Here is a 117,007-nt window from a genome sequence, read left to right as displayed (position 1 = left end):
GCTTACCAGCTTTTGGGAGCCAAATAATCAAAGCTCCTCTTCAGGAGAGCAGCAGGCTTCCATTATGAAAGGAATCTTTAAACATTTTAAAAGTGGTGTTTGCAGTCTAGAGCCACTTTCACATATGAAATCTGTTATTGCGTGAGGCAAAAACATAATAGATTAATTTTTATTTCCACTCAGTCTTCCATCAGGGAAAAGTAATGGATCTCGTGTACTCCCCTCTGACTGTATTTAATGGAATGCTATGGAGACCGGATCACACATTCACATCACATTATCTCTAGCCGCTTTATCCTTCTACAGGGTCGCAGGCAAGCTGGAGCCTATCCCAGCTGACTACGGGCGAAAGGCGGGGTACACCCTGGACAAGTCGCCAGGTCATCACAGGGCTGACACATAGACACAGACAACCATTCACACTCACAACTACGGTCAATTAAGAGTCACCAGTTAACCTAACCTGCATGTCTTTGGACTGTGGGGGAAACCGGAGCACCCGGAGGAAACCCACGCGGACACGGGGAGAACATGCAAACTCCGCACAGAAAGGCCCTCGCCGGCCCCGGGGCTCGAACCCAGGACCTTCTTGCTGTGAGGCGACAGCGCTAACCACTACACCACCGTGCCGCCCCTGGAGACCGGATATGACGTATAATTCACAAGGTGGCAAGTCTATTGTTAAAAAGCCAAGATGAGCTATTTGCTAGTTACGGTGGTGTAGTGGTTAGCACGGTCGCCTCACAGCAAGAAGGTTCCGAGTTCGAACCCAGCGGCCGGAGAGGGCCTTTCTGTGTGGAGTTTGCATGTTGTCTGCGTGGGTGTGCTCTGGTTTCCCCCACAATCCAAAGATGTGCAGTTAGGTTGAGGGTTGCCACCATTCAGAAATGAAAATAAGGGACACCCACCACAGCTCCTTGGGGCCATGACCACCACAGGCACGACTCCCATGGGGTGGGGTGCCCGCAGCAGTGGTCTGTTTTATTTTGTAGGTGTTTTTAGTAAAGGGGTGATCAAGAAAGCAATTACTCATACTTAAAGCTTGAAATACTTTATTGCCAATGCTGTAAAAATGTATAATGTAAAAGTGGGCAACAATGAACTTTTAAAATATAATCTAAATATATTGAGAACTTAATATCACTGTAAATGTAAGTGCATAACTCTTCTTGGTGTAGGGACTCTCTTTGTGAACCTTGGGGACATGTTTACTTAGAAAGGAAAAAAGAGAACAAAAAACATGTAGTCTATGTCTGATTATTATTAATGTCAGACAGCCCACCGTCCGCCACTGAAAACACTCGCCGACAGACTTTACAGTTTGCTCTGTAGTCGTCTCCACTCACGCTGTCCAGCCAAGGATGTGCCTCTTCCCACTCACGTCTGTATTTTTGTAAGCGTTTACGCTTTTGAGGACGTGGTGGAGTCCCGGGTGCAGCAGACATTTTTAAAAGGCCCGGGTTTTTTGAGCAGTGCCGGTGTGTGTTGTCTGTCTCTAGGCAACCGTGACAGCGCCACATGCAGTGACGCAGGCAGCCAGGCACAGACGCACAGAGTGGAGGGGTTTGCGTCCTGGGTAGATCCCGCAACGTAGTATTTCCTGTTTTATTTTGTTCATTATTGTTAGATTTAGTGTTGATATGTGTGAGACAGACGTGTATTGGACATTTATGAAAATACGGAACAAATCGCGTCCCGTATCGGTTCAATACGGGACACAAGATTTAACTGCCAAATAAAGGACGATTCCGTAGTTTACGGGATGGGTGGCAACCCTACGTGGGGCGGCCTTGGGCTGAAGTGCCCTTGAGCAAGGTACCTGACCCCTGACTGCTCCCCGGGCGCTCTGGTGTGGCTGCCCACTGCTCTGTGTGTGTGTGTGTGTGTGTTCACTGCTTCAGATGGGTTAAATGCAGAGGATGAATTTCACTGTGCTTTAAGTGTGCATGTGACGAATAAGGGTTTCTTCTTCTTCAACATGGCATGAGCCCAGCTGCATCACGTCTCTGTTCAGGGTTGTTTTGCTGTTTCTGAGTATTTTGTTCAAACAAAGGCTATAACAATTTTTGCTTATGCAGAGGGACCTCTATAGCCACTGATTTGCTCAAGCATAACCCTACAATTCCCACCTCTGCTTTCACTTTCACTCATTTTATTTAAACCCTGGCTTCTGTTAGTTTGTTTGTCTTGCGTTTGAGCTTCTTTTCCAGAAGTGTTCACGTTTACTCTCGTGTTTTGTTTTGTTTTTTGGTTGCTTAGACTATCCTGTGTAAATAAAAGGCTTCTGCATTTGCATCCATCTCCTCGCCTCAGCCATGATAATATATATAAGTGGAAATGTCAGAATCTTGTTCATTCAAGAATGACCACATTCACATTACTCTTATTACAGTATAACATTTTGTCATTGTCCCTGTGTCTGAAATCACTCACTCGTTCACTACTCCCTATATAGGGAATTCTATTTAGAAGACTATCTAGTGAGCTGATTGGTAAAATGAAATTTAAAATAAATTTCGGGCGGCACGGTGGTGTAGTGGTTAGCGCTGTCGCCTCACAGCAAGAAGGTCCTGGGTTCGAGCCCCGGGGCCGGCGAGGGCCTTTCTGTGCGGAGTTTGCATGTTCTCCCCGTGTCCGCGTGGGTTTCCTCCGGGTGCTCCGGTTTCCCCCACAGTCCAAAGACATGCAGGTTAGGTTAACTGGTGATTCTAAATTGACCGTGAGTGTGAATGGTTGTCTATGTGTCAGCCCTGTGATGACCTGGCGACTTGTCCAGGGTGTACCCTGCCGTTCGCCCGTAGTCAGCTGGGATAGGCTCCAGCTTGCCTGCGACCCTGTAGAACAGGATAAAGCGGCTAGAGATGATGAGATGAGAAAAAACCCAACCTTTCGGACACTACTCCGTCGCGCTGTTATTTACGTCATTACTGTCGCACAATTAAAACGTGCCAGAACAGTAGGCTGGTGGGTTTTCAAAATAATAAATCCATATTATACTGAGCGTATTTCCCACATTAATAAATAAAAAGTACTTTGTATCTGCTGCATCTTTCAGTTCTTTTAAATCAAGGCTGAATCCGGTCTTCCTTGCCGCTGCCTTTTATTAAATCAAATTTGAGGCTTTTGGTTAATTCCTCGCTCTGCACTCTAACTTTTATTCCTGTATTTTATCTGTCTTGTTCTATTTTAGCTCATTTTCTTTTCCCTTACTATTTTAACTGTACTTTAATAAACTCCGTTCATAACGTGTTTCTTCCTCCGTCCATTCAGCCCCCAACAATGAAAAAGGTGTTATATTTGCGAAAGATTTATTAGATTGTAATGGTAGTTTTTTGAGTTCCTCAGCTTCTGCAGAGAACTAGAATATGTGGTGTTCCTATAGGGATTTCAATAAGGTTTGCAGAGTGATCCCTTTATCTCTGGTTCAGTTAATCAGAAATACCCTTTTATACTCTGACGCGACTACATCATTACCAGCTTTAAAAGTGAATGACTGCAATTTAATAGATGGTAAGTGCAACAACAAACTAATTAATGATGCTATGAAACAAAACAGTTACCATGATTATAATACATAGGGCCAAATTACTCAATTCTGATTGGTCAATCAAGGAGGGCTTTTTTTCCTTAACACGGGGCGTATTTCTGAAATGCTATTGGCTAGTTCGTTACTTGGTTACGGTTACAAAAATTAGCATATTTTGTCAACAAAATGGCTTTTGTAAAGAAGTCCCAATAAAATTTTTCAAACCACTTTCAAAATCCTCGTGTCGTGTCGCCATGCCATGATGAAAGACGCTTTAGAAAATGATTCAAACGTGCAAGATAGTCCCGCGCGCTGATTGGTTCAGAAAACGTGAATGACAAATGTTGTGAACTTGAATGGCTTCCGAAGTATGAATTTGGCCCTATATATTTTAAACAAGTAATCGTATGGTTTCTTGTAAAATTAAGGATGAATTTCACTCGTGAAATTGATCCTTAATTTTACTCGGCCCCATACGATTACCTATACTAATAGCAGAGCTTTTTTCAAGAATTTGCTTAATATAGACAATCGATCCATCATGACTAACACTCATTCAAAATTCATAAAGTGGCCTATTCCACCTAAAGTCAAAGAGACTCACTTTAAAATAATCAATTTTATAATGTATACACACAACCCTGATTCCAAAAAAGTTGGGACAAAGTACAAATTGTAAATAAAAACAGAATGCAATGATGTGGAAGTTTCAAAATTCCATGTTTTATTCAGAATAGAACATAGATGACATATCAAATGTTTAAACTGAGAAAATGTATCATTTAAAGAGAAAAATTAGGTGATTTTAAATTTCATGACAACACCACATCTCAAAAAAGTTGGGACAAGGCCATGTTTACCACTGTGAGACATCCCCTTTTCTCTTTACAACAGTCTGCAAACGTCTGGGGACAGAGGAGACAAGTTGCTCAAGTTTAGGGATAGGAATGTTAACCCATTCTTGTCTAATGTAGGATTCTAGTTGCTCAACTGTCTTAGGTCTTTTTTGTCATATCTTCCGTTTTATGATGCACCAAATGTTTTCTATGGGTGAAAGATCTGGACTGCAGGCTGGCCAGTTCAGTACCCGGACCCTTCTTCTACGCAGCCATGATGCTGTAATTGATGCAGTATGTGGTTTGGCATTGTCATGTTGGAAAATGCAAGGTCTTCCCTGAAAGAGACGTCGTCTGGATGGGAGCATATGTTGCTCTAGAACCTGGATATACCTTTCAGCATTGATGGTGTCTTTCCAGATGCGTAAGCTGCCCATGCCACACGCACTAATGCAACCCCATACCATCAGAGATGCAGGCTTCTGAACTGAGTGCTGATAACAACTTGGGTCGTCCTTCTCCTCTTTAGTCCGAATGACACGGCGTCCTTGATTTCCATAAAGAACTTCAAATTTTGATTCGTCTGACCACAGAACAGTTTTCCACTTTGCCACAGTCCATTTTAAATGAGCCTTGGCCCAGAGAAGACGTCTGCACTTCTGGATCATGTTTAGATATGGCTTGAACTATAGAGTTTTAGCTGGCGACGGCGGATGGCACAGTGAATTGTGTTCACAGATAATGTTCTCTGGAAATATTCCTGAGCCCATTTTGTGATTTCCAATACAGAAGCATGCCTGTATGTGATGCAGTGCCATCTAAGGGCCCGAAGATCACGGGCACCCAGTATGGTTTTCCGGCCTTGACCCTTATGCACAGAGATTCTTCCAGATTCTCTGAATCTTTTGATGATATTATGCATTATGATGATGATATGTTCAAACTCTTTGCAATTTTACACTGTCGAACTCCTTTCTGATATTGCTCCACTCAGAGCCGGCCCGTGGCATAGGCAATATAGGCAAATGCTAAGGGCGCTGTGTCCATCCAGGGGCGCAGAAATGGGGGGAGAAAAATGATGACTTCCACTATTCTGAAAACGAGTCAGCATTATAATGTCTTAGCCTAATTTAATTGTACAGCAAAGCATGTAGTCAGGGTGCGATTTGTCAAAAAAAGCGGGGTGTGGTGGTGGTTGTTAATCATGAAACAATAAGCGCTCAACAGTGGTTCGCCCTGTCTATAGTGTGTCTTCGGGCGCGCAAGTGCGCATCCGCGGCTATTCTCTGTTTTGGCCATGTAATAGCCTAAGTGTTGTTGGCTAAAGAGTATTTTTGCATAACGTAGATAACTGACATAGATCTGTTGCTTGTTTTGAATATGGCTGCACTTGGAGCAGTCTGTCGGTGTCGTTGAGCAGTCTGGGCTGAAGTAAAGGTCTTTTATGCACCGAACACGTTTCTCAGCGAGATATTCCAATGGTGCCTGGCACGTTTTTTTTTTTTTAATAAAACAAAGTTGCTTTGTTGATCTGTGTTCTCATTAAAATGACAGTTTAGCAGCTCATTCAAGCAACCATGTTGCGAAGAGCTTCCTGGAGGAAAATATAATAAACACGTTGAAAACAAGAAACAATCTCAGTGCGTCAAGACTGCAGGGAAACGAAACAAGCACTCAGATGTGTTCTCTTTACAAATAGCATAAATGGCACACTTTCTCTCCTGTCTTCATGATTAACAACCACCACCACACCCCACCCCGCCCCGCTTTTTTTGACAAATCGCACCCTGACTACATGCTTTGCTGTACAATTAAATTAGGCTAAGAGATTATAATGCTGACTCGTTTTCAGAATAGTGGAAGTCATCATTTTTCTCCCCCCGTTTCTGCGCCCCTGGATGGACGCAGCGCCCTTAGCATTTGCCTATATTGCCTATGCCACGGGCCGGCTCTGCATGCACCAGTCATACAAAGGAGCTGAGATTACGTTTTTCACTCTCCCATACGTGGACAGAGACAGGACAGACATCAAAGTGCTGAGAAAAAAAAAAATAGGAAAGCAGTACAACATATCATATAGTAAACTAGTATTTCCCTTGTACTATATTCAATATCAACATATACACATATAGTTACATATCAACAGTTTTTTCCCCCTGTTCTACATTTAGTTTTTCAATAGTTGAAGTTGAAGGCAGTACCAAAAAACACCACTAGAGGTCTTTTTAATATCACAATTTTATATATTTTTATTTTTATTTAAATCCTTGTATTTTTCATGCACACTGGTTTCTTTAATATCTTATTTTGTGCAATGCCTTATTTATATTGCATTTACGAATTACAACACTTGTTTACATTTTTTATTTTGGGAGTACTGTAAGCCATTTATATTATGTTTCATATATTCAGTTCATATTTTGTATTTGTTTCTTTAATTCAGTATTAAATATTTTGAATGTGCAATTTCTTTATTTAATGCCTTTAATTAAGTATTTTGAACGTGCAATTTTTTTGTTTAAATAAAAGAATGTTTTAAGACAAAGCTATTCCATTTCTTGTTAGTATAGATACACCATCAGTGGCTTTAACTGGTGTTGGGGAGGGGGCGCCACCTAAAATCTTGCCTAGGGTGTCAAATTGGTAAGAGCCGGGCCTGGCTCCACTATTTGTCGGCGCAGAATTAGGGGGATTGGTGATCCTCTCCCCATCTTTACTTCTGAGAGCCGCTGCCACTCCAAGATGCTCTTTTTATACCCAGTCATGTTAATGACCTATTGCCAATTGACCTAATGAGTTGCAATTCGGTCCTCCAGCTGTTCCTTTTTTGTATCTTTAACTTTTCCAGCCTCTTATTGCCCCTGTCCCAACTTTTTTGAGATGTGTTGCTGTCATGAAATTTCAAAATGTCTCACTTTCGACATTTGATATGTTGTTTATGTTCTATTGTGAATACAATATCAGTTTTTGAGATTTGTAAATTATTGCATTCTGTTTTTATTTACAATTTGTACTTTGTCCCAACTTTTTTGGAATCGGGGTTGTGTGTGTATATACTAGTGCATCTCAAAAAATTAGAATACCATGAAAAAGTTCCTTTTTTCATAATTTAATTCAAAAAGGTAAACTTTCATATATTCTATATTCATTACATGTAAAGTGAAATATTTAAAGCCTTTTTTGTTTTAATTTTGATGATTATGGCTTATAGCTCATGAAAATCAGGAATCCAGTATCTCAAATTATTAGAATATTCCCTAAGATCAATCAAAAAAGGATTTACAATACAGAAATGTCCAACTTCTGAAAAGTATATTCATTTATACACTCAATACTTGGTTGGGGCTCCTTTACCATGAATTACTGTATCAATGCGGTGTGGCATGGAGGTGATCAGTCTGTGGCACTGCTGAGGTGTTATTGAAGCCCAGGTTGCTTTAATAGTGGCCTTCAGCGTATCTGTATTTTTGGGTCGGGTGTTTCTCATCTTTCTCTTGACAATACCCCATAGATTCTCTATGGGGTTCAGGTCAGGCAAGTTGGCTGGCCAATCAAACACAGTAATATCATGGTCAGCAAACCATTTGGTAGTAGTTTTGGCACTGTGGGTAGGTGCTAAGTCCTACTGGAAAAGGAAATCAGCATCTCCAAAAAGCTCGTCAGCAGATGGAAGTATGAAGTGCTCTAAAATCTCCTGGTAGATGGCTGTGTTGACTTTGGACTTGATAAAATACAGTGGACCAACACCAGCAGATGATATGGCACCCCAAATCATCACAGACTGTGGAAACTTCACACTGGGCTTCAAACACCTTGGATTCTGTGCCTCTCCACTCTTCCTCCAGACTCTAGAACCATGATTTCCAAAGTAAATGCAAAATGTACTTTCATCTGAAAAGAGGACTTTGGACCACTGAGCAACAGTCCATTTCTTTCTCTCCTTAGCCCAGATAAGACACTTCTGACATTGTCTCTGGCTCAGGAGTAGCTTGATATTAGGAATGCGAAAGTTGTATCCCCTTTGTTGAAGATGTCTGTTCATGATGGGTCTTGATACACTGACACCAGCCTCAGTCCACTCCTTGTGAAGCTCTCCCAAGTTCTTGAATCAACTTTTCTTGACAATCCTCTCAAGACTGCGGCCATCCCTGTTGCTTGTGCACCTTTTCCAGCCACCCTTTTCAGCAATGACCTTTTGTGGCTTACCCTCCTTGTGGAGGGCATCAGTGATCATCTTCTGGACAACAGTCAAGTCAGCAGTCTTACCCATGATTGTGGTTGTGTGTACTGAACTAGACCAAGAGATACACTGTGTTCGTACTGTTTTACTCAAACTCGAAATGAAATATTCTAATATTTTGAGATGGTGGTTTTTTAATGTTTTTGTACTGTATGCCATACTGATTAAAATTAAAATAGAAAAATGCTTGAAACATTTTAGTTTGTGCATAATGAGTCTATAATATATATAACATTTTCACTTTCTTAAATAACTGATGGAAAATATTGAACTTTTTCACAATATTCTAATTTTTTTAGATGCACTAGTATGTAATTCTGATGAAACCCTGGAGCATTTGTTCTTTTTATGTCATTGGACTCAACTTTTTGGTTGAATATCAAAAACTGGTTCTCTCTTAAACATAATATTCCTTCATTAAGCATTACTCCTATTTTATTTTATATGGATAATTTAAGCCCATCTAACGCCAACATTGTTAATATAGTCTTACTTTTAGCCAAATATCACATCAATTGTAGCAAATGGAGAGGAAACAAACCCTCATTTTCCTGTTTTATGAACGAATTCAAATTGTACTATTCTGTATTACTTAGTTTAAAAGACTGGAAGGTGGCTGGAAGTATTTCTCATCAGATTTCTAAGTCATTATTGTTTTAACCTATTTCCAGTTGTATGGTGTAGCTACTTTTTCATGATATTATTATGCCCCCTAGTTTTTTTTTGGGGGGGGGGGGGGGGGGGGGGGGGGGGAGTTGTACTATAGGGTGTAATAATGCTCACTATACATTCGGACAGTACTACAAAATAGCAAACTCTCTCTATATTCCACTATATAGTGAGTGATTTCGAACACAGGCTGTGTGTACTTTATAAACGAAACTTTATCATAGATAGTCTATGTAGATAAAAAAAAAAAAAACAAGCTTTATATACGGTTCGCTCCTATCCGTGTTTTCTGCTAATCTGCATCAGATTGTGGAATTTATCCCCCATGGACACATACTTGCCAACCCTCCCGATTTCGGCGGGAGGCTCCCGATTTTAGCCTCCGTCTCCCGCCTCCCGATCGTATTTGTTAAAAACTGGATAATCTCCTGGTTTTGGGAAATCCCTACCGCCAAATTAAAAATACTCTCGACTATGTCCAATCAGAATCGTATGAGAAACACTGCTGACGTCAACTGAGTTTTAACCAATCAACAAACAGAATGACAGGCACTTCCATAATGTAGAATTCACCCAGGCTGTCCTACATTTTTTACAAGCAGTCATTCATCATGGCCACTAAACCAAATACCCAATGGCAAAAATATGAATGCAAATACCAGGTTGCACGGGAGAATGAATTTCCATGGATAAGCAAATGTTCAACCAGCCAGTTACACATTTTAAGGTAAAGATACCTTAAATCAGAATATTATGGACATTTGAGTGTGAAATTAAACTAGTCTTCCATACCATTTCAGAAACAAACTGTACAACTTATAAAGTGTTTAGTGAAATTTTGCATGACAGAGAATTTGTTTGAGTGTATTTGAATAGTGTGGTAGTGTCTTAGTGCTATTTTGAATTTTTGTTAGAAAGTTTTAAGTGAAAGTTTACAAAGTGAATTATCTGGAAAGTGACTGATTTTGAAAGAGTTTTGAGGTTTTAAGTGAAAGATTACTAGTGAGTGTATTTTGGTAGTACTGAAATTTTGCAGTCGAGTGAATTTCTTTGTGGAGTATATTTTGATAGTATGGTAGTATTTATAGTGCCATTTTTAAATTTTGTTTGAAAACTTTCAAAGTTTGCAAATGAGCAAATTCCTTTGATGCATTCCGATAGGATTTTGATAGTATTTCTAGTGCTTTTTAAGAATTCTGTTGGAAAGTGTTTAGTGAGAGAGATAAGTACTAAGACAGTGCAGTATTTGAGTTGTTACTATTTTGGTTAAATCTTATTCAAATTAAATTTTTATATTATATATGATATTATAGTTCTCTGTATTTTTACATGAGCTTACAGAAGGAAAACACTTTTGATGCAATCCAGTAATACTTTCATTCACTGACTATTTTAATAAATTATAAACATTCTTCTAAAGCATCACTTGTTTTCTGTGGGTCTCTGTACGTATTCAAAATTCAGGCATGATATTTTTCAGCTAAAAATCTGATTTAAGACTTCCCTTTCATTATTATATTAAAATTCAAGACGAGTATTATTTCAGATTTTTCATTCTGAGCTATCTCATGCCTGATACATGAATCCCATAACCTATAGTAATTGATAGAACAATATCAACAATTCAAAAACTCTAATTGTATAAATTTCAAATGGTTTGCAATTAATTGGGATCCACCGTTTTTATCGTTTCAACCGCACATCATACCCTCGTCCAATTGAAAATGTCGTTCACGCACTTTTCTCCCCCCTGAGAATTTTGAAAAGTTGGCAAGTATGTAGACACAGCAGTCCCACTGTATCTCTGTTTTCTTTGCTTGTTGTTTTTAACTCACCACCGGTTGCTTTACACAGAGGCAGTATGTGGAGTGCTGTCACAATATCACTACATTATTTATGTCATAATCCAAATCTGAAGGTTCTGATTCCTACTAGAGCCGCAACAAAATATTTCCGGAAACGTTACTCGGTCACCAGAGGACAGATTATTGTTTGCCATTTTGCTCCCATTCCCGCACGATACCTCTTCTCTTCTTCACGTTCCTTCCTCTGGTTGAGGGTGGGATGCGATGAAACGTCATTCCTTCCGGTTTTGTGCTTTTCGTACTGCCTCTGTGTAAATCATGCCAGTCTGTTCCCTGATGTTCGTAACCCATGATATTCTGGGCTAGCCTTGACCCCACCTGCTGTTTATCTGGCCTTCCAGTAGAGTAGGATGGAGACTTGAGTTTTCTCTCTTTAATTACTTTCAGAAGCATTCGCTTAGCACCTACTCTCTTGAGCACATCTTCAATTGTTACTTTTTCAGTCCAAGAAATCTTCATTCATCCATCTGTAAGTCCACATCTCAAAGGCTTCGAGTCTTTCTTGCATTTGGTTATTTACGGTCCATATTTCAGCTCCATATAAAAGTGTAGACCAAACATGACACTTCAATAATCTCTTTGTTTCTAAGACAATTCTATATGAAGTAAGGGTTGCCAGCATTTTGTTAGACACATCTCTTGCTATTTATATTCTATTTCTTTCTCACATTTGGCATCTGCGGGTATGAGTCGACCCAGGTACAGTGGTGCTTGAAAGTTTGTGAACCCTTTAAAATTGTCTATATTTCTGCATAATTATGACCTAAACCATCATCAGATTTTCACACAAGTCCTAAAAGTTAAACAAATGAGACAAAAATATTATACTTGGTCATTTATTTATTTATTGAGGAAAATGATCTAATATTACATATCTGTGAGTGGCAAAAGTATGTGAACCTCTAGGATTAGCAGTTAAGTTGAAGGTGAGATTAGAGTCAGGTGTTTTCAATCAATGGGATGACAATCAGGTGTGAGTGGGCACCCTGTTTTATTTAAAGAACAGGGATCCATCAAAGTCTGATCTTCACAACACATGTTTGTGGAAGTGCATCATGGCACGAACAAAGGAGATTTCTGAGGACCTCAGAAAAAGCGTTGTTGATGCTCATCAGGCTGGAAAAGGTTACAAAACTATCTCTAGAGTTTGGACTCCACCAATCCACAGTCAGACAGATTGTGTACAAATGGAGGAAATTCAAGACCATTGTTACCCTCCCCAGGAGTGGCCGACCAACAAAAATCACTCCAAGAGCAGGGCATGTAATAGTTGGCGAGGTCACAAAGGACCCCAGGGTAACTTCTAAGCAACTGAAGGCCTCTCTCACATTGGCTAATGTTAATGAGTCTACCATCAGGAGAACACTGAACAACAATGGTGTGCATGGCAGGGTTGCAAGGAGAAAGCCACTGCTCTCCAAAAAGAACATTGCTGCTTGTCTGCAGTTTGCTAAAGATCACATGGACAAGCCAGAAGGCTCATCTCATCTCATCTCATTATCTCTAGCCGCTTTATCCTTCTACAGGGTCGCAGGCAAGCTGGAGCCTATCCCAGCTGACTACGGGCGAAAGGCGGGGTACACCCTGGACAAGTCGCCAGGTCATCACAGGGCTGACACATAGACACAGACAACCATTCACACTCACATTCACACCTACGGTCAATTTAGAGTCACCAGTTAACCTAACCTGCATGTCTTTGGACTGTGGGGGAAACCGGAGCACCCGGAGGAAACCCACGCGGACACGGGGAGAACATGCAAACTCCACACAGAAAGGCCCTCGCCAGCCCCGGGGCTTGAACCCAGGACCTTCTTGCTGTGAGGCGACAGCGCTAACCACTACACCACCGAGCCAGAAGGCTATAGGAAAAAAATGTTTTGTGGATGGATGAGACCAAAATAGAACTTTTTGGTTTAAATGAGAAATATCATGTTTGGAGAAAGGAAAACGCTGCATTCCAGCATAAGAACCTTATCCCATCTGTGAAATATGGTGGTGGTAGTATCATGGTTTGGGGCTGCTTTGCTGAACAGTTGAAGCTGTTCTGTATGGAGGAATGGGCTAAAATTCCTCCAAGCCGGTGTGCAGGACTGATCAACAGTTACCAGAAACATTTAGTTGCAGTTATTGCTGCACAAGGGGGTCACACCAGATACTGAAAGCAAAGGTTCACACACTTTTGCCACTCACAGATATGTAATATTGGATCATTTTCCTCAATAAATAAATGACCAAGTATAATATTTTTGTCTCCTTTGTTTAACTGGGTTCTCATCTGCTTTTAGGACTTGTGTGAAAATCTGATGTTTTAAGTCATATTTATGCAGAAATATAAAAAAATTCTAAAGGGTTCACAAGGGTTGACTTGGCCATTCCAAAACATTAACTTTATTCTTCTTTAACCATTCTTTGGTAGAACGACTTTTGTGCTTAGGGTCATTGTCTTGCTGCATGACCCACCTTCTCTTGACATTCAGTTCATGGACCGATGTCCTGACATTTTCCTTTAGAATTCGTTGGTATAATTCAGAATTCATTGTTGCATCAATGATGGCAAGCCGTCCTAACCCAGATGCAGCAAAACAGGCCCAAACCATGATACTACCACCACGTTTCACAGATGGGAGAAGATTCTTATGCTGGAATGCAGTGTCTTCCTTTCTCCAAACAGAATGATTCTCATTTAAATCAAAAAGTTCTATTTTGGTCTCATCTGTCCACAAAACATTTTTCCAATAGCCTTCTGGCTTGTCCACATGATCTTTAGCAAACTGCAGAGGAGCAGCAATGTTCTTTTTGGAGAGCAGTGGCTTTCTCCTTGCAACCCTGCCATGCACACCATTGTTGTTCAGTGTTCTCCTGATGGTGGATTCATGAACATTAGCCAATGTGAGAGAGGCCTTCAGTTGCTTAGAAGTTACCCTGGGGTCCTTTGTGACCTCGCCAACTATTACACGCCTTGCTCTTGGAGTGATTGTTGTTGGTTGACCACTCCTGGGGAGGGTAACAATGGTTTTGAATTTCCTCTATTTGTACACAATCTGTCTGACTGTGGATTGGAGGAGTCCAAACTCTTTAGAGATGGTTTTGTAACTTTTTCCAGCCTGATGAGCCTCAACAATGCTTTGTCTAAGGTCCTCAGAAATCTCCTTTGTTCGTGCCATGATGCACTTCCACAAATATTTGTTGTGAAGATCAGACTTTGAGAGATCCCTGTTCTTTAAATAAAATGGGGTGCCCACTCACACCTGATTGTCATCCCATTGATTGAAAACACCTGACTCTAATTTCATCTTCAAATTAACTGCTAATCTTAGAGGTCCACATACTTTTGCCACTCACAGATATGTAATATTGGGTCATTTTCCTCAATAAATAAATGACCAAGTATAATATTTTTGTCTTTGTTTATCTGGGTTCTCTTTATCTACTTTTAGGACTTGTGTGAAAATCTGATGTTTTAGGTCATATTTATGCAGAAATATAGAAAATTCTAAAGGGTTCACAAACTTTCAAGCACCACTGTATGAACTGTGAAGCTCTTCATAAACTATCCAACCATTTAAAACCAACCTTTTTTATTTGAACCACCACCCTAAGGTATCTCTCACGACTATTTCATTTCTGTCATGAAGTGGTGCATTATCCCCCTACTCCAAGGATGAGACTAAATCAAAATTAAGATTCTCCTTCAAAGACTTTTTAAACAGGTTTTATGAGACACTAAAAAAATTCAATGGTTATAAAAGTGAACATTTTAAGATGTCTGCTTTTTGGATTTCTTTCTATTCCTTCGCCTTTTCTTTGCTGTAGGAGGCTGAAGTTGTTCGTCCACAGATACTTCTATTGGCTCCTCTTCATCAGAAGACTCACTTATGGAAGGCGGCCTGTGATAAAGTTGTGATCATCAGATTCATTTTCATCATTAAAAACACACTGAAAGTTTTCACAAAAAATAAACACGATTCGAAACATCTGAGCTTGCCAATTAAAGTTGTTTTGCAGCCACAGGTTCACAGCTGACTTACTGTTCATCAAGGCTTTCCCTCTTTGGAGTAGCCTGCCTTTCCAGCATGGCTACGAAGAAGCCGTGAGTGAAGGTTTTTGTAGTGCTGGCTCTGAGACACTGCGTCAGTGGGTCATGACCCCGTTCAGGCCACTCAGGAAGAAGATGAATTAGTCTGTAGAAAGACACCGAATCGCTGTCAGTTTCCAAATAAATGTGAATTTTAAGCATATGACAAGTCAAAGAAAATTTGCATGTATCTGATTAAAAGTCTTTCCAAAAAAGGACACCAGACAGACATTGCATCAAGGCTAGAAAAGCTCATAAATCTACAGGTGTTGGAAAAGGAAGAGGTACTAATATTGTTGCTAGTTTGGAAATAACTTTGGGGAGAGATTACTCTCAGTGACAAATGTGCATCATGATCCATTAGTATGACCCTTTTGTGTTTAATCAAATGGCCCTTCGGTACTTATTGTTAATTATTTGTTGGCAACCAAAAATGATGGGAAAATGTTGAGTACATTAATTGAATGGCACTTTCAAAAAGCCTCCAAGACACTTGTACAATCTAAAGCCTTCATATTATCAGGCAACCAAAGAGAGATGATAACAGTGACAACATTTATTGAGCTGTGGCTGAGCCAATGCATCACTGTAGGTTTTTTTTGTAGATTTTTTTGTGATCTAGCACAACAGGAAAAAGAAACAATAACCATTCATGTGACTGCACCTTTGTGGAATGGAACTATTCTGCTGAGATTAGTGTTTGACCCTAGATTGGAAAAAAGGCTTAAGTGACAAATAATACATTAGGCTACGATCACACTACAGCTTGCAATGTTTTGCCGATGAAAATGAGCCATTTGGTGGTGATGCTTACCTGAGCTTCAGGAAGTATTCCCAAATCCATCTGTGAGTATTCACTGCTTAGTTTCCCGACAAAAAACATCGCCACCAAATTTCAGTGCGTGCACTGAAATTTTTCGCAACATTTTTGGCCACTCATGAGGCAGAGACACCCAAAAAAATAAAATAAAAAATAAAAATACCCAACCCCACCCCACACACAACTCGCGAAGCTCGGAGAACATTCGCCGTGTATCGTATGATTGGTGCCGATGCTACCAATAGACCTTCTCGGACTCAAATCACATTATTCTCCTAGTTCTGGTTGAGTGTACACAGTGCATGTTTTGGCTGCCACTTCTCACCGGAGCGTTTCAATTTTGTGTAGTTTGATGTTTGTTTTTTGTTTGTGTGTTTTTGCCCACTGGTTGTAGTGTAGCTCCGGACCCACTTTTGGTATCTGTTCCCTCCAGGCCTTGGTCCACCATGGGTGATGCCTGTGCTCCTCGCTATGGACTGCAGAGAGCTCACTGCTCTTTTTAACAGCAGGGTTGTGCAGCGGTGCTCCTGTGCTTGGTGTAGTGTTCCGAGTGACATTGCCTGGTGGTGTCGCATTGGCTGTGCAGGTGGTTTGGGACATACCAGCGCTCTGTGTGGTGGTGCTTCTGTGCTCACTTTGTGGATCCATGGTGTGTTCCGAGTGGTGATGCCTGGCAGCATCGCGGCGGCTGTGCAGGATTCATCTTCGTGCGCCTGGTAGGACTGTGTTAGCTACGCCATTGGAATTACATCCTGATCCTCTTTTGGTGGATCCCCACCCCCAATTGTAAAGCGACCTTGGGTGTGAGAAAGGTGCTATAAAAATTGAACTGACTATCATCATCATCTGAAATGGGTAAACACAAATCCAAAATGGCGGTCACTAATAGCGCTACTAGTGCAGCCAGTTTGGACAAAACAAAACTCAGTAAAATGACAGTGTCCACGATTACTATCGCAAATCTTTTAAAACGTGGTAAACATCCAAATCTAAAATAAATACAAATTTCACTGGCTCAGCAAGACGAAGGTTTCAATGCTATAGCACACACAACTACCAAACAATGCAAATTTGTCTGTAAATTGAATAAAGTATTTTATTGCTCGGAAAAGAAAGAAATGATAGACTACTATTAGTTGAACTGTTACTGCAGCAATAAGCTGCACAATAATGTACCATTTTGAGCTATATCTCAGACTCTGTAGTTCATGAATACAGATAAACCATACAAACATGAGGCGTGTCGACATTTGTTTACCCATTTCAAACCACGCGACCACAGCACTCCAATGGAGCGGAGAAGGTCCATTTTTCATCGCCAAGTATTCGCAAACCCATCACGAGCTGTCGTGTGACTGTAGCCTTATTTAGCACAATAATATTAAAATCATACCCTGATGCTGGATATAATCAGAAACAACAGTTTGTTGTTTAGTAGCAGTAAGTGAAGACTGTTGTTGTTATCCTTAATTACCCATATCCTTAATTGGTCGCATAAATGTCCTGAAAATGAATCTTACCTAAACTGTTGTATCTATTCCAGAATATCCCCATACCACCTCCAAAGCACCTTTTCAAAAGACTTAACAACCTATTTACTAACTTTATCCGGAACAGCAGACGTCCCAGACTCCGCCTTTCACTTCTGTACTTGCCACATGATAGAGGAGGGCTTCAGTGTCCCAACTTGTAATGGTATTATTGGGCTACTCAGCTCAGAACCATTATGCTCTACTTCTCTTCACAAGGTATCCCATCTTGGGTCAACATGGAATCAAATGCAATCACACCTGGCCTGCTCCTAAATCTATACTTATATTCGGCTGATCTCAAAGATCTTAGGAAAAATTGTCTTAACCCAATAGTTCTTAGTATGATTAATGTTTGGTATGTAGTTAAGAGATATTTTGGCATACCGAATGACCCGTCTGGTTATAGCTCCATTTGGGGTAATACAAATTTTATAGCAGGGCGGTTGGATGCAGGCTTTAAGATTTGGGCAGAGAAAGGGATAAAGTCCATAGCAGATCTGTATTCTTCCAACAAGCTTTTGTCCTTTGAGGAAATTGTTAATACATTTAATATATCTAAAAAACACTTCTTTAAATATTTACAAATAAGAAATTTTATTTTTGTGTCTCAAAGGAATTCTTTAGATATACCAATTCCAAACATATTAGAGAAGGAAATGGTAAAAGATTGCTATAATAGAGGTTTAATTTCTCAGTTTTATGGCATTATACAGGGATGAGAGTGGGTGGTCACCAAAAAAGCAGAAAACAAGATGGCGCCCGAAGCCGGGGGTCTGGGAGGGATACCCCCCCAGGAAAATTTTGAAAAATAAGGCCTTACAAACCACTTTTCCTGCAATCTGAGCTGTAGTAGATAAAAAATCTGTTGTCTTTATATATTTACATGAAAATGTGTTTCAAATCAATAGGAGTATTGTTTGAATTCAAAATAAAATCACATTCTACATTCAAGGGTATGGTTATAATTTATGATCAACAAAAATGACAAACTAAATTCACATTAAACGCAAGTTTTATTAATTATCAATGTTCATATATTAAATAAAATTTCTTAGGGAGAAAAGGTCAGTCACCCTATGTCCTCATTAGTTGCATATGATTTCAAAGTCTTTTGAAATATTTAAGTTTTCCAAACTGTCAGCATTAATTCAGATTTACTGACCATCATATACATGTTCAATGTATTAAATCAAACGAATGCTAAGTTTATGGGACAATGTCTATGTACACTTTATACAATTATTTATAGTTCACAGTCACTTCTCATTTTCATTTAATCATTTCGACTTCTTCAGCCTTTTGGCCAAAGACAAAAGCTTGTCAGTCCTCTCTCTGTTTTTTATACCAGCATCGATTTCACGTACCTTCGCTTCGTCTCGCTTGTCAATTGTATTCGGCATTTTGAGTAAAAAAGCCAATACGAAAGAGAAACGTATTTTTGAAGCGCAGCGACGATGAACATGTGCAAGTTTCGATAAAATAGAACAGATGCGGGTACTTTTGTAAGAACTGTTATGATTGGCTTTTGTTCTCTCCCACACTCTTGTAAGAACTGTTATGATTGGCTTTTGTTCTCTCCCACACTCTTGTAAGAACTGTTATGATTGGCTATCATGCTCTCGCCAGCGATGTTTTGGCCAATTACATTGTAGATAACGTATTCTACCGCGAGACTTAGTGAGACTAAAGATGGCGAAAATGTAAACATGTAACATCGTCGTACGCTTGAGTATCACGAAGGAACATACCCCAACCCCCCTCAATGAAAAAAAAAAACATCTCAACAGATTTGGCATATCATCAATTTTTGCTCAGAAAAAGCGGAAATCCGCCAAAAAGCGGAAAACTCTCATCCCTGATTATAATGTCAGGATCACAAGAATCATCACTTCATAAATTAGAAGCTTGGAGGGAAGACTTAAAAGAAGACTCGTCTATGAATGATTGGATGGAGGCATGTAAGAAAGCTCAAACCCAAACAGTAAGTGTTAGATTGAAATTGTTACAATATAAATGGTTGATGCAGACTTATGTGACTCCGACTATGCTACATAAATACAATGAAAACATTCCTGATACCAGCATAAAATGTAACAAACTCAAAGGCGATCTTTATCATTGCATATGGGAGTGTGAACACAAATACATTCTGGAGGGGGTTAAAGGACATGATTAATAAAATTATAATATCAGCCTAGCGTTATCAGCTAAAACACATGTTCTACATTTATATCCTCTTGAATCTCCATTGAGAAGAAGGGAATATATTTTCATTGATATGTGCTTGTTACAAGCAAAATGTTTAATTGCTTTATTTTGGAAGAAAACAAAAGTGCCAAGTGTAAGAGACTGGTTGAAAGAAATGGCAATGAATGTGGCCATGGAAAAAAATAACCTATATAGTGAAAGGTAAATGTAGGAGATTTGAAGAAGTCTGGAGCCCATTCTTATCCTTTCTTGAAGATGGTGGAGTTAATGGGATGTCAGATGTGATGAGTGAAAGCTAAAGCCATTTAATGAGAAGCTATTTTTGTTTTTGTTTGTTTTAGTTTAGTTTTTCTTTGAAGTTGCTGACATTTGTTTGTTTGTGTTTTACTGTTAGTGTCTTCTTTTCATGTTATTTTCTTGGAACACATACATTTATTGTCAATGTTTAGATGTATGTACACTACCGTTCAAAAGTTTGGGGTCACCCAGACAATTTTGTGTTTTCCATGAAAAGTCACACTTTTATTTACCACCATACGTTGTAAAATGAATAGAAAATATAGTCAAGACAGTTTTCTGGCCATTTTGAGCATTTAATCGACCCCACAAATGTGATGCTCCAGAAACTCAATCTGCTCAAAGGAAGGTCAGTTTTATAGCTTCTCTAAAGAGCTCAACTGTTTTCAGCTGTACTAACATGATTGTACAAGGGTTTTCTAATCATCCATTAGCCTTCTGAGGCAATGAGCAAACACATTGTACCATTAGAACACTGGAGTGAGAGTTGCTGGAAATGGGCCTCTATACACCCATGTAGATATTGCACCAAAAACCAGACATTTGCAGCTAGAATAGTCATTTACCACATTAGCAATGTATAGAGTGGATTTCTGATTAGTTTAAAGTGATCTTCATTGAAAAGAACAGTGCTTTTTTTTTCAAAAATAAGGACATTTCAAAGTGACCCCAAACTTTTGAATGGTAGTGTATGTATGTATGTAGTCTATGTATGTAGGTTAAAACTTAATAAAAAATATTTTGGGAAAAAAATATTAAAATCATACCCTGATGCTGGATATAATAATCAGAAACAACAGTTTGTTGTTTAGTAGCAGTGAGTGAAGACTGGTTGCTATTACGTTTTGTCACTTTGGTCAATCTTTGCATCTTTAAGATTTTGACACACATCATCATCTTCACTCGCTCCTACTAATCATTCAGAATATCCTGGCTGACTGAAAACCTTCACAGAATTTTGTATGTCTGGTTTACCTAAAATCAGGATTTTTCTCAAGACAGACAGACACGACTTCCTCATTCTCCTGTGGATGGATGGAGCAGGTGGAGTAGACAAGGCGCTGGAGCTTTGGGAACTTCAGTGCATGGTTCAGGCAGTGCAGCTGAAATGCAGCTAGTGCTTTCAGACGCTCAGGGTCCTGCTCCTGATCTTCTGAGCCACCATCATGCAGACACACCATTCCTGCAACCACGGAGGTAAAAGTGACTGACCTGGAAACATCTTTGATCATTTACTCTGCTACTAAAGATCTGAAAAAACCTTGGGCTCAAGAATAATTGTTATACAAAGAGTACAAATTGTTACATAAAAAGAGTCTTCACAAACCTGTTAAAATTGTAAATTTTTGTAATGCAAAATAAATCACGTCAGATTTTTCTCCACCTTTAATGCGATATAGCAACCAACAACACTCAGGTAACAAACTAAATGTTCTAGGACAAAGAAAAAAAATCTTACAATAAACTGGCTGCACAAGTATGCACACTTATAACGTGGCATGTGACTGTGCTCAGAACGAACCAATCACATTCAAACTCGTGTTGAAAACTGATCATATGCCAAATCAGTGAAATTTTTATTAACCCCAAATAAAGATCAGACAAGTCTATAGATCAGGAGAGGGGTACAAAATAATTTCTGAAACATGAGAGGTACCATGGAACACCATGAAGGGCATAATCAACAAGTGGAGAAAACGAGACATCACAGTGACCAACGTGCCCCTTGAAATTTAATAAAAGGACAAGATGAAAATTTAGCAGGAAGGTTACCATTAAAAGTAACATTAGCTAGGATTTTTGCCTAAAAGGAGATGATACGCAAAACCTTTATTTTTAAATACATTTCTGAGTGGATAGTATCTACATCCTTGACTCTTGTATGCTGCATAATTGGGAATAAAAAATATATACATTTGAGAGTTAAAAATCGACCGCAAAGTTGGTATTCGAGCTGCCCCGCTGAGCCAGCCAGCCCTGGGTGGGTGACGTCACAGCAGGAACCGGTGCTATAGACCAAAGCCAGACTTGGCAGGTGAGAGTGGTTTCAGTGGCGTCTTCGTTCGGATTTATTGGAGATTCTTCAGATTCCTCAGATAGTAATACATCAGACTGTAATAGTCCTGAAATTGGAGTGTGTGTACATGCTACTGCTATACACGTAGAACCGTATCAGTTTGAACCATCGGAAAGTGAATCCGATAGTAACACGGAGGCCTCCACCTTACGAAATAAAGCCAGAGAACTGGATGGAATTGAACTGACAGTCTCATGTGACTCTCATTAAAACAGGATAGGTGTTATAACTTATGCACCATACATGTACATGCATGCATTTTCACTGATAAAACATAAAAGGCTAATTAAATAACCAGATGAACTGAGACAATCACATTCTGAAGCAAATTAAATAATCTTATACCAGTAACTTAAATACACAATACAAGTTACATGCATTAATCTAAATGCAGGTAAACAACAAGTGGTGGTGGTGGTGTTATGTAACCAAATGAGAGTCACATCTTACCCGTCTGTGTTCTCGCTTCTTGAATGCCGAGCCTGTGGCCGATTTGTTTGTTTTGAAACAACAATCTGACTTTCAGTTCTTCGTTCATTCGCTTCTTCCACGCAGGGGCGAGATATTGCTGCTGAGGTAAGCATATCCAGTGGAGAAATCTAACGACTGGTCCACTCATTCTCCATACTGAGTACTCCGCCATTACTGCTCGGCTCACACTCTGGGAGAACTGGTGCAACCGAACTTTTTTCTTTTCTTTTCCTTTAATTGTTGGTACTGCACCCTTTTTCAATACGGGCTTATAGCCAACGCTCCTCAACAGATCAGAGGTTTTGTACGAGTCATCAGTAAAATGTAAAAAGAGGAGCGACCACTTCGTAGGTGCCCAATCCATGAATTTCTCGCAAAACGCGTACAAATCTTTGTAGTTTGAACATTCTTGGGCCATGACTGCAACATAAATCCAGCTTCTATCGTGTTGCTGCACCCACCAGCAACACATCTACATGGCATGGTGATAAATTAGCTCAAAATGGAGGATCGGAGTTGAAGTCAGCTCTGTGTTTTAGTATAGCGGAAATGGCGAGGAGACCAACAGACTTCCTGCTGTGACATCACAGATGTCAAGGTCATTCACTCAGACCGCTACCTATATGAATCACTTTAATCGTAAAAATTACTATATTAGATTTATTGTTGACGCTTAAAACTATTCCTGTGCCATTCTTGAGGTCTCGAGGAATTTATAAACAAAAAGTGAGGCCATGGTTCTGCATATCTCCTTTAAAATATGAGCTTCAAAATCATTTTGATGGCACATTGGCTTGTGATGGGGAGAATGGCTCATTTTCCATTCCAAGTCTGTGCCCAGTTCACCAGTTATAGCACTATTTAACTCTGGTGGTGCATCCCTGAGATTTTTCTCACTAGAACTGCGTAGCACTGGCAGCTTCCAAATTTGGGAAGCCTGTATATCTTTGAAGCATATAAGAAACAGCTAAATCCATATTCTCAGTATGGACATCATAGCAGCCGAGGTGAAGAGACCAAAGAAGATGCTGTCGGAGGAAGCCAGAAAGAGAGGGGAAAAAGTCATCTATTCTCAGTCCTGTCTCAGGCTAGCATGCAAATAAATAAAGTCTCATGCCAAATAAGACTTGAAAGCTTGCAACTTTGCACACCCATCTCCGCTAGCTTGTAATAGATTACACTGGATGCATCATCATTCTTGGTAAACTTGGCTGCCCACCAAAGTTCACCAGAATCATCAGGAAGCTATACACAGATGTACACGCAAGACTCATCGTTGACTGTGATCTCACCCAGTCCTTTGGATACAACAGTGGGGTCAAGCAGGGGTGCAAATTAGCACCAACACTTTTTGGAATCTACGCTACAGTCTTACTCTGGCTTGCTTTCAAGAAAATCAAGCACACTTGTAGTGTCCAGATCAGACTCCGTTATGATGGGGATCTTTTTGATCTACGTAGACTTAAAGCCAAATTTACAGTCCTCACAGAGTTGATCAGAGAAGCTCAGTATGCTGATGACATCACAACATTCAGTGACACACTAGAGGGCCTGCAGTCGCTTTTGACGTCCTACCATGTAGCAGCAAAGAGAATGGACCTGTTCATCAATACTGCTAAAACAGAGACCATGTGTATTGGAAACACTGCTGAGTTCTTCGTAGACGGTATCAAGTTAGCCAATGTCACTCGCTTCAAGTACCTCAGCAGCTGTCACCAGTGACTGCTTTATGGAGGGGGAACTCGCATCCCGTATTCAAGCAACATCTTGTGCATTTGGCCGCTTAAGGAATAGAGTGCTTGACTCGCATGATCTCACAGTTTCGACCAAAATTATTATGTACCTCTTCTGATGTATGGTAGCGAAACATGGACTTGATATCAGCATGAAGTCAGGCAGCTCCATACAATACAACAGCGCCATCTACATCTCATCCTGAACATCAAATGGGATCATTTCATCAGCAATGAAGAGGTGCTACAGTGCGCAAACGTCGAAGATATAGAACTAAAGCTGGTGAGAAACCGTCTCCGCTGGCCAGGGCACGTCTGTCGTATGGACAATGACAGACTGGCAAAAGAACTCTTGTACTGAGAGTTGGCGCATGGTTCTCATCCAGTAGGTCGACCCAAGCTCCGTTTCAAGGACACCTGTAAAAGTGCTCTAAAATGTGGCCATGTCCTTGATAAACGGCAGTCAACAGTGAACAGAACGGAGTGGAAAAGACTGATTAGCGTTGTCTGCATTGAGTATAACACGAAATGGGATCAAGGAATACAAAAGGAGAAGGGTGAAACGGAGAGAAAAGAGAACTTTATCTGTGGTTTTTACCCATCTGCGGGTTATGGCGTGTGTATGTATACATGTCCAATGTGCCATTGCAACCAGATGTTTACATACAGTTTAGAAAAAGACAAACTTTTTTTAACCCCCCATGTCGGACAGTAAAATTGAGGAAACCTTCCCTGTTTTAGGCCAGTTAGGATCCCCAACTTTTTTTATTTATAAAATGTCAAAATAAATCAGAGAGAAAATTTTTAATTACTTTCATCAAAGTCAGAAGTTTACATACACTAAGTTGACTGTGACTTTAAACAGCTTGGAGCATTCCATATCATGTTGTTTTGGCATTAGAAGCTTCTGATAGACATCATTTGAGTTAACTGGAGGCAAACCTGTGGATGTATTTTAAGGCACACCTTCAAACACAAGGGCTTCTTTGCATGACATCATGGGAAAGTCAAAAGAAAATCAACCAAAACATCAGAAAAGAACTGTGGATCTTTACAAGTCTGGTTCATCCTTGGGTACAATTTTCAGATGCCTGAAGATCCCACGTTCATCTGTTCAAACAATAATATGCAAGTATAAACACCATGGGAGCACACAGCCATCATACCACTCAGGAAGGAGATGGCTTCTGTGTCCCAGAGATGAATATGCTTTGGTGCGAAATGTGCAAATGAACCCCAAAACAGTGAAAGACCTTGTAAAGATGCTGGCTGAAACCGTTAAGAGTATTATTATCCACAGTAAAATGAGTTCTGTACCGACATGAGCTGAAAGGCCACTCAGCGAGGAGAAAGCCACTGCTCCAAAACCACCATAAAAAGGCCAGATTACAGTTTGCAGCTGCACATGGGAACAAAGATCTCAATTTTTGGAGACATGTCCTGTGGGCTGATGAAACAAATATTGAACTGTTTGGTCATAATGATCATTGTTATGTTTGGAGGAGAAAGGGGGAAGCTTGCAAGCCTCAGAACACCATCCTAACAATGAAATATGGGGGTGGCAGCATCATGCTGTGGGGCTGCTTTGCTGCAGGAGGGACTGGTGCACTTTACAAAATAGACAGCGTCATAAGGAAAGAAAATTATGTAGATATATTGAAGCAACATCTCAAGACATCAGCCAAAAAGTTAAAGCTTGGGTGTGGATGGGTCTTCCAAATGGACAATGACCCCAAGCATACCTCTAAATTAGTTGCAAAAGTGGCTTAAAGCATATACACAGAACCATGGCCTCACTTTTGTTTATAAATGCCTTGAGACCTCAAGAATGGCACAGGAATAGTTTTAAGCGTTAACAATAAATCTAATATAGTAATTTTTACGATTAAAGTGATTTATATAGGTAGCGGTCTGAGTGAATGACCTTGACGTCCGTAACGTCACAACAGGAAGTCTACCGGTCTCATCGCCATTTCCGCTATACTAAAAAACAGAGCTGACTGCAACTCCGATCCTCCATTTTGAGTCAATTTATCACCATGCCACGCAGATGTGTTGTTGGCCGGTACAGCAACACAACAGAAGCTGGATTTACAATGGTGCTTGAAAGTTTGTGAACCCTTTAGAATTTTCTATATTTCTGCATAAATATGGCCTAAAACATCATCAGATTTTCACACAAGTCCTAAAAGTAGATGAAGAGAACCCAGTTAAACAAATGAGACAAAAATATTATACTTGGTAATTTATTTATTGAGGAAAATGACCCAATATTACATATCTGTGAGTGGCAAAAGTATGTGAACCTTTGCTTTCAGTATCTGGTGTGACCCCCCTTGTGCAGCAATAACTGCAACTAAACGTTTGCGGTAACTGTTGATCAGTCCTGCACACCGGCTTGGAGGAATTTTAGCCCATTCCTCCATACAGAACAGCTTCAACTCTCGGATGTTGGTGGGTTTCCTCACATGAACTTCTCGCTTCAGGTCCTTCCACAACATTTCCATTGGATTAAGGTCAGGACTTTGACTTGGCCATTCCAAAACATTCTTTATTCTTCTTTAACCATTCTTTGGTAGAACGACTTGTGTGCTTAGGGTCATTGTCTTGCTGCATGACCCACCTTCTCTTGAGATTCAGTTCATGGACAGATGTCCTGATATTTTCCTTTAGAATTTGCTGGTATAATTCAGAATTCATTGTTCCATCAATGAAGGCAAGCCATCCTGGCCCAGATGCAGCAAAATAGGCCCAAACCATGATACTACCACCACCATGTTTCACAGATGGGATAAGGTTCTTATGCTGGAATGCAGTGTTTTCCTTTCTCCAAACAGAATGCTTCTCATTTAAACCAAAAGGTTCTATTTTGGTCTCATCTTTCCACAAAACATTTTTCCAACAGCCTTCTGGCTTGTCCACATGATCTTTAGCAAACTGCAGACAAGCAGCAATGTTCTTTTTGGAGAGCAGTGGCTTTCTCCTTGCAACCCTGCCATGCACACCATTGTTGTTCAGTGTTCTCCTGATAGTGGACTCATGAACATTAACATTAGCCAGTGTGAGAGAGGCCTTCAGTTGCTCAGAAGTTACCCTGGGGTCCTTTGTGACCTCGCCGACTATTGCACGCCTTGCTCTTGGAGTGATCTTTGTTGGTTGGCCACTCCTGGGGAGGGTAACAATGGTCTTGAATTTCCTCCATTTGTACACAATCTGTCTGACTGTGGAGTGGTGGAGTCCAAACTCTTTAGAGATGGTTTTGTAATCTTTTCCAGCCTGATGAGAATCAACAACTCTTTTTCTGAGGTCCTCAGAAATCTCCTGTGTTCATGCCATGATACACTTCCACAAACATGTGTTGTGAAGATCAGACTTTGATAGATCCCCGTTCTTTAAATAAAACAGGATGCATACTCACACCTGATTGTCATCCCACTGATTGAAAACACCTGACTCTAATTTCACTTTCAAATTAACTACTAATCCTAGAGGTTCACATACTTTTGCCATTCACAGATATGTAATATTGGATCATTTTCCCTGATAAATAAATGACCAAGTATGATATTTGTGTCTCATTTGTTTAACTGGGTTCTCTTTATTTACTTTTAGGACTTGTGTGAAAATCTGATGTTTAAGGTCATATTTATGCAGAAATATAGAAAATTCTAAAGGGTTCACAAACTTTCAAGCGCCACTGTATGTTGCAGGCATAGCCCAAGGATGTTCAAACTGCAAAGATCTGGACGTGTTTTGTGAGAAGTTCACGGGCACATTGGGCGACTACAAAGTGGTCTCTTCTCTGCACATTTTACTGAAGACTCGTACGAGACCTCTGACCTGCTGAGGAGCGTTGGCTATAAGCCCGTACTGAAAGAGGATGCAGTACCAACAATTAAAAGAAAACTACAAGTTTTTTTTTTTTAAAGGAAAGTGAGTTCAGTTGCACCAGTCCTTCTGGAGTGAGCCGAAGGTTGTTGCTAAAACCCGGAACGGGACGGGACATATCGCTCAGGCAGTGACCTCCCCGCAGTTGCTGCTAAAACCGGTGACATCCCATTTCATCCCGGGTTTTAGTAATTGCCTGAGCCCAGCAGTAATGGCGGAATTCACAGTAAAAAGAAAAGTGAATGAGTGGAGCAGCCGTCTTGTTTCTAAACTGGATATTGCTGCCATCTCGCCCTTACATGGAAGAAGTGAGTGAACGGAGAACTGAACAAACAACTGAAAGTTGATTATTTCAAAAACAAATCGGCCACAAGATCGGCCTCCAAGAAGCGAGAACGCAGACGGGTAAGCTCTAACTCTCATTTGGATTAAAAAAAAAAATGCGTTTACCTGCATTTAGATTAATACATGTAACTTGTATTGCGTGTTTAAGTTACCGATATAAGATTATTTAATTTGCTTCAGAATGTGATTCTTAGTTCATCTGATTATTTAATCATCCTTTTAGGTTTTATCATCAGTGAAAATGCATGCATGTACATGTACGTTGCATAAGTTATAACACCTATCCTGTTTTAATGAGAATCAACCCACAATCAATGAAGTCAAATCAGTCTTATTTGAGCAAGTCGGTAACGGTATTTCTTACTTTCACCATAAATTTTTTTATTTATATATGACTTTAGTCTATAGCTGTCAAAGGCCTCGGCCTTAAAACCGGTTCCTGCTGTGACGTCACACACTCAGGACTGGCTGGCTCAGCGGGGAAGCTCGAATGCCAACTTTGCGGTCGATTTTAACTCTCCAAAAAAAAAAAAAATTATATATTTATTTAAATTCCCATTTATGCAGCATACAAGAGTCAAGGATAACTCTCCAAAAAAATAAATAAATTATATATATTTTATTTATTTATTTATTTAAATTCCCATTTATGCAGCATACAAGAGTCAAGGATGGAGATACTATCCACTCAAACGTATTTAAAAATAAAGGCTCTGCATATCTCCTTTAAGGACAACAAAGTGAAGGTATTGGAGTGGCCATCACAAAGCCCTGACCTCAATCCTATAGAAAATTTGTGGGGGGCACTGAAAAGACATGTGCAAGCAAGAAGGCCCACAAATTTGACTCAACTTCATCAGTTCTGTTAGGAGGAATGGGCCAAAATTCCAGCAAGATATTGTGAGAAACTTGTGGAAAGCGACCCAAAATGCTTGATCCATGTTAAACAGTTCAAAGGCAAAATCAGACAAAGTTGTGGATGCAGAATTTTCTAAAACTTAACACAGATAAAACAGAAATTGTGCTTATCAGCCCCAAATCTTCATTGTCCACATTCTTCAGTTTCAGTCTTAACATCAACGATGCAGTTGTTAAATCTTCACCTGTTGTTAGAAACCTCGGAATACTGCTTGACCCCTCACTCAACTTTGATCCCCACATTAAATTCCTCACCAAGACTGCTTTCTTCCACCTCTGGAACATTGCCCACCTTCGCCCCTTTCTTTCCACCAGTGATGCTCAAACGTTGGTCCAGTCCTTCATTATGTCCCACCTAGATTATTCTAACTCCCTTCTTATTAGCCTCCCTACTAAATCCCTTCAAAGACTACAATACATTCAGAACTCTGCAGCAAGACTCCTCACCCATACCAAACCATCTGCTCATATCACCCCCATTCTTTCTCAGCTTCACTGGCTACTTGTTCTGTCCTGAATTAAATATAAAATCATATTACTCAACCTTCAAAGCTCTCCATAACCTTGCTCCTTCTTACATCTGTGATCTTCTGACCCCTTATACTCCATCCCGCTCTCACAGATCTTCTAGCTATAATCTCCTTGCTGTTCCTCGCACTAGACTCTCTACCCTGGGTGACAGGTCCTTCAGTGCCATGGTCCCCAAGCTCTGGAATACCCTTCCTCAACCCCTCAGTGACTGCTCTTTCCTTCCTTTTTTCAAATCTCATCTCAAAACCTTTCTGTTTCATGAACATTTATCCACCAGTGCATAAACTCACCACTCTTTCACAACTCCCTTTTATCTTTTTTGTTTTTTCTGACCTATGCAAAGCAGCCTTGAGTTTGAGAAAGGCGCTATATAAATGCAACTTCTTATTTTATTCTTAATTCTACCAAATACTAACCAAATATATGTAAACTTCTGACTTAATTTTGCTTTTCATGGCAAAATGTGTTATGGTCTGATAATAATAATAATAATAATAATAATAATAATAATGAATTTACATAGCGCCTTTCTCACACCCAAGGTCGCTTTACAATACAGAGTTCACCAAAAGAGGATCAAGATGCAATTCCAATGGCATAGCTACCACAATCCCATCAGGCACACGAAGATAAATCCCGCATTGCTTGCGCAGCTGCCGCCAGGCAACATCGCTCGGAACACCGCGCCATGGATCCACAACGCGAGTACAGAAGCACTGCTGCACAGAGCTCACTAAACTAAACAGAGCGCTGGTATGTCCCAAACCACCTGCACAGCCACTGCGATGCCACCAAGCAACATCGCTCAGAACACGGCATCAAGCACAAAAGCACCATGGCACAGAGCGCTGGACAACCCTGATGTTAAAAAGAGCAATGAGCTCACTGCAATCCATAGCGAGGAGCACAGGCATCACCCACGGCACACCAAGGCCTAAAGGAAACCGACGCTAAAACTGGGTCCGGAGCTACACCACAACCGGCAGACAAAACATTAAAAAAAAAAAACCCCATCAAACTACACAGACACGAAAGACAAAAGGAGAGAGGAAAAAAAAAAAAGTGAGAAGCGGCAGCCAAAACACGCACGGAGTACTCTTAGACGGAAACGGAAAAGTAGAGTTTTTTTGGCCATAATTCTAAAAGATGTGTGTCACAAAACCCAGAAAGCTTATCACCCAAAGAACACTTTACCCAACATGAAGCATGATGGTGACAGCACCATGCCAAGGTACTGCTTCACTTCTGTTGGAACTGGAGCTCTAGTCAAGATAGAAAAGCTCACCTTCCTCACCTTAGCTCAGGCTTGCTCACTGGGGACAAAATTAGCTCATATTTAAAGTCTTTAATTTTCTGTAAAGCTGCTTTGTGACAATGTTTGTTCTAAAAAGCGATATACAAATAAACTTTACTTGCCTTCCAGCTTGACAATGACACAAAGCACAAATCTAATGTCAACAAAGGAAGATCAAATGTTTTGATGGTCCAGTCAGAATCTAATTCCCATCAAAACCCTGTAGAATAACTTGAACAGGTTGCAGTTTGATAGATCTGGAGCATTTTTGAAAAGAAAAAGGTCAACTGGGATAGGCACCAGCTTGCCCACAACCCTGCACAGGATAAGCGGTTACGGAAAACGGATGGCTGGATAGATGGAGTTGAATAAAATTGCCAGATCAAGATTTGACAAGTTGGTATGGTGGTGTAGTGGTTAGCAACGTCGCCTCACAGCAAGAAGGTTCCGGGTTCAAACCCCATGGCTGACGGGGGTCTTTCTGTGTGGAATCTGCAGGTTCTCCCAGTGTGTGTGGGTTTCCTCTGGGTGCTCCAGTTTCCCCCCACAGTTCAAAAGACATGCAGGTTTGGTAAAAAATACCAAGCCACTGGGGTTGCACAAGCTAGTACATACTTGGCACCTGTCCCAAGCCCCAGATAGATTGGGGCGGGTTGTGTCAGGAAGGGCGTCTCACAGGCATCTCCTATGCCAAATCAAAATATGCGGCGGGGGGGGGCATAAGATGGCGGCGTAGGCATTTATCAGGTTGTGTGAATTATTTGTGCCTGTGTGATAAAAATACAAAATTTTGAACAGGAGGTATCGTATCATGAGCCTGGACAGTTATTTTCTGCAAATCTCAGACAGTATGAAAAAAGTAACGAAAAAAACAGCAAAGACCAGCTCTACCTCAAGCCCTGATGGCAGAGGTGAGCTAACCGATGCTAGCTCAAGAGCTATGGAGCCATGTCTTATTCAAGCTTTGGATAACTGGCAACCTCACTAAAGTCATTGACACCAAAGTTGCCATGGTCTTAGAGGCCATTAAAGAGCAGACCTCACAGTTGCCATGCGTGTTGCTGAAGCAAAAGAGCGAGATGCTTGTGGGCGGCACGGTTGCCTCACAGCAAGAAGGTTCTGGGTTCGGAGAGGCCCTTTCTGTATGGAGTTTGCATGTTCTCCCCATGTCTGCGTGGGTTTCCTCCGGGTGCTCCGGTTTCCCCCACAATCCAAAGACACGCAGTTAGGTTGACGTGGGGCGGCCTTGGGCTGAGGTGCCCTTGAGCAAGGTACCTGACCCCTGACTGCTCCCCGGGCGCTCTGGTGTGGCTGCCCACTGCTCTGAGTGTGTGCGTGTGTTCACTGCTTCAGATGGGTTAAATGCAGAGAATGAATTTCACTGTGCATGTGACGAATAAAGGTTTCTTCTTCTTCTTTTCTTCTTCGAATTGCTGAGGTTGAAACTACGGCTACATCTTCAGAGGCTAGGACAACAGCTCTTGAAAAACAAGTGCGCGACATGCTGGAGCATATTGATGACCTTGACAACCGAGGCCGCAGATGCAATGTGCGTATGGTTGGATTACCTGAGGACACTGAGGGGTCAGATCCGGTAAAATTCTTAGACAAATGGGTCCCCGAATACCTCCAAAATGACAACAAAAGATGGCCGACTGAAGCTTGACCGGGCTCACAGATCCTTAGCATCGAAACCCGGCCAAAATCAACATCCAAGACCACTGATACTGAAGTTCCACAACTTTCAAGACAAAAAACAGTGGGTGATGGTCAACTCTGGTCTCGCGGACGAGACTGGGACGACTCTGCACCCAGAGAGCCCGAAGTCTCATTCTTCAACGACTACTCAGCTGAAGTGGTTCGGAGACGTAAAGCATTTGATGACGTGAAATCCCGACTGAAGAAAATGAACATGGACTATGCTTTGCTCTATCCGGCTATCTTAAGGGTGACAGTGGATGGAAAGCAGAGACGTTTTGACTCTCCGAAAGACACCGTACTGCTGGCTCAGTCATTAGAGGACGCTAATGCATGTCAGATTGACAATCTACAAAACTGACTCAGTCATTGATTAGATTGAGGCGTGTTACGGTAACAACACGGTATATACATACTCCCTGCTCGACTTATGTATGCACTCTATATTCTACTGTACAGCAAATTATAGCCACTATGAGTGTGCTTGGATGGTTTCTTTTTTTTGTGAATTAAGATTATTGCCACAGAGTGAGGTGTAGTTTAATACTGACGTTGTTTTTGAATGAGGATTGGATGGCAAATTTTCTAGTCTTGCCGTGGAGGAAGGTTTGTAATCCCTGCAGGTTAGATGGCAGGGACAACCCCCTTGAATATTTGCATTTTTGTTGTGTTTTTCTGTAGTTCCTGTTTACTTTATTAGTGTGCTTGCTCAAGCACACAGCAGCCAAAGGATGCTGTGTGCAAGCACACTATTGTTCCTAAATTTACTTATTCTGCCTTATTCAGACACATTTTTTGGATCCACTACTCCTCCTAGGGCGTTCGAGATAGAGACACAGTTCCAACTCTGAGATGTCTGGCCCAAAGTGGTGTAGCGTGCTTGTATACAGCTTTTGGATCAACGCGCCAGTTCTCTTGTTCTTGTCGTTCTTCTTTTGTTTTTTTCCCATAGAGAATGAATAGGGCTCATGAAGCGAATTGTCCTACTCGGACATGCTCCATCGCAGATGCACCAAACCTCATGTGATACTTCGGGCCAACTCCCCCGACACATACATGCAATCAGTTCTGACCCACACTCATATTTTTCCTTTCTTTTTACTCATCCCTTTTTCCTCCATAGGCTTACATTGATTTTTGGCCCCATTGAAAATGAATGGCGTTTCAGGAGAAAAACTTTCACTCTCCATCAATTTTTTTTAACCAAGTGACCAAACTTCAAGAAACTTCACTTGATGTCTCAGGCCAAGTCCCCGCACAAATCCATCCCCTCATCTGAGACCTGCACTCATCTTTTCCTTGGTTTTCACCTCCATAGGCTTCCATTGATTTTTGGCCCCATTCAAATGAATGGAGTTTTGCTCAGTAACACTTCACCACACATCCACCAAACTTCATATGGCACCTCCGGCCAAATCACCCATCACACACGATATCCGTTCTGACCCGCACTCGTCTTTGTCTTGCCCTTCATCCGTCCATTTTTTCTCCATTTTGCCGCCAATCAATGGAAGCTTGACTGAGTCATTCCTCCCTTCCCCCATAGGTGATGATGCATTTGGCAAGGATCTGCTCATTTGAGACTTTGACAGCAAATCACCTTCAACTCAATGGCCACTTTATCAGGAATACTTACATGCACACACGATAGCAATTAGCATATAAGCATTCATGTGTTATCATGCTAGCTGTTAACATGTTACCATTACGATATCATGCCTGCTGTTAGCTTGCGAGTTGTTAGCATGTTCACCATTAGCATGTTATCATGAGAGCTGTTAACATGTTAGAATTAGCATGGTAGCATGTAGAGTTCGCATGTTTGCCGTTAGCGAATTCGCCTGAGCATGTTAGCATGCTAACTGTTAGCATGTCACCCTCAGCATGTTAGCATGCTAAAAGTTTACATACTAGCCATTTTTGTTAGCTGTTAACATGATAGCTGTCAGCATTAGCCTTAAAGTGTTAGAATTTTAACAAATAGCATGTTAATCATTAGCATGTTAAAATGCTAGCTGTTAGCATGTTATCTATTAACATGTTATCTATTAGCATGTTAGCATGCTAGCTTTTAACATGGTAATATGCTGTTAGTATGCTAACTGTTAGCATGCTAGTTGTTAGCATTAGCATGTTGGCATGCTAGCTTTTAGCATGCTAGCTGTTCTGCTACAGCTCAGCAAGCACACTGCATTTTCTCTGCGTAAATGGAGTCTAGTTTAATGTTTGTTGTTTTTCTTGGCTCAGTGAACGCACATATGATCTTGTATGCTTTTAGTTTCCTGTTTCCAGTATACTTTTTCTGTATCAAGGGTCGAATTAGGTAACATGGTAAGTGATAAAATGTATCTGTGTATATGGAATGTTAAAGGGGTTTATAATCCTGTTAAGAGAAGAAAAGTACTATCTTTTTTGAAAAAAGGACAAATTGACATTGCCCTCTTCCAAGAAACACATCTGAATGATGAACATCTTAAATTGCAGCAGAGTCTGTGGGAGCGAGGGCGCAAGAAGACTCATCTGCTGGAACTATGGTATCAGACCCTGGACCGGAAATGACTATGAGACACAGCGTAGTACACAAGACAACTATGCCAACCAATACAGCTACGCCAGCAGCAGTGGGCCACAAACTGCAGAAATGCGTTTGTGGGTGGAGTAAAGTAACATCTTACTTGGGACTGAGGATACACCAGGGAAAGAAAGGGTGTGCGAGAGAGGAGCCGCAGAGGCCCCGCATTGATTACTTTCTAAGAAATTGGTCAAGTCAGTCGGATGAAGCACAGCAATGGGACGCCAACCACAGTGTTCAGTGCATCAATACCTCTGTGGCACAGAATGTTACCTCAAACACAGTGTGCTACAGTGGTGAGTCCCATCCCACCCACTCAACCAGCTAGACCTCCAGCGGAGAGGAAAATGGCTGGGCGCAAACCACAGGTTAAATGGCTTGGTGCGGCTGAAGGGAAGCTGTGGGAGACCATCAACACTGACCTGGCAAAGTCCCTTGAGCAGCTAAAAGGCACGGCAGAAAAGAAGTTGAAGAGTATGGGAAGCCTGATTTATCAGTATGGAATGAAACGGTTCGGAGTGAAAGAGCAGAGAACCAGAGAACAAATCCCAGTGGCGGTTACATCCAGGAGACAGCAGGAGATCAAGCGTCTGGTCCAGGAAAGGAGAATGCTCAAGAAACAATGGAGAAAGGCCACAGACGTAGAAAAAGAAGGCATCAACACACTTCAAATGGGCATTAAAACACGTTTAACATCTCTTCGCAAAGCGGAGGCCTTGAGGAAACGCAGAAGGAAGAAAGAACGCACTAGAACAAGGTTCTACAAGGATCCCTATGCATTCCTGAAGGGCCTGTTTACAAGGGAGAAAAGTGGATCTCTAAAAACAACCAAAAAAGACCTGGAGGATTACTTCAAGAGTATATATTTGGATCCAAAACGGCATGAACATCTTGCAATCCCTTCAGACATCCCTCCGATCTTGCCCCCAGAACATCAGTGTGAGGATGGCCCCCCGACCTGGAAAGAAGTGGAGAGGGCAGTCCACCGAGCAAGGACAGCTTCAGCCCCAGGACCAAATGGAGTTCCGTACAAGCTGTATAAAAACTCACCTGATGTCCTAAGGTTTCTTTGGAAACCGATGATCATATGGCAGAAGAAGATCGTACCCAAAGCATGGCGTAGAGCAGTAGGTGTCCTTATCCCGAAAGAGAAAGAGGCAGAAAACATCAGTCAGTTTCATCCAATCTCCCTACTGAATGTAGAGGGCAAGATTTTCTTTTCGGTGATGGCTCAGAGGATCTCTGCATACCTGCTTAATAACCAGTACATAGATACATCTGTACAGAAGGCAGGTATAGACCCTTTTCAGTCACGTGACCTTCGTAACAGCGACCGCCATTTTGGACATGTAGTGGACTTCGGCTCGAATCGGTTTGAATGCGAGGAAGGCGACAAACATAAAAGAAAAAGGAGCGAGATGCAGAAAACTGTATTTACTAGTTTACTGTAATTATGATCTGGCAGCTATTTACACCGGATCCAGTGTAAATAGCTGCCGGAGCCAACTTCCAAGGTTCCGAAGCCAGCGCTAGCTCGCGGCCGGCCGGAGCCAGCGCTAGCTCGGACATTGGCTCTGGCAGCTATTTACACTGGATCCGGTGTAAATAGCTGCCAGATCATAATTACAGTAAACTAGAATGGAATGTTAACAGCAATGTAATGCCTTTTCTGGCTAATTTTATTCGTCTTACCTCCAACAAAGTGGTCACTACACAAGCGTTGGTATGCCGCTATCCATCTTCTCTGTCAGTCAGCATCTACCGGGATCCGATAAAATGATAACCCTTGCCTTGTTTGTTGATGGTTACTACATCCAGGTACACAACAATATAGTGGCATGATGGAAGTCTTGCTGAAAGTAAAAACTTTCTTTGCTGCCGTTCCTCAATGTTGGCTGTGGTAAACTACTGGTAGTACATGTCCAAAATGGCGGCCGCGTTTGTCGTGACGTCACGTGAAAAGGGTCCATATCAGGCTTCCCTGGATGCTTGGAACATTCTAGCATGATTTGGCACCAGATCCAGACAGCAAAGGCGAAGAAAGATGACCTTTACGTGATCTTTCTGGACCTGGCCAACGCGTTTGGATCAGTGCCACATGAGCTCCTTTGGACTGCCTTTGAATTCTTCAGTATCCCAGGAAATATTACAGCTTTGGTCAAGTCATACTTTCAAGACCTGCAGTTTTGTTTCAACACCATGGAGTTTACCACCTCCTGGCAATGCCTGGAAGTTGGCATCATGGCAGGTTGCACGATCTCTCCCTTGGCCTTTACAATGGCAATGGAGGTGATCATCCGAGCCTCTAAATGGGTTGTTGGTGGACAAAGACTCAACCCCGACTCCCGTCTTCCTCCAATCAGAGCGTATATGGATGATATTACTACCCTAACAACCACAGTGCCATGTACCAGACGTCTGCTCAGGAAACTACAGGAGAACATCAGCTGGGCCCGTATGAAGATAAAACCATCTAAGTCACGCAGCATTTCCATTGTCAAGGGAGTGCTGTCGGACCTCAAATTCCTCATCGGGGACGAGCCAATCCCTTCAGTTTCTGAGCAGCCAGTCAAGAGCCTGGGGAGATGGTTTGATGCAAGCCTGAAAGATAAGGACCAAATAGCACAACTGCAGAGGGATATCAGTAGTGGAGTGCAAGCCATTGAGAACACTGAACTCCCTGGGAAACTAAAGATTTGGTGCCTACAGTTTGGCCTCTTGCCTCGGGTGCTGTGGCCTCTCACCCTCTACGAGGTGCCCATTTCAGTGGTGGAGAGGATGGAGAAGGGAATCACTAACCACATAAAGAAGTGGTTGGGAGTCCCTCGGTGCCTGACATCCACCGCCCTCTATGGAGACTGCCTCCTCAGACTGCCATTCACCAGTCTTACGGAGGAATTCAAGTGTGCCAAGATAAGACTCCAGGTGACACTGACGGAATCCAAAGACCTAATGGTGAGCAAGAATGCCCCAGCCATCATAGCAGGCCGCAAATGGAGACCAGTGCAAGCAGTTGAGGAGGCAGTGGCAGCCCTCAAGCATGCAGACATCATGGGATATGTTCAGCGTGGAAGAGGAGGTCTGGGTTTAACTGCTCAGCGTCCAGCCTGGAGCAAGGCCTCAGCTGCTGAAAGGAGGAGGATGATCGTGGATGAGGTGAAAAACCAGGAGGAAGGCATCAGGAGGGCCAAGATGGTGGCACTTGGTAAGCAGGGAAAGTAGACTAAGTGGGACAGTGTGGAGGGAAGGAAGTTGAGCTGGAAAGACCTATGGAGTATGGAGTCAAAGCGAATCAGCTTCATCATCAGGGCAACTTACGATGTTCTCCCCACACCCATAAATCTCCAGCAGTGGCGAGGAGAAGATCCAGCCTGTGTACTCTGCTCCAAGCGGCATCCCTTAGGCATATTCTCACTGGTTGTAAAGTGAGTCTTGCCCAGGTGCGTTATACCTGGCGTCACAACCAGGTGTTGAAGAACCTTGCTGCCACTTTGGAGTACAGACGAACAACAGCCAACTCAGCAACATCTGTAGGATCCAACGCCCTGCCAGCCGTTGCATTTGTGCGGGAGGGGGCAAAGGAAAATTACAGCGCACCTGCAACTGCAGAGCATTGCCAGTTACGCATAGCCTATGACTGGAAAATGCTGGCAGATGTTGGTCAACGCCTTGCCTTTCCTCCCGAGATTGCTGCCACTACTCTTAGGCCTGACTTGGTATTTTGGTCACCATCTGCTAAGAAGGTCTATATCATTCAACTCACTGTGCCCTGGGAGGAGTCCGTAGAAGAGGCATATGAAAGGAAACACCTACGATATGCTGACCTAGCTGCGGAGGCACAGCAGCGTGGCTGGAGGACGGAGGTGTGCCCTGTGGCGGTGGGATGCAGAGGCTTTGTGGCGTCATCCACCACCAGGCTGCTCAAGGACATGGGAGTAAGAGGCCACGCCCTACGTCATGCCATCAAAGTGCTGTCAGGAGCAGCTGAAGTTAGTAGCCACTGGCTTTGACTGAAGCGCAAGGACACCTGTTGGGCATCAAGTGGCAGCCAGGGATGACACAGAGGGGGGGTACTTCAGGGATGCCTGGGGTTACCGTTGAGCCTTCCGGAGGCGTCGTGGGCTTAAATCAACGAAACGCTGATGAAGGGGGTGCCCACTTGATAACTCCTCTGTGTCATTTCCGTTGGCAAGTCTTAGTACACGCTGGCACAAAGGATAATTCCAACTCGTCCTGTGTTTTTTTCAATCAAGTGTTTTCTGCCTCGTTCACCTCAAGTAGAGGAGCAGCAATTTTAATGAGAAGACATTTGCAGTTTTCAATATTGGACTGTATCAAAGATAAAAATGGTCGATACATTATTGTCAAGGGTGTCTTACAAGGTACAATTATTTCTATATTGAATGTGTACTACCCTCCTGCACATCCCTCTGACTTTATAACTAAGGTGCTCCTAGATTTCTCCCAGATTCAGTCAGCCATTGCCATTGTGGGTGGAGATTTTAACTGCATACTAAATCCTCTTATTGATAGACTACCTCCTAAAGCTATGCCTCTCTCTTCTCAAGCTAAAGCACTCAATTCTATACGTGAAGAACTTGGATTTGTTGATGTTTGGAGAACAACCCACATGACAGATAAAGCATACACTTTTTTTTTCTGCACCTCATGGTTGTTACAGTAGAATCGATTACTTTTTCTTGTCAGGGCTTTCTCTGCACAGAGTTGTCCTGCTCCATTGCCAGTATTCTGATCTTTGACCATGCCAAGGTGGTTTTAGATCTCTCCCTCAAGGGTATAAACAGTGGAGTGAAATACTGGAGACTGAACACATCTATCTTGAAAGATCATGCTTTTATTACTTACTTTGCCACTGAATTCAGATACTTTCTTTCCATCAATACCCAATCAACAGACAGTCCTGCCACTCTGGGAAACCGCTAAAGCTTATGCTAGAGAGTTAATCATTTCCTTCTCAGCCAGTAAAAAGAGGCAGAAAAGAGAAAAGCAAAATTTGTTAATGGCTGAGCTTAAGGCTAAAGAAAGTGCCTATATCGAGTCTCCAACTCGCATTATTTTTGAAAGAAATATTCACAGTTAGAGCAACTTTAGACAATCTTCTAACACAAGATGAGGAAGTTAAGATTAGATTTACTAGGCAAAAATTTTATGAACATGGAGATAAACCTGGGAAGTACTTGGCATATCTTACAAAAAAAAGAGCAGAGTCACAGAATATTGCAGCCCTTTGTGATGCTCAAGGCAACCGTGTACATGATAAGCTTAATGACATATTTAAATTATTCTACCACAATCTTTATATTTCTGAACAGCCAAGTGATGCGTTTGTTTTAATGGATAAATCCTTTGCCCAGCTCAGTTTGCCCACCATACCATCAGAATATAAACTCATTCTTAATTCCCCCATTTCGAGACAAGAGGTGGTTAATGCTATAAGAACTCTACGGAATTGAAAAGCCCCTGGGCCTGATGGGTTCAGTTGTGAATTTTACAAAGAATTCTCAGACCCATTAGTGGAACCTTTAGTTAACATGTTTAACAACGCATTCTCAAATAATGAGTTACCCCAGACTTTGAGAGAAGCAAATATCTCACTCATTCTGAAAAAAGGGGAAATGTCCAGAATCCTGTGCCTCTTATAGGCCCATATCCCTTCTTAATGTAGACCGGAAAATTTTGGCAAAAATTTTGGCCATGCGCCTTGAAGGTCTCTTGCCTAAAATTATAAAGGAGGACCAAACTGGTTTTATAAAGGGACGAAATTCTAGTAATAATGTTAGGCGACTGCTCAATATCTTTCAGGTTTTTCAGCATCGGCAAATTGATGGTTTAGCGCTCTTTGGATGCAGAGAAAGCCTCTGACCGAGTCGAATGGATATTTATTGTACAGTCTAAATAAATTTGGTGTTGGGGATAATTTTATCAAATGGGTCAAGGTCCTGTATAATAATCCTCAAACAGTCATTCTAGCCAATGGGCTCAGATCAGACAGCTTTCCTGTACATAGAGGAACCAGGCAGGGATGTCCTTTGTCCCCCCCTTTTATTTGCCATGGTTACTGAACCATTGGCAGAGGCCATTACGACAGCACCTGCTATACAGGGCTTGCAAATAGACAGAGTGCATCATAAAATAAGTCTTTATGCGGATGTCTTAATTTTTGTTTCTAATCCAGAGACTTCAGTACCTGCGTTACTTAAATATTATTGACTTATTTAGCAAATTTTCTGGATACAAAGTCAATTTGACGAAATCAGAGGCCATGCCGCTAGGGAGCCTAAATTCAGTACCTAAAACATTGCCCTTCTTCCCCTTTAAATGGTCTCCGGCAGGCTTTACTTATTTAGGTGTACACATAACCTCTACATTTAAGCAACTGTATAAAGTCAACTTTGTTCCCTTGTTTGAGAAAGTGAGACAAGATTTAGAGCGTTGGACCTCTCTGCCGATATCCTGGCTAGGACGTATAGCCTTGATTAAAATGAACATATTGCCTAGACTACTTTACCCTATCCAAATGATTCCGATTTTATTTTCAAATAAAGGTTGTGAAAAAACTAAATGGTTGGCTCAGTTCTTTCATATGGAGTAAACACAAACCAAAGCTAAAAATGGCTACCCTGCAGTTGCCAAGCTCTGAAGGAGGGTTAGATTTACCTGATCTTGGAAGGTACCAGCTGTGTGCTCATTTACGATATATTTATGATTGGATCTTAAATAAGACGACCTCTGTCTGGCTGGATGTTGAATCTTCCCTTTCAAAATATCCATTAAGAGACATGCTGTTTATTAAGAACTTTAAGACTATTAAGCTGTGCTGTGACAATCCTGTGACACTCAACACAATTAAGGCATGGCGACTGATGCGTAGACTTGAGGGGAGGTCAAAACTGACATCAGCTTTTACTCCTATGCATTAATGTCATTTGACCAGATGATCGAGAAATACCAAATCCCCAGGCATGACTTCTTTCGTTATCTACAGATAAGACATTATATACAGTACAGTGCCTTGAAATAGTATTCATACCCCTTGAACTTTTTCACATTTTTCCACCTTACAACCACGAGCTTATGTTTTTTATTGAGATTTTATGTGATAAACCAACAGAGAGTAGCACATAATTGTGAAGTGAAACGAAAATGATAAATGGTCTTCAAAATTTTAAACAAATAAAAATCTGAAAAACGTGGTGTGCATTAGTATTCATCCCCCTGTACTCTGATACCTCTAAATACAATCCAGTGCAATCAATTGCCTTCAGAAGTCATCTAATTAGTTAATAGAGTCCTACTGTGTGTAATTTACTCTCAGCATAAACACACTTGTTCTGTGAAGGCCTCAGTGGTTTGTTAGAGAACACTGAAGAACAAACAGCATCATGAAGACCAAAGAACTCACCAGACAGGTCAGGGATAAAGTTCTGGAGAAGTTTAAAGCAGGGTTAGGTTATAAAAAAAAAATATATATATATATATATATATATATATATATATATATATATATATATATATATATCCCAACTTCTCTGAACATCAAGAAGCACTGTTCAATCCATCATTCAAAAATGGAAAAAGTATGGCACAACTGCAAACCTACCAAGACATGGCCGTCCACCTAAACTGACAGTGCGAGCAAGGAGAGCACTGGTCAGAGAAGCAGCCAAGAGGCCCATGATCACTCTGGAGGAGCTGTAGAAATCCACAGCTCAGGTGGGAGAATCTGTGCACAGGACAACTATAAGTCGTACACTCCACAAATCTGGCCTTTTTGGAAGAGTGGCAAGAAGAAAGCCATTGTTGAAAGACAGGCATAAGAAGTCCCGTTTGCAGTTTGCCAGAAACCATGTAGGGGACACAGCAAACATGTGGAAGAAGGTGCTTTGGTCAAATACTGTAAGACCAAAGTTGAACTTTTTGGCCTAAATGCAAAGTGCTATGTGTGGCGGAAAACTAACACTACTCATCACCCTGCACACACCATCCCCACTGTGAAACATGGTGGTGGCAGCATCATGCTATGGGGATGCTTTTCTTCAGCGGGGACAGGGAAGCTGGTCAGAGTTGATGGGAAGATGGATGGAGCTAAATACAGGGCCAGTCCTGGAAGAAAACCTGTTGGAGGCTGCAAAAGACTTGAGACTGGGAAAGAGATTCACCTTCCAGCAAGACAATGACCCTAAACATACAGCCAGAGCTACAACGGAATGGTTTAGATCAAAGAATATTCATGTGTTAGAATGGCCCAGTCAAAGTCCAGACCTAAATCCCATTGAGCATCTGTGGCAAGACTTGAAAATTGCTGTTCACCGACGCTCTCCATCCAATCTGGCTGAGCTTGAGCTATTTTGCAAAGAAGAATGGGCAAAAATTTCAGTGTCTAGATGTGCAAAGCTGGTAGAGACATACCACAGAAGACTTGCAGCTGTAATTGCAGCAAAAGGTGGCTCTACAAAGTATTGACGCAGGGAGGCTGAATACTAATGCACACCACATTTTTCAGATTATGTGTTTAAAATTTTGAAGACCATTTATCATTTTCGTTTCACTTCACAATTATGTGCTACTCTGTGTTGGTCGATCACATAAAATCTCAATAAAAAACTTAAGTTTGTGGTTGTAAGGTGGAAAAATGTGAAAAAGTTCAAGGGGTATGGATACTTTTTCAAGGCACTGTAGTACACAGCACAACCTTAATTGATAACCCTGACATATCTCCACTTGAGAAGGTGCTGTTTGGAACAGTTAGGAAGGTGTCTATTAGTCTACTTTATGGAGCTATGCATGCTGTTCCATCTATGACTTTACAAGAACTCAGAGAAGGGTGGGAGAGAGAACTTTCTGTCACAATCAATGTTACTGAGTGGGAAAATATATATGGACCTATGCTAATTCAGTCTCAGTTTGTAATCGTGCTAAATCAATACAGTTTAAGATTTTGCACAGAATGCATATATCCCCTAATCGCAGACATAAGTTCAACCCCAGTTTGTCTCCAATGTGTCTCAAATGTAAAACAGAAATTGGCACTCTAACTCATTGTCTTTGGTCATGCTATAAGCTGCAAAAATATTGGTCGAATATCTTAACAGAAATTGAAAAGATACTAGGATTAAAACTGGGGATGGACCCATTGTCTCTTATATTAGGCCTGCCTGCTAGAGGTGTAAGGTTAACAAATCAAAGACTGTTCTGTATTCTTATATTTGCAGCTAGGAAGAACATTTTGTTGCAGTGGACTAGTGATAAAGAACCAAACGTTAAGGGTTGGCATAAAGTGCTGTTTGATTTAGTGCCTTTGGAATACTTGACGTGTATATCACATTCAAAATCAAACCAATTTTATAAAGTTTGGGAAACTTATTTGAATTACTTGGACCCCAATGTATCTTCCATTCTGTTACAGGGATTCCCTGGAAGGTCATAATAAGGGGACGCATTGCTGTACACCTAGTTTTCTTTTCCTTCATTTACTTTCTTTTTACTTCCTTTATTAATGTGGATACTGTATGTGTGTAGCTGAGCCATTGTGTGTTGCTGTGTTGAAGTTTTGTGGTTTTAGTTTGCTTGCTTGGGTTGTTGGAAAAAGGAAAATTAATAAAACACATTAAAAAAAATCAAAATATACAGATCATGATGGTCTGCTGTGGTGACCCCTAATAGGCGCAGCCACAAGAAGACGACTTAGTTAAGGGGTGTGCATACTTGCGCAACTAAGTTATTGTTTTGGTTTTGTTTGAAGCAATAATTTCAATTTTTACAAAATTTAAAACAAATATTCAATGTCTACTCATAGCCTTGCAACAAATTTAATGACTTGACAGTTTATGGGAGCTTTAATGCTCCACTCCAAAACTGGATAATTTCCTAAATGGGATGACAACAGATAAATTGATTTCCTGCCAAACTATTTTTTCTTCACAGCTGATAAAAAATAAAAATCAACATAAATGTTTATCAGTGGAGATGCATATACTAGAGGGCCTAAAGTTTTACCTGAACCACTGCATGATGGATCAAGAAGGATGTGCTTCACATCCTTGTATGCTGGGGAAAGTGGATCCACCTTCAGAAAATCCTCATTGGCCAACTGATGGCATGTGACTCCAGCACGAAGGAGGAGAGTGCTCATGGTAGAGAGTCGCTTTGTATCAATGTCGAAAGCAAAAAGTTTGCTAATTGCATGTTGAAAATAACAAATTAGTATCGTCTCACATCGGACATAAATGTAAAACATAAAATGTTGCATGCGTTTAGTGAACAGCTGTAATTAAAAATGTATCTCTACCCTTTATTCTTCATAATGGCTGCCAGATGGCTGGTTTTATTCCCAGGAGCTGCACAGGCATCAATCACATGGCCTCCAACTGGGGGGTCCAGGAGGAACGCAGGGAGACAGCTGGCCTACAATAAAAGCATTCATTCATTTATTTATTTATTTTTTAAAAAAACCACACACCCCACCACCACACACAGAGTATAATTTCAGTCCCACCCTAATGTCGGTCATTTTTACGAACTGTCCATTGCCAGGCATCTGAAAATATGGGAAAATTCAGCATTGAAATGACCAATAAAAATAACTCGGGGTAACAGTTAATATTTAATCCTGAAGGAACTGACATTGTTTAAAAAAAAATTCCATTACATTATGAAGAATTTATGCTCTTTCTTCAGTATAGGGACTCTCCAAAAATCATCATTTTCAGTTGTCCTCCACTGAAACCAAACTGATTCCAAGTACTGGTTGGTCCCCCCACACACACATTAAATATGGATGATGTTTAAAAAGACTTGTCAGGGGAGTCATAATTCTCTTGTGATCTGTGTGCAGCTGCTTGCTTGGTAGTTACTATAAATCTTGTATATACACACTAGTGCATCTCAAAAATGCATTATATATTTGTTACATTATATATTCGTTACAGGTAAAATGAAATTTCAAACCTTTTTTTGTTTGAATTTTGATGATTATAGCTTATCACGCATGAAAATCAGAAAATTAAATTTGATTTTCCAGTATGTCAAATTATTAGAATATTCCCCAAGATCAATCAAAAAAGGATTTACAATACAGAAATGTCCAACTTCTGAAAAGTATGTTCATTTATATGCTCAATACTTGGTTGGGGTTCCTTTACCCCAAATTACGGTGTCAACACAGCGTGGCATGCAGGCAATCAGCCTGTGGCACTGCTGAGGTGGTACTGAAGCCCAGGTCGCTTTGATAGCAGCCTTCAGCTCGTCTGTATTTTTGGGTCAGGTGTTTCTCATCTTCCTCTTAACAATACCTCATAGATTCTCTCTGGGGTTCAGGTCAGGTGAGTTGGCTGGCCAATCAAGCACAGTAATATCATGGTCAGCAAACCATTTGGTAGTAGTTTTGGCACTGTGGGCAGGTGCTAAGTCCTGATGAAAAAGGAAATCAGCATCTTCATGAAGCTTGTCAGCAGATGGAAAAAATGAAGTGCTCTAAAATCTCCTGGTAGATGAAGGCGTCGACTTTGGACTTGATAAAGCACAGTGGACCAACACCAGCAGATCACATGGCACTCATCACCATAGACTGAAAAATTCACACTGGACTTCAGACATCTTGGATTCTGTGCCTCTCCACTCTTCCTCCAGACTCTAGGACCTTGATTTCCAAATGACATACAAAATTTACTTTTCACATGAAAAGCCAACTTTGGATCACTGAGCAACAGTCCAGTTCTTTCTCTCCTTAGCCCAGGTAAGACACTTCTGACATTGTCTCTGGTTCAGGAGTGGCTTGATATTAGGAATATGGCAGTTGTAGCCCTTTTCCTAAAGACATCTGTACGTGATGCACTGACACCAGCCTCAGTCCACTCCTTGTTAAGCTCTCCCAAGTTCTTGAATCAACCTTTCTTGACAATCCTCTCAAGGCTGCGGTCATCTCTGTTGCTTATGCACCTTTTCCAGCCAGCATTTTCAGCAAAGACCTTCTGTGGCTTACCCTCGTTGTTGAGGGTGTCGATAATCTTCTGTACAACTGTCAAATTAGCAGTCTTCCCCATGATTGTGATGGTGTGTATTGAAGCAGACCACAAGATGCACGGTATTTATACTGTTTTACTCAAACTCGAAATGAAACATTTAATATTTTGAGATAGTTTTTTTTTTTGCACTGTAGGCCATATAGTCAGGGAGCATATGTAACCTACTTTGCAAAATTTGCCAAGTCTGGTTTCTCAGTATTAACCCTTTATTTACACCCCAAACAAATTATTTTTACTTCTTGTAAGGTCAGCAATCACCATTTTCACCAAAAAAAAGGAAATGCTAAAAATATCGCATGTACAAACGTAAAAAACAAACAAACATACATATATCCGTATCACTTAAGTCCATCTATATAACATCTGTATTCTTTTTAAAAAATATTACCTGTTTACTAACTTTGTGAATAGAAATCATATATTTACATATCAAGTTAAGTTTAAAAATGAGACATTTAAGTACATAGAGAACATAAAGCCAGAAATATTTTACACTACTGCTACAGAACTTGAGAATATTTGTAGCTTATCTGCATTCCAGAACTCGGGTCACAATCTCTCATTTCAGAAATTTCCGTGATGCATTTATTACTAAGCTGCTAGCAGTTTGTTTTTTTTTAACGTCCAAACTACATCAAGAAGTAACACTTTGCCTAAGGATTCAAACACAAAACATGAAGATAAAAGCAGTTATTGGTAACACATATGACCAGAACAGCCACTGGACTATTTTCAAAAGTAAACAATGTCACTTTCACAACTAGACAATGTCAGTTTCCTCTGTATCTGCTGGACTGTCTGTTGTTCTGTATGGAGAGTGCATGGACAGATAAGCATCAGACATCAGATATTTCAGTAACTCTATAACTAAGAGGTTCACTAGTTAGCTACAATTTGTAAGAAAAAGAGTTATATTCTTAATTATGGCAGACATCTGAGACAAGCATGCAAACATACAGATAGGCAAAGATAGACACAAAGAAGCGACTAACTTGCTGAAATATTTTTGCAACAAATCTCAGAGTTATGGGACCCCAACAGAAAACCCTTGTTAAACACTTTTTTTCATCAATCTTGAAACATACTTTTAGATAAAGAATCTATAGAGTAACAAACTCCTAAAAGCAAAAAGGTGTCAGTTGAATTAAGCACTATTCGTACGGAATTAGTATTACCTGTGAACCTATAGTAATTTGTAAATTCCTACCCAACCTCTGTGTTAAATCTCTTGCATTTGCACGGGATAAACAAAGTCCGTAATTTACAGACATCATGACCAGATATGTCGTAACATCCTGTACTTCTGCTGCACTTGAGTGACAAAATGGCAACAACTTCAGCTCACGCTTCGTCTACGTGCAGAGCAGCAGCCAGAAGAAGGCAAGCGAAAACACGCCATTGGACCCGTGAAGAGACCGTGAATTTGATATCTGTTTGGGCTGAGCCACGTTATCAAAGGCAGTTTGAGTCGTTGGTGCATAACCACACGGTGTGGGAGAAAATATATGAAGAGCTTGTGCGCCGCTGTCCTTCGGTTCACGATTTTGGCGATTGGGCCAAAATGAAAGACCGCATGGATTACCTCAAACGCAAGTACAGGGAATGCCTCAAAAATAAGAAGACTGGGTCCACACCGAGTCGGTGTCCCTATTATGAGGAATTGGACGCAGTTTTGGGCAAGTTAAAACATTGACTTTCACCTGCGACGTTAGCAAATTAGCTGCTAGCATGTAGTTGTTAGCTCGTTATGCTAGTGTTAATTTCACTAACATTAAGGATAACATATGACACGTTTAACACACGTTTAGGAATTTGCTACCTGACAAACAGAATTCCCTTTTCGTTTGATATATCACATGCTAATCTGTTTTCTAGCACACTAACTTTACTGTTTCTTTCATTGTGCTGTTAGGGTGCAGACCCATGAACAACCCAGGGGATCATCGACTGGACAGGGGGAGTTCAGAAGAGGAGGAGAATGAGGAGTCTTGTAAGTACAGTATTAACTTACAATAGGTTGGTAGACAATCCAATGTTGTAATCACATATTGTGTTTGATTAATTTAGACGTTTTTGTATCTTAATGACAACAGTCAGACAGTAGAGGACAAGAGGTGACGGACATTGCCCAATATTGTCTGTGTTCAGCTGGTGAGTCACCAAGTGGGCATCAACTGGGTGAAGATGGTACAGAGGGGGTGGAGGATGAGGTGGCAGAGGATGAGCCAGCGGTGGATGAGCCTTCAATTGCTGAACCTGATCCTCAAGGTGAGATCTGTGTATTAATGTACTGGTAGTAAAATTGATTGATCTGTATAGATTCAGTTAGATGACGCTTGGGATGAGTGTTTGTGGTGTGTTTTCAATAATATTTTAATTTAAATTACATTATGCGAGATAGTACCTTTATCTCCAGGCCTATGAGTAATGCCAAAATGGTACAGTTTCTCCTGGCCATGTTGACTGCTGGCAGAGTAGCTCACAGAGGAAAAAAGTCAGGAGGCCCCAGTGCATATGCTGACTGAATCAGTTATGTCATATATTCCTATCCACTACAAAAAAGTGAATTAAAAAGACTATATTTGAGGAATGTAATTGAAGCAGAATGCATTTTAAAAATAGTCATACATGCAATTTCATATGTAGTATGTATCAAGTATGTTATTTGAAAAATGAAATGTTTTTACAGCACAGCGCCGAAGAAAGGGCCGTAAAACTCAAATGATGGAGGCCCTTGAGAAGGGGTTGGACCGGCTGTGTCAACATGACTATGCCTATGAGCGAGAGCGCCTGGAATGGGAGGAGGTGGTGGAAAGGAAGCGGATGGAACTAGAAAACAAAAGGTTAGAATTTGAAATGAAGCGTATGGAAGCTGATGAACATAGATCTAGGGATAACAGAGACCTCATGGCCCAACTTTTCCAGTGCATCAGGCCCCCAGCCCCCTTCTCTTACATGGCACCACATATGGCACCTCACCCATTTCCACCACCCCACCAAGGCACATCTACGGAGTGCTATCCTACAGCCCCTGAACCCCCCTGCTCCAGCAGCACACCAGGTCCAATATTATGACTCCCCCTAGAGACGGATACATAGGGTTTCTCTGCACCTCCTTCACCTATTCTATCAGGTTTTAGGCAGTCATTTGTTTATTTTTGTTCTTGTGTTTTAAATGAATCCTTTTGCACATTTGAAGTCTGTTTATAAGACAAGTGAGCCTTTTCCATACATATCTTTGTATTTTTCTATTTTATACTTGTCAATGTTGACAGCATATTTAATTTGCACTTAATGTGTAAAAGACAAGTGAACCCAAGCCTTTTCTTTATACATCTTGATATTCTTTGTTTTATACTTGTCAATGTCGACAACACTTGAAACAATTTTTAAAAACTGAAACATTTGCACTTTATTTTAGAGAAAAAGTTAAGATACATTTGAATAAAAGTTTGAATACAACTGAAACTATGAGCCTCTGCACTTTTTTAAAAAATGTAAACCTAGAGAAATTGCATGGTTAAAACAGGAAAGCATTATTTTAACAAGATTTGAAAAAAAACTTCTCAGGAAAGCTCAGCCATTGTATTTGATACAAATTGTCATTGTAAAGTGTTGATATGGGCTACCAATGCTTCTCGTATGCGCTCTGCTGGGGAGAAGTCATCAAGTGCACCCTGCTGCTGTGGTCCTGCCTCTGGCTGCTCAAACATTTCTTCCTGGGTTTCCTGGTAAGCAACAATCTGCATCTCACAAAAGTTGTGCAACACTATACAAGCAGCTACAACGTGTTTCACTCTTTTGGTTTCGGAATCATACCTCTTCATTATGCATCGCCAGCGACCCTTGAGACAACCAAATGCATGTTCCACGTGTATGCGTGCGTGGCTTAGGCAAGCATTGTAGGCTGCTCTTGGTCCCCTTACTCCATCTGGGAATGGCTTCATAATGTTGCTGGTTAAGCTGTACGCAGAATCTGCTACAATCAGGGCAGGTATGTTGACCCCTTGGATGGTCCTGGTGACTGGAGGGAAAAAGGTGCCATCCTCCAGCTTGCGGCACAGACGGGAGCACTCAAACATATGCGTCATGGCACTTTCCAGGCCACCCAACATCAAAGTCCATGAACTTGTAGGTGTGGTCTACAAGCCCTTGTAGTACAACACTATACCACCCTTTTCTGTTGTAGTAATCAGGAGGATAGCTTTGTGGGGCAATGATTGGAATATGTGTGCCATCCAAAGCACCAACACACATGGGGAATCCTGTCTTCCTCTCAAAACCAGCAATGTGTGATGTGAGTTCTGGGACAGATTTTGGCCTCTTCACATAAATCTTCCTGAGTTCGCTCAGCGCCTCGCACACCTGCCAGATGATGTTGCAGGCTGTGCTGGTCCCAATACCAAACAGGTTGGCAACGTCGTGAAACTCCACATTACTAGCAAGCCTGCAAATGGTGAGTGCCACCCTCTTCTCTAAAGGTACTGGTGCCAGCATGTTAGTGGTTTTGGGGTTGACATATGGGCGCAGCTGGTCACACAGTTTCCTGAAGGCATCTTGGGGCATTCTGAAGTTCAGGTACCAGTCTTTCTCCACAAAGTTCCCAAGCACCTCCATTTCCCAGAAAGACTGGCCTCTGTCCCGTGGTGTTCTTTGAGGGTACCATACATCAGCTGAAAGGAAGAGGTTGGGTAGGTAGTGTAAAGGTGTCTGCTAACAATTCAGTACAAGCATGTTGGCAGTGTTGACATATTACTGTAGTAAGTATATGGATAAATTAACAAATAAGGATTAAAAACAGTTGGCATAAAAATAGCACCAAGTATCCAACCTATTAGGAATTAATAAGAAATGCCCGTCATTGATAGGCAAAAAGTCATAGGCCACAACTTCAGATAGCCGTCAATATTGCTATGTCCATGGAGGATATGGCCTGGCTATAGCTATGAAATATTAAAAATGTTCCTTACCGAAAGCAGCCACACAAGTCATCCAGGTCAAAAATCTCCGAGCTCTCCTCTTGGATTTCTTGCTGTTTTTGGGAAGCAGATTCCATGTAGTGTGGTATGGGGCACGACTACCACTTGCCCCTAAAACAGTACTCATGAAAATTTCAACCGTAGCCTCCATTAGCCTACTCACAGTAACCGGAAAAGATATAAAACGCACGCAATTACAATAACAAACACGGACATGCGTATTCGCACGGGACTAGTATTGTCACTGGACGTCTGTGTTTGACAAAATATAGTAGGTAATTTGCGGCGGAATTATTACTTTACAAATTATAGACATGGCGCATTCACACGGGACTAACATCTCAGACATTATCTGCAATTATTACAAATCGCCAGAGGTTCACAGGTAATACTAATCCCGTGCGAATAGTGCTTTAGACTGAGCGGCACACCACCTCTGAGGTTCGAACTGATCCCACTCAGTAGTTGAGGTCCTTTTAGGGTTAAATGGGTATTCTAATGTATGAACCATGCTTTTGACCCGAGTAAAAAAGGTTGTGTGCCACACATAACACCTATAGAGATCTTGCAGTCACGTGACCGGAAAGTACACAACCGCCATCTTGTCGGTCAAAAACACCGCTGAATACTGCTGCACTCGTGTACAGAATGGATCAATTTCAACCGACGGACTACACGGCTCATTTTTCTAATGAACAGATAACTAGATATATGTCTAAAATAAACGATCTACAGATTTGTAACCCTTATGGCTTACCGGACGGAGTTTTCACGACCGGATTTTGAACTGCCAGCGGAATACCCAGACGTGTATAATTACCTCATTAACTTTCCCTCGCTGTTCAGTGGTGAAGCACTGCATGCTTATAAATCTCTGGACAGTTATCTTTACAGAAATTCAGGATTTGTCAGCGACTCAGATGTGGCATCTTGTAAACAAGAATCCTCATTGGATGGGTAAGTCACTTAAGTATTACTAGTACTGATACTAGATACACTGACCAGCCGATTATAGAATAGAATAAGGTAATTCCAAATCGTCCGTCTTGTTTACATGGATCTGGCGTTGGAGAGGTAGAGGCTTAGCAGTGGAGGTTTGAGTGGCTGTTTTCTGAGCTTAGTCAACAGGCCGGCTCTGCAGTCTCTCTTTTGCTTCCGCTCCTGGCGCCGCCTCCTTCGCTTTGCTTCCGATAACAATCCACGGAGACCCCGCTGGTCTCGCTATCTCGTCCAGAATGTTTTTTTTTTCTCGTCCGGAATGTTGTGCATGCGATGGAAATCGCTACAAACCGTCATTTTCTGCTGGAAACCAATGTCCAGTAAGTCCATACGGTTGTAGTGGATATTGAAGTCCGGTACAGACGAACAACACGCAAAAATACACACAAAAAACAAACGTGCACAGGTAGGGAGAGCTTGTAGCCGCAACCATTGTAGTAGAATTGTATATAGTAGGGTTTTCCAGAAGAAAAGGTAGAAGTAAAAGCAGAAGTAGAACCAGAAGTAGAAGGCGGAATATGGCGTTTGACCGACAAGATGGCGTCTGTCACAATCTGGATCGGCTGTGACGTCACATGCAAGTGCTCCATTATGGATATAATAATTGCATATTAATGATGTAATACTTTTATACCAATTTCCTACATAAGGTTTCAGGGATCTTTTTATGCGCAAAGTTCCCCTGCATAATTAACTATGAAACAGCAGCCTACAAACATTACAAGTCCAGATTTATGAATTTATATCTGAACTTGTATATTACCAAAAACAAGACTTGGCAAATTTTGCAAAGTAGCCTCCAAATATAAATAAATACCGCCTGACGAATAATCATCAAAATAGTTTGAAAACATTTTAGTTTACATGTAATGAGAATATATTAACCTTTCATCACTTGGCAAGAAACCAGACTTTTATATTAACTTTTTTGCTTTTCACCCATGAGTGTGTCACACTGTGCCAAAACCCAGGACTGAGAAACAAACGCTGCCATGGAGTCCTCGCCACTCAGGGAACTGATGTGCGCCCTCGGTGTCACCCAGCAAACTCAGCACCAAGAGCTGGTCACCCTGTGCACCGGGCAGGACCGGCATTTACAAGCCCGGCTCAGGGGCCAATAGGAGGCTTGTCAGGTGTTCCGGAGCCCAGTTACACTGGAGGATACCCCAGCAGCAGGAATCACCGCATCCGTGGGCTGCCCTCCCATCACCCTCACCAAGATGGGACCTCACAACAACCAAGTGAGAGTAATCGATGGTCAAACCTCCAGCCTCATGTTGCACTGTCCTACCCATACTTTGCCATCTTCTTCACCAGTGACACAGAGAATTTCAACACAATGTCAGAATTTAGTTTGATTGATTATGAGACTCTTGAAAAAACTGTACAAAATCTCAGTTCCTCAACATCTGAATTGGACATTCTGCCCACCAACTTTAAGTCTGTTCTTCACCTTATAATTACAGATGTGCTTCAGATCACAAATACATCCCTAGAGACTGGCATTTTTCCTGCGTCCCTGAAAAAAGCTGTTGTAAAGCCCCTACTTAAAAAGAATAATCTAGATGCTTCAGTATTGAACAACTACAGGCCAATATCAAATCTACCATTCATCGGGAAAATCCTTGAAAAAATTGTCTTCAATCAATTAACTGCCTTCTTGATATCAAACAGCTGCTTTGATAACTTTCAGTCAGGATTTCGTGCTAATCATAGCACTGAAACAGCGCTCATTAAAGTTATAAATGACATATGTCTCAATACTGATGCAGGCAAAACATCGGTCCTGGGGTTACTGGAACTCCGTGCAGCTTTTGATACTGTTGATCACAACATACTGCCATATCGACTTGAACACTGGGTTGGGTTGACTGGTAAAGTTATCAATTGGTTAAAATCATACTTAAAAGATAGAAGCTTCTTTGTTACCATGGGAAATTGTACCTCAACATCAATGTCCTTGACCTGTGGTGTCCCCCAGGGGTCGATCCTTGGACCATTACTATTCAACCTTCATATGCTCCCACTTGGACAAATTATCAAGAACAACTCAGTGTTGTATCACTGCTATGCAGATGACACCCAAATTTATTTTGCTCAATCACCTAATGATTATGCCCCCCTTGAATGTCTCTACCAGTGTATCGACCAAATCAACAACTGGATGTCACAAAATTTTCTCCAGCTGAACACAGATAAAACAGAAGTAATTCTATTTGGGAAAAAAAGATGAAAGACTCAGGATTACCACTATTCTTGACACAAAGGGGATTAAAACAAAAGATATGGTTAAAAATCTTGGTGTTTTCATTGACAGCGAGCTAAACTTTGACAGTTACATGAAAGCAATCACTAAATCGTCATTTTATCACCTAAAAAACATTTCCAAACTAAGAGGACTTATGTCAAAAAATGATCTGGAAAAACTTATACATGCCTTCATCTCTAGTAGGATTGATTACTACTTGACCCCAAAGCCGCCGCCAGAACCGCCATTTAGAATTTGAGCCGCCGCCAGCCAATAATTTTGTAAGCCAATTTGAGCCGCTATCTAATAAAATTTGGCTGAGCCACTAAGAATTGTGTACATCAAATAATGGGTTTATCCACATCATGAGCTACAAGAAAAGTGACACAAACATGATCAACTGTACACACTAGTAGTAACACAATAGAGATGTATAGGCATACACTGTAGAGATTTAGAACTGATATCACAGCACAGAGAGCTACCACAAGCTTGCCGTTGTGACTACCTGTCTGGCTTCCCGCCCCTCACACCGTTACCACGATACACTGGGGAACCCGGGAACCCACCCAGAGCATCAATCGACTCCGATATCGACGAGATGGCTGCATTCTTTGCCGCTGCTGAGGGAAAGTGTAAAGGTATTTTTTTGTTTGTTTGTTTCACATACTTCGAGATTGATAAAAAAAAAAAAAAAAAAAAGTACTCCACCACTCTACTTTCATCATAGTAAGATAGCTGCCAGTCCTTCACTGGTCATTGCTAGTGAGAGTAGATAGCTAGATGCCTTCCTCGAACAATCCAGATTAGCTTATTATTAGCATTGAACTACAATCTTGCTAGATTTATATTTACAATGAAGTAAGAGACCAGGGTACCTGTGGTAATTTGCTATTTATTCCCCCCGTTTGTTTGATCCGTTCGCCCGGATATATGCCACACAGTGACGTCCAGTATCAGCCATTTGTAGCCATAAACATTTTGGTGGCTGCAGCAGCCATTAAGGTTTTAGCTGAGTCAGCTAGCCAGCCAATAATTTCATCAGCCAGCCATTATCCTGAAAACAAACGGCTTCGGGGTCTAATTACTACAATGGCCTTTTCACAGGCCTGCCAAAAAAGACCATCAAACGACTTCAGCTGGTTCAAAATGCAGCGGCTAGGGTTCTCACACGAACAAAAAGAACAGAGCATATTACTCCAATTCTAAGGTCCCTTCACTGGCTTCCAGTAAGCTACAGAATTGACTTTAAAGTATTGCTGCTGGTGTACAAATCTCTAAATGGTACAGGGCCCAATTACCTCTCTGATATGTTGCAGCGGCCTAACCCAATCAGATCTACCAGATCGCAGCAGCAAAATTTACTGGTAAAACCTGTTAAAACAAAGTGTGGTGAAGCAGCTTTTAGCTACTATGCAGTACAGCTATGGAACCAACTCCCAGAGGACATTAAAAATGCTCCTGCTGTTGGCAGCTTCAAATCTAGATTAAGACCAGGCTGTTTTCAGATGCTTTCTGCTAACTGATAAATATCATCATCTTTACATGTTTTAAACCTTACTTAACTTTTACAGTCTTTGCATGTCTTAAACTTTACTTAACTTTTATTCCATTTTATTCTGCTGTTTTTACTGAACTTTCTCTCTTCTTCCCCCTTTATTTTATGTAATTTTATTTTCTATTGTTTACTGTTTTGCTTTTACCTCTGTAAAGCACATTGAACTGCCACTGTGTATGAAATGCGCTATATAAATAAACTTGCCTTGCCATTATTAAGGACAGGCTATATTGAATGGTGCAGGACCCTCAGAATAAAGAAGAGACAACACAGTTGTTGGTCCCAAAATGCCATAGGGAACTTTTTTTCCCATGTGGCTCATCATAATCCTTGGGCTGGGCATTTAGATCAGAATAAAACAAGCACTTCTCATGACCCACTTCGATCAGCCAGGAATTCACACAGATGTCTATAAGTGGGCTTGTCGTGAATGCCAGCTGGTGAATCCAGCAGCTACTCCAAAAGAGCCACTGCACCCATTACCTCTAATAGAGATCCTCTTCAAGAGAAATGGCATGGATCTAGTCAGGTTATTAGATCAACCTGCATGAGGGTATCGCTTATGTTCATCATAGTGGATTATGCAACACGATACCCGGAAGCAATGCCTCGCCGCAATCTCTCTGCACGTAGTTTTGCAGAGGCACTCTTCTGCATTCGCTTCCGAGTCGGGATTCCAAAAGAAATCCTGACTGATCAAGGCACTACTTTGTCATGTACACTATGCTGACTGTACAAACTATTGGGGATTAAATCAATTTGTACTAGTTTTAACCATCCGCAAAAGGATAGACTGATAGAATGATTAAATCAAACACTTAAAAACATGATTTGCAAGTTTGTTCACAGGGATGCTAGAAACTGAGAGAAGTGGCTTGACCCTCTGTTTGCAGTGGGCAAGGTCCCATAAGCCTCCACCAGGTTTTCCCCATTTGAATTGTTATATGGGTGCAAGTTTCGTGGCATCTTAGACATCATTACAGAAAACTGGGAAGGACGTTCTCAAAAAAAAAAAAATGAAATTCAGTACATTCTTGACTTGAGAGCAAAACTCCACACACTGAGTCACATAACACAGGAGAATTTGCTACAGGCGCAAGAACATCAATCCCACCTGGACAACATAGGGACACGGCTAAAGGAATTTGCACCAGAAGATAAAGTGCTCATTTTACTGCCCATGTTGAGTCAAAATTACTCACCAACTGGCAAGGGCTCTTTGAGGTCACACGGCGAATCAGGGAAGTCAATTATGAGGTCAAGCACACGGATGGGGAAATACTGGTCAAATTTACTACCTCAACTTCCTGAAACCATGGAGAGAGGAGGTTCCTGTGGCTCTGGTAGTTCCCAAGAGGGTGGAGCTGGGACTGGAGGCAAGTCCAAAAAGTGCAGCCCAATTCACCCCGGTCCCTTATGGAGACCACCTCTCACAGTCAAAGAGCACAGGTTATCAGGTTGCAGGAGGAATTCTGCAATGGTGTTTTTGCCTCTTTCCAGTCACACAAACCTCATAGGGCACCACACAGAGACTTTCCCAAGGGTGGTGGTGCAGAGCCACCCATATCAGCTCCCTGAATACACGCACACGTGCACACAAAAATGAATAAATAAAAATAAAAAAGTGGTTTGGGATGAATTCAAAGCAATGCTCAACATGGGGGCAACTGAGATAATTGAGCGACTGGAGCAGTCGGGTTGTCTTAGTTCCCAAGACCGATGGGACGGTCTGGTTCTGTGTAAACTCTAGAAAAAAAGTTAATGCGGTGTCTAAATTTGACACATGTCCGATGCTTTGTATTGATGAACTGCTCAATTGGTTAGGCACACCTCACTTTTATTCAACCCTGGATTTGACTAAGGGAAACTGACAGATCCCCTTAACTGCATTATCCCGTGGGGAAAAAAAATGGCCTTTTCCACATCTTTTGAGTTACACCAATTCATCACCCTTCCATTTGGGGCCCCAGTGTCTCATGGACAGAATCCTCCATCCCCACAGTGTGTATGCCACTGCCCGTTCAGATGACATCATTATTTATAGTAATGACTAGCATCGGCATTTACAACACCTGAGGACTATCCTGAGATCGCCGAGGTGCATGGGACTCACAGCAAACCTGAGGGAGTGTGCAATTGGGTGAGTGGAAGTACAGTATCTGGGCTTTCACTTGGGTCATGGGCAGGTGCATCCCCAAATTGATAAGACAGCAGCAATTGCAGCCTGTCTGAGACCCAAGACCAAATAGGGGATGAGGCAGTTCCTGAGGCTGACTGGCTATTATACGTGGTTTGTGCCTAATTTTTCAGATATCACCAGCCTGCTGACAGACCTCACTAAAAAGGGGGCACCAGATCCAGTCCAGTGGATGGAGTCATGCTAACAAGCTTTTGCACAAGTTAGAGGTTTTGCGTGGGGTCCCACTGTTGCATTCACCTGACTTTTCTCTCCCTTCTGTTTTGCAGACTGACACATCAGACAGACGGCTGGGGACAAAATTGTCCCCAGCAGGTAACGTGATGAATTGCAACTGTGGTTAATTACTGGCTGTCTACTAAGGTGTGACTTGTGTTTTTCAAATAGCCAGTAACCAGAGAGAGAGCTGCGTCACCCCACGTGTAGCGTCTGTGCGCATGCACATGGGAAAATAAAATCACTGAAAGATGAAAGTGAAGGAGAAAAAAAAAGACCTTGAGTTGTTAAGCCTGTCTCCCAGTTCCTCATTCCCCAATCCATGAATGTGTCACACAGTTAGATTGTACACTTTGTCGCAGGTCTAGTTAATCTTTATTTCGTTCCCCCCCATGCTGTCTGTGACCATTTTCAGTGGCATCCTTAGTAAATATAATGAACTGATGTTACCTATATCCTTGTCCAATTAGTGAACTTGAAACATTCTCCATTTACCATAACAAAGCAAGGGCACTGCATCAGCATCTCTTTCAAGCGGGAAAAATCAAAATGAGACAAGAGACTACTAGTGTTACGTTGAATATAAAAAAGTGTACATACCCCGTTAAAATTTTTTTTTTTACATCAGAAAAACCTAAGACCACGATAAATAATTTAAAAAAAAACTTTTCCCATCTTTAATGTGATCTATAACCTGTACAATTCAATTGAAAAACATATCTGTTGGGGGGGCAAAACACAAAAAATAAACATAAGTTGGTTGCATAAAAGTGTGCACACCCTTAAACTAATACTTTGTTGAAGCACCTTTTGATTTAATTACAGCATTCAGTCTTTTGGGGTCGGAGTCTATCAGCCTGCCACATCTAGGCTTGGCAATATTTGCCCACTCTTCCTTGCAAAAGCGCTCCAAATCTGTCAGATTGTGAGGGCAGCTCTTGTGCACAGCCCTCTTCAGGTCACCCCACAGGTTTTCAATTGGATTTAGATCTGAGCTATGGCTGGGCCATTCCAAAACTTTAATTTTCTTCTGGTGAAGCCATTCTTTTGTTGATTTCGATGTATGCTTGGGGTCATTGACATGCTGAACAATGAAGTTTCTCTTCAGCTTTCTAGCAGACACCTAAATACCAGTCAACTTTCGCCCAAAACCTTCAGAACTGCTCATAATTCCCTCCACCTTGACTAAAGCCCCTGTTCCAGCTGAATAAAAACAACCCCAAAACATGCTGCTGCCACCACCATGCTTCACCGTGGGTATGGTGTTCTTTTGGTGATGAGCAGTGTTGTTTTTGCGCCAAACATACCTTTTGGAATTGTGGCCAAAAAGTTCAACCTTGGTTTCATCAGACCATAACGCATTTTTCCCACATGCTTTTGGGAGAGTTGATGCATTTTTTTTTGCAAAATTTAGCCGGGCCTGGATGTTTTTCTTTGTAAGAAAGGTTTCCATCTTGCAACCCTACCCCGTAGTCCAGACATATGGAGAATACGGGAGATTGCGGTCACATGTAGTACACAACCAGTACTTGCCAGAAATTCCTGCAGCTCCTTCAGTGTTGCTGTAGACCTCTTGGCAGCCTCCCTGGCCAGTTTTCATCTCGTCTTTTCATCAATTTTAGAAGGACGTCCAGTTCTCGGTAATGTCACTGTTGTCCCATATTTTCTCCACTTCTTGATGGCTGTCTTCACTGTGCTCCATGGTATATCTAATGCTGTGGAATTTTTTTTGCACCCTTCTGGTGACTGATACCTTTCAACAATGAGATCCCTTTGATGCTTTGTAAGCTCTCTGCGAACCCTGGCTTTTGCTGGAGGATGCAACTGAATAAATGTCAGGAAAATCCTACAAGGACAGCTGAACTTTATTTGGGGTTAATCAATCAGAATTATTTTAATTGATGGCAGGTGTGAACCCAAAAAGACTGAATGCTGTATTTAAATCAAAAGGTTCTTCAACAAAGTATTAGTTTAAGGGTGTGCACACTTATGCAACCAGCTTATTGTACTTTTTTTTTTTTATTTATGTTTTCCTCCCCAACATATTTGTTTTTCAATTTAATTGTACAGGTTATAGGTCACATTAAAAGGTGGGAAAAGTTTTGAAATTATTTATTGTGGTCTCATTTTTTTACATCAGAAAAACCTCTCATTTTAACGGGGTGTGTACACTTTATATATCCACTGTACATGAGGGGAAGGAGGTAAGTCTTCCAGGGTATCTATTAATATCAGAGAATTCAAAACACCTGCACAACTGTTGCTTATTCTAAACTGACTGCTTTTTTTTTTTTAAAAACACGACGACAGACTGTACATTGTGTAGACATTCGTGTCCCTATTATTTACACCGAGAACTTAACGGACATGTGTCTGGAAAGCTTATCCCATTCAAATAGTATTTTGCTTACCCTTCCTCGATAGTGTTCTGTAAATTAGTGCCATCATATTTGAAAATGTGAAGCTGTAAGCAGGTACAATAATACATACATACAATTTATTATGTTGTGGATTTTTGACCATTGTTATACACCAAGTACCTACGACAATAGAGTGGTGTGAAAACATCTCTCACCTTGTCTTGCAAGATAATGTGCCCTGCTTTATAGAGGTAATGATCATGGAAGTCCATTTTCGTACTGAAAACCAGAAGATCTCTGAGGTGAAGATCACTCATAAAATTCTTCCCAGAGAGACAGCATAAATCCTCAAGCCTAAAAAATAAAATAAATTTAAAAAAAAAAAAAAAAAAAACACAAACAAATACGTTGTAACTCGGTTTTGTTTTTCCCCAAATCAATAATAACCAAACCAGGGGATATTTCTTCTAATTTACTCACTCAATATTAACTCAAAAGTATAAAACGGTACAGTCAGTTCATGGGGGAGGGAAAAAAAAAGGGGGGGACCTTACTGGCTTGCTTTTCCTTGATATGAAAATCCCTCTCTCTTCAGATAGTCAATGACATCCTCCACAGTTGTTTTCAGTGTGTTAACACGTACATAACGTGGAATATCTACACCTATGTATTAAACATCAGGGTAAGACATCAAAATACACAACTATGTTTTATTTTTAAAATGTGATGAACTCTGGCCTGTCATGACTTGAATTTGGCAATACCAGTGTTATGCTGCAGGCTGGAAGGAAGCAGGTCCTGATTTCGACTGACTTTCCGCTTAACTTTAATTCGCGCCAAAGCAGCTTGTAGCCTGGAGCGATGTTTCAGCATCATCGCCTTCCAGCTTCCACCACATTTTATGCCCTGGCCAATGAGCAAGTCATAAACCAGAACCTAATGTTTCCAAAGAGACAGAGAAATCAGGATTATCAATGGTCAGGGGATGGAGAAGGCATTATGTTGTGCAGGTATACAGATAGTAGTGCAAGGTTCACCTTAAACTTATAATAGATATTTATAAATTCATATATGTTTAATTTTTATATCCAGAATTTATACAGGGGCGGCACGGTGGTGTAGTGGTTAGCGCTGTCGCCTCACAGCAAGAAGGTCCTGGGTTCGAGCCCTGGGGCCAGCGAGGGCCTTTCTGTGTGGAGTTTGCATGTTCTCCCCGTGTCCGCGTGGGTTTCCCCCGGGTGCTCCGGTTTCCCCCACAGTCCAAAGACATGCAGGTTAGGTTAACTGGTGACTCTAAATTGACCATAGGTGTGAATGTGAGTATGAATGGTTGTCTGTGTCTATGTGTCAGCCCTGTGATGACCTGGCGACTTGTCCAGGGTGTACCCCGCCTTTCGCCCGTAGTCAGCTGGGATAGGCTCCAGCTTGCCTGCGACCCTGTAGAAGGATAAAGCGGCTAGAGATAATGAGATGAGAATTTATACATTTCTGGACAGCTGCTTTGTGACAAATCTCTATTGCAAAATGCACTATACAAATAAAACTGAATAATGACCATGTCTCCACCATTCACCGTGAGAACTCCAACACCTCCTTGGAACACATTTGAATTTTTTCCAAGTTAAAATATTTTAAAATTACACATTCAATGACATTTATGTTAACAAGAATTAGCATGGGTCATTCAAAGTCAACTAAACCAAATCCCAAAAAGCTGTTTGCATTGATGTCTTCAAACAAGTACTGCTGGACAGATATTGATACTTCAGAAAATACAGCTGGTTTTATATTGGAGGGGTGCCAGATCTTGTGTACAAATTATGCTTTCTTCACATTTTGTTGGCTTTTATTTAAATGATCCAAAAAAGTTGTGCTTTTGTAAAATGTTATGGCCAGAACTGAGGTACTTCTCAAAAGATACCATATAATAGCAAGGCTGTGTCAGTCTTATTCTCTTAAAAAAAAAAAAAAAAAAAAGACCCAGGCCCTTTAAGAGAGCCAAAAATGCAGTATTTGCATTCAATATTAATTTCAAACCACTGTTTAGATGCTTACAGAAACACCAGTATTTACACATTTAAACTTGATTTATAGTGGTTGGTTCCGATCTCACTGATACCACTGGCTCCAAATAATGCTTATACTCTTAAATATAAGGTTTAAAATTAAGAAAATCATCCATTTTACTACTCACAACTAGTATTTTGCAATTGATCAATTTCCCTATACTACAGTATATACAATGCCCTCCATGATTATTGGCATCCTTAGGGTTACACACACACACACACACACACACACACACGTTTGGTGAAGTAGCTTTCCTTCACACTGAAAAAAATTAAAACAAGAGTGCTCTGAAAGCACAATATCCCCCGCTGGCAACTACGCCATAACTCTGGTAAAAATGTGACCAAATTGAACAAAATTTCAATATGCGTATAACTGTCCTATAACAATGCCTTTTACCAAGTTTCGTGAAATTCCTCCAAGAATTGAGAGAGGAGTTGATTTCAGAAGAAAAACACTCTCATGAAATTGTCAAATTATAATTTTGTTAATCAAGGGCTGTAACTCTGATAAAATGTGACCAAATTTAACAAAATTACAATGCGCGCATTACCGACATATAACAAAGAATCCTGCCAAGTTTCGTGAAATTCCTCCAAAAATGGAGAGAGGAGTTGATTTCAGAAGGTGAGCACCCTTCCCGGGACGGATGGATGAATGGAAATTGCCATGACATAATCCCCCTTCGGGCCTTTCGGCCAGCGGGGGATTTTTATTTAAAAAAAAAAACACCCCACGTTTAATAGAAATAAATTTATTCAGAGAACAAAAAATCCCTCATCAAGAAATAATTATTTTCAACAAAAATACATGTCACTATTATGGGAAACCCTGGAAATTATAGTGACCACAATGTAACTGAAGCATGTTTCCCATTAAAGTTGTTGATGCATTCTTCATTCACATCTCCCAAGTCTCTACTTCAAAGTAATTTTGTTCTACCTCCGTACTGTTTTCTGCTGGGTTATTAGAGTGATATCTTGGACATAATTTCATTCTAGTTTCATCACTGCATTTGCTCTTTTTGCCAAGAGATCAGCCAGTTCAGCTGAAACCACACAAAGTCCAGCTCTTACAGGTGTTTTGTCTTTGTTGACCAGATTACAACAGAAAATCCATTCTACGATGAACGCAAAAATAATCTTTGGCAACGTGTCCATGTGAACCTTTTTTTTTTTTGACAAACTCTACATTGCTTGCTGGAACAGTGTTAAAGGTCCCATGGCATCGTTTTTTCATTAATTGTGCAGTGGTCTCTAGTATGAATGAATGCCCTGTGAGCCGGTTTTGGTGAAAAAAATGCTGTGGTTCTCCTGTTTCAGGCTGTTCTAGTTTGGTGGAGGAGAGGGTGGCGGGAGAGCGACAGGATTTCAGCTCTTATCATTAATATTCATGACATGTAAACGTGTTACCTCTGATTGGCTAACAGCACTGTGACGCTACCTCCAGTGGGTCAGAACAAGCGGATGTGGGTGTCTTACTATAGCAAGAGAGAAGAAACAAACCGCGAAGGGAAAAATACCGCGCGCTGACATCATTAAGGTGCGACGCGAGGAAATAAATTCAACAAATGTTTGGGTTTTTACTGAACAAACAAACAAATAAAATGAATGAGTGACTTAAAAAAAAAAAAAGAATGTGGGTGTCTTTGTAAAAACTGTTTTGATTGGCTATTATAACAGAGCATGCTGCATGCTTTTTGGTTTTGTAGCGCAGAGTACCTGGCTAACTGCAGGAAGCGGTTAGCTGCACAGCTAATGTAGCCATTGCAAGGCTAACGCACCGATTTTAAAACACGGCAAAACGACTTGACAGTTATACACTTACTTGTTCGCCGTTTGTGGCTGATGCGGCAGGGATGCTTGGTACGGACCCAGGCTTCAGTGACAGTTGATGTGCAAAACCTGCCCTGTACTGTCCCAAGTTGTGGAAACATTCATCAGGAAAATGCTTCCGACAAACATACACCGTCTTAGGTAGACTCGACGGCGTATTATTGGAGTAAATAAAATTAAGCCACAGCGTCTTCAGGGGCTCTCCCGTCGGCAGTAAAAACAGACTCTTTTCTGTGTTGTCACATCCATGTACAGCGCAACTTCCATGTTTGGTGGCAACTTTTGAGCTGGGCGGGCAATCCATACAGTGGGTGGGAATCCAGAGGGGGGCGTGGGGATCATCTCCCTTGCTGACGTAGTAAAGGGAAGAGCCTATCAACGCGCCATTTTGACGCGGCATTCTCAAATGTTGACAAAGGGTGGGCATAGTTTGGTTTACACATTATGACATTTCTAGCCACTGGGGTGACTTAAGAAGGTCAGAGGAACTCATTTTAACGTTAAAAAACCTCAGAAAGTGAAAATTTCATGCCATGGGACCTTTAAGTATAGTTGTTTCCACCTTACAGATATCAGCCCTGTCAACAACTGCTAGCAACCAGCGAGTTGGACACTAAACGCTCCATCACCGGCTACTCCAAGTGTTCAGTTTTTTGGGTTTTTTTTTTTGTCTTTTTAAACGAATAAAATTTTCCATGTATTTTTATGCAACATGCTTTATTTGTTTTTATTCACTGAGAAACGTGATCTTTGTAGATGGCAAAAATCATGTTTGTGCTATGATGATAGCCACTTTACGAGTGCACTGCAATGATGAACTCCTTGAGGGATGTCCAAATAGTTTGTTATACCGAAAAGCTTGTAATACTGAAATGGACCCACTTGTCACATCAAACACTCACTCTTGCGTAAAACAAGACCAACCGTGTTCAAGTTATATTTATGGTTAATTCACTGACATTTATGAAGTAAAGGAAATAGGTCACTCTCTTCTATGCGTCATGTAAAGGAGGTGGCTGGGATGAATGGATGCAATTGCAGAAAGTGTGTTTATTTACAAACAGGCAGGTGAACAGATCCAAAACGTTATGTGAAAGCAGAGTGAAGAAACAGGCAAGGATCGTGCGAGGTACAAACAATCGTTGAGGCAAGAATGAAAGGCAGAATCCAAATATACAAAACAAAGTCAAAACCAGAAGAACAATACAGAGACACAAGGTACAGCGTATATATTTGCAAAGTCTGTGTGTTTTCAGAGTCCTAATACACATGCTGTGATTGCACTCTGGTCAGGAATAGGTGCGCAGCAAAATTATTCCTCATGAGCTTGAGCGCAACATGCATGCGAGTCGCGGTTTGAGGCGAGCCACTGCATGCACACGTGACACAATGTCATAAAAACAACGCGAATATTGTAAAAAGTTTCAGTTAGTAAAAGTACAATACTAGTGTCCCATCAGTTTTACTAGCCAAAGAAACTTGTAATACTGGACTGTATTAATTTTAGGCACCTTCTCCTGATCACAAATTTCTCCTTCCGAGTCACGATCGCAGTTCACTGACTTATACCCTGTCCACACTAGGGATTTTGTACCAATACGAAACTACTTTCATACCGCAACACCTGTCCACACTAGCAACTATACCGGTACTGTAGCGGTATAACTGTATCAGTACAAAACCCACAAATGTATGGGTTTCGTACTGGTACAGTATCGGTACTGTAGCGCTTCGCTGTAGTGTGGACAGGTGAAGCGGCTCTGTATCGATACAAATATAATGCGCATGCGAAAACAAAACGACCGTGGAGCTACATGGAGCAAAGAAAGGGGGGAGAAAGGGAGAGGGAGGGAGGGAGGGAGGGAGGGAGGGAGGGAGGGAGGGGGAAAGAGGGAGGAAGAAAGGAGGAAGAGGGGAAAAGGGAGAGAAAGGGAGGGGAAGAGAAGGGAAGAGGGAGAAAGGGAGGGGGAGAAAGGGAGATTCATTTTCTTTGTTTCTTTCTCAACTGCCTCGCGCATTTTAGACAATTCAACTGAATAAATGGCCACCAGAAATACAGACTGTACATTGACAACAAAAAGCACACACACACACGTTGTTTCATCCGCCATATTCTCAGAAGGAAGTTACTCGGTAACCACGGAAACATTTTGCGCACGCGCATTTCAACTACCGTGAAAGAAAACCACAAACATTTCTCGCTAGTGTGGACAGATCCACTAAACTGTACCGGTATACTTTGTATCGATACAGTTATACCACTTTCGTACCGGTATAAGTGTGAACACAGCATGAGTTAAAGGATCATGAAGAGGCAGTGATCTATTTCTTTGTTATGGAAATGACAGGGGTTACCAGTGTATCGTCAATGTCCCCCCACTGAGGCCAAGTTTACATTAGACCGTACCTGTCTCGTTTTCTTCGCGGATGCACTGTCCGTTTACATTAAACCGCCTGGAAACGCCGGGAAACGGGAATCCGCCAGCATCCACGTACTCAATCCAGATCGTGTCAGCTCCGGTGCTGTGTAAACATTGAGAATACGTGGATATGCTGTGCTGAGCTCTAGCTGGCGTCATCATTGGACAACGTCACTGTGACATCCACCTTCCTGATTCGCTGGCGTTGGTCATGTGATGCGACTGCTGAAAAACGGCGCGGAATTCCGCCTTGTGTCACCTTTCATTAAAGAGTATAAAAGTATGAAAATACTGCAAATACTGATGCAAATACTGCCCATTGTGTAGTTATGATTGTCTTTAGGCTTGCCATCCTTCCACTTGCAAGTGGTAAGTGACGCGCATGCCCGATATGCACTGGGATCACACACACAGCGGCTCAGTCCCGAATCACTGCTCGTGCGCTTCACTCGCGCACTCTGAGCTACGCAGGGCCGGAGTGCGCACCCTCCAGAGGGCACTCGCTGTTCAGGGCGGAGTGATTTGGAGCGCAGGATGCCTGCAGAGCCGAGCGTATCTGTGTATTGGCGTTGCTGTGTGCACGCTAATCGTTTTAAAAACGTTAATCTGATGATCCGCTGATACGGTCTAATGTAAACCCCACCTGACTCACTGCGTTTTCTAAATCCTCATCATCATTGAGAGGCTGTCCACACGGCAACGGATTCAGGTGAATCTGATAAAATTGTTTATCATTTCAGCCTGGCGTCCACACGGCACCGGCGTTTTGGGTGTCCCAAAACGATATTCTTTGAGAACGGGTTCCAGAGTGGAAAAATCTGGCAACGGCGCCGTTGCGAAGTCGTCTGGATGACGTGGACGTCCTTCTTAGAATCTTCGTTCGCGAAGTCAAGCCATGGTGATGACATTAATGATTAACGTGTCAAAAATATCTAATTTTATTCCCCTAGTTAATGAGTAATTTTCAGGAGTGCATTTAGAAAACGTGGTGATTTTCCTGGCTACACAGTTAATTACTTTGAAAAAAATCAGACAGTTGAAGGTAAACTCAGCAAAATCCCAAAACAGTACTGTTAAAAAGTAAAGGTCTGTTAGAGTTTCTAAAGCTTTCAGGTTTCAATGTTGGGGACATTGAGCCTCGTTTATCAATCTTTTAGTAGAGTTGTGCATTTGCATAAGCTAAAGTGAACTAAAAATTTCCAATTCATATTTATGCGAGTTGAAGCCAATTGTTTACATTAGTTCATATTGTCTGTAAATTTAAAACACACCAATGAATACCAAATTTCTCATGTAAATCAGGGGTGTCACACACTGACTGGCAGCCTGAGTGCATTACGTAACAAAAAATAAGTTACCATTGCTAGTTTTAGGTAGCTTAGAAACCAGGTCTTCCATTATTGCTATTTCTTCCACTTTTTCTTGATGTGTTCTAGAAACGGCACTAAAACTTAGCTTCGAAACCACAAAATGCAACTTTGATAAAAAAAAAAAAATTTTATATATATATATATATATATATATATATATATATATATATATATATATATATATATATATAAATTGCTTACCTCTCTTCACATCGAAAGAAGGAGGAAAGTTTTGCTTGTTGTGACATGGCGAATTATTAACACAAGAGGAAATACTTGTAATTTGCAACTAAAAAGACTGCAGCTACACTGGCAGCTTGAGCATGCTTTCTAGTGCGATTGTGTTGCGCTTGCGCAGAACGGTGTCAATCCTGCGTGCCTTAGCATGTGCACCTGTAAGCACGCCGTGGGCGCGCGCGCCTAACCAGCTCCGGCACGCGCGCCGTTAACAAAGAACACCTGTCTTTAATCAATGAACTATGTTTGGGCTATTTAAGGACCACACCCATGCAAGGACGATGCGAAGTATTACGACGCATCTAGGAACGCAAAAAATCCGAAAAATAAATTTTTCCATTCAGGAAACCGGAGATTTTCAAGAGTTTTGTCAAATATCCGGAAGACTTTCATCCCTGACTCATTTCACTGTTACCCAGACATGCAGTCAGGATTATTTCAAGTGTTATCCACAATGCCAAGTCGATAATGTTCTCCCTTACATGTGCACATGCAGAGAGAGAATGAAATATTATACATATTTTATACACACAGGGTTAGTCAGAATTATGTTAACACTTAAATGGTAGAAACCATTTATTCACAAAACGTACATCATATGTGCAAGATTATTTACAGGACGGTCTCAACCGGTTCGCCATCGTGTTCAACACACAAAAACCAGCGAGCAACAGTACCATTTAATCTGTCATCCATGGCGTGAGTCTATCTGCAGGAGAAAAATAATCCATTAACGTTAACAATTGTGACTAGCCCTGTATGTATATTTTATTTATATACAGTATATAAAAAAGGTCAATTCAACCTCCTTAAGTACACACAGATCAAAACCTACCTCTCTCTCTCACGCGCGCGCGCGCGCGCACACAGTTACCGAAATGTGTCTCATTTATGACACTAAATGAGACTCACTCGCCTAATGGAGTCAAATTTGATGAAAATGTGGCAATATCAACATGACATTGCGATATCCATACATGATTCCATAACATATTGAAATATTTTAATAATGCTTTGTGTATATTTATTTAATATTTAATTCAATGTACTTGCAACGTACAAGAAAAATAATTGAACACTGGCAGCAGATTCAACACTGGTTTCCGCCGTTGACTGTGGGAGTCCCTCGGATGCGCATGCACATTCTGTGTATTCGGGCTGTGAGCGAGTTGCTCTTTGTTTTGAAAGAGTGGTCCGGGTCCCTTGTAAATTCACAGCCAATTAAAAGGACTACTTGGGCTACGATGTTGTTCGGGAAAACCATGTTATCTTGACGATGGATCTTAGGAGGTAATTCAAGACACTCTTAGCCTTAAGAGGCTTTCAGGAAACTCACCCCAGTTCATTTATGTGTTGCAAATCACCAATGATATCAGCAATCATTTCATCCTTTTATCGATCCTTTGATCATCATTCTCGATAATTGTTAGTGATCGACACTGAAGCTAGGCTAGTTAAGCCTTTGTTTTATGGCGTTAACATGTACTGTTAACCTAATTACTTATTGTCTCTGGTGGGAAGAGGAATGTATAACTCAGTGATTTTTTTTTTCTGAAAACTTCAACTCTGTCACTAAAGGTGGGGGACACAAACAGTTTGTTACATGCAAAAGTTCATAGCAAAAGAATGCGTTATAAAAGGGTTGCAGTAGATCTGTCAGTACAGATTAGCCGAGTTAGAGTCGCGTTTCATAAAAGTGAAGTCTGTTGATTCATGTCTTTTGTTGCCAGTAAAAATCACATGGTTTGATTGGTTGAGATTTTTGTCATCATTAATGAAATATAAAGTTAATAGACACATAAAAAATGACAATAGGATAGCTCTAGAAAATTATAAAAACGTATTCCATGGTGGTCCCATAATCAAGGTTTTATCATGCAGGTAAAATTCTACATAAAACGAAAACAACCGCACACGTTCGGCTCACAACAGCCAACATGTCAAAGCAGCAAGTGAACATTACTGACTTCTTTACCAAATCTAATGTTACAAAAAGCTCCAAAATGCAAGGTAATAACACTGGGCAAGTCTTGCAGCGACCATTATTAGCATATAACAAAATTACACATGAAAAATGGACCATGTCTTTACTATTTTCTCCAGATCGAGTTTTAGAGCGATAAGAGCGAAACAAGCAATGCCGTCCTAGATAATGCATGGACCCGCAAGTATAGATGACTTACAACCACGTGATAAAAACGTGCTACGTCATGATGGTGGATATACAAAGAAACTAGGATGGCAGCCACTGAAAGCGTGTCTGTAAAGAACGCTGAATTTTCTCAGTATTACCACGATTTGAATGATCAAGCGAAGACATATGTGGTTTTGACCCATATTATTTAAAATATTGCTTCTCTGGGAGCTCCCCTGGCCGAGTTATTAATTTTTAAAGCCAGCTGGATCATGTTAAATCTTTAGGCATTGAGCAGGGCTTTCCTTCGCGAACACCGGAATACCTGAAATATAAAATAATTGATCATGCATGTGAAAAAGGCTTTGGACAGAATGTCTTAACTACTGGACTAAATGGTCATTGGACAGTGCGTCCTCTCTTTACTAAGTCTCTTTAGTTTCCTCGCCCTCTTTCCGAGTCACAGATGGAATTCTAAAAAAACTGGAACGTGCCACAGTCACGAGTACTGTTGTGACTATAACCATATACAGCAAAAAGATATGGTATAGCTAAAAGAACGTTTAAAGCAGTGGAAAAACAGAGTCACGCACGTGACTGTTTTGCATGGAATGTCGCTTGACCCCGTATTTGTATATCCACCAACATGGCCGACATCTGGGTTTCTATTTTGCTTTGACGTCACTTACAAGTCAATGATGATGATGAAGAGCAGGGAGACTTAGGATAGTTCACGTTACAGGTTTTTTTTTTCCTTGTGGTCCTCATCTCATTATCTCTAGCCGCTTTATCCTGTTCTACAGGGTCGCAGGCAAGCTGGAGCCTATCCCAGCTGACTACGGGCGAAAGGTCCAGGGTGTACTCTGCAAGTCGCTAGGTCATCACAGGGCTGACACAGACAACCATTCACACCTCAGGACTGTGAAATAGAAATGACAAAATCTGAGAAAACAATTTTAGCAGGGGGTCTGGGGGGCACAGGGCCCCAGAAGCTGAACAGATTTTGTGCATATTGATAGATTTGAAGCATCTCCTGAAAGCAAATATTTTCTCAACCATGCCATTTAATTTGAACTGTTATTATTTATTATGTTGAAATAATACAATATGAACTGATTTACCTTTCAACTGATAAGGGTTCACTTGAAGAATGAAAATATATCAATAACATACCTCATATTGTAAATTCACTTATATTCTTGTGTCGATTCGTATCAATTCATTGGGTACCATAATGTCTTTTCCAGGGGGAAATTCTAGACTGACTATTAAATAATAGTCATTAATGTTCTTGTTTTTGAACTGATTCAATACCAAAATGTCTTTCTTGTTCATGTTAGACAGATTCTAGTCAAAAACTATATACAACTATTTACAAGTCAATATTTATATTTATTTCCTTTTCTTTGTTAGCAGTTTCTTCAGCTTAGAAAGCCTACTCTTTTCTTTCTGACTTTATATGGCTTTTCCTTGCTCTTTTGGTCTCTCTTTCATTACGTATTCATAATAACAATGAACATTATGAACAATAACATAAGTTAAAACTACATAAATAATAAATGTGAACAAGATGGTCTACCTGGTAATCTATAGTTCGACAGCTTCAATTTCACCAATTCTGCATGTTTTTTTCCTTTAACATGGTCAACCAAACATGTTCTTCCACCAGAACCGTACTTCACATCCTGATGGCACAAGATGCAGTAAGCTTTCCCCGGTTCTTTTATCTTCCGTATGTGCTCATGGAGATATTCACTACCGGCTTTAAACTCCAGCCATCGCCAATTCCATGGATTTTTGATGCCGTTTTCCTTGTCAGTGTTTTTGACATTGTCTGTCTCACCGTCCTCCCTCTGAACAATGTCCCTCCGTGACGCGGACAGACCGCGAAATTCTCCTTTTCAAAACCGTTGATATCGAAAGCATGTTTAAAGAGCACAATGGTAAAACGAAAAGAACACAAGATTCACGCCGTGGTTTGTAAGCATGGCACAAATGCCGTAAACTGGTCTGTCATTGTTGCAAAAGAAAAAAAAGATACCAAAAAAATTACGATGTCGTTACAGAAAGAACAATTTGCGGTAGGCTCTTTCCCAGACTCACTGGTTCGGTGACACTCGCTGTACGAGACTACTAGCGATCGGTAGACAACAACCCCCACCCCCCAATTTTTTATTGCAGAATTAGATGATTTACTAAAATTATATTTTTGGCGGCCAAATTCGCGGAATTCCGCGGATTTTTCACAGCCCTGACACCTACAGTCAATATATGGCCCTTTTCCACTACCCTTTTTCAGCTCGCTTCAGCTCACTTCAGCCCGACACGGCTCGCGTTTCGACTACCAAAAACCAGCACGACTCAGCTCGTTTCAGCCCTGCTTAGCCCCTAAAACTCGCACCGTTTTGGAGTGGGGCTGAAGCGAGCCAAACCGTACCGAGTGAGGTTGGGGGCGTGAGCAGACACTCCCCTGTGCACTGATTGGTGAGGAGGAGTGTCCTCACATGCCCACACACGCCCCGCGAGCGCGCTGGGATCTGTAAACACCGTAAACCCGGAAGAAGAATAATTACGAATTACGAGAATTTCTGAAGCCTTATGCGCCTCGCCTCATCTATACGCTCTTGCCAGTATCTGTTGGCGTTGTCGGTGACAACAAGCCACAGCACCAAGACCAGCAACACTAACGACTCCATGTCCTCCATGTTTATTGTTTACTATCCGGGTCGTGAGACTACCGCTTAAAAGCTCACTGAATCAGTGACATACAGAGCATCGTGGACGAGTTCGCGGAGCGCAAGGCTCGTCGTATGCCCTTCAAATAATGCGCGCAGTAGGCTATTGATGTTTTATTATGAGCCATGTACAGTATGTCGCCTAATGTTTTTTTGTTTCTGAGTTACATGTTCGTTTGAAGGACTTAATGTACAAAATAACATAGTTGCACCCCGGAGTGTTGAAATTGGTAAACACAGTGCATTCAGTGAGGTTTGCACCGCCCTCCTTTTCTTTCTGACTCTTCCTGTCACCGTCGCAACCTCTGAGCGCTCATTCGTATGCCCTTCAAATAATGTGCGCAGTATAGGCTATTGATGTTTTATTATGAGCCATGTACAGTATCCTAATGTTTTTTGTTTCTGAGTTACATGTTCGTTTGAAGGACTTGATGTACTAAATAACATAGTTGCACCCGGTAGTGTTGAAATTGGTAAACACCGCAGTTGCGGACATTTTGTAGCCTAAAATGATGTTATGATAAGCTTTAATAAAGGGCCCGGTCATTTGCCCCGCCCCCGGCCCGGCCATTTGCCCCGCCCCCGCTCTGACTTGTTCCGCCACTGTCACTGATGTCACTGTTTGCGCTGCTTAACATCACCTGACGTCCACCCACTTTCGCTAACTCCACCCAATGTGTCCACCCACTTCCAGCCAGCACGGTTCAGCGCGGTTGTAGTCGAAATGCAACTCCAACAGCCCCACTCAGCTCGACTCAGCTCGACTCGGCACGGCACGGCTCAGCCGCGTTTGTAGTGGAAAAGCAGCATTAGAGTCACCAGTTAACCTAACCTGCATGTCTTTGGACTGTGGGGGAAACTGGAGCACCCGGAGGAAACCCACGCGGACACGGGGAGAACATGCAAACTCCGCACAGAAAGGCCCTCGCCGGCCACAGGGCTCGAACCCGGACGTTCTTGCTGTGAGGCGACAGCGCTAACCACTGCACCATCGTGCTGCCCCTTCCTTGTGGTTTACAAATATAATTAATTTGTAATTTTTTTTTAAATGTGAGAGTGTATATGCATGAAGATTAAGCTTATTTCATTCCTTCTTGAGAATGGAACTGTTTTGTCTAGTCAGGTGTGGATAAACTGGCATTGTTCTATAGCTGTACCAGCATTGTGTGTTCATAGAGTTTTGATAATAAATAAGAATTAAACATGTAAGCCTCGGTATTTTAGTTTTGTTCCATGTCTCCCCACTATGTCCCAAATCTCCCTGCAAAAAATAATGACAGAAAAAGTGAAGCCTAAAGGCCACTATATGTAATAAACTGAGAAACTAATGTTGCGGACGCTACCTGCAAAGAATTTCACACAATCTACAAAAGCTGAAAACTTGTCCCAAACTTCCCCGCTCTCCCCTACCTTTGCTAAATTACGTCGTAGGTTGGTGTCTTTCAGAAGCCTGGTGTTCTCGATAATCTCCTGAAGCACTGGGGAATATTTCTGAGTCTCACACACGAGGGCAAAGAGCTGCTTTATATTCTGAAAGAAAAACCAAACACGTCAACTGATGCTTATATAACAGACGCTTTGGCTCTGTTTGCATCAATTCTATGATTACCTGGAATTTACTGTCGTAGACTAGAGTTTTCACAGCTCCCTTCTTTTGCTCCACTTTATCGAGGATCTCTGCTGCTTTCATATAAAGTGCCATGTTAATTATTTAAATCAGAATATTAACCATTAACATGTAGGCATACCTTTATTACATGTATTTTCAGGTGAAAACCACGCTTCTGGGAAAAGTTGCCGACAAACAGGCAACGCGCTTTTCGGCAGTCGTAAATCGTCCTGCCTTACGGCAATTTCTGCAATTGCCTTGACAATCCTTTAGGGGGAGAAACACACACGTAAATGAGTGCATTATCCATCAGCGTCACTGGGGGAGCTGGAGCTAGTAACAACTGACTTTGAGGGAGAACAGAGAACAACCACCATTCACACTTGTGGGTAATTTAGAGTCAGTGGTTCTTATCAGCTCGTCAAATGTAAACCGACACTCGCAAGACTTGAGTATAGGAAGATATGCGGGCATCAAAACATTTACATTTCGGGAATTTGGTAAACGCCCTGATCCAGAGCGATTCACAGACGTGTTTTGAAGTCTCTCTCAATCAATCAATCAATCAATCGACTGGCTGTCTTCAAATGACTAAAGAGTTCTTCCTGAAATACTGAAATTAGCATTTTCATTTTAAAAACACTGTGTTGTCCTTGTGCTTTTTTTTTTTAACTATATTACCTTCCCAACCGAGTTTTAGACTGATGGTATTCTTAGTCCTAGTGAATTAGTATCAGGATCTTGATGGAGATGAAGAGGAATGAAGGTGAGCAGGAGCAAAACAGAATACATGTGCATCAGTGAGAATGGGGATGAGAGTGTAGTGAAGATGCAAGGAGTAGACGTAAAGCAAGTTGGTGAATTCAAGTACTGGGGTCAACTGTGCAGGAAAATGGGGGCTGCAATAGTGAGGTGAGAAAGAGAGTGCAGGCAGGGTGGAGCAGTTGGAGAAGGATTTTGGGAGTTGTTTGTGATAGGAAAGTCCCAGCAAAAGTGAAAGGTAAGATGTATAAGACAGTAGTGAGGCCAGCTGTGATGTATGGATTGGAGACCGTACCCTTAACGAAGAGACAGGAGGCAAAGTTGGAGGTGGCGGAGTTGAGGATATTAAGGTTTGCGATGGGAGTGATAAGGTTGGACAGGATAAGCAACGAGCACATCAGAGGGACAGTATATGTGGAGAGCTTGGGAATTAAGCTAAGAGAGAAGAGACTGAGATGGTATGGGCACATCCTGAGAAGAGATGCAGAGCATGTTGGAAGGAGAATGTTGAGGATGGAGCTGCCAGGCACACGAAAATGAGGAAGGCCAAAGAGGAGATACATGGATGTGGTGAGAGAGGACATGAAAGTGGTAGGTGTGGTAGAGAAGGATGCGGAAGACAGGGAGCAATGGAGACGAAAGATCCGCTGTGGTGACCCCTAATCGGGAGCAGCCAAAAGAAGAAGAAAAAAAATCTTGATGGAGATCGCAGAGCAAGTGTGGATAAGGGTGCTCTGGATAAGTGTGTGAGTGTGGATGAGGGTGCTCTGGGTGTAAGGGTGCAAGCCAAATGCTGTCAATGTAAATGCTGAGCACAAACATTGAGACTAAAGCTGGATCTGTTTTCACTGAATGATACTGCTGGATTTTTGCTGACCTTCTAAGGCCCTGTCCACACGGCAACGGATTCAGGTGACTCCGATACAATTGCTTATCGTTTAGGCCTGGCGTCCACATGGCACTGGTGTTTTGGGTGCCCAAAACGCAGTCTTTTTGAGAACGGGTTCCAGAGTGGAAAGATCTGGCAACGTTGCCGTTGTGAAGTTGTCTGGATGAGTAGAACGGATTTGTTTACGATGACGTCACAACCATATGACTGTGAGTGCTTCACGCCGGGTAGAAGTGTAACGAACTTGATGCGAGTTGTCAACAAATCCTATAACTTGGTTCATGAAACGCGCTTACAAAATATTTTCACTGTGAATATTTATTGTGTAATGGTGCAAAGTGAGAGAGAGAGAGAGAGAGAGACTCTGCCCTTAGGGCAGAGTCAATCCTGCCAGCAAAAATAGGGAAAAAAGGAGCGATCTCACCTCTTCAGATGATGGTTTAAGTCCTACAATACATTCCTCAAAAAGGGCGTAGAAGAGCAAATTAATCCTTCAATGTGTAGCATTCAATTTATTCCGGACCATTAAAGACGCCGCCTTCCGCGTAGAATCATACGTCATCCTCGCCGCCATATTGGATAGGTCAAAGCGGAGAATAAAGATTCATGTGCTGCGTTTAACTGTACCAACAGGTTTACCGTCCAAACGAGATCACATGGGACTACCTTTCACAGGTGAGAAACAACAAATTAATCCATCAACGTGTAGCATTCAATTTATTCCGGACCATTAAAGACGCCGCCTTCCGGGTAGAATCATACGTCATCCTCGCCGCCATATTGGATAGGTCAAAGCGGAGAATAAAGATTAGCTGCGTTTAACTGTACCAACAGGTTTGCCGTCCAAACGAGATCACATGGGATTACCTTTCACAGGTGAGACTGGAAAAATACTTTTCATTGTATTTGGTCATTATAATGTAATTTTACGAACAGATTTTCCTGACTTTGTGGCTAATATGAAGTCTCGCGCATAATAGTTTATGCGCATGCGTCCTTACTACTTCTATTGTTCTGGTGTCTCCGAAGGGACCGTCTTACAGCGCCCCTAGAGGTGTGGCATGTGTATTGCATCGTTTTCAGCAAGCGTTGCGTTGCCATATGGACCTGATATTTTACTGATTGTTGCCCATTTGGACGCGCTATATTTTTAAATAACATCTCGTTGCCGTTGTCGTGTGGATGTAGCCTAATATCAGGTCCATATGGCAACGCAACGCTTGCTGAAAACGATGCAATACACATGCCACACCTCTAGGGGCGCTGTAAGACGGTCCCTTCGGAGACACCAGAACAATAGAAGTAGTAAGGATGCATATTAGCCACAAAGTCAGGAAAATCTCTTTGTAAAATTACATTATAATGACCAAATACAATGAAAAGTATTTTTCCAGTCTCACCTGTGAAAGGTAATCCCATGTGATCTCGTTTGGATGGCAAACCTGTTGGTACAGTTAAACGCAGCTAATCTTTATTCTCCGCTTTGACCTCTCCAAAATGGCGGCGAGGATGACCTATGATTCTACGCGGAAGGCGGTGTCTTTAATGGTCCGGAATAAATTGAATGCTAATTAAATAATGATTAATTTGCTCCTCTACGCCCTTTTTGAGGAATGTATTGTAGGACTTAAACCCACATCTGAAGAGGTGAGATCGCTCTTTTTTTCTCTATTTTTGCTGGCGGGATTGACTCTCTCTCTCTCTCTCTCTCTCTCTCTCTCTCTCTCTCTCTCTCTCACTTTGCACCATTACACAATAAATATTCACAGTGAAAATATTTTGTAAGCGCGTTTCATGAACCAAGTTATAGGATTTGTTGACAACTCGCATCGCAATGAGAAGATCATTGGCACTACTGGTGTTAAGAATCAGACCATTTCATAAATGAATATTTTGCTGTAGAGCTGCAGTGTTTGTACAATTGCATGTTTTTGCTTCACTATTACTGTCACTATTCTGCTTCTTGCATTACTACTGTGAACTAACACTGAACATAATAATAATAATAATAATAATAATAATAAATAATATCTAAGCTCATGTTTCACTCTCACTAGTGCTCTGTAAGGCTTTTTCCTGGTGATATTCGTTACACTTCTACCCGGCGTGAAGCACTCAGTCATGTGGTTGTGACGTCATCGTAAACAAATCCGTTTTACTCATCCAGACGACTTCACAACGGCAACGTTGCCAGATCTTTCCACTCTGGAACCCGTTCTCAAAAAGATTGCGTTTTGGGCACCCAAAACGCCGGTGCCGTGTGGACGCCAGGCCTAAACGATAAGCAATTGTATCGGAGTCACCTGAATCCGTTGCCGTGTGGACAGGGCCTAAGTCTATCATAGTTTGTGATTTCATCCTATCTTTCACACTGAATACCTGAATATTCACACCTCACCTAGGGGACTGGGCCATCACAGAAGAAACAATTGCAAATGAGATCCACACCCTCAAGTAATATTCATGTCCCTGACCTGAAAGACCTGAAACACAAACAGATGCCAATTTGGAATAGATGCTTTCATTTACTACATTTTTTTTTCAGGCATTCCTAACACATTGCTGTCTTTTCTTTTCTTTTTTTAAACTCCCTTCTTCAGCTCTGGGAAAGGTCAGTATTTCCTCATTTTCATCTTCTGATTTCGTTAACTAGGCTTTAAATAAAAATGAACAGAACAAACCTGAATTCAGTGATTAGTTGTTTTCATAATTAGCCTGATTTATAGGACACATTTAATATAAGCTTTTGAGCAGGGATACCAGCTTTGGTGCTTTTATAATAAGATAACTTCTGACTTGGACTGCATTGCTGTTTTCCATAGGAAACATCACAGTACATGGATAAACATGGGATTCTGATTTGTACAATCACAAATCAGAAAAAGTTGGGATGGTATGGAAAATGCAAATAAAGAAAGTAGTGATTTCTAAATTTACTTTTTTGTATGTCATTGCAGACAGTATGAGCCCACAAAATTTGAAATATTGTTTGGTGAACTTCATTTCATTTATTAATAATTCCTGTGTTTCAGGCTTGTAACAAACATGTTCCAAAAAACGTTGGGACAGGGGCAATTTAGGGCTAGTAAAGGGGTAAAATAATTAGAAAACAACTTTTTCTGATTTAGGGTTGTAGATAAATTGTCCAGTAGCTGTACTGATTTTTTTTTTAATACCAATCAATGAAAAGGAATGTAACTTTTGCACTTATCTGTACCTCTGCTATCTTGGACTGGAGGGGAAATATGGGTGATCTGGCTAGTAGACCTTTTGGTGCTGATGTCCAACTGTTATAAACGTACTAGTCTATTACACACAGAGCTCAATGGAAATTAGAAACTGAAAGATTTTTGAATGGGTTTATTTGAAATTTATCATTATTATATAATTGGTAGGCTTACACACCAATTAAACAAACACAGTATAGTGTGCCCTGATGTTGTCTGTGCTATAAATCAAGACTTTTCCCCTGAGATTAATTGTTCAATGTTTACAAAATGATTTATCAAATGTCAGTGACATTCTTTGACAGGTAACTGAATGATGATGATATTACCTCACATGAGACAAAACGGTTGAACAAGAGCAGAGGGTAACATAAACTGCTGCCATGAATAGGTTATTGTGTTTCAGAGATGACTTTACAGATTCCACACTGGGGTCATTTTAGCTGGATCATGTAACAAGACTTGTTGGGTGATGTTAGCAAACATTCTTCAGCTTCTACTCAGGGAAGTACACTCGCTCACACCAGAATTTTGCTCACTGGTTCTATAAAGTGTTGACTTCCAAAGTTCCATGTCACATTGCTTTTGCTTCATAAATTTGCTGACATGTTCTGAAGACTGGATAAATAGTTGCTTTGAAAGTTCCACGTTTGCTACAAACTAGCATTCCTTGGACTGGTACTGCTTCATGCTGTTTAACAAAGGAAGTGATGTCACCAGTTGAAGCCCCACCTACCCTTCACCTGAACAGAGGGAAGGGCCAGACAGAAGTTGTCTGAACAGAAAGAGAAAAAAACAAGGAAACACTCAGGTGAGTGAGTCAGTTATAGTCTTTATGTAAAGAAGGGGGAAAAAGAAACATTAGCATTTAACAGGTTTTCAAGATGGATGTCCAAGAGAACTCCCCAGGAGTTATGGGGTTGCTGAAAACGTTTGACTCCTCTGAGTTTGGGAGCTGGGAGAAGATAGGCTCCGGTGGATTTGGACAAGTGTACAAAGTACGGCATGTACAGTGGAAAACATGGCTGGCTATTAAATGTCCTCCCAGTCTTCATGTGGATGAAAAGTGAGTAAAATTCTTTCACATATGTATTGTTTTATAATATGTCCAGTGTGTGTTTGAGGAACAAAGAAATTACGGTGGCTCAACATCTGTTTAATAAGTCCACTTTTCTGAAGAGTGAGTTGAGTTTGTTTTTGAGATTATGGAGTCTACCACTAGACAAGCCAGTCTCCTGGGTCAGATCATTATGGAAATGAATAGACTGTATCTCACACCCATTTTTCTTGATCATAACAGAATTTGTGGTTTGTGATAAAATAATGTGTACACTTGGTGAATTTCTACCACTGACGTCTAGATTACACCTAGTCCCCAGGACTTTTCGGATGAATACAAACAATGATGTTCAATGCTCTCTAATTATTTATCATCTGAAATCCATATTTGAGAGAAATCCATAGTTGAGAGACTTGATGTTATTAACTTCTTTTTTGTGTGTCAGAGATTCGATTACATAATATATTGTACTGGGGCATGATTATGCACGCACCTGCCTCCACACACGTATACACTCAAACTACTGTGAATTACCGTGTATGGGATGTACAGCAGGACAGAAAAATATAATCACGATCTGTTTCACAGATTTTTTTTTTTCCTAGTAATCTGCCACTGACTATACTAATACTGTATGTGATGACCTCTGTATGAACTGCCACAAGACTTCGTTATGCATGAAGAAGACATTCATATGTGAACAGCTGGTTCTGTTTTGACTTATCAGGAAGTAACCTTGTATAACAGTTCCTTAGGCCTCAATTAGCACGTTATAATGTACGGTAATAAATAACACAGTAGAGTGAAGTACTCGGTCTCTGCTTGACCCTGAGGTGTGTGTGTGTAGATGTATATGTGTACGTATATTTTATTATGATTATTTTTACTCAAGTTATTTCTTGACTATTCACCTTTGGCCATATAAACAGTTACTACCTTGGTGACTATTTTAGGGACACCATTAAAACATTACACTGTGTGACTAGGGATAAGTTGTCATTTAATAACCCAGTGTTTTTGTTGTAAGAGCACTGCGTGATGTTTTAACCCATGTATGAGTCGATGCATCACTGTGTGTAAAATCTAAAGATCAGTTGTTGATAGAAGAATGTTAGTCTTGCAAGCATTCAGTGCAGGCCAAGCATACTATCAGTTCATAACATCTGCCACTTTACTCCAGTTGTCCTTTGACTAAGCCATAAATGCAAAAGCAAGCTTTGTCCTCCATTAGCTCAGACTGGCCTACGTTTTATAATAATAATGTGTGTGGCTGAAAAACCGGTTGCACCAGGCCTTCTTTTAAGAGGAGCTTTTGTCTGATTGCAAATGATTTGAAGCAAGAGATTAGCGAAGCAGTGTACACCTCTCTCTTTTCCTCTCCTTCCTATTCACCCTGTCCCCCTTTTCTCTTCACCATCCGCTTTTTGTCACCCACAAAGAGCTTTCTTTTTTGCTTCAGGAACTTAGTACAGGATTGTGTCTTAAGTGTTGGCATGAGATTGGTTAGGTGCACAAATGTGTACCGCTTTAAGTGTTTAAACCCCTGTGCTTGCCACTACATTTTACACGTCTTCATTGTCACCGGGTTACGTTTAGATCACAACAAAAAGTGATACATTGATCATAAGACATTTGTATAAGGATGACCCTTAACAGTAGTGAGTTATGCTTTCCATGAGGGAGCTATAATAGTTTCAATTGATTTAGTTTTTCTTTGTACATATCATATATCTGTGTCTGGATCAGATACTGTATCAGTGTGTGAATATTTCTTGAAAATGCTACAATGGAATATAATTACAGTGCACCTAAAGGAAACCCCCAGGTAGCCCTATTCTTTAGATATATTGTGATACAATTGATGTGACTGTCTGCATTAAACCAGATTCACTTTGAAGAGTCTCTCTTGAGCTCTATATAGGGTGTGTATTAATGTGTGAATGCTCACATCAAACATCAAGAGGCTAAAACTGATAAGGATTCTTTGATATTGTGTAGGCTGCTTAGGAACATGTTATCTGCTCACACTATTTAATTTCGCGTTACATATAATGGCATTCCTCCTCCATTATCCCATTAAATCTGGGATTACAAGGTGATGCATGAAAAGCAGGCAGTCGTTTGCAAAGGTATCTCATACATTCATCACAATTACATTGTTTATAGATTTACATCCTTTAGGCCCAATATGTCTGCCATTCAAATTATCCCATTACATGCACTGATGTTTATAATCAGATTCCCAGAGTCGTTACTCAGCTGAGATCACACTAGTCATGCAATCACACTAGCATGGCAATAATGTGTTAAATTATATCATGGTTTAGTACAAGTATAGACTTTCTTTTGAGTCAAACCAGATTTTTACCATGGGTATCTATACTTTTTTTTTTTTTGTCTCTCCAATGTTCAGTTGACATTTCTCAGTTGAACCAAACTACCAACTATTTGAGCAATCCATTTTTCCTCTGAATGCTTTTGGATTTGTTTGAGCCTTCTGATCAAATGCTAGCCTAGTAAACTAGACCCACCCGCCTAGCGGCTAATCAAATGCTAGGTTGCACAATGTTAATTTCGAATGTATGTGCTCATATATTGCTAATCCGTGTCCAAAAATATTTATTCATGCCTACAAGTTTATTTTCAAATTTAGGCTCATAAGACCTCATATTCTTGGTCAGTAATATTGAAGTAATTGATCATCATTTGAAGTTGATTTGAAGTTTTCTTCCCCCCCGTTTAAAGAGAACGTGCCGAGCTCCTTGAAGAGGCCAATAAAATGGAGGCAGCAAAGTTCCGCTACATCCTGCCTGTATATGGCATCTGCAGCGATCCATTGGGCCTGGTGATGGAGTACATGGAGACAGGCTCTCTGGAGACGCTCTTGGCTGCAGAGCCACTGCCATGGGTGCTGCGTTTCCGTATTATCCATGAGACAGCAGTAGGCATGAACTTCCTGCACTGCATGAACCCACCGCTGCTCCATCTGGACCTGAAGCCTGCGAACATACTGCTGGATGCCCATCACCACGTCAAAGTAAGTTTGATGTTTCCTGGAGGGTCATATGTAGGTATGAATTACTTTACAAGTAGCTCTAATGAAGCAGTTTGCTAAAAAGTGTATATGTCTAACATTTCTAGCATATTTTTTTATAGGTGATATATGCCATTTTATTAAACCTAGATATAACATTTCCAGAATTCGGAATATACACAGTAATTTCTAGGACATTAACAGGAGTTTGTTAGTTGCAACAGAATGGAAATGGGCAATTACTTGTGTTTTTCCTTAATGGCCTTAAACCTTCAGTTCATTGTAATTCCCCAAAGGCAGAAATACTTTCCAAGCCGTTTTCCCATATTTGCCTGTCCTCCTTGTGGATGAGTAAGCATGGAGTGGGAGGATGGGTGGGAAATCACTTCTCTGGATTGAATAGGCTGGATGTAAATACATCCATCGCGGGCCAGCCTGAACAAGTTGGCTAAGCAGCCTTAATACATAGCAGGCACACACCTGTACATGTCCACACACACTCCGTCAAGAGGACCTTCCCACCTCACAAGGCATGCTGAGGGCACTCCAACTCCCAACCTACCTTCCTAGAAACAGTGACTGTGTAAAATAAACCCACGGTTTTCATGCTTCTTGTGAAAAATGACATTGTGCCAAACCCACAGCACCTACTCTCGCTCCACAGCTTTCACTGGGCTGCAAGTACAAATAACATGGTGCCATTCTGATGTCGTCGTTAGCGCTAACTCATTAAGTGGCCACAGGATGGCTATGAATTGTGATTGGCCAACACACACAATTTTAATAATGTTTAACATCTATTATTTTTAAACATGTACCACATTTTTTTTTTTTTTTTGGCAAGGCAGATTTAGTAAATTGGGAAAATAACAAATTACGACTTAGAGGTACAATAAATTTTCTGCCGCACCTTCAGGGCCCCCTGCAGTCCCCAGTTTGAGAACCACTGCTTTAACATGAGTACACAAATTAACACCACACTATTTTTGATAATTCCTTACTGTATTAAAAGGGGTTTTTTTAGTCACAAAATAAATAAAAAAATAAAGTAAGCTTAATTTGCAATGCGTAGCCTGCTATATCTAGATCTCATCTCATTATCTCTAGCCGCTTTATCCTGTTCTACAGGGTCGGAGGCAAGCTGGAGCCTATCCCAGCTGACTACGGGCGAAAGGCGGGGTACACCCTGGACAAGTCGCCAGGTCATCACAGGGCTGATACATAGACACAGACAACCATTCACACTCGCATTCACACCTACGGTCAATTTAGAGTCACCAGTTAACCTAACCTGCATGTCTTTGGACTGTGGGGGAAACCGGAGCACCCGGAGGAAACCCATGTGGACACGGGGAAAACATGCAAACTCCGCCCAGAAAGGCCCTCATCAGCCACGGGGCTCGAACCCGGACCTTCTTGCTGTGAGGCGACAGCGCTAACCACTACACCACCTTGCCACCCGCTATATCTAGATTATTTTATGTATTTTTAACAAATTTTAGAAAACCAAAACACCTTGGTGTTTAGCATTGAGCAGATCAAATTTCATCACTAGTTGGTTCCCAGTCAGTTTAAGATGTATGATGGAAGATCACATTCACCTCTCAGGTGGTTTTAAAATGTATGATGGAAAATTACCAGCCAGACAGCCTTGATGTGACACACTTTTGTTTGTTTATTCTTAGATCTCAGACTTTGGCCTTGCCAGGTGGAATGGCTTTGCCAGGAATGATGACATCAGTCGTGATGGATTCTGTGGTACTATTGCCTACCTACCACCTGAAAGGATCATTGAGAAGGAAAGAGTCTCTGATACCAAGCACGATGTGTACAGGTCAGCTTGTTTTGACTCGGCAATATTTAAGAGTGTGAAAGTTCAAGAATTATATGATCAACTTTATAGCATTTCTGTACATACACTACAAAATATAACACAATATAAGATGGCCTCAGTGTTAGCCCTGTGTTTTTATAAGGGGGCATCGGTACTCAACCTACCTCTACTCTGTTTATGCAGCTTCTCGATTGTTATCTGGGGAATTCTCACACAGAAAAAGCCATATCAAGGTAAGATAGAGAATCGTGATTCTGTTTGTCATTGATTCAAGTTTCTGGCTTGGCCCATTTCCTAATGCTTTGGTAATTAGGGCTACTGATTAACAGGCTAATGTCAGGACTCCTTAATCTAAGGAATATTTACAGTAGAATTTAGAGGTCAGTCAGTCCTTCATGCTCTACATGTCTCATTAAATGTTCCATGCTATTAAGTTGTTTTGTTTTTTTTGTTTTTGGTTTTTTTTAATTTCTAAGGGTTCTCCTGTCATATTTTAATAGTATTACATTACACTGCTCTAATTCTATTATTTTGTTTCTTGATCCAGAATGATCCTTTTGATTTTTTTTTTTCTCATGTCTGTCAAATACAGTATAGGATTTTGTAAGACAAGAATAAAAATCACACGTTTGGCATTGACTGCGGTTTTAGTAACTGCCGTTTGTGAATAATGACTGTCAAAATTGCTTGAAACCAAAATAGCTGTCTGTGTTTGTTCTGTCACTGGTTGGCACACGAGAGTTTGTGTGACCAAAAGTCTTCCGGAAAAGAAACAATATCTTTTTTTCATTGTTGATACAGGGATTTAGGACTATAAAGAACACTTCCATAATCTATTTCCCATTCTTCTGTGCTTTAAATTCAGAACAGTTAATCTTTGACAGTTCGTTGTTTTTTTTTTTTGCCACATGTATGCATTACCCCCACCTCCCACCCCTAGTGTGAGTTAGTGTTGTGCATGTATCGCATATCGGTCATGTAAACCGAAACCAAGATTGCCCCCATTTTTGAAGCAAAGTTAGTGCTGTGTTTCTGAGCATATCAGAGCAGTGAATTGAAACCTTGTTTATTTTTCTGTCTCTTATAGGGGAGAACAATATTCTGCATATCATGGTGAAGGTGGTGAAAGGGGTTCGTCCAGACCTGAGCGCTGTGCCCCGCAGTCGACCCCAGGCATGTTCAGGCTTTATAGCCCTCATGCAGAAATGCTGGAGTGGATCTCCTGATGCCAGGCCAAGCTTCCAGGGTGAATGTCCCACAGTGGTCATAAATTATTTAATACTAACTTTTCCACTAGAGATATGTATACACTGCAGAGTAGAAAAACTATTTTTCCAACATGCAGAAGACTTTCTTTTGACTGCTAAATATAGTAAAATTATAGTAATTACATGAGGTTGGTACAGTGGTATTTTCAGTAAATCAATAATAACATTGAACTGCTTACATAATATATGAAGGAGCGAGAAAATATTGCATGGTTGCACGAAGATATGAAGTTTATCTTTGAGTGGTGAACATATTCACGAGTGAGCAAAGTGAACAAGTGAAAATATTTTCAACATGAGAAGATAAACTTCATATCTTTGTGTCACTATGTAATGTTCTTTATACTATATGGATACATCCACACATACAAAAAAAAATGTAATGTGTGCGTGTGTAAGTTAATGAAAATAATTTTAATTTTGAACCAGTTCGCCATTTTGACAACGTGCGTCGAATCAGCAGGGAAACACTAGGAGTGACATCATCAGAGTGAAATAGGTCACTCAGATGACAATATATTTCATGTGAAAAATAAGAGTTTTTTAACACGAGAAGATAAACTTCATATCTTTAAGCCAATGTGTGATTTTTTTTTTTTTTTCTTATTACATCAACACATTTCACAAAGTACCCAAATTTATCAAAACATTCACTGATAGCCTCACGAGTGACATATAGAGATTGTCACGGTTTTGGTTCTCCATGTACCAGATGTAGCTTGTATGAAAAAATGAGTGGTATATTTCCCAGTAAAACACTCATGTCCATATATATAATTTTTTTTTTCTTTTGTAGAGATTACGTCTGAGGCAGAGGAGCTGTGTTCCAAACCCCATGATGAGTCCAGAGGATCAGTGTCTGAGCCAGACTCCTCACCCTGTCCGGCTCCAACAAGCTCTGAACGGGTAACCCCAAAATGTTTTCCTATTTCTGAGCCATCTGCTCTATTTATTGCCTTTTTCTCTGGCTCATCTTCTGATTCTTCCCTTCAAAGTTCCTTTCTCTCAAAACTCCCTAAATGAAGTATTGTGTAAAGATCTTTGTCACTGTGCAACATGGAAAAGAATCTTTGTGAGCGTTGAAGGATATCTGACTGTCACAATCACAGCTAGTCATTAAGCAACTGTATGGCACGTGTTGTGTTCTTTCAGCACATACAGTACTGTACCATACCATGAATGTTTCATGCATCTAGTGACATTAGAGCAGAGCAAGGGAATGCAACTGGGCAGCATTGTTTGTTTATGTGCAAACTCATTTCCTGAATGAACAGAATGCCTTAGAATATTACTGTAAATACGAGATTGTTTTTGTTTTCTCCTATATACATAACTATAAACTACCCTTAGTCACAGGATGATTTTATGGATGAGTAAACTAAAAATTTAGTATTTTGAGGTGAGCCTTAAATGAGTTTATGGAGCCATTTGCTAAATCTGTTTTGATAGTCAGCTGGGATAGGCTCCAGCTTGCCTGCGACCCTGCACAGGATAGGTGGCTACAGATGGCTGGATCGATGGGACGGCACGGTGGTGTAGTGGTTAACACGGTCGCCTCACAGCAAGAAGGTTCCGGGTTCGAACCCAGCGACCGGCTGTAACACACAGCCTTTCTGTGTGGAGTTTATATGTTCTCCCCGTGTCTGCGTGGGTTTCCTCCGGGTGCTCCGGTTTCCCCCAGAGTCCAAAGACATGCAGTTAGGTTGATGTGGGGCGGCCTTGGGCTGAGGTTTCCTTGAGCAAGGTACCTGACCCCTGACTGCTCCCTGGGCGCTCTGGTGTGGCTGCCCACTGCTCTGAGTGTGTGTGTGTGTGTGTGTGTGTTCACTGCTTCAGATGGGTTAAATGCAGAAGATGAATTTCACTGTGCTTGAATTCGTGTGCATGTGACGAATAAAGGTTTCTTCTTGTTTCTCTGATTGTAATTTTTTAATGTTACATTTCACAATAAACTGTCAAAATCCATATACAAATCAAGTTAATTTGTACAAGCAGTATTACTTAAATTTAAGTTTATGATCATCAGTTTATATCAGTGCATTATATTTATAAGTTCGTTCTTGTCGTCTTAGGTTAAGGAGCAAAAACCAGTGAGGCCAAAGTCAGCTATGTTACCAGAGAAAGACTACAGCCTTTCTGAGCTGCTGAGTCAGATCGACTCTGGGATTTCTCGCAGCTTTGACCATGTTAAAGAGGACTGCCTGGAGAGCAAGGACAACACCAGCAAGAGACTGTCCGGAATCTCCTCTGTGGACTCGGCCTTCTCATCCCAAGGCTCCATCACACTCTCCTTTGAGAGGGAGAATTCAGTCAATGGTACAAAGTTTTATTCAACACTGATTCTTGGGCTGTTTTAAGCTGCGCTATGACAATATGGTGTCATCGAGAACAAAGGAGTAATTTGAATATACACCATTTAATGACCATCATACCATTTATTTGTAGAATCCAATTTGTACTCTCGTATTTTTGTTGTTGTTACTGTTATCAGTTTTATTTCAGCCCTGCCTAGTACATAATTAATAATTAATTATGTACATAATTAATAATGGCAGTCAAGTTTAACTTTGGCTTTTGGAGTGGTAGGTAAGCTCCATTACAGTGCATAAAAAATAATAGCAGCTTTAGAAATGGTGGTCATATCAGTTCATTATTCAATATGATTGTCCCACTTTAACTGTTTAATCTTTAGTCCTACTTACTAGTCTGAAAAATAAAATTTCATTAAAAATAAATGTGAAATATTTTATGGCCAGAAAAACCCTAGGTCTTTTCGTTGTTGTTGTTTATTGGCTTTATATGCCGTTTCAAACGTGTGGGTTTTTTTTTTCTTTAATCACTTAGAGTCAAGCGAGATCCAGAAGAAGAAGCTGTGTGAAGCCATTCGCACTGAGGACACAGCAAAACTAATGAAGCTCCTGCAGCCACAGGATGTGGAACTCCGCCTAGAAGGTGGCGGTAGCCTACTTCACTATGCTACAGCACTGGGCAATGAGGAGGCTGTGAAATTTCTACTACTTAATAACTGCAGTGCTAACCTGGCTGACTGGCGTGGCGCCACACCTCTGCACATTGCTGCAGAAAAGCATCTCCGAGGTGTTGCTGAGGTCTTACTGAGCCGCAAAGGAACTGATGTGAATGCTAAGGATGAGGACCAGTACACAGCCCTGCATTTTGCTGCTCAGAACGGCGATGAGGCTCTGGCACGCCTGCTTCTGGAGCGACGGGCATCAGCCAGTGAGGCAGACACACAGGGACGTACAGCAGCCCACGTGGCATGTCAGCATGGGTGTGAGGGCGTTCTGCGTGTGCTCTTGAGTCGAGGTGTTGTCGATGCCCATGCCACTGCCAAGGATGGGTGGACATCACTGCATCTGGCAGCCTGGCGTGGTCACTCCACCATCACCAAGCTGTTGGCTAAGCAGGCATGTGCTGATGTGGATGCAACAACTGCTGATGGGCGCACGCCACTGCACCTGGCGGCTCAGACCGGTCGATACAGGGTGGCACGTGTGCTCGTGGAGCTGGGTGCCAACGTGCAACAGATCTCCAACCCAGACCTACGCTCGCCGCTACACGTTGCAGCCGAGACAGGCCACACAAGCACTGCACGCCTGCTGCTGAAGCATGGTGCAGATATCCAAGGACGCACAGCTCAAGGCTGCACTGCCTTGCACCTAGCGGCTCAGCGTGGCCACTTGCCCACAGCAAGAATGCTCCTGGAGGAGGGTGCTGATGTTCGGAGTGCCAACCGTGCCCTTCGCACTGCGTGCCACCTGGCAGCTGAAGCTGGTCATGGCCAGGTGGTCAGCGAGCTGCTCGAGAGGTGGCCTGAGGTCATCACAGTGCAGGATGAGGATGGATTAGCACCATTGCACCTAGCCTTGCGCAGCGGACACATGGACATCACGCGTCTCTTGCTCAGCCATGGAAACTCAGAGGCTGATCTTTTGCAGCCAGAACCCAAGACTCCGAACACTAAAACAGTTGAGGGGCTCCATAGGAAAGTACTAATCCTGAAACTCACCGAGCCCAAGGGCAACAACTCCATGCAAGACTCAACAGACACACAGTTGCCCTCTGCACACTAGAAAAACTAGCACAGAGACCTAGATTTCAGTGTCTCTGACTGCCATGTTGTTTAAAAGTATCTACAAATTATGGACTGTTACATCCTTCTGGTAAAGAGACGTTTATCTCTCTTTCTGGTTTGTATATATAATGTAATTATTTGGTTGGGGCCCTTTGAATATAATTACCTCTTGGATAGTTTTATTTCTGTGGACTTTGTGGGCTCATGAACACTTTTCCAGAAAAAAAAATTAATAACAATATTCCTGATTAGCAAAAGGATGATGTATATAGGGCAGCATGGTGGTGCAGTGGTTAGGACTTTCGTCTCACAGAGATGAGGTTCTGTGTTTGACCCTCGTGGCTGACTGGAGCCTTTCTGTGTGAAGTTTCCATGTTCCCCGTGTCTGCATGGGTTTCCTCCCACAGTACAAAGACGTGTGGATCAGGTCAACTGGCTACTGTAATTTGCACCTACGTGTGAATGATTATTCATCTCTGGAATTGGCTCCAGTTTCCATCGTGCCCCTGATGGATAAACAGTATAGTAATGGATAGATGGATGGATGATGTGTATATACAAGCATTGTAAATAGAAACTGGACTTATTCTTGCTTTGCCATCTTCAGCATGAACTTATTGTCCAGTCATTGTTCTTTTTTACATTTATATGTTCATTGTTTTTAGTATTGTTTTTAACCATGTCATATGTGTTTTTTATCCTTGGAGCCCCCCGGGAAAATAAAATGTACACTTAAAGATGATAAATGGAAGAAAAAAAAAGGCTAAAAAAAGCTAAAATGGCAGGCCATTGCATAATGCTGAGGTCAGATTGTGAACACCTATACTCTCTTACTCCAGTGCCTACATCCTGGCAGTACTTCAAGGCTGTTTCAAATCCACAAGGCTAATTATACCATTTAATACCTCTGGTTGTATGACAGAGTATTTGAACCACTTGGCTCCCACCATGGGAACAGGGCCTGAGGGGGATCACAGGTGATGTGTGTTTGGGTAGTGGAAATGGGGGTGGTAACTGTACATTGTGAATACCACCATGTCAAGATGGTTGGCCAGCTCCTGAGACCACCTTATCTATTCATCACTTTGTAAAAGCAGAGCATGGTGCCTAACTGATGCCGCCTGGAGCAGAGTTTTCACAACCCACAATTTACTCGAAAAAGAAACTGCAGCATGTTTCTTTCCTTGGTATTCATACTCTCTTTTTGTAGAGAGACACAGAATTTACTTACTAGTGAACTCTGTATGATGAGGCTGTGTGTGTGTGTTACTTGCATGCACAATCTCTCTCTCACATACAACAAATAAGTATTTGCGTAGCACTATTTCCTTTGCTACCATGAGATCCAAGAGACTTTAGTCTTTTGCTTTGACATTCCTTTGTAATCTGATAAAGAAATTGTCGTATTTTTGTATACAGAATTAAATACCTATAGTGTTTAAACAGTTTCTTTTTTTTTTGTATTTTGATGGACAATTAAAGTACATCATGTGTATTAAATGAAAAGGCTGACTCTGTGTTGTCTTTCATACATTTAAACACGATAGGAAAACAAGCAGCACTTGACCTCCCATACCTTCAACTAAGAATAAAAAACACAGAACATATACACTGGCTGTCCACTTTATTAGGAACACCTGCACATTCATGCCGTTAGCCAATCATGTGGCAGCAGCACAATGCGTAAAATGATGGCGAGATAGGTCAAGCTTCAGTTAATGTTCACATCAAACATTAGAGGGGGGAGATGTGATTTCTGTGACTTTAACTGTGACGTGGTTGTTGGTCAGCTCAGACCAGTCTGTTCATTCTCCTCTGATTTCTCTCATCAGCAAGTCAAGTTTATTTTTATAGCGCTTTTAACAATAGATGTTGTCGCAAAGCAGCTTTACAGAATTTTAGTGACTTTAAATATGAGCTAGTTTTATCCCTAGTCTATCCCCAATGAGTAAGCCTGTGGCGACGGTGGCAAGGGGAAAAACTCCCTCAGACGGCATGAGGAAGAAACCTTGAGAGGAGCCAGACTCAGAAGGGAACCCATCCTCATATTAGGTCATAACAGATAGCATGATTATAACATTTTAACAGTTTTAACATGAAGTCTGTTTTGTTATCCCCCGCCCAAACAAAGTTTGACGGGGGATATAAAAACGCCTTCCGTCTGTCCGGTTACGTTTTCGTTTCCGGGCCATATCTTTAAAACTACTGAAGATATCTTCGAGAAACTTTGTATACATATCAAGCAACATGTGAACTGGTGCCTTTTGCTATTTTGGATTTTTGAAAAAAAAAAGTATTTTTCAAATTTTTACATAAATAGATTTTGACTTGGTTTCTAAGAGCAATGTTTGTTTCCAGAGCGTATATCCAAAACTATTCATGATACAGATTTGAAACTTGGTATACATGTTAACAAGGTGATGTAGATGTGCCTTTTCATATTAAGAAATTTGAAAAATTTTAATTTTTCATGTTTCCATGGAAACAATTTCAGACTTAGTCTCTCAGGTTATTCTTAGGGGTAGGTTTTGTTTCCGGAGCAGAAATTGAAAACTACGAGTGGTATGGTCTTGAAAGTTGGTATATGTGTTGATTAAATAATGTATATGTGCCTTTTGATACTAAGAAATATGAGAAATTTTAAGTTTTAGCTTGGGCGGCACGGTGGTGTAGTGGTTAGCGCTGTTGCCTCACAGCAAGAAGGTCCGGGTTCGAGCCCCGTGGCCGACGAGGGCCTTTCTGTGTGGAGTTTGCATGTTGTCCATGTGGGTTTCCTCCGGGTGCTCCGGTTTCCCCCACAGTCCAAAGATATGCAGGTTAGGTTAACTGGTGACTCTAAATTGACCGTGAGTGTGAATGGTTGTCTGTGTCTCTGTGTCAGTCCTGTGATGACCTGGCGACTTGTCCAGGGTGTACCCCGCCTTTCGCCCGTAGTCAGCTGGGATAAGCTCCAGCTTGCCTGTGACCCTGTAGAAGGATAAAGCGGCTAGAGATAATGAGATGAGATGAGAAGTTTTAGCTCACCTGGACCAAAGGTCCAGTGGGCTTATGCCATGGGCTGCTGAGGTCAATGTAAAGAGGTAGGGTTGGTTTCCTGCAGCAGAACTTGAAAAATGTGACAATATCTTGAAACTTGGTATATAGTTGGTATATAGGGCAGGGGATATAGATGACTCTGTCTTCTTGTTGATGTTATAAACTGTTCGTTGATGGAAACTTGAGTGCAAAACTGTTCATGACAACCGCAGTCCTAAAGTTAGCAAGTCAATTGTAGTCCTCAGCCATAAAAGCATTACTGTAAGTGTCCAGAGCGTCTTCCAAGTGTGACTTTCGACTGTCCATATGGGGCTGTCCTCCACAAGCTGTTTCAGCCTGCAGACCCTCTGTGTAAACTCTAGAGACTGTTGAGTGTTTAAGTCCCAAGAGATCAGCAGTTTCTGAAATACTCAAATCAGTCACTCTAGCACCAACAACCATGCCACAGTTAAAGTAACAGAGATCACACTTTTTCTTCATTCTTATGTTTGATGTGAACATTAACCAAAGCTCTTGATTTGGAACTGCATGATTTTTTGCATTGTACTTCTGCTACATGATTCGCTGAATAGGTTAAATGCATAAATTAGCAAGTGTACAGGTGTTCCTATTAAAGTGGATGGTTGAGTGTCTGTAAAGATGCGTAAAGTTTAATAATATAATGATTAATATGAATTAAACCAGATCAGTAGTGGTTAGCACTGTCGCCTCACAGCAAGAAGGTCCTGGGTTCGAGCCCAGTGGCCGACGGGGGCCTTTCTGTGTGGAGTTTGCATGTTCTCCCCATGTCTGTGTGGGTTTCCTCCAGGTGCTCTGGTTTCCCCCACAGTTCAAAGACATGCAAGTTAAGCCAGTATCTCACTGGGCTGCGACAGCCTGCGACTATTTGGAGACACAATAATTGCAATAAAATATAAGAATTAGTGACAATTTTCACTTGGAATCACACTGAATTGATATTCGCATATTTTACCGCAATTGTTGTGTCTCCAACTAGTCACAGGCTGTCGCAGCCTGGCTTTCCCTCGGCAGGCAGGGAAGTAGAGGAAGCCTCACGGAAACTGACTTGAGAAGGGTTTGCGATGGCTTTGCGACACCAGCGATGCATTTGCAGCTATTTTGAGAGAAATTTTGTCACACGAATTTTTTGAACATGTTCAAAATTTCAGCGATGAAGGAGCAACACTTTGCGACTCATGTGAGGAAATTGAGAAGCCCCGCGAATGTTTCAAGACACTTTTGAAACTCTCTCGCGAATGACGTTCGCAATTTGTCGCAAGCTGTCGCAGCCCAGTGGGATACTACCCTTAGGTTAACTGATGGCTCTAAATTGACCGTAGGTGTGAATATGAATGGTTGTCTGTGTCTATGTGTCAGCCCTGCGATGACCTGGCGACTTGTCCAGGGTGTACCCTACCTCTCGCCCATAGTCAGCTGGGATAGGCTCCAGCTTGCCTGTGACCCTGTACAGGATAAGCGGCTACAGATAATGGATGGATAAACCAGATCAGAGGCATTGACTCTTGTTCATGTCATCAACCATGTTATCAGATCTAAAACTGATGGTCTTCCCAAATAACTGAGTCACACATTTGACTATAAATCTGTATATCATAGAAACAAGTGTTGCCAGGCAAAACAAACCTCGCCCAGCCTTTCAGGTGACCTTGACCTTCACCTTGACCCGATTAACCCCAAAATTTAATCACCTAATCTGTGGACCATTGCCCACCTACCCTGAAAATTTGAAACCAATTGGTACAACCGTCTAGACGCTAGATTGTTAACAGGCAGACACACAAACCGCACTGATTACAATACCTCGCCTCGCTTACTCCATCGCAGGCGAGGTAACTAGAAGAGCACTCGCTAGAGTGTATACCTCCGCTAAGCCACATATTCAGATTTGCATCAAAGTCTAATCAATTGTTCCTTGGTCCATGGCCCACCTTTCCTCAAAATTTCATCAGAATCCGTTCGCTGCTTTTTGAGTTACGTTGTGAACAAACAAACAAACGGAGGTGAAAAAATATCCTCCTCCAACAAAGTTGGCGGAGGTAAAAATACTACATGTGGTCGCCTTCTGTGGCAGAGACAGGACTGTTACAATGCTTAACACCCTTCAAGAGCCATTTCACACAGGCTTTTATATTCATGTCCAATGTATGATCTTTAGTCTCAGCTAAATGACTTCTACCTGACCTTGTGTCCAGTGTGGCTACTCTGGTTTTAACGGTGTCTGTGTTTTTCAGGCTTTCATTGGCATCCTTCAGAGATGTAACTTCTGGGTAGCTTTCTTCCTAAATACTTACCTTAAGCCCAAAGTAGTGCAGACTGTGGTTAAAAACACTGTAGCATCAGGAGCCCTGGGCTTAGGGGAAGGGAAGTGCATTTGGCTTAGATCACTGAAGTGAGCTTCACAAGATAGACTTGCTGGGAAACAGCATGGCCTGGTTTGGGTTGCGCAGCCATATGGTCATGATCACAACTCCAGGAAAAGTCAGTATTTAATGAAAGTTCATGAAAATTGGCAGCTTGTTTTCTCATGTCATAATAGTTGTGCCCAGGCTAGTATGCCATTCTCTGGCAATCATGGCATTGATGATAACTGTGGCCCTTGGGATCCAGGTGTAGCATCCAGCAGGGAAATGACCACAGCTGGGGTGGCATCCAAGTAGACTGAAGATGCGCCATATCCATGTAGTGAGGCTGTGTGGCATAGGAATGCCACTATTCCTGGAGCTGCTTTGTCATATATGAGTACTGACTAAACAAACTGGTTAACACAAGGCCAGGATTCATGTTTCATGTAAAGTGAGTTAAAGGTTCGTGCTGGCTGGAAATTTTCCATGAAAATTGTATTTACTCTAGAAGGAATCATTTTAGATTATACACTAGGGTGCATCAGTTGCCCCCTAAAAATGAATAGTTCCTCCGATCATGATGCATTTTTGTTTTCATGTTCCTTTTGGTAAGAAAACACACTGGGTGAAATATTTTGACAAAATTCAAAAGTTTAATGGTGGCACCAGGAGCTCAAAGTTTTGGAAAAAGCTGCCATTTTATGACTTTTATGACAAAATTTCGATCACTTTTCATGAAATATTATGGCACCTTATAGAGTATACCAAATATCTTAGATACACATTTTTAGTACATATTCTAAATATATTATCAAGCACAGTTTGAGTTTTAGCTGTTCATTGAATCATTGTTCAACTACTTTTAAACAATACAAATGTATTATGAATCACATTAATGCTTCTCAATCCCTTGCAAAGGTTCTTAACATGACCTCTGGGTCACAAGAAATCAATAAATGGAGTCCAACATTGTGATTCAAACCTTAAACGAAAACATAAGCGGTTTTTTTTGGCAAAAAATGAACCTCATGATGCCACCATTAGACTTTTGAATATGGTCAAAAAATTTTACAGGATGTCTTTATTGGTGAAAAAGAACACCCAAACAAAAATGCATCAGATTTTATGAAAGTGAGGGCAATTGATGCACCCTATTATACACCATCAATTAGGAGTAAATATACACTGCAGTGATCATAAAATGATTAGAATACTGTATGTACTTAATTAAATTAGATTTCTTTAACAAACTGTACTGTAATACCAGTTTAATAAGCTTAGTTATAAATCTCTGATGTTGAAGGAGAGTGCATTTTTTTAATTACCTTTTCAGGTCAGATAATGGTTATTCTGATTTTATATAACAAAAAAAAAATTGGAATTTAAATTTCCTACAACTCAACTGCTACTCAAAAATCCACTCACTAGAATTTGAGGGGTTTAAAAGAACAATATAGCACTGATGCCAATGATGTTATAATATTATTGTATTGGTTGTTTTTTGCTTTAAAATATTCTGATCTGTATGTTCATGCATCCATGCGTACCATGTTTTATTTACTATGAAGGATTTAGAAAATTAATATTCAAAATTTTCCAAAATTGTTTCCAAAACACTTTTGGAAAATTCCAGAAAAAAACAGTAGTTAATTCAGGATTAAAATAATGGAATTTGCTTAACAGTTTTAGAATGACGACTGTGACAAAAAAAAAAAAAAAGATATATGTAACTACTAAAGAAAAAAGCATATCATGAGCAACATTTCAACTAATACAAAGTTGTCGAATAATTCTTCTTCTTCACATCAGAACAGGCTAGCTTACATTGTGTTTTTATACTTAGTCAAGCCTGGAGATCTAGGTGTTTCTTTATAACTTCCTTCCTGATACACACTACTCACACACCCTGCATTTACACCTTGTCAGTGACTCAAACACTAAATGACACTATTTCCAGACTTGTGACATACCTTTTCTGAAGTATTGCCTGCAACTTTGATTCACTCTATAGCCCACCCTGGATGAAAGTCTGTGTGTGTGCATTGCATGCATGTGTGTGCATGTGTGTGTGAGATATCAGTCAACAGTCTTCCGTGAACACTATTTTTACTGTGTCTCTGAAATCCTTAGTAAATGGACTTCTTTTACTTCGCTGTATTTTATTTTTATATTAAAAGCACTTATTTACAGTTTCTAAAACTCATACCCAACCATATCCAGTTTCTAAAAATCATACCTAAGCGCATGATCCAAGCAGTTTCCTTTTTCAAAAAAATTTTTTAATTAAATAAACAAATGTGGCAAATATGCATTTCTCATATACAGTAGAAAAACACAAAGCAGCATGTGACCTCTTATACTTTAGTGTGCCATGGGCATCTGCGTAGCTTTTTCAAGACCAAGTCAAGGAGAAGATCTTAGAGCCTCTTTGTCTTTTCTTCAAAACTGGCCAAACTCGTCTCACAACCTCTGAGATGGTGCACAGGAACAAGCTAAGACATGTGTATGCACACAAACACATACGCATGCAATATTTAGTAATGGTTCAGCGGGTGTTTAAGGAGTTGACGATGCTCAACCTCAGGGATTTTACAGTTAGTTTTGGAGAGTACAAGTAAACATATATACACAAATGTGTGCTGCTGATCCCACTGAAAGTTATCCATTGACAGACTTAACAAACAATTTAATGTGGGCATGTTGCCCTTGATCCTTTCTACTTGATGCATTGCTGCCTACTTCCTTCTTCCCTTTTTGTTTCTTTAGATATCAATCATTTGTCTCCACTGCTATAAAAACACTCATCCACCCTAAACATAATCCCAGATGGCAATAAATTCATACTGGCATAAACTATACTGTCGAGGGTGACTCACTTTTAGTCCAGGCTTAGAATGAGAAATTAGAATTCGGAGAATTAGTGAGTCACAATTAGGACAATCTGTTCCAAAAGTAAGTGTGTGTGTGTGTGTGTGTGTGTGTGTGTGTGTGTGTGTGTGTGTGTGTGTGTGTGTGTGTTGTGTGTGTGTTAACATTTGTGTCAGGTGTCTGTATCACCCCCTTTCACAGTGAACAGCTGATTTTACAATCATGAGAATTATTGGCAGTAAACTCTTGATACAGACAGCTTTCCTCAAAATAAATAGCACAGTTGTGATTAATGGTCTACTAAGCTCTACAACACGCAGATGTTTTCTTGAAGCAAATGTGTCATGTGATGCTACCTGCATGACTCAACTTGAAGTGCATTCCTTCCATCTTAGCAAATGTCAGTTAGCTTTAGACCCTTCCGTGGCACCCTTCCATGGCGCCATCCTGTGTACAGTAGTTGAAGTGACATGAAGGGACATGTTCTCTAGTTCCATGTGGACAGTACTGCAATACTTCCTGTATGGTCACCTCACAGTTTATCTCATCTCATCTCATTATCTCTAGCCGCTTTATCCTTCTACAGGGTCGCAGGCAAGCTGGAGCCTATCCCAGCTGACTACGGGCGAAAGGCGGGGTACACCCTGGACAAGTCGCCAGGTCATCACAGGGCTGACACATAGACACAGACAATCATTCACACTCACATTCACACCTACGGTCAATTTAGAGTCACCAGTTAACCTAACATGCATGTCTTTGGACTGTGGGGGAAACCGGAGCACCCGGAGGAAACCCACGCGGCCACGGGGAGAACATGCAAACTCCGCACAGAAAGGCCCTCGCCGGCCACGGGGCTCGAACCCGAACCTTCTTGCTGTGAGGCGACAGCGTTAACCACTACACCACCGTGCCGCCTCACAGTTTATCAAACAATTTAAAATTAATTTAGGATTATTGGATATATAGGTGAATGAATGAATGAATGTGGCACAGTTGTATAGTGGTTAGCACTGTTGCCTCACAGCAAGAAGGTTCTGGGTTCAAGCCCAGTGGCCAATTGTGTGTGGAGTTTGCATGTTCTCCTCGTGTCTGTGTGGGTTTCCTCTGGGTGCTCCGGTTTCCCCCACAGTCCAAAAACATGCATGTTAGGCTAATTGGTGGCTTTAAATTGACCGTAGATGTGAATGTGAGTGGCTGTTTGTCTCTATGTGTCATGACCTGGTGACTTGGACAGGGTGTACCCCACCTCTCGCTCATAGTCAGCTGGAATAGGCTCCAGTTTGTGCGTGACCCTGCATAGGATAAGCGGTTACAGAAAATGGATGAATGAATGAAACAACTACTGGCTGATTGTGGACTGTAATACTAAATAATACCTTCCTTCCTGGACCATGTTCTGCATATTTTTTATATTTCCCCCTTAAATGCAAAGAATCCAGCTACTTGATTATTTCCATCCTCTGCATTAGATTAGAGAAGGCACATCCATCCATCCATTATCTGTAGCCGCTTATCCTGTCCTACAGGATCGCAGGCAAGCTGGAACCTATCCCAGCTGACTATGGGCGAGTGGTAGGGTACACCCTGGACAAGTCGCCAGGTCATCGCAGGGCTAACAGAGAAGGCACATAAACTTGCAAATTAAGTTACTAGAACTGGAGTTGATTAACACTATGGCTATTTATCACCCATTTTGTCATGTCTATTTTGGACAGTCTTAATCCAATTATACTTGTTTTGGTTTAAAGCACATTATTCACACATTCACCTCTGTACACCTTATATGTCTGGATGTTTTAGTTCAGGTGCCAATTTTATTTCACAGTAATGGAGATCAAAACACTCAATCTGTTGAAAATTCTGAGTATATTTTACTTTCATTACAGATATTAAAAATAGTGACATTTATCAAAGCAAACCCCTTTTTTACGAGTTAAAATTTTACTGATGACAGGTTTATGTGTGCATTTGGAGACCATGTGACAGACTACATCATCTTTTCTTCATTGTTAAAGAGGTTGGATAGTTGTATCACCTTTTATGTTACTTTCAGATCAAGTGAGTTATATACAGTAATACAAATATGATTCGATGAAAAAAGAGATACTTTTCAGGTTTAAATTAACAAGAAACATTATGTGGCTTGGCTCAATTAAACAGCAACATGTTTGCTGTTGAAGAATCAATTCAGTATAGTTTCATTTTACGTGAACAATTAAAATGATGAACTTCAAACATAATGGTTTTAGGGATTTTTTTTAAAGGATAATAATAAGCATATCCAATCGACCAGGTGGCAGCACACACCTACTTTTAGAGAGATGTCCCCTGAATGTGTAACTTTTCAATTTATTCATCTTCAGTAACTGTTTTATCCTGGTCAGGGTTGCAGTGAAAACATAAAAATAATCTAGGCAGTATACTTAAGATGAAGGTAGAAAATTAATGCCTAATAAAATCTTTCCACTTTCATCTCATTACAAATGGCTGAATAGAGTAATATGATTCATATGCAATGTAGAAATATCCCCATATCCTCCTCCATCCCAGAGAACTAGCTGGCCAGCTAACCATCCCTGAATAATATGGATACGTGTATTAGTTTTATCTGTCATAATTAATTACAGTGGTGCTTGAAAGTTTATAAACCCTTTAGAATTTTCTATATTTCTGCATAAATACAACCTGAAACATCATCAGATTTTCACACAAGTCTTAAAAGTAGATAAAGAGAACCCAGTTAAACAAATGAGAAAAAAATTATACTTGGTTATTTATTTATTGAGGAAAATGATCCAGTATTACATATCTGGGTTCAAGCCCAGTGGCCAACAGGGGCCTTTCTGTGTGGAGTTTGCATGTTCTCCCCATGTCTTTGTGGGTTTCCTCTAGGTGCTCTGGTTTCCCCCACAGTCCAACGACACGCAGGTTAGGCTAATTGGTGACTCTAAAATGATCGTAGGTGTGAATGTGAGTGTGAATGGTTGTTTGTCTCTATTGCCGCTTTTCCACTACCAACGCGGCTGAGTTGGGCTGTGCCGTGCTGAGTTGGGCTGAGTCGAGCTGAGTGGGGCTGTTGGAGTTGCATTTCGACTACAACCGTGCTGAACTGTGCTGGCTGGAAGTGGGTGGACACATTGGGTGGAGTTAGCGAAAGTGGGTGGACGTCACGTGACGTCGTTAGGCGGCGCAAACAGTGACATCAGTGACCTTTTAAGCGGTAGTCTCACGACCCGGATAGTAAACAATAAACATGGAGGACATGGAGTCATTAGTGTTGCTGGTCTTGGTGCTGTGGCTTGTTGTCACCGACAACGCCAACAGATACTGGCAAGAGCGTATAGATGAGGTGAGGCGCATAAGGCTTCATAATTCATCTTCTTCCGGGTTTATGGTGTTTACAGATCCCAGCGTGCTCGCGGGGCGTGTGTGGGCATGTGAGGACACTCCTCCTCACCAATCAGTGCACAGGAGAGTGTCTCCTCACGCCCCTAGCCCCACTCGGCTCGGTTTGGCTCGCTTCAGCCCCACTCCAAAACCGTGCGAGTTTTGGGTGCTGAGTAGGGCTGAAGCGAGCTGAGTCGTGCTGCAATGAGGTAGTCGAAACGTGAGCCGTGTCGGGCTGAAGTGAGCTGAAGTGAGCTGAAAAAGGGTAGTGGAAAAGGGCCATATGTGTCAGCCGTGTGATGATCTGGTGACTTGTCCAGGGTGTACCCTGCCTCTTGGCCCATAGTCAGCTGGGATAAGCTCCAGCTTGCTCACGACCCTGCACAGGATAAGCAGTTATGGATAATGGATGGATGGATGTAATTTGCATTTGGCAGCTATTCATGGGAACTCTCAATATGCTTTCAAAGAGGTGTCGATGCAAGTGAAGGAGGCCATCCTGAGGTGGGGTTTACATTAGACCGTATCAGCGGATCATCAGATTAACATTTTTAAAAACGATTAGCGTGCACACAGCAACGCCAATACACGATTCGCGTGCACACAGCAACGCCAATACACGGATACGCTAATCACATGACTAATTCGGCACGTAAGTTGAAATGTGTCAGTGCGGCTCATCGCTTCCTCCTCAGCGGCTGTGCTCCAAATCACTCCGCCCTGAACAGCGAGTGCCCTCTGGAGGGTGCGCACTCCGGCCCTGCGCAGCTCACAGAGCGCGCGAGTGAAGTGCACGAGCAGTGATTTGGGACTGAGCCGCTGTGCGCAAGTCACTTATCACTTGCAAGTGGAAGGATGGCAAGCCTAAAGACAATCATAACTACACAATGGGCAGTATTTGCATCAGTATTTGCAGTATTTTCATACTTTTATACTCTTTAATGAAAGGTGATACAAGGCGGAAGTCCGCGCCGTTTTTCAGCAGTCGCGTCACATGACCAACGCCAGCGAATCAGGAAGGTGGATGTCACAGTGACGTTGTCCAATGATGACGCCAGCTAGAGCTCAGCACAGCGTATCCGTGTATTCTCAATGTTTACACAGCACCGGACCAGACACGATCTGGATTGAATACGTGGACCCTGGCAGATTCCCGTTTCCCGGCGTTTCCGGGCGTTTTAATGTAAATGGACAGTGCATCCGCGAAGAAAATGAGACAGATACGGTCTAATGTAAACTTGGCCTTAGACTGAAAAAACACAAGAGAACTATCAGAGAGATAGCAGAAACTTCAAATCAACAATCTGGTACATTCTGAAAAAAAGGAAGAAGTGGCAAGCTCAGCAACACCATAAGTCCTGGAAGACAACTAAAGTGGATGATCATAGCATTCTTTCCTTGGTGAAGAAAAACACCTTCACAACATCTAGCCAAGTCAAGAATGCTCTTGAGGAGGTGGATGTATCATTATCAAAGCCTATAATCAAGAGACACCTTCATAATTGTAAACACAGAGGGTTTACCTCAACATGCAAACAACTGATAACACTCAAGAACAGAGATGCCAGGTTAGACTTTGCTAGCCTGCCCAGTTCTGGAACAAGATTTGGACAGATAAAACCGAGATTAACTTGTACCAGAATGATGGGAAGAGAAGAGTATGGAGAAGGAAAGAAAGGACTCATGATCCAAAGCATACTATATCATCTGTCAAACATGGTGGACATGGGCATGTATGGCTGAAACTGGTTCAGTGGTGTTTATTGATGATGGAAGGCAAAGAAATGGAATGTTCTTAAATAGTTGAGTTAGTCAACCCAACTGAGCACGTTTTTCATTTACTGAAGACATAACTAAAGGCGGCGGCACGGTGGTGTAGTGGTTAGCGCTGTCGCCTCACAGCAAGAAGGTCTGGGTTCGAGCCCCATGGCCAGCGAGGGCCTTTCTGTGCGGAGTTTGCATGTTCTCCCCGTGTCCGCATGGGTTTCCTCTGGGTGCTCCGGTTTCCCCCACAGTCCAAAGACATGCAGGTTAGGTTAACTGGCGACTCTAAATTGACCATAGGTGTGAATGGTTGTCTGTGTCTATGTGTCGGCCCTGTGATGACCTGGCGACTTGTCCAGGGTGTACCCCACCTTTTGCCCGTAGTCAGCTGGGATAGGTTCCAGCTTGCCTGCGACCCTGTAGAACAGGATAAAGTGGCTAGAGATAATGAGATGAGATGAGAAAACTAAAGGCAGAAAGACCCACAAACAAGCAGTAACTAATGATGTCTGGAGTAAAGGTCTGGCAAAACATCTCAAGGGAGGATACTCAACATTTTTCCATGTCCATGGGTTCCAGACTTCATTGACTGCAAAGGATTTGCATCCAGGTATTAAAAACAATGCTTATAATTATGTTAGTTTGTCAAATTACTTTTGAGCCTGTGAAAATGGAGGAACTATGTAAAAATGGCTGTAAGTCCTAAACGGTTAATGCAATATTTTATGTTAAATCCCTTAATTTAAAGCAAAAGTCTAAACTTCAATCACATCTTGGTGGCTTCATTTCAAATACAATGTGATGGTGTACAGAGGTAAAATTACAAAACTTGTGTCACTGTCCAAATACTTAAGGACCTGACTATATATACAATCATCATCATATCATCATCATCATCATCATCATCATAGTCAGGCCATCTTGGCAGATGATACCATCCGTGAGTAGCCTAGAGTATGGGTTGATCCTGATTGGCAGCTGTTGCATGTCTGCAGGTGCATCACTCCTTTTGTAGTAGCTGCCAGCTTCTTTGCACTGCTATAAAACCCTGGTGAACTGTGCTGCATCATCCCTTGTGATCCTGGGCCAAGTGCTCAAAGTTTGCTGGGTTGATTTGTGTATGCTTAAATTGTCGTTTCAGGGTGGCCTTGTAGTGAATCCGTGGTCGACCCCGGGAACGTGCGCCATCCATCAATTTACCAAACAAAAGCAACAGTAGTCGGTCATTTGGCATCCTGGTCATGTGCTCTGCCCACCACTAGCATCTAGGCTAGTATTGCTTCAATGGGTGGCATGTTTGCATGGCACAGGACCTCAACATTTGTTACCCAGTCTTGCCACGTAATCCTCATGATGGTGCGTAGGTGACACTGTTGAAGTGTTGACAGCCGTTGAATGTGTCTGCTATAAAAGGTGTATGTTTTGGCTGAATACAGCAGAGCACTGAGAACCACAGCATGGTAGACACTGCATTTTGTGCTGAGCCTGATAGATCCTGAGGTGGTCCTTTAGCCATGCAAAGGCAGCAGATGCTGCTGCCACATGACAGTCTAGTTCAGCATCCAGAGTTTCCTACCGCAACAGTGGAACCCAGGTATTTGAAAGTCTTAACATCATTGAGTGGGGTGCTATCAAGTAAGATGGTGGGTTGATGGTATGGTTGTCTGGGTGGTGGTTGGTATAGTGCCTCAGTCTTTTTTATATTGATAGTGAAACCAAAGACTATAGCTGAGTGATGGAATTTTTTCAGTATTTCCTGTATGTCAGCCAGTGAATGTGCCACAAGAGGGGAGTCATCTGCATAGAGTAGTTCTTGAATGCAGTTCATTAGGGTCTTGCAATGTGCTCTGAGGCAAGTGAGGCTGAAAAGCCCACCATCGAATCTAGTTCAGATGTAGACACCTTGAGTCAAGTTGTTTGTAGCTGCCAAGTGTTCTAGCATTGCAGCTAGAAAAAGGGTAAAGAGGTTGCGCCAAAACACAACCCTGCTTCACACCACGTAGTATCTCAAAGGCTTCCCCATTTACTGACACATGTGCATGCATGTTGGTGTGAAAGGCCTTGATGATAGTACACAACTTTGATGGACAGCTATACTTATCAAGAACCTTCCACAGTCCTTCTTGCCCAACTGAATCAAAGATTTTGGTGAAGTCTACAACAAACAACAACAAAGTACCTCCCACACCAGAATCTGGTTTTCCCAGGCAGTGTCCTGTCCCAATACTAACCAACTCTTTAAGGTGTGTGGGTGTGGCGCCAATCTCCGTTTCAATAGCCCTCAGCCTCTCACCTATACAGCCAGGGTTACAGTGGGGGGCTAGTCCTCTGGTAACCACGAGAGTTTGACTTCCCCACTTGCATCTGTATTGCAGCGCGCCCTGCCGGATGGAAGTAGGTACCATTTTTATGATGGTCATTGGTATGACCTGACCGCGAGTAGAACTCGCGATTTCCTGGTCAAGAGGCAGGCACGCTAACCACTAGGCCAACTCACGATGAACTCTACAAAGACTATGTATAATGGCACTTGTTTTACTGCCTTCTCCTGGCGCTGGCACAGAGTAAATATCATGTCTGTGGTTCCTCTCTCAGCATGGAAGCCACACTGGCTCTCTGGGAGTATTTGTTCTGATATAGCCTGCAACCTCCATAAGACGATCTTGCCAAGAATTTTGCCAAGTGAAATTTTGCTTTTTCACTCAGAAGTGAAATGCCCCAGTGGTTGCCACAATCTCTATGATCTCCTTTGCGTTTGTACTGTAGATGTCTACAACTGTGCAGTCTTTGTAGTCTTGTGGTAGTGTGCCTGAATCCTAGCAGTCCTGGAACAGTTCTAGTAATGTGTTTCCTAGTTCTGTGTCACCCATCTTTAGCACATCACCTGGTATGCCATCTGCACCTAACGCCTTGCCTAGGGGGAGGCTTTTGAGGCCCATCTGAACTCATTGAGAGTGGGTGGTTCATCTAGGTCATATCTAGTGAGTTGTTGTTGTAGACTGCTGATGGCATCAGTTTTGATGGTGGATGGTCTGTTGAGCAGCTGTTGAAAGTGTTCTTTCCAGCGTTTGAGAATATTATCAGGAGTGGAGAGAAGAATTGTTCCATCACCACTGAGGACTGGATTTGGCCACGATGCCTTGGACCATAGATTGTTTTGAGACCATCATAGTCTAATGTTGTGAGCACCTACATGGGCCTGCAGTTCCTTCCACCAGTTGTTATTATTTATATATCTCATCTCATTATCTCTAGCCGCTTTATCCTGTTCTACAGGGTCGCAGGCAAGCTGGAGCCTATCCCAGCAGGGTACACCCTGGACAAGTTGCCAGGTCATCACAGGGCTGACACAGACAACCATTCACACTCACACCTATGGTCAATTTAGTGTCTCCAGTTAACCTAACCTGCATGTCTTTGGACTGTGGGGGAAACCGGAGCACCCGGAGGAAACCCACGCGGACACGGGGAGAACATGCAAACTCCACACAAAAAGAGGCCATCGCTGGCCACGGGGCTCGAACCTGGACCTTCTTGCTGTGAGGCGACAGCGCTAACCACTACACCACCGTGCTGCCCCTTTTTTATATATATATATATATATATATATATATATATGGCACTTGAAAGTTTGTGAACGCTTTATAATTTTCTATATTTCTACATAAATATGACCTAAAACAGGGGTGTCAAACCTGATCCATAAAGGGCCGTGTGGCTGCAGGTTTTCATTCCAGCCATGCAGCAGCACCCTGATTTGGCTTATTCAATCAACTGACACACCCACCCTTTAATCAAGGGTGGGTGTGGCTGCAAGTATTTGACTGTGTGAAGACAGTTCAGTTGATTGAATGAGCCAAGTCAGGTGTGCTGCTGCATGGCTGGAATGAAAACCTGCAGCCACAAGGCCCTTTATGGATCAGGTTTGACACCCCTGACCTAAAACATCAGATTTTCACACAAGTCCTAAAAGTAGAAAAAGAGAACCCAGTTAAACAAATGAGACAAAAATATTATACTTGGTCATTTATTTGAGGAAAATGATCCAATATTACATATCTGTGAGTGGCAAAAGTATGTGAACCTTTGCTTTCAATATCTGGTGTGACCCCTGTTACACCTGCTGGCTCAAGGCAAGTGCAACATAAAGGGAGACCACACCAAGTAGTACGTTCGATATATCGATATTTATTTAAATAATGAAAGAATGTCAGTAATATGTAAAATAAAAGTGTAATGTGTTGTGGTCTGGGTGCCAATGAGTTTAACCAAACCAAAATGAAGGAGGAAGCTCCCTCTTGCCTTCTCAGGAGACCTTTTATAGGCCAAGCCCCCATTATCTGCAATCCTTCACACCTGGACCAGTCACCCATTGATTGCACATTAAGCAACACACGGACCAGAGTGGAGCTAAAGACACCCCAAAACAGACAAGGTTGTGACACCCCCCTCCTTAAAACAGAGACACACCTCAGTGAGTCTCTGCACAATTTAACTGAACAAAAAACTAAATATCCATATACAGAACATATACAACAGGGCACAGTGAAAACACCACAAAAACTTAAATCAGTCATACTACAGTGACTGAAATACCCATCCACTTTCCACTGTCCTGCATCTCCCCATCCCAACCAATCAGCACACCTTGGCGCCAGGCAGCAATTTAAGACGGGCTGAAATAAGAGAAACACAGAACACACTGGATTATGACAGAGCAATCACACATCACAAGGGGACCGCGACAAAGCGTCAGCCATGATATTCTCCACCCCCCCTAATATGATGGATATCCAAATTATGCGGCTGTAGAAACAACGCCCAACGCATAAGGCACTGGTTGGGATTCTGCAACGAATGAAGGAATGTTAGCGGGTTGTGGTCAGAATAGACCACCACGGGCCGTACTTCTCCCCCCACATAAACGTCGAAATGTTGCAATGCCCAAACCAAAGCTAATGCTTCCTTTTCTATAACCGAATAATTTACTTGATGCTTATTGAATTTTCTGGAAAAGTAACAAACTGGACGACGAACGCCACTGTGGTCAGACTGTAACAAAACCGCTCCCGCGCCCACTTGACTTGCATCCACTTGCAACTCAAAAGGCATATCAAGCCGGGGGGCAGCAAGAACAGGCACGGTGCTCAAAAGCAACTTTGAATTCTCAAATGCAGACTGACATTCCAACGTCCACTCAAACTTAGCCTCTTTCCTAAGCAGTGTAGTCAACGGAGCAATGATAGTGGAAAAGTTCTAACAAAAACTGCGGTAATAACCCACCATCCCCAAAAACCTCATCAACTCTTTCTTTGTGGTAGGTGGGGTAAATTCATCAATTGCCTGCACCTTGGCTCTAACTGGACAAACCTGCCCTTGTCCAACAACCTTACCAAGGTACACCACAGTAGCCTGGGCAAACTCGCATTTTGCGAGAGTCACTGTAAGTTTTGCCTCACGTAAACGAACAAAAAATGCACGGATGTGGGACAGATGTTCCTCCCAAGTGTTACTATAAACTACTGCGTCGTCAAGATATACTGCGCAACCTTCTAACCTAGCGATAATTCATTAACCGCTGAAAAGTGGAAGGAGCGTTGTGCAAACCAAAACTCATGACGTTATAAGAGTATAAACCTGACGGTGTAATAAACACAAATTTCTTGTGCTCGCGATGTCAGTGGGACTTGATAGTACCCTTTTAATAGATCGAACTTGCTGACAAAGCATGCCGAACCCACCCGATCAATACAGTCTTCCATCCGTGGAAGAGGGAACGAGTCGGGCTTTGTCACCTTGTTCACCTTACGATAGTCGGTGCAAAACCGAAAAGTGTTATCCGGCTTGGCTACCAACAAACAAGGTGAGGACCAGCTAGAATAAGAAGGCTTAGCCAAACCATGATCCAACAAATAGCGCACCTCCGCCTCTAAATGTTTCTCTTTCTCGGGTGGAATTCTGTAAAAATGTTGACGAATGGGTTGTACATCCTCAACCACAATGTCGTGTTGAATTAAATTTGTGCAACTAGGAACATCAGAAAACATGACATCAAACTGAAGAATTAAAGACTTCAACTGGCTTTGCTGTCCAAGAGAAAGGTGACCAAACAACCTATCCAGATTGGACAACAACTCAGAATTTCTAAGACGAGGTTGCAGCACCACACCAAAAGAAAATGCATCCTCAGGGTCTGCAATCACATCAGAACTCACACTCAATGCGCTCGCCGTAGCCAGTCCGACAGAGTTGGCACTCTCACCGCTCAAGCCTGTCTGCACAGCAGGGGCATAATATGGCTTTAACAAATTAATGTGGCACAACTGGGTAGATCTTTTACCATCAGGAGTAGACAATAAATAATCCAAATCAGTTACCTGACGCACAACAACATACGGACCAGAGAACTTAGCACAAAAAGGCGAACCGGGCACTGGAAGCAAAGCCAGGACCTGGTCCCCAACATTAAACCCACGCTCCACAGCGCGACGGGTCATACAGCCGCTTCATTTTCCTTTGTGCTCTAGACAGCTTTTCTTTGGACAACTTCCACACAAGAAGAAGTTTCCATCTAAACCCATGCACGAAATCAATTAGGTTCTGAGGTGGTTGCACTGGTTCCACCTCATGTTTTAACACAGAGAGAGGGCCCCAAACCCTGTGTGCAAACACCAGGTCATTGGGACTGAATCCCATACTTTCCTGTGTTACTTCGCGTGCAGCTAGTAAAAGCCAGGGAAGACCCTCCTCCCAATCCTTATTCAACTCAACGCAGTAAGCGCGCAGTAAAGATTTTAATATTCAATGGAACCGTTCAAGAGCACCTTGGCTCTGCGCATGGTATGCGCTGCTTACGCAATGTGTTACATGAAGCTGATTCAAAACTTCCTTAAACAGACCTGAAGTGAAATTACTTCCCCGGTCACTCTGCACAACCTTCGGTATTCCAAATATCGACATGAACTGAGACAATGCTTTCATGACCGAACGAGTGGTAATTGCGCGTAATGGATAAGCAGCTGGATACCGTGTGGCCTGACACATAACGGTCAACAAATATGCACACCCCGACTTTGAGGGTGGCAATGGACCTACACAATCAACAATAAGATGCTCAAACGGCTGCCCAACAACAGGAATTGGATGTAACGGCACAGGCTTTATTGTCTGATTAGGTTTACCCATTAACTGGCACACACCACATGTTCTCTCATACTCAGCCACACTCCGTTTAATTCTTGGCCCAAAAAAATGCCGCAACAGCCTCTGATAAGTCTTGCGTACACCAAAGTGCCCCGCGACATCACCATGAGCTGTCTGCAACACCAAATCATGGTATTTCACCGGAACCACAATTTGCAACACAGGCTCATCACCCACGGCAGACCATTTACGCACTAATATCCCGTCAATGACAAAATAACCACTCTCACTAGAATCCATGTCATCAACAGATAAAGCACTCCTCAGCACATCTGCCAACTCATCATCCCCCTGCTGAGCTACAATCAGGTCATCTTGTGACAACACTGATGGCAACAGAGGCAAAGTAGGCACTGAACTGGACTTTACGGCTTGCCTGCGACTCTGCGCACGAGTTACAGCACAGGCACAAAACACATCAGGAAACCGCTCACCGCAGTCATCAGGGACACAAGGTGATGGCACCACGCTTACCACAGGTGACGGCAAGGACTCAGCCCACACACGTCCACCTGCCAGGTTGTTACCCAGAATTACATCAACCCCCTCTACTGGCAAATCGGGCCGAACAGCCATCGTAACCTCCCCTTTAACCAAATCTGAATCCAAACTGAACTCATGCAATGGAACTGAAAAAGTTTGCATTCCTATCCCCCTAATAAGAACGCAACTTCCCGTGTCGGACTGTTCATTAAATGGAAGTATGTGCTGTCTAATAAATGACTCAAATGCCCCTGTGTCGCGCAATATCCTTACAGGCACCTTCTCCAGGCTACCCAACAACGACACAGAACCTGTAGAAATAAACGGCCCATAGCTTTCACTATGGCCTGTGGCTGTTATCGCCACTTCAGACTTGTCAGAGCTCTCACCACCCGACAAACTCCCTGAAGTGCTACACACAGCAGTTACTACATCTTTATACTTCATACCGCTCACACCCTCCACTGGCGTATCCACACCCTTGGAAGAAGCAGCACACACAGATTTAGCAGAAGTATTTCTACCTTTACCCCGTCCCTGCAACATGGGACATTCCTTCTTCCAATGACCCCGCTCATTACAATAACGACACCGGTCATCCCCCGTTATACTCGGATAGGCAGGCTGTTTCGGACCAGCCGGACGATTATAACAAGAATCACGACTGCCCAAAGACGTACCACTAATGGCCCTTTTCCACTACCCTTTTTCAGCTCACTTCAGCTCGCTTCAGCTCACTTCAGCCCGACACGGCTCGCGTTTCGACTACCAAAAACCAGCACGACTCAGCTTGTTTCAGCCCTGCTTAGCCCCTAAAACTCGCACCGTTTTGGAGTGGGGCTGAAGCGAGCCAAACCGTGCCGAGTGAGGCTAGGGGCGTGAGCAGACACTCCCCTGTGCACTGATTGGTGAGGAGGCGTGTCCTCACATGCCCACACACGCCCCGCGAGCGCGCTGGGATCTGTAAACACCGCAAACCCGGAAGAAGAAGAATTACGAATTACGAGAATTTCTGAAGCCTTATGCGCCTCGCCTCATCTATACGCTCTTGCCAGTATCTGTTGGCGTTGTCGGTGACAACAAGCCACAGCACCAAGACCAGCAACACTAACGACTCCATGTCCTCCATGTTTATTGTTTACTATTCGGGTCGTGAGACTACCGCTTAAAAGCTCACTGAGTCAGTGACATACAGAGCATCGTGGACGAGTTCGCGGAGCGCAAGGCTCGTCGTATGCCCTTCAAATAATGCGCGCAGTAGGCTATTGATGTTTTATTATGAGCCATGTACAGTATGTCGCCTAATGTTTTTTTGTTTCTGAGTTACATGTTCGTTTGAAGGACTTAATGTACAAAATAACATAGTTGCACCCCGTAGTGTTGAAATTGGTAAACAGTGCATTCAGTGAGGTTTGCACCGCCCTCCTTTTATTTCTGACTCTTCCTGTCACCGTTGCAACCTCTGAGCGCTCATTCGTATGCCCTTCAAATAATGTGCGCAGTATAGGCTATTGATGTTTTATTATGAGCCATGTACAGTATCCTAATGTTTTTTGTTTCTGAGTTACATGTTCGTTTGAAGGACTTGATGTACTAAATAACATAGTTGCACCCGGTAGTGTTGAAATTGGTAAACACCGCAGTTGCGGACATTTTGTAGCCTAAAATGATGTTATGATAAGCTTTAATAAAGGGCCCGGTCATTTGCCCCGCCCCCGGCCCGGCTCTGACTTGTTCCGCCACTGTCACTGATGTCACTGTTTGCGCTGCTTAACGACATCACGTGACGTCCACCCACTTTCGCTAACTCCACCCAATGTGTTCACCCACTTCCAGCCAGCACGGTTCAGCGCGGTTGTAGTCGAAATGCAACTCCAACAGCCCCGCTCAGCTCGACTCAGCTCGACTCAGCACGGCACGGCTCAGCCGCGTTTGTAGTGGAAAAGCGGCATAACATTACCTTTATGAGTCAAAACGAACTCATCTGCCAACACAGCAGCTTCAGCGGCAGTTTTAGCTTTCTGCTCGGTTATATAAGTTGCAATTCGGTCAGGTATCTCATCTCATCTCATTATCTCTAGCCGCTTTATCCTTCTACAGGGTCGCAGGCAAGCTGGAGCCTATCCCAGCTGACTATGGGCGAAAGGCGGGGTACACCCTGGACAAGTCGCCAGGTCATCACAGGGCTGACACATAGACACAGACAACCATTCACACTCACATTCACACCTACGGTCAATTTAGAGTCACCAGTTAACCTAACCTGCATGTCTTTGGACTGTGGGGGAAACCGGAGTACCCGGAGGAAACCCACGCGGACACGGGGAGAACATGCAAACTCCACACAGAAAGGCCCTCGCCGGCCCCGGGGCTCGAACCCAGGACCTTCTTGCTGTGAGGCGACAGCGCTAACCACTACACCACCGTGCCGCCCTCGGTCAGGTATGGTGTTTTTAAATTGTTCTAACAAGACCAAATCACAAAGACCTTGGAATGTACTCACCCCCACAGCCGTACACCACCGATTGAAAAATGTAGTGAGTTCGCGAACGAACTCGGTATGCAGCTGTCTCTCTCCTTTCCTCCAATTTCTAAACTTCTGACGATAGGCCTCTGGGACCAGGTCATAAGCCTTCAGTATGGCTCCTTTAACAGAGGCATACTTTTTCTGCTCTTCAGCACTCAGAGCAACATAGGCATCCTGAGCCTTCCCCGTGAGAACACTTTGCAACAACAAAGTGCGCTCCGAGTCTCCCCACCTTCAATCATCAGCAAGACTTTCAAACAATGAAAAAAAACGTATCGAGGTCACGATCGTTAAATCTAGGCAAAAGTTTAACCATGTTTGATAAATTACCTTCCATAGATCCACCAACAATGGGGGAAGCCCGTTCTTCCAACTGCTTTCGCCTTTTAACCTCCTCACGCAACTTGTCATACTCCAGCTGCCGGTCCTGCACGGACCTCAGCAGCCAGCCGGTCTCTCTCAGCAGCCAGCCGCTCTCTCTCCAACTGCGCTGCCGCAACTTGCCGGTCCTTCTCCATCTGAATTTCCAGCAATTGCTTCTGCTGGTCGAAAGTTAAATAAGCCGCCGGTGGAGTAACCACTGGTGCTGCACCCTGC

The 117,007-nt window shown here is 41.8% G+C and overlaps 3 protein-coding genes across 7 annotated transcripts; 2 read left to right on the top strand and 1 right to left on the bottom strand.

Moving 5' to 3' along the window:
- Positions 1 to 14,835: 14,835 nt before the first annotated feature.
- nsun5 (NOP2/Sun RNA methyltransferase 5) lies at positions 14,836 to 76,887 on the bottom strand. 4 transcript variants are annotated; one of them, XM_060909007.1, is made up of 11 exons: positions 76,610 to 76,887; positions 76,411 to 76,530; positions 62,964 to 63,135; positions 62,754 to 62,862; positions 62,415 to 62,553; positions 46,115 to 46,156; positions 45,908 to 46,023; positions 45,616 to 45,794; positions 21,047 to 21,254; positions 15,168 to 15,320; positions 14,836 to 15,026 (listed from the first exon to the last, which is right to left on the bottom strand). In XM_060909007.1, exons 1-11 carry the CDS (start codon positions 76,700 to 76,702, stop codon positions 14,897 to 14,899), a joined length of 1,461 nt encoding a protein of 486 aa, XP_060764990.1. In that variant the 5' UTR covers positions 76,703 to 76,887; the 3' UTR covers positions 14,836 to 14,896. The 4 variants fall into 4 exon arrangements, with proteins under 4 accessions (XP_060764990.1, XP_060764991.1, XP_060764993.1 ...); XM_060909008.1 differs by lacking the exon at positions 46,115 to 46,156 and having other exon boundaries at positions 76,610 to 76,884; XM_060909010.1 differs by lacking the exons at positions 46,115 to 46,156; positions 62,415 to 62,553; positions 62,754 to 62,862; ... (1 more) ...; positions 76,411 to 76,530; positions 76,610 to 76,887 and adding exons at positions 51,272 to 52,315; positions 52,613 to 60,454.
- Positions 48,961 to 50,978, top strand: LOC132873439 (SWI/SNF complex subunit SMARCC1-like). Of its 2 annotated transcripts, none has more exons than XM_060909012.1 (4): positions 48,961 to 49,318; positions 49,555 to 49,632; positions 49,791 to 49,910; positions 50,332 to 50,978. In XM_060909012.1, exons 1-4 carry the CDS (start codon positions 48,967 to 48,969, stop codon positions 50,715 to 50,717), a joined length of 936 nt encoding a protein of 311 aa, XP_060764995.1. In that variant the 5' UTR covers positions 48,961 to 48,966; the 3' UTR covers positions 50,718 to 50,978. The 2 variants fall into 2 exon arrangements, with proteins under 2 accessions (XP_060764995.1, XP_060764994.1); XM_060909011.1 differs by having other exon boundaries at positions 49,740 to 49,910.
- Positions 76,888 to 82,220: 5,333 nt separating the features above from the next.
- ripk4 (receptor-interacting serine-threonine kinase 4) lies at positions 82,221 to 94,282 on the top strand. The gene is made up of 8 exons (XM_060909334.1): positions 82,221 to 82,553; positions 85,293 to 85,584; positions 87,267 to 87,415; positions 87,599 to 87,648; positions 88,503 to 88,661; positions 89,480 to 89,589; positions 90,756 to 90,999; positions 91,528 to 94,282. The coding sequence occupies exons 1-8, from the start codon at positions 82,372 to 82,374 to the stop codon at positions 92,772 to 92,774; spliced, it is 2,433 nt and encodes an 810-aa protein (XP_060765317.1). The 5' UTR covers positions 82,221 to 82,371; the 3' UTR covers positions 92,775 to 94,282.
- Positions 94,283 to 117,007: the final 22,725 nt, after the last annotated feature.

This window comes from Neoarius graeffei, chromosome 25 (genome assembly GCF_027579695.1).
Source record: "Neoarius graeffei isolate fNeoGra1 chromosome 25, fNeoGra1.pri, whole genome shotgun sequence".
Classification (NCBI taxonomy): Eukaryota; Metazoa; Chordata; class Actinopteri; order Siluriformes; family Ariidae; genus Neoarius; species Neoarius graeffei.
This window is presented reverse-complemented; position numbering and strand designations above follow the sequence as displayed.

Excerpts from the sequence above, each read along its gene's own strand:
- ripk4 (XM_060909334.1), top strand. The coding sequence starts at position 82,372 with ATGGATGTCCAAGAGAACTCCCCAGGAGTTATGGGGTTGCTGAAAACG. Across the intron at positions 87,416-87,598 it reads ACCAAGCACGATGTGTACAG|CTTCTCGATTGTTATCTGGG; the intron begins GTCAGCTTGTTT and ends CTGTTTATGCAG. Across the intron at positions 88,662-89,479 it reads TGCCAGGCCAAGCTTCCAGG|AGATTACGTCTGAGGCAGAG; the intron begins GTGAATGTCCCA and ends TTTCTTTTGTAG.
- nsun5 (XM_060909007.1), bottom strand. The coding sequence starts at position 76,702 with ATGGCACTTTATATGAAAGCAGCAGAGATCCTCGATAAAGTGGAGCAA. Across the intron at positions 76,531-76,609 it reads TCTACGACAGTAAATTCCAG|AATATAAAGCAGCTCTTTGC; the intron begins GTAATCATAGAA and ends TTTTTCTTTCAG. Across the intron at positions 15,321-21,046 it reads GAGAAAAATCCTGATTTTAG|ACTAATTCATCTTCTTCCTG; the intron begins GTAAACCAGACA and ends GTCTTTCTACAG.
- LOC132873439 (XM_060909011.1), top strand. The coding sequence starts at position 48,967 with ATGGCAACAACTTCAGCTCACGCTTCGTCTACGTGCAGAGCAGCAGCC. Across the intron at positions 49,633-49,739 it reads GGAGGAGAATGAGGAGTCTT|ACAGTAGAGGACAAGAGGTG; the intron begins GTAAGTACAGTA and ends GACAACAGTCAG. Across the intron at positions 49,911-50,331 it reads TGCTGAACCTGATCCTCAAG|CACAGCGCCGAAGAAAGGGC; the intron begins GTGAGATCTGTG and ends ATGTTTTTACAG.